This window comes from Tenrec ecaudatus, chromosome X, assembly GCF_050624435.1.
Source record: "Tenrec ecaudatus isolate mTenEca1 chromosome X, mTenEca1.hap1, whole genome shotgun sequence".
NCBI classification, from domain to species: Eukaryota; Metazoa; Chordata; class Mammalia; order Afrosoricida; family Tenrecidae; genus Tenrec; species Tenrec ecaudatus.
The window spans coordinates 131,027,549-131,171,727 of record NC_134548.1 but is presented as its reverse complement, the minus strand read 5'-3'; the positions used below and the strand labels follow the sequence as shown (position 1 = coordinate 131,171,727).

Sequence of the window (144,179 nt, the reverse complement as noted above, 5' to 3'; positions counted from 1 at the left end):
CCCCCTGTGTCACAAGGCTGGAGACAGCAAATGCAGTTATCAGAAGAAGTTTCATAGCAATACATGCACACATGAAAAAGGAAGGGAGACATGACTGATATGCTGGAATGAAATTAACAGCAACTACAGCAGATTCAACAGGACAATCCCATTAATAGCAAAAGAAGAGAAATAATAAAAACCAGGGCTGAGATTCAAGGGAGGGAAAATAAGAAAACTATGGGATAAACTAATGCTGCTAAAAGGTGGTTCTTTGAAAAGATAAGCAGAATTGACTGGCAAACCTAAGGAAAGTAAGGATGGAAGAACATTCAGTAGCAATGATGAGTGTTGAAAGAAAGGACATTAGGAAGGAACTTCAAACTCGTGGGTAATTATCCCATAGAGGGCACTCTGGTGAGTTTGATGTCCAGGAGGTCAAGTGAGAGTGTTCTGGTGAGTAGAAAGATCCTCAGGAAGATGCAGGGGCCCTCCATGTCTTGGAGGTGGCCCTGCCCCATATCTGTTTTGTCCCAAGGTCTATACATCTATGTCTATAAACCAGGGATTCCCCACCCCCGGCTGTGTGCTCTTTGTGTGCCTTGGTTGCCACCCGCCAGTGCCCCCTTCACCCATGGCTTGGTCGCCACACCAGGAACTGGATGACTGTCATGTTGAGCTTCCCAAAGCTGTGGTTTGACCACCAGATAGCAAGTATCCACCCGTGGCTTCCACCCAAGGGAGCTGCACCCTTCCCCTATGGTTTGCCTCTCTCCTAGGGGCTGAGCAGCAATTCTGCCTACACGCTCTGGTCCCTCCCCTTAGCCACCCAGGGCCACAGCACCTAACCCACCGCACGTTTGATCACCTGCGGCTAGGGGCACCCAACACCAGTACTAGGTCACCTCCACCCCCACACAGTCCCATCTGCCATGTAAACAGGTCATGGCACCTGCCACTTCCAAGGTGCTTCAGCTCATCGCAGCCCCAGCCTCTACCTATCTGCACGGAGTGCTGCCCGCACTTCCCACCAATCATTTACCCAGCACTGCATCTTCTAGCAACCTGCTCTCCTCGCAGCCTGCACATCCTTGCAGGTCCACCACGTACCCGCCAGCCATACTACCTTAGATCCCAACGGGGTCACCAAACACCCATAGGTCCCCTACAGTCATTTCATTGTTTCAGGAGCTATCCATCAGTCAAAATGAGCTCCCCACATCTTTCTCCACCTGTGCTTGCAACCTCTCAACGCTGTTGACCAGTGAATCGTGGCAGTGCCTGCCTGCACTGTAGCCTGAGCCACCTCTACAGTAGGCCACAGACAACCCTTGAAAACACCATTGCCAGTCACACAAAAAAGAATTCAGGGTCTCTTTGTCTCTCAGAAATATGTTGCCTGGCTCTTACAAGTCATCATGTAAACAACAGTATACCACATCTCTCCCAACAAACAAACCAGAAAGATAAACTGCAACAACAGAGCTAACAGTGTTCACAGAAAATCTGATGGGCATTTGCCACCAAAAGAAAATTTCAGAGGATGCTTGGAGATGAGGGAAGCTACACAGACTAAGGATGCATCGATAGAGGAAATGAAGTCCACAATAGAGGGGATGAAACCCATGCACCAAAGGGAAATACAGGAGCTAATGGATGAAGTAGCAGAAGCTACACACAAGTTCGCAGATCTCAAAAACAGTAGAGTAGGCTGAGAACCGGATGGGTGGTCTGGAAGACAATAAGGCAGATCTTATGAGAAAGAGAGTCAAACAAGCTAATAAACAGCCGAAAGAAAACCTGAGATCAATGAAGGTTGTTATGAAGATTAATAACATCCAAATTATTGGCCTACCAGAACAAAACACAGGGAAGAAGTCAACAGGTAATCTAAAAACACAATTTCTGGAAAAATCATCCCCACCTTAATGATTGAGAATCAGTCATTCATACAGGAAGCAGAGAGAACATCAATTAGACTAAACCCTAGTAAGAACTCACCAAGGCACATAATAGTTAAGCTGTCCAATTTTGAGGAAAAACAGAAAATCCTAAGAACAGCTAGAGGAAGGAAGACAGTCATATACAATGGCTGTCAGGTAAGAATATGCTCAGACATATCAACATTAACTATGAAGAGGAGGATACAGTGGATTAACATAGCCAAAAGCTAAACAGAAAAAAAAAGTCTCCTACTCTGCCAAATTATCTATCAATATAGAAGGGCAGATAAGGGTCTTTCAGGATAAGGAAAATGTGAAACGACAAAAACAAAAGACTTATACAGTGAAAATTACAAGACCCTAATGCAGGAAACTAAATGCCACCTCCATAAATGGAGGAGTATACCATGCTCATGGACCAGAAGACTTATCCTTCCCAGAGGACTTGAAAGTTTAATGCCAACCAGATTCCTAACCTTCTTCAAAGAATTGGAAAAACTGACCACCAATTTCATATGGAGAGGGAAGAAGTCCAGAATTAGCAGAGAACTCCTTAAGAAGAAAGACAAAGTCGGAGGACTTTCTTTACCTGGCTTTAACACCTACTACACAGCAAAAATGGTCAAAACAGCGTGGTCCTGGCATAAGGACAGAAACTAAGGCCAATGGAAAATAATAGAAAGCACAGAAATAAAATCATCAGCATATAGACAACTGATCTTCGACAAAGGCTCCAAACGCATTTAGTGGGAGAGCGATGCCCTATTCAACAAGTGGTGCTGGAAACAATGGAAATCCACATGTAGAAAAATGAAACAAGATGTCGACCTCACCCCATGCACAAGAACACACTCAAGGTTGATTATGGACCTAGAAGTAAAACCACAAACCATCAGGACCATTAGCTAATGACTCGGGACAAACCTACAAGAAATACAAAGGCTAACTGCAATAGGGCAGGGTACACACAAAGGGGAACCTGAAATTGGCAAGTGGAATTTGCTAAGGATAAAACAACTGTGTGCATCAACAGACTTCACCAAGAGGATTACAAGGCAAACCATAGACTGGGAGAGGATGTTGAGCAATGAAACAACAGACAAAGGGTTTATAGCAAAAATCTACAACACTCTCCTTGTCTGCAAAAAAGAGGAAAACAGTTAACCCCTTGAAGGAGTGAGCGAAAGACCTGAAAAGAAGTTTCACTGGAGAGGAGATCCGTATGGCCAATACACGTGAGGAAATGCCATTCGCCATCAGAAAAATGGCAATCAAAAGAACCGTGAGATACCATCTATCTCCTTTGAGACAAGCCCAAATCAGAAAATGAAAGCGCAACAAATGTTGGAGGGGATGTGATGACATAGGAACACTCCTACATTGCTGGTGATCTTGTAAGTATGTATAGTCGATATGCAAAGCGATCTGGTGATACATTTTTCAACATAGAAATTGATCTACCTTATGACCCAGCTGTCCCTCCACTGTGCATATACCCAGAAGAGGTATGCACATGAATAGAAAAATAACAGCTAATTAGTCCACACACTCATACAGAGGGCTCAATTCAACTCCCTTCCGTGGAATAGTTAATACACTGAATGTCCTTCAACACAGGAGGGCTGGTGGGTCCAAGATAAAGGAAGCAGTTGAGTTCTGCCCTAGGCCAAGGCAGGTAGTCCAGCCATAGGCAGCAAGCAGCTGGGTGGGTCACCAAAAGTCAGCAGCTTAGGATCTTAGGGAAGCAGGCTCAGATGGAATATCAAATTCAAGCAATGCAAGACAATAGGAACTTCCAGCTTCAAGTTCAAGTGGTGTATATACCAACAGCGTGGCAAAGCAGGTCTCCATGTAACCTCAAACTCTAGTGACACGATTCACAGGCTGGCAGTTCCAAAGGTAGTGTAGCTCACAAGTTGAGACAGACCTCTAGCTGGTCTGATCACCAGAGGACAAGAGGGTAAGGGGTGGGCTTTGCCGAGCAATTTCTCTCTTTGCCCTCAAGGCAAACTGAGACCTTATAAATCCCACATGTTCTTATTGGCCATTTTGGCACAATAAACCTACCTATCACAGTCCACTCCATGCCAACTGGGACCTGTGCACAATTCTTTAGCCATACATAATTTCCAGACATTAATGAAATCACACTTACACCTAACATCATACATATAAATGAGAACACTGAATCTAGTTGTATCTGGTGCATCATACACGAACAAGGGGGGGGGGTATTCAATAAGAACATGCAAACAACATAAACTGACTATGGCAAACCTGCCTTTTGGAATTGGTCATGTAATCATGACCTATGTAGAACTGCCTTCTTCTACCAACCATTCTGTATTACCATTGACTTCGGCCAGAACCTCTGCTGGCCAAGGTTGTTTGTCTGGTGGAGTGGCCGAGGCCTTCATTCCTGAGGGGTCTGGGTCATTAGATGTCCTGTCAGAAGTGGGTTACTGTAATTTACCATTTACTTTAATCTCAGGGCATGATAGTAGTAAGAGACAGCTTACGGGTACCCCTGGAAGCCAAACACTCTTCTTTGGCTCCATTATGTAACACCAGTCTAATTTCTCCTTGGTAATCAGGATCAGTCACCCCACTGACTACAGTGGCACTCTTCCTGACCGGTTGATCCAAAGGCACGAGAAGCCCAAAGTGGCCAGGGGGCATTCTCATCTGTGGGTTCAGTGGAATCTGTGCTGCGTTTCCGGGTGGGAGAGTTCCTTCCTTTGGGACCAAGACCTCCTGGCCTGAAGAGCATAGGGTTTCTGGAACAGGAAGCACAAATGCTGCAAGTGGAGCACTAGGAGTAATAGTGCCACTCCAGCTTCCACCCCTTGGGTCCTGGACCCATTAATCCTGGATATTGGATACATAGCATCATATCTTGTCCATTGCTTTAGAGAGTATACAGCCTCCTGGAGAACAATGCCTATGCCCCCCAAGTCATTGCCACCTAGCTGAGGCCAAAACTGTGTCCTTAGGAACCCATTACATGCTTCTATGAAAACATCTACTTCAGGACGACGAGGAACATAATACAACCAGTGCATTCCATGGGCATGAGACCATTGCCACACTTCATTTGCTGTAAAGTGCGTTCTTTTATCTGAAGCAATGCTATGTGGGATGCCATGCTGGTCGATAAAGTGTTCAGTAAGTCCACGAATGGGAGTTTTTGGCAGGAGCATTGCATGTAGAGAAGGCAAATCCATATGAAGGGTAAGTGTCTCTTCCAGTAAGAACAAAAGGCTGCCCCCTCCATGACATAAGTTGTCCTGTGGAATCAAGCTGCAACCAGGCTGCTGGTTGATCTCCTGGAGGAATGGTCCCATAACTTGGACTCAATGTTGGTGTCTGTTGCTGGAAGATGGGGCACTTAGCAGTGGCAGTGGCCAAGTCAGCATTGGGGAGAAGTCCATGTTGCTACACCCTTGCATAACCTCCATCCCTACCACCATGCCCACTTTGTTTATGTGCCAATTGGGCAATGACAGGAGCGGCAGAGGAAAAGGGAGGACTAGTCTCTACAGTGCGTGTCATCTTATCCACTTGATTGTTAATGTCCTCCTCTTCAGAAGTAACCCTTTGGTGAGCATTCATATGAAACACTTTCCTAGCCCATTTACAGAGGTCTAGCACATACCTCTTTTCTACTCCTCCTTGTCCCCAATTTTCAAATCACGTTCCTGCAAATTCCCTGACCATCCAGCCAAGCCCTTAGCCAGAGCCCCTGAATCATATATATGTGGTGTTTCACTAAGACAAGGCTGTGGCCCACGTGAAGCGTGAGGAACGATAGACTGGTTCAGGGTTGAACGTGTTTATGTGCTAGCTGAGACCCAGGCAGCCACATTGGCAGACAGTGCAGGAGGTCCATGAACTTGATGTGAGAATGCCACGTGGCTTTGGAAGAAGCATTTGAAGGGAGAGTTTGTGTAGAGGAATCATCTCTCCTGTGGTTTTTAGGACTGAAAGATTTTTTTCCTTCAGAAAAAAAAGAATTAAAAATATGTATAACCATGGTGAATCTTAATCAGAAACAAAGTTTCTGGATGTCAAAGTAACCAAAAAAGGAATAGCATTTGAATGAAGATATCTGAAAACACTGTTTTCCATCTAAAAAAATGATTGCTGTGTTCCATCATGTCTACACAATAGATGCTCTGTGCCAACCAATGGGGTTGTCCTTTATCAATGTCTGGGGAGATAGACATTGTGAAACATGAGGTGGAAACGTTCCTGTCTGCACTGTCTTAACAAGTTCTTTTTGGACAAATGTGGGAACAGGGAATTGTGCTGCATGTTCCACCTTCAGGTTCCAGTCATGGATCCAAAGTGAACCAGTCACATTATCCAATGTCTCTCCCTTCAGAAAATACATAGAGAAGCTTAGAGTCAGGTTAGGCATTTTGCAAGACAGACTGATTGCTGAGTCATGTCAAGGAGGAGGCTTCCAGTCTGGTGTGGCGACTGAAGTAGTTTGAATTTGCTTACCGGTGGGAAAAAGAACATGCCTCCTTTTTTCCAAGACTGTTCGATGAAAGATTTCTTTCTCTGGGACATGCACAGGTGGCCTATCCTTCCGCTCATGCTGCGCATCCTGTAATCTCCCTCTCCAGGTCAGAGATGGAGCAACGGATTGCTTCCGGGAGCAGAAGTTGCATTTCTCATGATTGTCAGCATTGGATTGTCCATCTGCCCACAGATTACTCCTAAATATGTGGCCACGACATTCAACTAGTCATCAGCTTCCAGATATGTCTCACAGGAGAGCTGACCCTTTTTGACCTGCACGAAAGGGTACAGCAATGTGGGTGGTTTCCTTCCATTGACAATGCCTAAAAACTGGCTTTTGATCCCCTTAGTTTACACAATGCAGTCCAGGAATTCCTGGTTGTCGTTCCTGCCAGCCTTCAGGCATTCAGGGAGAAGCCTCTTGCAGGGCCTCTTTCCACCCAGGCCAGGCATCTGTTCAAACTCCTCCAGGTCCTCAGAATTTATCCTTGGAAAACTCCAATCCAGATCGCTGTCCTGGATGTCTTTGAGAACCAGATAACTGATATCAGCGTCAAGATCCTACAGAGCTCACGGTTCGTCTGTAGTGGTCCACCATGTAGCAGCTCTATTCCACGCTCTGGCCATACAGGTTCCTGGCTCTGTTGGTGAGCTTGTCTTTCTGCTCACAATCAAAGTGCTTCAGTTATCAGGCAGGGACTCGCATGGCCCTCCACTCCTCCTGCACGAATGCCTCAATCAAGATCACATTTGCCAGGTGCACCTTCTCGACCCCACACACAGCCAAGAGAGTGTACCACCCAATCGGACTTGACTGGAGGACACAGCTAGAGGTAAAACAAAATCACACCTTGATCTTTTTACAGGGCCTTCTTTCTATTTAAAATTTTTTGGTTGTCTTTCCTTTTTTTTAAACTTATTTGATTTTTTATGGGTCATTCAGTTTCTTTTTTGTCATCATTGTTTTCTCTGTTGTTGCTTTGTCTTGCTATGCCTTGTTTTTTGGTGTATAGTATTATCTCTGAAGCTCTATCTGGATAAGACAGACTGGATGTACAGACTGGAGGAGAAAATAATGGGACTGATGGATCTGGTGGGACATGGAGAGGGGAGGTACGGGTACGTAGGAGGTGTTGTCCAACTCAAGGACAAGGGTGCAACTAGGGATGCAAAATTACTGACAAGGAGGGTGTGATAGGCCTGGTAGTGTTTCAGCAAGGGCAATGTGACTGAGAGAGATTACTGAAACCCAAATGAAGGCTGAGTATGATAGTGGCACAACAGGAAAGTAAAAGGAAACAGAGGAAAGAACTTGGGGGAAAAGGGTATTTATAGTGGTCTAAATACAGGCAAGTACATAGGTAAATATATTCTAAATAGGTTTATATAGGATTGTGGGAAAAATAGATATATGTGCAAATATTTATTGGCTTGGTATGAAGGCAGTAGATTGACACTGGACCTCACACAAGTACTTACTCAATGAAAGAACACTTTGTTCTATTAAATTGGCATTCCATGATGCACACCTTCCCTACACGATTGCTGAAAACAAATGGGTGCATAAGCAAATGTGGTCAAGAATGCTGATGATGTCTGGCTATCAAAAGATATAGCATCTGGGGTCTTAAAGGCTTGCAGGTAAACAAGCAGCCATCTAGCTCAGAAGCATCAAAGCTCTTATGGAAGAAGCACACCAGCCTATGGGACCAAGAGGTGTAGAAGGGACAAGTTATTAAGCGCCAAAGTACAAAATATCGTATCAGTGGGTGCCTACCTCCCCAATATGATCACTGAAGAAAAATGTGTGCATAAGCAAATGTGGTGAAGAATTCTGAGGGTGCCCAGCTATCAAAAGATATAGCATCTGAGGTCTTAAAGGCTTGAAGAAAAACAATCGGCCATCTAGCTCAGAAGCAAAAAAGCCCACATGGTAGAAGTACACCAGCCTGTGTAACCATGAAGTGTCGAAGGGATCAGGTATCAGGCATCAAAGAACAAAAAATGATGTAATTGTAAATGAGTGTGAGTGCAGAGTGGAAACCCAGAGCCCATCTGTAGGCAACTGGACACCCCCTTACTGAAGGTTCCTGGGGAGGAGATGAGGCATTCAGGTTTCAGGATAGCTATGATGAAACTTACAAATTTCTTCTAGCGCTTAAATGCTTCCTCCCCCCTCTATCATGTTCACAATTCTACCTTACACATCTGACTAGACCAGAGGATGTACATTGGTACAGATAGGAAATGGAAACACAGGGAATCCAGGACAGACGACCCCTTCAGAGTGGTGATACCTGGAGGGTAAATGGAAGGTGGGGTAGAAAGGGGAAAGCCATTACATGGATGCACATATAACCTTCTCCCTGGGAGATGGACAATAGAAAAGGGAGTGAGGGGAGACGTCAAACAGCGTAAGATATGACAAAATAATCATAAGTTATCAAGGGTCCACGAGTGTGGGGGAAGCGGAGGGGGAGGGCAAAATTGAGGAACTAAAATAGAAAGCAAATGTTTTGAGAATGATGATCACAACAAATCCACAAATGTACATGACCCAATGCATGTAGGCATGGATTGTGATAAGAACTGTAAGAGCCCCCAAGAAAATTATATAGATAGATAAATAGATATAGAGATAGACAGAGAGATATTGGGAAGCAAGGATGTTTCTTTGAGGACTAATATGCTCCTGAGATAAGCTACGGTGTTTTAAATGGGCCCATATGCACATGCAAGTTGGACTTTGAATATATAAGACTGAAGATGAATCGATATAGTTGACTTTTGGTGCTGGTGAAGAATATATAATGTACCATGGACTTCCAGAAGAACGAAAAAATCTCCCTTGCAAGAAAGATATATCACCAAGACACACTGATTAGAAGAAAGGCTGGCAAGAATGATTCTCACATGCTTTGGACATGTTATCAGGAGAGATCAGTCCCTGCAGAAGTACATCATGTTTGGTTGTGTAGAGAGGGAAACACAAAGAGGAAACCCTGAACAAGATAGACTGACACAGTAGCTGCAAAAACGGTCTTCAACATGCCATTTGTGAAGATGACACAAGGCGGGGCACCGCTTCATTCTGTTGTGCATAGGGTTTCTGAGGCAGAACCAACTTGATGGCACCTAACAACATGTTCTTTGAAGCACTATTCACAAAAGGAAAGATATGGAAAGAACTTATGTGCCCATGAACACATAAATATCTTAACAAAATATATTACATGCTCATACCAACCATGGAATCCTATGAATGTATAAAGAATAGTGATACATATCCAAAACATCACATTATGTGGATGAGTTGAAAAGGCCATTGTACTGAGTTGAATGCGTGAATAACAAATGGCAAAATATTTCATCTTCCCACTTTTGTTTGAAGAAAAAATATTCATATGTACAGAACCAACATGCATTGGGTGAGATAGTCTCATTGGCATCAAGGCGATGCTGACTCATAGCAATCCTACGGGACAGGGTCGAACTGCCCCTATGATTTTCTGAGACTGGAACTCTTCACAGGCATAGAAGGTCCCATTGTTCTCCCCTGCAGATAGCACACACCTCTTATTTATGGTAACAGGAAAGGTAGCATGAAATGCAAGTCTTGACATATCTTAAACTTTCTATGAATAAATAGAGGCAACATAGGTCAATGAATGAGAGCACAAAAATTAGAGCCAGACTAGACAAAGACATGTACATGCAAATATATATAGGAGGATGGGAAATAGATCTATGTGTCTATATTTATAGGTCAAGTATTAAGGTGGCGGAAGGACCTTGGGCCTCTACTCAAACACTCCCTCAATGCATGAATACCTTCTTTTATTAAATTGGAACTCTATGATGCTCACTCTCCCAACACAACGGCTGGAGCCAAAGTGTGTGAACAAGTAAATGTGGTGAAGAAAGCTGATGGTGCCCGGCTATCAAAAGAGATAGTGACTGGGGTCTTAAAGGCTTGAAGATAAACAAGCGGCCATCTAGCTCAGAAGCAACAAAGTCCACATGGAAGAACACACCAGCCTGAGTGAGCGAGTGGTCCCAAAGGGATCAGTTACCAGGCATCAAAGAACAAAAAATCATATCATTGACTGCACACCTCCATGATAGGATCGCTGAAGACAAATGGGTGCATAAGCAAATGTGGTGAAGAAAGCTGATGGTACGCGGCTATCAAAAGAGATAGTGTCTGGGGTCTTAAAGGCTTGAAGGTGAACAAGCGGCCATCTAGCTCAGAAGCAAATAAGCCCACATGGAAGAAGCACACCGGCCAGTGCGATCACGAGGTGCCCAAGGGACCAGGTATAAGGCATCATGCAAAAAAAAAAGATATAAGTGTGTGTATGTATGTGTATATATGTGTATATGTATATATGTATGTATATATATGTATATATATATATCATATTAAATGAAGGGGGAAGTGCAGAGTGGAGACCCAAGGCCCAAGTGTCGACCAATGGAGATCCCCATATAGAGGGGTTTAGGAGAGGAGATGGGTTAATTAGGGTGTGAGGTAGTATCGATGAAGAACACAGCTTTCCCCCGGATCCTGGATGCTTCCTCCCCCCAACTACCATGATTCAAATTCTACCTTGCAGGGCTGGATAGGACAGAGGCTGTACACTGGTGCATACGAGGGTTGGAGGTACAGGGAATCCAGGGTGGATGATACCTTCAGGACCAAGGGTGTGAGGGACGATGCTGGGAGAGTGGAGGGTGAGTGGGTTGGAAAGGGGGAACTGATTACAAGGATCCACATGTGACCTCTTCCCTGGGAGAGGGACAGCAGAGAAGGTGGGAAGGGAGACTCCGGATAGGGCAAGATATGACAAAACAACGATGTATAAATTACCAAGGGCATATGAGGGAGGGGGGAAGGGGGAGGGAGGAGGGGAAAAAAAAGAGGACCTGATGCAAGGGGCTTAAGTGGAGAGCAAATGCCTTGAGAATGATTGGGGCAGGGAATGTATGGATGTGCTTTATACAATTGATGTATGTATATGTATGGATTGTGGTAAGAGTTGTATGAGTCCCTAATAAAATGTAAAAGAAGAAAAGAGAAAAAAATGATTAGGGCAAAGACTATACAGATGTGCTTTATACAATTGATGTATGTATATATATGAACTGTGAAAAGAATTGTATGAGCCCCAATAAATTGTTAAAATTAAAAAAAAAATTAGAGCCAGAGATGGGCTAGAATATCTTCTGTACATAAACTATGTGACCTTGGGTGAGTTAGTTAATATCTGACAGCCATATTTTTCTCATTTATAAAATGGGTATAACAGAAACTATAGGGTTGGTGCAAGGATGAAATGCATTGATACATATAAGCATTTGTTTTTTCAGCAGGTGTTTAGAGAATGATAAGGGCAACATATGTATGAATGTGCTGGACACAAATGATGTATGTATGGATTGAGATGGGAGTCAATGACCCCTAACAAAATGATTTTTTTAAAGGAAGACATGACAAAATAATAATAATTTATAAGTTATCAAGAATTCATGATGAAAGGGAGAGCGGGGACAGAGGGTGGAAATGAGGAGCTGATACCAAGGTCTCAAGTAGTAAGCAAATATTTTGAGAACGAGGAGGGCAACAAATGTACAAATGTGCTTGACACAATGGATGGATATATGGATTGAGATAAGAGTTGCATGAGCCCCCCAGAAATGATTTTTAAAATGTTTTCGCCTGTTTAATATAATCTGTCACAAAACATTCCCCTCAGCCAATGGGGAACGTGAAGGGGTAATAATAAAGATCATGAGAGAAAAAAATGCACTAAAATCCATTTAGGTGATAATCCTACAAATTTCTAGTAATTTTAAGCCATTTAGTTGTATGGTATGTAAATTATATATCAATAACATTTACATTTTTATATCTAATTTTTAAAAGAATGAATGAAGAAAGTGAATAACTATCTAAAGATAAAAAATACTCCACGCAGTTGAAGAAACTAATGCCTGAAACTTTTCCCCATATAAATATCATATTTATTGTCCTGGTAAACCAAATTTGTAGCACCAATTAAACAATATCTGAAAATCTCCTTGGGGTAACATTTTCTTTCCACCTAACAACACGACTTTTATACTGTAGGATCCACTGTATCTACCTATGAAGTTAGCTAGTTACCTCTAAAATAATTTGTGGAGAACATTGATTAAGTCCTAAGCAGGACAAGGCAAGACAAAGATAAAAACACACCACCCAGATGAGGAAGACCATGAGTATGCGTTCAAAATGGACTCCAAGATTGAGAAAGGTTGTCGCAGGGCAAAGGGATCTCAGAAAAGCATAATTGGTGGCATGTAGATACATGAGTTACCATTGGGATGATACGAGTGGGAAAGAGACCATGATACCATGATTGGGACATACATTGTGTGAGACAAAAGAGCTCACAAGATTGGTCAAGTGCCTTCAGACCAAGTCAGTCTGGGCATGAGTCAGGGACATGACTCAAGTATGCTGCTTTTTGAAAAAAAACTGGCCACACTGAGATGGCTGCGTGGGCAGGAGCATTGCCATGGTGGCAAAAGCAGTCCTCTGTCTGACACACGCTGTTACCCAATCATTTCAAAATCTCTCACTAGAAAGCTTGGTTAACAGTCTGATCTGATGGAATGTACTCTAAATGCCCTATCCTCCTCACATAAAACCAAAAACAACAACATCAAACAATAGAGCACCTTCTTGATCTATGATTTCACTTGACCAGCTATTTTTGGCCAAGGTGAGTATGGGGGTCAGTCACTAACTTGACTGAAGTTTGATTTCGTGGTACTCAGGAGAGCACTATGTCTCATCACCAGTAATGACCTTGAAAAATTCTGGGTCCCTTCAGAACTGTTCTTGTAAAGTACAACGTGTTTCCACTCGATGCTCTTTTCCTTGGTCAGTCAGAACCGGAGGCACTAATTCCACTGCGACTCTCCTTGTTCCCAAATCTTCCATTAAATTTTGCTGAACAGAGTTCCAATATAGTCCAGATAACTTCCGCATGTCTTCAGTGGTTTCTCGTGAGTCTTTGAGGACAAGTGCACAAATTTTGTCAACATTTTCGTCCATGCGGGAAGTGGACAAATGTCAAGGAGGTTTGTCAACAATAGACATTTCACCTTTTTTGAAACAAGAAAAAAAAAACATGTGCACTTGTGTTTTCCCCAGAGTGCTATCCTTGCTGTGTTTAACATTACAGCAGTTTCTGTGGTATTTTTCCAGAGAATGAAACAAGATTTTACAGCCACATACTGTTGTCTTAAATTAGCCATCACAAAACACAAGTTTGAGCCAGACTGCTTTTATGGAAAAAAAAAACAAAAACAACTCACTGTGACCCAAGAGACTCTTCCCAGGTGACGCCACTGGGTGCACTAACTCAGCGCAAGTCTCTTGATGCTCACCCAGCGGGCAAAATGCATACTATGAAAGCTCCACTCAGTCCAGGTTGGGAAATAAGTCTGTTACTCAGGTCCCAGTCCTAATGCCATTAACTAAAAAGAATGTTCCTCAGGTGTGTGGCCTGCTTCGAATATAAGTGGATGCTACAGAAAAGCTTGCAAGTTCTGAGTCCTGCATTGGGCTCATCAACGTCCAGTTCTTTAGACTTGAGACAGTGACCTGCTATATTTCTTGGTGATTTTGAGTCATCAGTAGTCCGAATGTGACGTGCAAATTTGGGTTCACTGATCTCTGTTGTCAAAAGTCTGACCTGCTGACCTTGGACCATTTACCTCTGTAGCACTTGTTCTCAACGTTCTTAATGCTGTGACCCTTTAATACAGTTCCTCAATTATTTTCATTGACACTTCATAATCGCTATTTTGCTACTGTTATGAATTGGGTTGACCCCTGTGGAAGGGACATTCAAATCTCCAAAGGGGTCGCAACCCATAGGATGAGACCCGCTGCTCTGTAGTCATAGATTTGACCTGATGACTTTGGATCATTTACCTCTGTAGTCATAGATCTTAGCTGATGACCTTAGGTCATTTATCTCCGTAGTCATAAGTCTGACCTGCTGGATGTGGATTCATACATGTCTGCAGCCACCAGCCTGTTATCTACCCACCAATCTTGGGTTCATCAGCTTGTACAGCTATACAAGTTAGGTACTACCTCCACATTAAACCCTAACATGGTGAATTGGAATCTACCTGGAACTGGAACTGGACTTTGCGAATTCTAAAATTGTAGCATAATTCTCTCTCTCTCTCTCTCTCTCTCTCTCTCTCTCTCTCTCTCTCTCTCTCTCTCTCTCTCTCTCTCTCTCTCTCTCTCTCTGTCTCTCTCTCTCTGTGTGTGTGTGTGTGTATATACACAAGATTCAGTGGTTTTGTTTTTCTAGAGGACCTACTCTAACAGGACCCACCTTCATGGAAAACAATGTGACTATGAATTGTATGATGAGTCCTACACCCTCCTCATCGTCAATTTCAGATCACTTGTTGTTCCCTTGTCCATGGGTTTGTTAACATCCACTTTCTTTTCCCTTCCTTCCCCTGTGTCCCCCTCAAACAGTCAGTCCCGCTCTTTTCTGCTCCGGATTGTTTATTCCATCTATCTTATCTACGTAGACAAGCAGAGACAATAATAAGCACACAAAGAAGACAGAGCAAAACAAAGAATAAAAAAACAACAAAATCCAACGACAAAAAAGCCTATAAATAGTTTAAGGTCTGTTTGTTGACCTTTAGGAGTGTTTTACAGTTGTGTCTGATGGGATGCCATGCCCTGACCGATGGTCTGTTTTTGGTATTCCCCGGGGACTTCATTGCTTTGCTCCCCTTGGTGTTCTTTTGCACATCCTTAGTGTTTTGCTTTGGTGTGGTGCGGTCAGATCAGGCACAATTCCTGCAGTGTGTCTCCAGTGTGGCACCATGGGTCAGTGAGGGACGTCCTGTCTCATGGTGGGGTTTGCCTTGTGATCCTCTCTGTGCATTGGCTGCTCTGAGCAGGAATATCATCTATGGGGCTTGGTGTGCCAGGATGTACTCCACTCGCTCCCCCTTCCCTTTCGTTTGCTCCGCTGTGCTCTATAGAGATGTGTCCCTCTTCCTGAGCAGTAGCTTCATTGCTGTCCTCTGAAGTGATTTCTTCTAGGGGAAGAGGTTATCCATGTAGCTGGGAGTTGCGCTGCCCTCTCAGACCTCTCTATTGGTTACCTGCTGCATGCTGGTATGTTGGCATCTGCGCACACCGGGTAAAGGGTGTAGGATTTCTAGTAGGGCTTGATCAAAAGCAATGTAACCGTGAGGAATTACTGAAACCCAAATGAAGGCTGAACATGATATTGGAGCCTGAAGAAAGTAAAAGTAAATAGAGGAAAGAACTAGGAGGAAAGGGGCAAGGGCAGATTTCCACAACTTGAGGAACAATAATAAAGGATCGTGGCATTAGGAAGGCTGAGAACCACTGATGGAAATGTAACCCCCTCCCTGGGGGACAGACAAAAGGAAAGCAGGTGAAGGAAGACATCGGTCAGTATAAGACATAGAAAACGACAACAATTGTTAAATTATCACGGGTTCGTGTGTGAGGGAGAGGAGCGGACTGAAGGGAAGTGTGTGTGGTGGGGGAACAGCTGATAGCCAGGGCTCAAGTAGAAAGAAAACGTTTTTAAATTGATTATGGTAACAAATGTGCTTGACACAATAGATGTATGTATGAATTATTATGAGTCGCTTGAGCCCCAATTAAATGATTAAACAATAAATTAAAAAATGTGAGATGAGGTGTTGATTCTGAATATTCAGATGTGACCTGTAGGCAACCACAAACATCTTTCAGACAATGAGACTTTATAGATAGACACAAACAGATGAAAACCATTCGATGATGGATAAAAGATACATGTGGCCCTAACACGAGGTGACGTGGTCAAAAGAGAGCAATTCGAAGATACAAGGACCGGCTATTTTTCTGGATTCTCTAGAGTGATTAGAGAGCTAACCACACCTTAGTTACAGATTCTGGCCTCAAAAACGGTTTCAGCTTTAAGCCATTCAATTGGTGGCGATTTGTTCCAGCAGCCCTTCGTTTCAATAAATTCACCAAACATTGCTCTAGTGATTTCCCTCTGCTGTCAGCACTGATTTCATATTCCGTGTGGAGTTTTCAGGTTCTGAGACCTGACACGGAATTAAGTGATTGCTGAAGACGGTGTGTTACTTTGGGTTTTCTAGAAAAGTAAAGCCAGTGATTTAGTTATGAAAGAAATGGTTTGTGGTAGTTTTCTTTTAGAAGAATTAATTATTTCAGAAGAATTACAAGAGCAGTTAATGTAAAGACAAGACTTTCTAGTCCTGTCAAGATGAAAATTCTCAAACACACAAAGGGGCAGTTCTAATTTGTCATAGACAATCGCTATGAGTCAGAATCGACTCAAAAACATGACCTTTGAGTCCCTAGGAGTTGGAGGTTAAAGATGTCCCAAATGTCCCGAGTCTTTCAAGATGCTCTTCTCCTCCATAGTCCCCAGTGAGAGGCCCAACTGCAGCCTAGTGAAAAACCCACTACATTATCATATCTAGGGGTAGAAGAGGCCAAATAATCTACTCAAACTTTCTGGTGACCCAATGATTTTCTTCATGGACCATCATGAAAAACAGGACAAGAATCAATTCATAACTGTGAGCCTTGAGTAGTGTATTGGGCAGGGTTCTCTAGAGAGACAAACCAGATTGCTAGTAATTATATATAGATATATTTATAAGGATAGATATATAATTCAAGAAATGAACTGTTAAATTATATACAGATAGATAATACAAGAAATTAACAGTTAAATTATAAAGCAGTGAGACACTAGCAGTCCTTTAAGGCCTGAGAGCTGCCAGTTGCCAGTCCCTTTCTGTAGAGAGAGCTGGGCTATATATATATCCAGGCAGCAAACAGCAAGGCAGGTCCCCAACTGTCATCAACTGTCTGTCCCCAGCTCCAGAGATGAACATTCCAATCATGTGGCATAAAGGGACCTCAACTTACAGCGACACAGTCCACAGGCTAGGCATCCCACAGGTAGTGTACCCCTTTAAACTGAGGCACAGAACAACCAAGGTGAGGCTCACCGAGCCATTTATCCCCCTTCCTTTCAGTTAATCCTACTTGTGTTTATCGGCCACGCTGGCACAATAAACTATAGCAAGTAGATACAGAAATCAACATGCAAGCTGAGCAGTTGTGGGAAGAAGAATGGGTGTACACCCCTGGATACATGCAAGTTTGACAAAGCATATGTATACGTGTACATCTATTGTGGTTGCAAGCATATTAATGAATGTGGTGGACCATTCAGTGGGCAATGGTATGAAATTTCTTAGATATAACCAACACCTTAAGAAAATCAACACAGTCTCAAGGGACACAGAAACTAATTGACATAATTGGGTCACAAAGAGTGTTCTACATCTGTGGTAGTTACATAATCTGGTCTCAACATTTGGAGGGGTGGAGTCTAGCCTGTCAATGAACTGAAGTTTGATGACCTCATTTGGAGGTGTCATGGAGATAAATCGCTCACTGGAGGCGAGAGACAGTCATGTCCTGTGAGACATTACTGACGACAAGTGTGATGGAGTCACACAGATGCAACCAGAGCCCTGGAGCTGGAAAAGACACGTGGAGACCCATGCCAGTGCTGACATGATTCGGACAAATAGGCTAATAACGGACTTACGTGTTTGTTTTGGACAGGGCTGGGTTGTTTTCTCCATAATCAGTTTCTCTTGTATATAGAGCTCTTTTATGCCTCGTTATGAATCTGCTTCTCTAGTCTACCTGAATTAACACAACACGCAACAGAGATGAGTAGCGATTGAGCTCTTAAAGCCTGTGAGGAGGCATCTAAGATGCAACAATTGGTCTCTCCTATCCAGAGGAAAACAGACAGAGATGAAAATTTAAAGACTTAGGGAAAAAATAATCCTAAAGAATTAGGTACCTGAAAACCTTAGTCTCTACAACCCTAAGACCATAGATGATGGCCCACAACAACTACCAACTCTGCTGGAGAAGATAAACACAGATCAAAAGCGAAAGCCAGAAGAGACTGGACTTGCTAATCGAATAGACACTAGTCGAACCTCAAGATCATGGCAGCTAGTCACCCTTCATGGCTGGATCTGAATTTACGCCTATGGCTCAATCTGCATCCAAATCACAAACAGGTGTACAGAAGAACGAGAACCCCAGTGAGGTGTACATTCTTTAGAATAATCAACTATTGAAGAGCAGAAGGGCAGCATTTACCAAGGACAAAGTTCAGAATGGATAGGAAAGAAGAAGCCATGAAAACAGGAAATACAGAGAAGAAATGGTATTAGAAATGTAACATTGTGGGGAGTGCAATGAGAGGAAACAAAAGATGCATGAGTTGCTCAATGTAAAACGGATGAGTAACCCTTCATTCAAGTCTCAATAAAAATTAAGACAAAACAATAAAACAATGTTCAAATTTGCATATTTACTTCTGCCGTATAATATAAGATAGATCAAGCAATGATTCTTCAGGAGAAGTTCCCCTGAGACAGGTGGTTGTGGTGGTGGTGGTGGTACAGGTAGTGAGGACACAGGAGTTAGTCCAGGGAAAGGAACTGGAAGGGGAAAACTAACTCATCTGCATCTATAAAGGGTTCATACATGTGATGTTCAAGATGGTCATTCAATTTTCCGAACGACTGTTGAAGGAAATCCTTGGAAGTATCAGCAACATGAGGGTCTATGGGACTGCAACATAAACAAAACAATGATTCAGTATTTGCAATGAAATATAACCATCCTGAATACATAGCTGTCTACCTTTGTGCTTGTTTAAAGCGTATACACACAGACACACACACAAACCCTAAACATCACATTGATTGTGGTGATGAGTGCACAGGCCTTTTCAATATATTTAAACCAAGCAATTGCATGAGATATGATTAAATACAAGGAGGAAAAAATTTTAAAACCAATGTCATGATCATTAAGCCAATTGTGATTAATAGAGACCGTAGTTAGGATTGCCGCACTTTCTTCCCACAAAGATAATATACTGCTGACTAAGTTAGAAAGAGTCAAAAATATGTGTTGTTATTAGCTAAACGTTTCACACTGCTCAAAGACCACTTCTAAAACACTTCAACGTTAGGGAAATTGGCATCCTCATTTATGGCTCTGATAGACACTCTAAAAAGAAATGCTGTATATAGATTGAGCCTACTGGATGAGTTGATGAAACTCAGATAATCAATACAAGGTCATATTTTAATCCCCTTACGGACAAAGAAGATTAACCCCCAAAAGTCTTTTGCTTGGCAACAGTGTCTTCTACAAGTTATAGTGAATAATAAGTAGTATACCTTTTCAAATAAAGGAAAGAACCAGGAGGCAAAGGATATTTATAGAGGTGCAAATACAGGCATGTACATATGTAAATATATTTATATATGACGGGAGGGGAATAGAACTATGTACTCAAGCTATATGTTAAGAATTAGGGTTGCCGATGGACATTGGGCCACGACTCAAGTACTCCCTCAACACAAGAACACTTTGCTCTAATAATCCGGCAATCCATGATGCTCACCTTCTGACACAATCAGTGAAGACAAAATGGGTGCATAAGCAAATGGGGTGAAGAAAACTGGTGCTGCCTGGCTATCAAAAGATATGGAGTCTGGAGTCTTAAAGATCTGAAGATAAACAAGCGGCCATCTAGCTGAGAAGCAACAAAGCCCACATGGAAGAAGCATACCAGCCTGTGTGTTCTTGAGGTGTTGATGGGATCAGATTTGGAGCACATAAGAGCCAGAACAAAATCACACATAATGTGAATGGGGTGAGGGTTATGGAGTGGAGACCCAATGTCCATCTCTAGACAATTGGACATCCTCTCACAGAATGGCTACAAGGAAGAGATGAGCCAGTCAGGGTGCAGGGTAGGACCAAGGAAACACACAACGTTCCTCTACTTCTTTGGTGCTTCCTTCCTACAAGTATCATGACCCCAATTCTACCTCAAAAATAGGATTAAAGCAGAGTATGCACACTGCTACAGGAAAGAGCCCGCAACACAAGGGACTCCAGGATAGATAAACCCCTCTGGGCCAACAATGAGAATAGAGTTACCAGGAGGATAAGGGCAGGATGGGGGGAGAAAGGAGGAATCCATCACCAGGACCAAGCTATAACCCCCTCCCAGAGGACTGAGCAACGGAAAAGCGGGTGAGGGGCAACGTAGGATGATGTAAGATATGAAAATAGTCATCTAAATTATCAAGGGAGTAAACAAAAATGAGCTACAAGTGATGACTGCAAAGACATGATCAAATAGAGCCACAGGAAGCCGAGTGAAGTAAGGAAATGGTGACAGATTGGGACAGTTGTCCTTTGACTTTTGACCCAGTTTTCAGTAGGATGGTGAAAACAGACCACTTAAAGCAGCAGACTTGGTAAGCATTCACAAGGTTACTAGGCAATGTTCTCTTTCTTCATGATGCACCACGCAAGGTGTCTTGAGGAGAGTACTTAATCTGTTCTAAAACTTAGCTCTCGCCGCCACCAGGTCAGTCTGACACATAGTGTCCATATCCATACACTCAAACTGCTCCCAGAGATACTGTGAAGTCATTATACAGTGCCTGTGAACGTGAACTTATTCATAAATAGAGCCTTTGATAATGCTATCAATTAGGTTAACACGAGGTCACGCTGGAATAGGGTGAGTCCTGATCCTGTATGAATGGTATCCTTGTAACAGAGAAGACACACAAGGCTATGGAGAGAAGGGAAGGGCAGTTATGTGTCTAAGGAGGCACCAGCCAGCCAAGGTGTGTCACTGCCCCGAGAAGCTGTCATAAACTATGAAAAAAACATGCAAGAGTCTGCGTAAATGTGTCACAGATCCTTCTGAAGGAATCAGCGGGGCCACTCCTCTGATTTCGACACTGCTTTCCTCCACGATGAACTTTAATTCTGATTCCTTAAAGTCACCCACTTGGTGCTCTTCTGTTGGGGCAGCCCTAGGGAATAAATACAGTGGGCCTAATATGTCCACTCATTGTGAAAATTTCCTCTAAAAATGGCCTCCATCAGTTAATGCAATGTGTCACGGAGCATTCTGGGCACATTCAGAAATGAATACCTGGGTCTCTTTTTCATATGCAAATGACATTTATTGTCTTTCTCTTGGTAAACAAATTCGTAGAACTAATTAAGCGAAAATAAAAAGCAACCTAGAAAACCTGCTTGCGCTCACGTACATTCTCGTCCGGCTGCCATGACAAACGTGTACTGTGATGGACACAAGTCCATATGTCCTTCAGAGTTACATCGTTACCTGGGTTGCAGCTTGCTCTTGTTTTTCCCTAAATGCTTGCGTTTTCTCTTCCTTTTCTTACGTGTAGGCTTCAGCTCATCGCTGGACTCTGCTTCATTTATTGAGCTGCAGTGAATCATAATGAATGTACACTTACTTGAACGGTTTCAGGAAACTTTCAATGGCATTAGGATGCGAAAGGAGCACAATTTGGCTCATTGCATTCTGAGACTCTGACAGGCAGAGTTCTTAGCAGCACAGCGAGTACTTCACATAATTGGTTCTGAAGTTTACATCTCACTGCAATCAAACCTGTTCTGAGTCGTAGTGACCCTATAGGTAAGGGCAAACTGCCTCTGGGTGTTCCTGAGACGGTAAGTCTTTATAGAGATTTACAAAGTCTTATCTTTCTCCAAGGACTGCCTACTGGATTGGAACTGCTGAACTTGCGGCTAGCAGCACATCATGGAACCCAATACAGCATCAGTGATGGAGAGGCTTTGTTACAGGATGTACAGGTGATATATATACTTTAATCATTTTATTGGGGGCTCGTAGAATTCTTATCACAATCCATACATATATACATTGTGTCAAGAACATGTGTACATTTGTTGCCATCATCATTCTCAATACATTTGCCTTCTACTTGAGCCCTTAATATCTGTTGCTCATTTTCCCCCTCCCTCCCCACTCCCCCCTACCTCATGAACCCTTCCTTACAAATCTGGCTAGACCAGAGGATGTACATAGCTACAGATAGCAACTGGAAACCCAGGAAACCCAGATGACTCCTTCAGGACCAGTGTAGGTGATATTTTATAATATAGGCTTTGAAATTAACATAGTCAAGGTGCATGGAAGTCACAAGACACCAGGTTTACTGGTCAGATAGAGACAGGAGGGTCCCCTAGACTCTGGCTCCTAGCCACCATTCATGTGTAGAACTTAACTCACACCTGTGGTAGAATACGCAACCATTTAAGAGCAAAAGGGCAGCATTCACCAAAATACAGAAGTTTAGAGAGTTCAGAAAGAGAGACAAAGGGAAACTGAAAACACAGGAAGAAAGCAGGTTAAGAGAGGGCAGATTGAGGGCATGGCAATGGACGGGTTGAAAAAAAATGAACGGGAATGGATGGTTGGTTATAGAACGATCTACTCTGTAAACTCTCACCTAAATCAAATACAAAGTTAAATGAACAACATTTAAGAAGTCTACCAAGGGAATTTGGGGATTATTGCCTTAAATGAAACTTATCTCCTGAAACAACTATTGTGAGTGTTTTTGATTGGATTGTGTGACCCAAAAGATGCTGCGAAGTCATAACCCAATACCTAAGGCTGTAAATTATTCAGAAATAGAGCCTTTGATAATGCTATCAAGTAGGTTAACATAAGGTCATACTGGAATAGGTTGAGTTGGAATCCCATATCACTGGTATCCTTGTAAAAGAAAAGATACATAAGCCAGTGAAGAGTAGGGAGGGCGGCTATGTGAATAGAGAGGCAGCTGCCAGCCAAAGCATGCAACTGCCCTCTAGAAGCTGCCATAATCTATGAAAAAAAAGGAAGGGTCTCTGTGTGTGTCCGTGTTCCAGAACCTTCTAAAGGAGTCAACATGACCACTACTCTGGTTTGGTCTCTACTTCCACAATGATGACCTTCAATTCTTATTGTTTAAAGTAACCCACTTTGTGCTCTTCAGTTATGGCAGTCCTAGGGAAGCGTTATGGTGGGCTTAATCTTCATAATCGTTCTGAAAAGTTTCTCCAACCATGGTTGCATTGTGTCATGTAGTGCATCTCAAAACTGTCAGGGTACATTCGGAAACTAATACCTGGGTCTCTTCTACATATAGGAACGATGTTAATTGTCCTGGTGAAGCAAATTGATAGAGCCAATTAAACTAAACTCTGAAGGAATATGGAACATCTCCTTGTGGTCACATTCTCTTTCTGCCTGCCATGACAATTGTGTACTGTGACGGACACCAGTCAGTATCTTCCTTCTGAGTTACTTCCTTACCTGGCTTGTGTCTTGGTGCTGAGGCTCACCACTAAATGCTTGCGTTTTCTCTTCCTTTTCTTACGTGCAGGCTTGAGCTCATCGCTGGACTCTGCTTCATTTATTGAGCTGCAGTGAATCATAATGAATGCACACTTACTTTAATGGTTTCAGGAAACTTTCAATGGCATTAGGATGCGAAAGGAGCACAATTTGGCTCATTGCATTCTGAGACTCTGACAGGCAGAGTTCTTGATTCTTAGCAGCGCAGCTAATAATCCATGTAATCAGTTCTTAAATATACATCTCATTGCCAGTAAACCGGTTCTGAGTCATAGTGACGCTATAGGTAAGGTCCAACTGCCTCTGTGTGTTCCTAAGTCTGAAAGTCTTTATATAGATTTACAATGCCTTATCTTGTCCCAAGAAATGCCTGGTCGTTTTGAACTGATGAACTTGTTGCTAGCATCACACCAGGTAACCCACGCCACCATCAATTCTTTGGTTTAGTATGTGTCGACTGTACTTTAAAATGTAGGCTGTGCAATTAGCATAGTCAAGGTGCATACAAGTCATAAGAGACCAGCTTTAGTGGTCATATAAAGACAGGAGGGTCCCCTAGACTAGGGCCCCTAGTCACCATTCATGTCTAAAACTTAAATCATGCCTGTGGTAGAATAATCAACCATTTAAGACCAACTGGGCAGCATTCACCCAAATCCAGAAGTTTATAGAGTTAGGAGAGGGAGTCAAAGAGAAACAGAAACACTGGAAGAAAGCAGATTACGTGATGGCATACTGAGGGCATGGCAGTGGACGGGTTGAAGAAAAATGGGTATGGATGGTTGAATAGAAGAGTAATGATCTACTCTATAAATGGTCCCCTAATTCAAATACAAAGTTAAATAAAAAATATTTAAGATGTGCACCGTGTTTGGGTAATCTTTCCCTTAAATGAAGCTTATCTCCTGAAACAACTATTGTGAGTGTTATTGTGTGCCCCCAAAGATGCGGTGAAGTGATAACCCAGTACCTATGGCTGTGAACTTATTCAGACATAGAGCCTTTGATAATGCTATCAATTAGGTTAACATAAGGTCAGACTGGAATAGGATGAGTCTGAATCCCATACGACTAGTATCCTTGTAACAGGAAAGATACACGAGCCTGTGGAGAGAAGGGAAGCGCAGCTATGTGATAGGGAGGCAACTGCCAGCCAAGGCGTGCCACTGCCCCCTAGCAGCTGCCATAATCGATGCAAAAGGCATGGAAGAGTCTGCATGTGTCCCTGTTCCCGAACCTTCTGAAGGAGTCAACATGCCCACTACTACGATTTGGACTCTAGTTTCCACCACGGTGACCTGCAATCCTTACCCTTCAAAATCACCCACTTCCTGCTCTTCTGTTATGGCAGCTCGACCGAGCCAGCATGGTTGCCCCAATCTTTCCAATCATTCTGAACGGTTTCTCCAACAATGGTTTTCATTGGGCAATACAGTGCGTCCCAAAACATTCAAGGTCCGTTCAGAAACTGATGCCTGGGCCTCTTCTACATGTACAAATGATATTTATTTTCTTGACTAAGCAAATTTGTAAAGCTAATTAAAGTATTATCTTAAGGAACCTGGAAAATCTGCTTGTGGTCACATACTTTCTCTTTCCCCCTGCCAGGACAACTTTGCAAGATGACAGACACACGTCAGTACCTACCTTCTGAGGTACTTAGTTTCCTCGGTTGCTGCGGTGTTCTGCAGTTCTCCTCTAAATGCTTGCATTTCTTCTTCCTTTTCTTTTTTTTTCTTTTGTTAAAATTTAATCATTTTATTTGGGGCTGGTAAAACTCTTATCACAAACATACACCCATTGTGTCAAGCACTTTTGTACATTTGCTTCCCTCATCATTCTCAAAACACTTGTTTTCTACTTGAGCCCCTGGTATTCACTCCTTTTTCCCCTCCCTCCCCGCTCCCCCTCCCCATGAACCCTTGATAATTTATTATCATTATTTTGTCATACCTTACACCATCCGACATCTCCCATCACCTGCTCATCCGCTGTCTGTCCCCCAGCGAGGAAGTTATATGTACATTCTTGTAATCTGTTTCCCCTTTCTCCCTCACCCTCCTTCCACCCCCTTGTTATCCCCATTCTCACCACTGTTGCTGAGGGGTTCATCTGTCCTGGATTCCCTGACTCTCCAGTTCCTAGCTGTACCAGTGCACATTCTCCAGTACAGCCGGATTTGTAAGGTAGATTTGGGATTATAGTGGGGTGGTGGTGGTAAGTATTCAAGATCTAGAGGAAAGTGTAGGTTTCATCATTGTCATACTGCACCCTGACTGGCTCATGTCCTACCGACGACCCTTCTGCAAGGGGATGTCCAGTTGACCCCAGATGGGCCCTGAATCCCCACTCTTCACTCTCCTTCATTCACAACGCTGTGATTTTTTTGGTCTTTGAATACCTGATACCTGATCCCTTCACTGCCTCCTGATCTCAAAGGCTGGTGTGTTTCTTCCATGTGGGCTTTGCTGTTTCTCAGCTTATCGCTGGACTGTGCATCATTTAATGAACTGCAGTGACTAATAATAAATGTAGTTATTTATATGCCTTCAAGAGAGTTTTGAATAGCTGTAGGACAGAAAGTGAGCACAATTTGGCTCATTGCATTCTGAGACTGACAGGCAGTGTTCTTAATTCTTATCAGGACAGCTAATAATTCACTTAATCAGTTCTGAGTTTATATCTCATTGCCATCAATGCGGTTCTGAGTCAGAGTGACCCTATAGGTAAGGTTGAGTTGCCTATGTGTGTTCCTGAGACTGTAAGTCTTTATACAAATTTACAATGGCTTATTTCCCAAGAATGCCTGGTGGTTTTAAACTGCTGGACTAGTGGCTACCGTGCAATTCCCTAGGCAACCCACTGTAACTCTCCATGGAACCCACTATACCATCAAGGATGGGGAGGCCTTGTTATAGGATGTGTAGATAATAGTTTAGACTGCAGGTTTTGCAGTTAACGTGGTCAAGGTGCATGGAAATCATAAGAGATCAGGTTTACTGGTCAGATAGAGACAGGAGGGTTCCCTAGATCAGTGGTTCTCAACCTCGGTAATATTGCGACCCTTTAATGTACAGTTCCTCACGTTGTGCTGACCCCAACCATACAGTTATTTTCGTTACTACTTTATAACTCTAAATTTGCTACTGCTATGAATCGTAACATGAATATCTGCTAGTCAGGATGTATTTTCATTGTAAAAAAAATGAACATAGTTAAAGCATGATGAGTAATCACAAAACAATACACAATTATATATTGGGAAATATTTATTTCTAATTACAAATAAAGGAAATTTTCAGTTGAAGCATGGCATAGCATGGGTAACAGGCTTGGTGCTGGATACTGATATGTGGACTTATCTGCGTGTGGACAGACACGCCTGGAGACAAATGGTGAGGCAGTTTCTCAGTTCCTAAGACCATTGGAAATATGTATTTTCCGATGGTCTTGGGCGACCCCTGTGAAAGGGTCGTTCGACTCCCAAAAGTGAGGCAACCCAGAGGTTGGGAATCGCTGCCCGAGACTATGGCTCCTAGTCAGCATTCATGTCTAGAACTTAACTTTTACCTGTGGTAGAATAATCAACCATTTAAGGACAAAAGGACAGCATTCACCCAAATACAGAAGTTTAGAGAGTTAGGGAAGAGACACAAAGGGAAACAGAAACCACAGGAAGAAGGCAGATGAAGTGATGGCATGCTGAGGGCAGGGCAATGGTCAGGTTGAAGAAAATTGGTCATGGATGGTTGAATATAAGACTAATGATCTACTCGATAAACTCATGTAATTCAAATTCAAAGTTGAATGAAAAATATGTAAGAGGTCTACCACGTTTGGGAATCATTGCCGCACAGGATGCGTATCTTCTGCAACAAATACTGTGTGTTATTGATTGGATTCTGTGCCCCAAAGCATTCTACCTTAACAATCTCTCCAATCATTCTGAAAGTTTTCTCAAAAATGGTTTCATTGTGTAATATAGTGTGTCACAAAACATTCAAGGTACATTCAGAAATCATGACTGGATCTCTTCTACATATAGAAATGATGTTTATCTTATTGCCTTGGTAAAGTAAATTTGTAGAGCTAATTAACTCAAACTCTGAAAGAACCACGAAAATCTGCACGTGGTCACACTCTCTTCCCGCCTGCCATGACAACGTTGTATTGTGAAAGACACCAGTCAGTGTCTACCTTCCACGTAACTTCCTTACCTGAGTCGTGGCGTGGTGCTGGTCTTCTCCACGAAATGCTTGCATTTTTTCGTCCTTTTCTTCCATGTAGGCTTGAGCTCTTCACTGGAGGGTGCATCATTTTTTGAACTAAGGTGAATAATAATGTACAATTACTTGTATGGCCTCAGGGCAGTTTTCACTGGCATTCGGATATGAAATGAGCACAATTTGGCTCATTGCGTCCTGACACTCTGACAGGCAGGGTTCTTGGTTCTTAGCAGCACAGCTAATATTTCTCTTAATCAGTGCGGAAGTTTACACCTCACTGCCATCAAACCGGTTCTGAGTCATAGTGACTCTATAGGTAAGACCCAACTGGCTCTATGTGTTCCTGAGAATGTCTTTATATAGATTTCCAAGGCCTTGTCTTTTCCCAGGGAATGCCTGGTGGTTTTGAACTGCTGAACTTGTGGCTAGCAGCCCACCATGTAACCCACTACACCATCAAGGATGGGGATTCTTTGTTATAGGAGGTGTAGATAATAGTTTAGAAATCAGCTTTGAAATTGGCATATTCATGGTGAATGGAAATGAGAAGAGACCAAGATTATTAATCAGATAGAGACGGGAGGGTCCCCTAGACCATGCATCTTAGTCACAATTCATGTCTAGAAGCCAGCAGAATAAGAGATGACATACTGGGGGCGTGGCAATGGACGGGTTGAGGGAAAATGGGCATGAATGGTTGAATGTAAGACTCATGATCTATTCTATAAACTCTCACCTAATTCAAATACAAAGTTAAATGGAAAATATTTAAGGGGTCTGCTGTGTTTGGGGAATCATTGCCTTGAGTGAAGCTTATCTTCTCAAACAAATACTGTGATTATTATTGACTAGATTGTGTGGCCCCAAACATACTGTGAAGTCATAACCCAGTACCTATGGCTGTGAATTATTCAGACATGGAGCCTTTGATAATGCTATCAATTAGGTTAACATAAGGTCAGACTGGAATAGGATGAGTCTGATTCCCATATGACTGAGATCCTTGTAACAGGAAAGATACATAAGCCTGTGGAGAGAAGGGAAGGGCAGCTATGTGATAGAGACAGTTGCCAGCCAAGGCGTGTCACTGCCCCCTATCAGTTGCCATAATCTATGCAAAAAGCATGGAAGAGTCTGTGTGTGTCCATGTTCCAAAACCTTCTGAAGGAGCCAACAAGGCCACTACTACGATTTGGACTCTACTTTGCACCACGATGACCTGCAATTCTTATTCTTCAAAGTCACCCACGTGTTGCTTTTCTGTTAAGGCAGCCCTAGGGAACCAACATGGTGGGCCTAATCTTTGCAATCACTCGGAAACGTTCTCCAACAATGGTTTTCATTGTGCAATTCGGTGTGTCTCAAAACTTTCAAGGTACATTCAGAAAATAGCTGGGTTTCCTGAGGTTTATTGTCTCGGTAAATACAGAGGACGTTTATTACCTCAGGAAAGCAAATTAGCAGAGCTAATGAAACGAAAACCTGAAGGAATCTGGAAAATCTGCTTGTGGTGACATTGTCTTTCAAGCTGCCAAGGCGTCTGTCTACTGTGGGACCCATTGAATGCAAAAGTCAGTGTGTATCCACAAAGTTATCTCGTTACCTGGGTTGAGGGGTGCTGGTGTTCTCCTCTAAATGCTTACGTTTTTCCTTCCTTTTTCTGCATGTAGGCTTGAGCTCATCGCTGGACTCTGCTTTAGTCTCTGACTGCCGTGAATTACAATAAACATGTATTTACTAATATGGTCAGGAGAGGATTCAATAACATTCGGATATAAAGGAAGCATCATTTTGCTTATTGAATTCCCAGACCTAGATAAGCAAACTTCTTGATGATTGCCATGATAACTAAGAAACCAGGTGGGGACGGAACTAAGAACTGTGCGCTCATTCAGGGACACATAAGCCGAAGTCACTTTCTAAAAAGACAAATGAACACAGGAGATGTGAGTGTCGATGGAACTGTTAACTTGACTGTGACTACGGCTTCGTATGCACACACACACACATATGTCAATATATCAATGTAGGGACAGCTAGATCTGCAAAAAACAACAACATTGATGGCTGGAACAGACCAACTAATGGCAAGGGTGGCAAGGACAAAAGAGCCAGATCTCAATCAGTCCTGGCCGGGAAGACAAAGTATTGTGATTTTGAGCATACACAAAAAAATATTGGTAGTTTTGCAATGATCCAATATGACTTGATATGGGAGATAAAAGAATCACACGCTAATGCAATTTTTAAAAGTCATGGAGCCCCCTTATACCAGGTGTTCTAAAGAGATTTTGCCATAAATAGCCTCGAAGATCCTATGTGTTCAGATTTTATTACTAGTGTTTGCTAATAAAATTTTCCGATGAACTGGCTTTGCAGAAAGTTCCTTGACCATAAACCACTAAGAACCACCACTTCAGTTGTCTCTGCGACCTCTCAAGTGGAGGAGAGTGAAACTTGGAAAAATTACATGACTTGTTCAAACATGACGCTGGTAAGCAGATGGCATTATAGTTGTTTGTATTGGCGGCTTCCCTCTGTGAGCTGACCACTTGTGTCTCTCTGCCCCAATAATCTTTATTCCCTTGACACACTTATGAGTCCGCAGGAACAGTGTCTATTGAACACGGAACCAGCTAACACAACAGGATGGTGTGTGCGCCAACGAACATTATCTAAGTGAGTGCCAATATTTGGGAATGGTCTCTTAGGATTTTTTCACCATAACATGACCTAAATGCCTGAGCTTATTAGTCCCAACCCATTTATTGTTCTATCTCATGATTCACAAAATGAAAAAGATAGAAACAACCTAGGTGCCCATTAGGGGAAGAAAGGATAAATGAGCTTTGGTACATACACACAATGGAATACTCCATAGTTAAGGAATAACGATGAAATTGTGAAGCAACGCATGTCGTGGATGGGCACAGACGATCTTATGATGGGTACAGTTAGATGAAAAAGAAGGAGAAATCTTGTATCCGACTGTTATTTGAAAAGAATCAAGAGATTTTCATTAAAGAAAAAGAAACAAGATAGGGAGTGGAAGCAAAGGCTAAGGGGTAGAGAAGTGTTAACTATGGTGCAGGCAAAGATAATATTTTAGAAGAGGGAGATGGGGGGGTTGGGCAGAAAGAGCAAGCCATTGGGTAACTTGATAGATTGATTAAAATATTGAATGGCCGCACAGTTATCTGACATGTAAACCTCCATTTAATTGTCTTTTAACATAATTGCAAAGAAAATGTACGGAGCACGAGTTCATACTTGATCTTTCCCAAGAATTACCTCAATTAAATTATACCTGTTGAGTTGCTAGCTGCAAGGACAGCAATTCAGAACCAACAGCAGCTCCTTAAGGGAAAGATGGGGCTTTCGACTTCTGCAAAGAGTTACAGTCTCAGAAGCCTACAGGCACAGTTGTACTCTAGCTTATGGGTGGCTATTAGTCCAAATGGACTCCAAGGCAGTGAATTTACATTTTCATGTTTTAGCTCTAGGGTCACATACAAAAACAAAACAAAGTCCCAACGTGATAGGTAAGTTTATTGTGCCAAACAGGCCAATACGAAGATGTGGGATTAATAGGGTCTCTGTTTGATTGGAGGGCAAAGAGATAAATGTCTCCTTGAGCCCCACCTTCCTCTCTCTCCTTGCTCTCTGGTGATCGGACCAGTGTATGGCTTCCTTATCTAGTTTCCTGCTTCAACTTTTCAGCTACACCACCTATGGGACACCCAACCCATAGATCGTGTTGCTAGAGCTAGACGTTCTTTCAAGGCCTGCTTCGCCACGCTGCTGGTGAACACCTATCTTGAGATTGCCACTGTTATATCCTGGCATCTGGCTGACTGTTGATGACCCGCCCTGCTGCTGCTGACTCTGGCCAAACTCCCTTCATTGCTCTACGGAGGCTCAGCAGTCTGCTTCCTTGACCTGGGTTTGAGCAGCCCTCGTGAGCTGAAGGACTTCCAGGATATTAACTGTCCAAGGAAGTGAGCTGAAATGAGCCCTCTGTACCGCTGTGTGGACAAATTAACTGTTATATTCCTCCATGCTATATATTTGTGTGTGTATATATATATAATGATTACATATATAATGATTATATAAATATATGTAATCATAAGTGTCCTGGTTTTGTTTCTCTAGAGAAATTTATCTTTTAGGAAAATAAAATAATAAAAGCACATAAAATGATATCAAATGCAGGAAAATCACAGGCCCGTGGGTGCAAAGTCTTATGGATACAGTGACAGTTAGAAACGCCTCAATGCTGCCAGGGTCTCCGGGGGGTTCCTCCAGTTCCCAGGGCAGGGGGACTGTCTGCATAGTGCCATGTGTCTTGTCAGTAGAGTGTCTCTCAGGAAGTGAGTCCTGAGTCTTGTCAGTAGAGAGAATCCAAGGGAGAGAGCAGAGAGAAAGAGTGAGTGTATGTCTCCCGCCTCCAAGGAGGAAAAACAGGAATACCCAGAATCCTCAGGGGAAAGCCATGCCCACACAGAGGACTGAATGGCTATACTCCAATTGATAGACTAGCCTCCACCCCTTCACTCTTAATCCTCTCAAGTCCCAAATTGACACCAGATAATGTAACCAACACACCCAACAACATCTGCCAAGGACTCAAATCCAACTCCTAGCGACCCTGTACAGGATTTCTGAGACTACAGAAGTCTTTGCAGGTGAGCCCACAAAATTAAAAAAACAACAACAAAACCTCACTGCCAGCAAGGCATTGCCGATTCACTGTGATGCAATGGATGAGGTACACGTTCCTCGGTCAGGTTCCATGTGTCTAACTCTTTGTGGGAATATAGAGTTCCATTGTTCACACACAGAGCATCTAGTGGTTTTCAACTGATGAGTTTATGTTAGCTGCCCAATTTGTAAACACTATACCATCAAGACCCCTAACATGAATGCATAGCAGAGTATCATTGCTAAGTGAGGTTCCATATCATCCTTCAGAGATGTTTCTAGAAAGTATAACCAACTAGAAGTGTAGGAGTAGAGAAGGTCATTTGATAAGCAGCCGGGGGAGGTCAGTTTCTCTCATAGCTCTAAGGTCTATGAAAATATAATCTGATCTTCTTTATCGGTCCTGTGTTTCTGAAAGAGGTTGGTAGCAGTTGTTTGGTTTGAGTATTAAGAACATAGCGGTAATGGTAGCTGAAATTTAATGATTTCTGCAAAACCTACAAGGCACTAGTACACGATAGACTAAGCTTTCAGAAAGTCGAGGCATTCAGCTTTATAAGGAGATGTTCTTTGTTGGAGCTTTTGTTCAAACCGGGTTCAGGGGTGGTGAAACTAAGCAGATAGGATAACGTTTCCAGTTACACTGCAGAACCTTCATGATCATCCTAATTCAAAAACCACACCTAGTATTTAGCGTAGGAGACATTATCTTAGCTGATGTTACCAGCGGAAGTTCTGCAGGTAACCTGTCCAAAAAATGAGCCTTTCAGAGAGAGACAATCCTAACGGAAAGGAAAGTGCTGTCACGTTCCTCTCAGACAGGTGAATCCAATGTCTAACCTTCTCTGCGTTTGATGTCTCGGCACACATGACGGCAGTGCTGCGCGGGCTACAAATGACGCTCATCGATCTTCTTCCAGAAACCTCAAAAGAAAATATTGTTGAACCCCTTTGCCACGGATACAAGCCAAGTCTAAAAAGAAAGACGGGAACAGGATAAAAGAAGCCTTATCCTTTTCTATCTGTGTAAAAGGCCAACACAGACACCGAAACCCCTGTAGGGAGCCTTAGGCTAAGTTGCAAGGGACTTCCTACCGCAGTGGTTCTCAACCTGTGGGTCACGACCCCTTTGCGGGTCGAAGGACCCTGTCACAGGGGTCACCCCTTTCATAAGTGTAGCAAAATAATCTTTTGTTTCACTGCAAATATTTGTATTAAAGGGTCGCAGCATTACGGAGGTTTAGAATCACTGTTCTAGAAGGAAAGCATCTTGACGTCATCAACTGTGACACCTGCATGATGCCATGCCTCAGTTTCCTGGGAGGCGGGCTTGTGGTTTAAGAAAAATAAACAGGTATTCCCGTTTACCAAACTGACAGGCCCTCAAGCAATGAAATATCTCCACATTAATGGAAACAGCAACGTACTCAAAACTGAAGAGTTCTCAACAGGAAAAGCATCCTGGCATGAACTGGCAGACGAGAACTTTGAGTTTGTTCGGCAACTTGATTCCAAGTAGCATAAACAGCTTACACATCTGGACTGAGATATCTCTGTACGTAACAGAAATGGGAACTATTTCCTAAAACTACATAAAAATATCCAGGTTGAATATCCCTGACTTCCCTAAACATGCGTTTTGAATTAAATGTTGCTCTTACTAGGATAAAAACAACTGTCCTACATCTCGATAGTGGAAACCATTTTATTGTAGCAGTTTTAATGACATATAATTCAGCATTATACAGTTCCATAGTTTAAATTATTAAAAGAGTTGGGTCACTGTTATTATAATTGCATTTTAGAATATTTTCTTCCTTCTTATCCTCATTCTTGGCTCCCCCTTTTCCCCCGACCTCTCCTGCAGTAACTCCAAGGCCCACTGATCCAGTTACCATCGCTATGGGTGTATATATCCTGGATTTCATGTAGAGAAAAATATACAAAAGTAGAAAGCAAAAAATATGTATCACAAAATAATTTAGTTGACGCACAACTCACACGGTTGTTTGTTTTAAGACAAGCGTTTAACCACCCCAGGTGCTATTGTGTCTGCTAGCTAGGCACCATCTGATTTCTTCACCACATTTTGCTACAGCACCTATATCTTTCATCGGGGCAAATATCGCATAAGGCCATATTATAAGAACTAAATGTTCTTGGATTAGGCCTACCACTGAGTGTGAGCTCAAATTGCATTCATGTCTTTTTCCACTTTAGAGACATTATTGTCCTCTTCCAGGGGAACAACATAAATCATTGCCACAGGGCACATGGAAATTCTACGGATAGTATTAATGTAGCCAATGGTATAGAATTAAAAAAGGCTGATTAGGATAGTAAAGTATACATGTATAGGACAGCATTGGGGACCAAAATATATGAGTTGTTGGCCTGCACTGATGAAAAATTCATGTACAGGACACTGTTTCCACAATGAGGGTTAGAAATAGGGAAAATATTCAATAATGCTAACTCACAAAGGCAGAACCATGCCTGTGAGATTAAGACATGTCTTTTCAAAATGTAAAGCGAGCATGAAAACAGAAAATGCATGCTAGTCCTGGGCCGCTATTCACTGAGTGGGCTCAAAACAAGAGGTCTGAACCAAAGTTCAATGTTTTTTTGGGACAGCGGTCATCTGGTTCTGCTCACACTAAGGTGGTTCAACTGTAGAGCCAAGGGAGTATTTCAGTTCCTTCACTCTGCCACAGGTGAGTGTTGAAACATCTCTCCATCCTCTTTTCATCTGTAAGAGTCCCTCCTTCACTTGCTTTGACACTCCTTTAGTAAACTCACTGACTACCCTCCACTCAGTTCTGTGTCGTGGCCACCCTCTAGAGTTACACGTGATGCATCAGTTATGCTGTTCAATTATACACATTCTTGTTTTCACTCTGTGTACTTGGGACTAAAACTGTTTCTTTATAGTCAGTATTTCCTACAGTTATTTCTAGGGACTTGCTCAGAATTAGGTTTAATTATGTGGAGAATATTTCCCTGTTGGTGCTGGGCATTGCCACTACATTCTATCAGACACAAGGGGACATTGGTTGGTACAACTTTACTGATGTAAAGGCCAATCAGTGCCTTGCCCATAATAGCACCTGGATCCAGCTACATTACAAAATTTCCCAACAATCTTTTACCTAAATTTTTTAGAAAACATATTCTGGTTTACTTTTCAGTTTTCATACTGACATACCATGAGTTATCAAATTTAAAAGTTCACTTCTATTTTATTGATTAATTTTTAGTACATTGATCAATTTTATAGCCACCAACAGAATTCAATTTAGAACACTTTCATTACCCCCAAATAAGTCTTGTACCTATGAGCATCACTTTCCCATTTCTGCACCACGACCTAGTCCCTGGTATCCACGAATCCACGTTCTTTCTCTAGGGATTTATTTATTCTGGGCATTGCATACAAATGGATCAGATAACCTTTTGCGTCTGGTTAATCAGAAAATGCCTTAAAATGTTTTAGGAACCCAAATAAGAACTGTAATTCAAGGAGAACATTCATTAAATCTTAAAGAGTACAAGGCCAAAAAGACATCATCCGAATGAGGAAGACCACTGGCATGAGGACATAATGGGGCCTAACGTCTTCCAGAGATTCAGCGATTTTCAAAGGACGTGAGAGGGCAAAGAAAACTGTCACAAAAGCATAATTGGAAGCAGATCAATACATCACAGTTACAGATGGGACTGTAGAAATGGAGTGGGGGGAGATATGGGAAGGAGACCATGATTGGGAAACGTACATTATGTTACACAAAAGAGCTGACAAGATTGGTCCAGGGCTTTTCAACCACGTCAATCAAGGCGTGACTCTTGGCCATGACTCCTGCTTATGGGACCTCAGTATGGTAGTTTACATCACAGACACACCCAGTTGAACCCTGAAGACTGGGCGACTAGGGGAAGTGCAGGCAATGTGCTTTCCAAGGAACTTTCCCAATGGATGGACTGCTTGCATCTCTGGATAATGCTCATAAAGAACTCAGTGGAGACTTAATCCACGTTCTCTGTAATTGGACTTTGGACTTTCTTTCTCTTTGTACTCATGCTGTTATTAGGTGCTTTGGAGTCATTTCCAACACACGGCACAGGACCGAACAAAACACTGCCCGGTTCTTTGCCATCTTCAAAATTGTTCTCGTTTGAGCCTACTCTTGCAGCCACTGTATAAATTCCTCTTGTGGAGGATGTAGCTCTTTTCCATTGTCCCTCCACTCTACAAGCTAATGTCCTTCTGCAGGGACTGTTCTCTCCTAACAACATGTCCTGATACATGAGACAAAGTCTCACCATCCAGGCTTCTAAGGAGCATTCTGGCTGTGTTTCTCTTAAGACACATTTTTATGTACTTTTGGCACGCTGTGGTAATTTCAACATACTCCTCCAGCACCATAATTCAAACACATCAGTTCTTCTTCGGTCTTCCTAATTCAGTGTCCAACTTTCACAGGCATAGCCATAGCCTTATGCAAACCCAGGGCTCAGAATTTAAGCTTCAATACAGATGGTTATCCAAATGTAGAAATGTGACATCCCTGACTGCTTTTACGGTCGACAGAGAATATGGCTATGATACATGTGGCCTATCCAGGGCACAGTTGATGTCCATTGGGCCCATTTTTCCTTTTTCCTTTTTGGGGATAATGTAGTTGTAACATTCCCATACAATTTTTTTGTGTGAGCATACATATAGAGCTTAATTACATTAGGGTATTCGACAAAGGTTCAGTTGTTTGTCTATGTTTTGCATTTTTCTGGAACTGCTTTCCCTAGTAATCAATGAAGTTTCTGATTTCTTCACACCTATGAAAGTTTACCTGACTTTGTGATCATAGACATGGTAGTGATATGGAACGGTATCTCACTGTGGAATTCAGTGGCATTTCCCTGAAGTCTAAGGTAGTGGGCATCCTTTCCCATGTACCGTATATACACAAGTATACGTCGACGCAAATATCAGCCTATCAGCCGAGGCAGCTAATTGTACCACAAAAATTGCATTTTAAATGTGCGGGAAAATTGGGCTTATACACGAATATGTGCGCATATTACCCATTTTCATGGGGCAACCAAAGGGGTACCAATCTGTAATCCCTGAGTCTGTGATTCCATCCTGGGCCAACTGCTTCACCTTGGCAAAGCCTTTATCACGAGTACATCCTCATTGTGTCTGTCCAGGGAATAGAGAGAGGTAAGAAAAACCGGAAGGGCCACAACCTCCGTGAAGTGGATTAGGAGAAGAACACGGAGGCATTCTGCTGGGGTAGCTGAGGTACAGAGAAACGGGCTTTACTATGGAAGCCCCCCTGGAGGGAGACCTAACCTCACTCGACTGTCCATAAGGTGGGAGAGACATGGCAGATGATGTACCCATCAGCGGCCAGCAGCTGAAGGACAATAGATTTTGTGAGATTTCCCATAGTGCAGCGAAATTCGAAGCAACAAAAAGCCCCTGCTATGACCATGGGGTTAAGGCAACACCCCCCCTCCCGGGCCCCAACCCCGACTGCGGGCCACCTAGAGATTCCTACCCACCTTGAACTAACAAAGGGCCGTCCTTAACGGCAGATTTTTGGCGCATATGAGGTTTAAAGTCCTCGCGTTGAGTTCCCACGTTGATGTCCACATGCGCCCACGTGCTGTCACTCTGCGCATGCCCAGCTTTCGCTTGTCCCCATAGGTGTCTCTTGTGTGCCGGATTCCTTTCAAATCCCTTTATTGTGCTTGGATCGCTAATTTTCATTTAGAGTAGGCATTCGGTGGAGACAACCGCCCTTATCCCTAATTTTCCTTCTGTCGTACGGACACCAGGATGAAACCTTTCCCTGTCCTCGGTCATCCCCACAATTGTTAGCTTTGAGGCTGTGGTGGCAGCTACGGTATCAATCCATGTTGACGAGGACCTTCCTCGTTTTCACTGCCCCGCCACTGTAGCACACAGGGTGTCACTGTCCAGAGACTAGTCTCTCCTGAGACCTGTCCAAAGTGAAGCTCTTAGGAAGCTTAAGCTTCATGAAACGTATGGAACCCCGTATTTCAAGGCTTCGGCTGGCCAGGAAGCTTAGGGGGAGAGGGTTGTCTACTCATAATACCGGCGCTCCTGTGAAAGGAAATCAGGCACACGTTAGGAGCCTCTGCGAGGAGACGCGTGCAAGGAAAGACCCAAGGCCAGGACCCAACGCTTGCACATGCGCACATTCACCTTGTCTGCGCTTGCGCACTAGAACCCCAGAACACTTCCTCATACACACTGCAGCGCACCCACTGAAAGTCTGCGGAGACCCTCAACCATGCGCTCCCAATGGTTCCTGGTGGTGGTTGGGCCGGGCGGGCAGGGGGCAGGGAGGATGAGGAGGTTTGACAGCCGGGAAGGGATAAACCAGGAAGCTGGGACTCAGTGCTTCCTTTTCAATTTCAATGACCCTCCTTTCCAGGCATCTTCACGTGGCTCTCCACCTGGCACTCCACGTGGATCCATGCTCACTGGAAGCATCGATTTTCTTGGCCACTGCCACGTGGGAGTCTCCCTGTGCTCCCCTGCAAGCTCTCCAGAGATGGTGTGTAGTGTCTGAACCTCCACTATCCAAAACTTCCTTTTCGCTCCTTAGAGTTTACTTGGACTTACAATTGTGCGCGCGTCATTTAAATTCTGTCAGACAAGTGAGAACGGGGAGAATCTGTCCCCAAACCGAACACTAATATACGCGGAAGATTGTGACGCGAGTGCCCCCAGCTCTGTGAAGGGTGGTCGCACGGAGGCGTGAGTGAAGGTCAGTTCCCGGGCTGTCGTCCACAGAACTAACCAGCTCCCAACCTGTGTGGTTGTTTGGGTCCAGAGATAAGCTGAGCTCACACACACTTACACAGCAGCAGACAGGTAAGCCACCACTGTATAAAAGCATGGAGTCATTCCAGAAGACTCTCACAGTTGGGGTAAAGCGGGGCCCATCTCAGGAGTGTAGATGAGGATACTCTCAGGAAATGATTCTGGTTTTTATACAGCACTTTAAAGGGCGGGTGGTTCTGCTCTGCTGAGGGTCAAGCAACTCTCTAATTAGTTACTCAGTTGGTCCTTGTGTTTTAGTTTTTTCTGAGCTGCTGCTTTGGATCAGTATATCTCAGAATTACCTACACGTACAGTCCTGTGTTACTGGGGCCTGACCTTTGTTCCTCTCTTGTTTCAGATGGTCCTTTGTGTGTCCTTTTATCAGACAAGGGAACAGTATAAGCTGAGGTCCCTAATTATCACCTGGGAAACCAGAAAAACTTATTGACTGAGTATAAGCCTAGGGTTGGAAATGCAGGATGTGAATTCGCACAGAGACCAGAGGCCAGAGACAGAGCACAACCACAGACACATCCTTACCAGTTCAGCTGCCGACGTAAGTGAATCACTACGGATGCTTCTGCGAAATCGAGCCATCAAAGCCCTGCAGTGGCTTCAGGGCTTTGAACAGCAATCACCCGCGAGATGTTACACCTCGATGTGGGTACCACTGACCCGTGTATAAGCCGAACCCTAGTTTTTCAGCATGGCTTATATAGGAGTATCCACGGTAGTTCTTGAGTGGACTGACTCATGGCAACCCCTGGCCCCTCAGAGCAGAACTGTTTTTGTTCCATAGGGTTGTCAATTACTGTTTTTGTTTGATTTTCAAAAGAAAATCTCAGAAGGTTGGTCTGCTGACTAACTGCAAGGTTAGCAGTTCAAAATCACCAGCTTCAATTGGAATAGTGTCGTACAGGCTTATATTGAAACTAACAGCCATGTAAGTGAGGCGGTCACAAAATAGACATGGAAGAAGCACACCACTCTGCGTGATTCAAACATGAAAAAGACCAAAGTCCAAATATGTTGGAAGGAAGGGTATTAGAGCTCAAATTGTGAACACCCAATTTTAGAAGGCTATGGGGGCGGGGGTAGTGGGGCCCCAGAAAGGCACCTGCAGAGTGCCTATTTGGACTACGCCTGTGGCAGATGCCCTCTGACAACAGTTGAGGAAGGAGAACAGCCCTGCTATCATATAGTTTATTATAAATGATGGATGGAACGATAGTAAAAATGAAGGCTGGTCCACTGACCTCCATTTTGACCCAACCTGATTTTGCTCTAGGTTTCAATATTTCTCAGTTGTTCCTGGACAGAAAATTTCTCTTTGACATATTTGAATATTGGTGGTGGTCTTTTCTTCCTTCCTTCTTTTCTGTTTGGTTGTGCTTTTGCTTTGTGGTGTTTCTGTTATGCCTTCCAGTTGGCACCAAAGGAGGGGATGCATGGAGACAATCACTGATGTAATAGCTTATGAAGGAGGGAACGTTAAGGAGGAATTGGGGAGCAAATAAGATGTGGGGGCGTGCTTTAGTACTTACTGTGATGATGTATATATAGTTCTTTTTTAAAATCGACAACTGCGGAAGTGAATGATATGTGAATTTTATATCAATCCATCTACTGGGAAAACAAAACATAAACCGCCAGCCTTTCTACTTCCGTAAAGATTTAGTCTCTGAAACGCACAGGAGTGGTTCTACTGTCCGATATAGGGCTAGTAAGAGTCAGAATCACTTGAGGAAAGTGAATTTGGAGTTGGCAGATGTCAAGGTCTTCCTCCTTGGAGGTGCCTTAGAGTGGGTGGGAGGGAACCTAACCCCACCCCACAAGCATTCCTCAAGCCCCTCCCGCCAACCACCTCATAGGTACTTGGTAGCTCACCAACCATTGGCTCACCCCTGGTACCGCCCAGTTCCCATGGCTCCTCTGCTGGTAGGTGGCACATTGAGGTCTGGTCCTTAATTCCAGGTGCCTACTACCTGAGAATCTAGGAAGAGCTTGGGACTGAGCAGAGGTGGCCGGGCACTCAGGACTGCGGGCTCCTGGGATCCGGCTTCGCCCCAGGAAGGGACCATTCTAAGCGCTCCTTATGTGAATGTCAGAAGCGTACCAACCACTCCAAAGTAGGCTCCTTTTGCCCCAGTCACTGCGTGCAGTCTCTCCAGTTCCAGGGGCCAGATTAAGTCCCTGAGGACTAGAGGAGAGAGGAAGTGGTCCATCCCCCTCTCCCAAATTTCCTAGACCCCTCCTCCGGGATCCCAGAGCTTGGGCCCAGAGTAGACCTGCTCCCGCCCACTTCGCTGTCCTGGCGCCACACCCCCCATCTGCTCCTGGATCCCCAGAAGGCTTTCTGGGCTGTCGTGCATGCGCGGGACAGGGGTCTCCCAGGAGAACATCTGGGCGCACTAGGACCCCGAGGGGCGGCGCAGCGTTTCTGGGCGTGGCCACAGCACGTGGTTCCCAGGCGCCCCTTCCCTTTCCTGAAAGCGGGGATCAGGCCCTTCCGGCTGCCGGCCAGCCAGGCCTCCAAGGGCGGCGGCCCAGGGCGCGGGCGTCCTGGCTTCCCAGGGGCGGAAGGGCGCGCGGGTGGCACCCCGCCGCCATTGGGGTTCGGCGGCTTTGCCGCGTGGCGGAGGCCGTGCTCCAGGCCGCCACCACCTGCGAAGCGGGCCTCAGAGCCCGCGCGCGCCTGGAAAGGCGCTGCCATCCACAGGCCCTGCAGGAGAGGTGAGCCCCGGGGCGCGCTTGCACTGAACGCCCTTTTCGAAGTTGCTGGAAAGCTGCAGGCAGCGCAGTCAGTGCCCAGGAGCAGCCGGAGCAGGCTTCACTCTGCGCATTCCCTCCGAGTATTTCCATGCAACCCTGGGAGTCAGTGTGGTGCTGGGCGTTCCTGTCCATGGGCGGATGGAGCCTGCCTGCCTGGGGCCAGCTGTTTTCCTCCGCTCGTGCTCCTGGTGAGTGGACACTTAGCGCCGAGGGTGAGGCCTCTACTTCATCATTATTATTTTAAATACTTTTATTGGGGCCTCTTACATCTCTCTTCACAATCCAGACAATCATCCATTGTGTCAAGCACATTTGTACATATGCTGCCATCTTCATTTTCAAAGCATTTTCTTTCTACTTGAACACTTGATATGAAATCCTCATTTCTCTCCCTCATTTTCCAGCCCTAAGTCCCTCATGAACCCTTGATAAGTTATACATTATTATTTTCATATCTTACATACTCCTCTGCTGCCCTCCAGCACATTTCTGTTCTGAGAGAGGGTTATATGCTGAACCTTGCGATCTACTCTCCTGTTCTCCCCACCACCACCACCTTCCCCTCATCCTCCTGGTATCTCTACTGTCATTGTTGGTCCTGAGGGGTTTATATGTCTTGGATTCCCTGTGTTGCGGGCTTTTATCTGTAGCGGTGTGCATGCTCTGGTCTAATCCTATTTGTGAGGTAGAATTGAGGTCCTGATAGTGGGGGGAAGGAACCACTAAGGAACTAGAGGAAAGTTGTGTGTCTCATAGGTGCTAGACCACATCCTGACTGGCTCATCTCTTCTTTGTGACCCTGCTGTGATGGAAGTTCAGTCTACAGATGGGCTTTGGGTCTCCACGATCCCCCTTCCCATTCACATTGTGTATGATTTTGTCCTTGGTTTTAGATGCCGGATACCTGATCCCATCGACACCTCATGATCACAGAGTGGTGTGCTTCCTCCATGTAGGCTTCATTGTTTCTCTGCTAGATGACTGCTTGTTTATCTTCAAGGCTTTAAGGCCTCAGCGCTGTATCTTTCGATAGCCGGGCACTATCAACTTTCTTCACCATATTTGCTTATGTACCCATATTGTTTTCAGTGATTTTGTCGGGACGGCGAGCATCACAGGATGCCAGATTGTTAGAACAAGGTATGCTTGTTTTGACGGACTACTTGAGTCGAGGCCCAATGTCCATCTGCAACCTTAATTCTTAACATGTTAAGTTACATAGATCCATTCCCCCATGGTTATGTATAAATATATTTACATATGCACATGCCTCTATTTAGACCTGCATAAATGTCCTTTGCCTCCCAGATCTTTCCTCTGTTTCCTTTTACTTTCCTCTTGTCCCACCATCCTGTTCGGCCTTCTTTCGGGCTTAGTTATTCCTCAGTGCCATATTGCCTTTGATGAAGCCCCACTAGGTATCCTACGCCCTACCCTCCATTGATGTTAATTCACTAATTTCATGTCCCTGGGTTGGTCGCCCCCACCTTCCTTTCTCCCACCTCCCGTTCTCCCAGATGCCCCTGGAACCACGAGTCTTCTTATCGCCCTCCAATCATTTTTCCTGCCTATCTTATCTTGATAGACATGCAGAGACATTAATAAACACAAAATCCCGGCAAAGCCTAATAAAACAATGAAGGAAGTCAAAACCAACAAAACAAAGAAAACTACAACAACAAGCTATAAAACAAAATAACAACAACTAAAAGGAAGTCACTGACAACCATTGAAACATCTATAATCCAGCGTTTCTCTACCTGTGGGTCACCACCCCCACAGTAGCAAAACTATAGTTAGGAAGTAGCAATGGAAATAATTTTATGGTTGGGGGTCACCACCAATCATGAGGAACTGAATTAAAGGGACTTGGCATTAGGAAGCTTGAGAATCACTGCTGTAAATAGTTCAAGGTCTGTTTGTTGGCTTTTAGGAGTGCTTTCCAGTCGAGTCTGATGGGGTGTCACACCCTGTCTCCAAAGTCTATTTTTGGTATTCCCTAGGGATTTCATCCCTTTACTCCCCTTGCTGCTCTGTTGTGTTCCCTTAGTGTTTCGCCCCGGTGCGATGGGGTCATATTGGGCACAGTTCCCACTGTGTCTGAACCATAGCCCAGTGGTTCAGTCAGTGAGTGGTTCATTCAGTCTTTGGTGGGAGCCAGACGTATTGGCCTTTCTGTGCATTGCCTGCTCTGAGCAAGCATATCGTCCTCGGGACTTGGTGGGCCAGGATGTGTTCCCCTCCCTCTTCATTTCTCTGTGTGTTCTACTTAGACATGTCCCTCTCCCCAACTGTAGCTTCACTGCTGTCCTCTGAAGTGCATTTTTCTGGGGGTGTTTAGGGGGGCACAGTCCTCACCTTAGGAGCATTGTGGCCACACCTCCAATAGGACAGTTTTGTTCAAAAATTCTGTCCTTGGGTCTCTATTCTTTCACCAAGGTCATATTGTCCAAAGACCCATCCTTCCTCTTTAATTTCACCTTTTGCATACTTGATTGTTTGATCAATTTCACACTGAAGAAATTGGTAGCACCCTTTACTATTGTCAACACTGCCTTCAGTGGTTGGTATGTACTTTTTAATAATGGCCTAATTACTGGTCTTTTTAGCTAAATAGATATCATCTTGTCACAGACCAATATCTCCAAATGTGCTGTTTGATGATGAATTCATGTGACTCCGTTCCACTTCAATTTGTCATCCCTGGTGTAGCAAACCACACGATTGCCCAATTAAAATTGGTCAACACCCATCTCTGTCATTTCACTGAAGCGTACCGTATCAGTCTTAGTGTGTTCTATTTCATTTGTCATGACTTTCCTAGGGTCATATTGTGTACATTTTGTGTTCCAATGCTCATTGCCTGTCTGTAGCTGTTTCTCACTTTGAGCTGTCCCTCCTCAGTGCCTGAAGGTCCGGAAAGCGTTGCTTCATCCAAAGGTCGACTCCACTTTGAGGAGGCAGCTCTTCTGCAGCCGTCCGTCCCTTGAGTGTCTTCCAGCCTGAGGGGCTCATCTTCACAAGACCAGACTGTGTTCTGCTGCTAGGTGCTCAGTGGCTAACCTTGCAGGAGTGCCCCGTCTCTACATGCGCCTGCTCTTAGTCTGGAAGCGCTGCTGAAACACATCTACCATGGGTACCCTTGCTGGTATTTGACATTTGAAAAGCCGGTGTCATCGTGTCTAGCGTTGCATGCTACTGTGTAAACGTCAAAATTAGAATTGTGCAGTGGGGGATCTCTATATTTTTAGAAGGCAATATACCTTGTCCTCTCAACTCCTATTGCCCCCAAATGTTAGGACACCGGTCAGTCCCGCCCTGACCCCCACTGCCATTTGTATTCATTTCACTTGCAGGGTTAGTGTGAGTGAGTAAATAAGGTCAGAAACAGTGAGGTGATGCCCTTGCCCCTTCAGGGCTCCTAGGTAAGCATTCTCCTTTATAGCCCCTGAATGGAGGGCTGTGTGTCCAAAGGAGACACAGTGGCTTTACACAGGCTGCCAACCCCTGAAATGTCTGTTTATTTCACTGTCCCTTCGGTAAAGCTCGACCTGAAGTTGCGACTGCATCCTGCACGCACAGCCTCATATATTCTCTCTCTCTCTCTCTCTCTCTCTCTCTCTCTCTCTCTCTCTCTCTCTCTCTCTCTCTCTCTCTCTCTCTCCTTCTCCCTCTCCCTCTCCTCTCTCTCTTTTTCCTGTCTCCTCTCTCTCTTTCTCTCACTTTCACCCACTACGTTTGTGTTTAACTCCCATGAAGGTTCCTCTGTGGATTGAGACTCATCACATTCAAAGTAAACTCCCATTAGTGTTTTACTAGCCGACCCTTGAACTGCTCCTCTCCCTCCTGCCCCTCCTCTCAACCCTCCTATGTCATGAGAGCCAGACTGCATTTTTCTCTGGGAACGCTTGCAGACTTTATTGCAAATGAAAGCAAACACAGACTGCGGTTCCATTTCTCCTTTCTGTGACTCCAAAAGGCAGCCAGAGCAATGTGTTCCACGTTTTGCGGCATTCGCTAAGTAAGGAGCCTGGCCTCTGCACACCTCTGCAGAGAAAAGGTATGGTTGCATGTTGACCTGTTCATTGTGACCACTGCTCAGTATTCCCCCGTGTGGGGTGAGGTGGGCATAAGTTCTTTATCCTGGGCATCTCCTTTACTTCCAGGTTTCAGATGCCCTTGCTTCCTACCATCCTTCCCTCTGGTCCTCTCATTTGTGTTCTCTCTCTCTCTCTCTCTCTCTCTCTCTCTCTCTCTGTCTCTCTCTCTCTCTTTCTCTCTCACTCTCTCTCTCTCCCTCCACCCCCATCCGGCTCTGTCTCCGTCTTTCTCTCAAACACTTTCCACCTCTATCTCTTTCCAGCATAGTTTCAGTTTGTGTATTACCTCATACAAGGTGTCTGTGCAGATACATTTTATGATACAGGTCGACCTAGAAATTTGATAGTTGATAAAAGACAATGTGGTTGGTATCCTTGGGACCAAAAAAGAAGAGCCCCAGTTTTCTTTTTTTTAATCATTTTATTGGGGGCCCATACAACTCTTATCACAATCCATACAAATATCAATTGTGTCAAGCACATTTGTACATTCACTTCCCTCATCATTCTAAAAAAATTTGTTCTTTGCTTAAGCCCTTGGTATCGCCTCCTCCATTTCCCCCTTCCTCCCCGCTCCCTTCTCCCTCATGAAACCTTGATAATTTATAAATTATTATTTTGTCATGTCTTACACTGTCTAATGTCTCCCTTCACCCACTTTTCTGTTGTCTGTCCCCAAGGGAGGAGGTTATATGTAGATCCTTATAGTAGGTTCCTCCTTTCTACCCTACTTTCCCTCCACCCTCAGGTATCGCCATTCTCACCAATGGTCCTGAAGGGATCATCTACCCTGGATTCTCTGTGTTTCCGGTTCCTCTCTGAGCCAGTATACATCCTCTAGTCTAGCCTGATTTGTATGGTAGAATTGGAATCATGATAGTGGTGGTGAGGAAGCATTTAAGAACTAGAGAAAAATTGTGTGTTTCATCATTGCTACACTGCACACTGACTGGTTCCTATCCGTGACTCTTCTTAAGGGGGTGTCCCTTTACCTACAGATGGGCTTTGGGTTCCCACTCTGTACTCCTCCTCATTTACAATGATATAATTTTTGTTTGTTGATGCCTGATACCTGATCCCTTCAACACCTCGTGGTCACACAGGCTGGTGTGCTTCCTCCATTTGGGCTTTGTTACTTCTGAGCTACATGGCTGCTTGTTCACCTTCAAGCCTTTAAGACCCCAGATGCTGTATCATTTGATGGCCGGGTACCATCAGCTTTCGTCACCACATTTGCTTATGCACACATTTGTCTTCAGCGACCTTGTCGGGAAGGTGAGCATCATGAAATGCCAGTTTAATAGAACAAAGTGTTCTTGCATTGAGGAAGTACTTGATAGGGTTAGGGGTAGTGGGGGTGGGAGAGGAAGTACTTGAGTGGAGTTCCAATGTCCATCTCTTGCCTTAATTCTAAACCTATAAATATATGCACATAGATCTATTTCCCCATCACCCTATATAAATATACGTATGTATGCACATGCCTATATTTAGATCTCTATAAATGCCCTGTGCCTTCTAGTTCTTTCCTCTATTTCCTTTGACTTTCCTCTTGTCCCACTATCATGCTCAGTTTTCATTTGGGTTTCAGTAATTCATCTTGGTTACATTACCCTTGATCAAGCCGTACCAGACCTCTCACAGCTTCTTTGCCACTGATTTTGGATCACTCGTTGTTCCCTTGTCACTGGGTTGGTCAATACCACCTCCTTTTCCCCGCCTACCCTCTCCCATGTCCCCCGGCACCATCAATCACAGTGTTTTCTCTTCCAGACAGTTCATCCAGCCTATGTTTTCTAGATAGACCTGCAGAGATAATTATATACACAAAACAAAGGTGAACACAATAATGACGACAAAGAAAACCAATGACCAAATAAATAAGAAAAAACTATAAATAGTTCAAGGTCTGTTGGTTGACCTCTAGGAGTGTTCTCCAATCGAGTCCGATGAGGTGTTATGCTCTGGCCACAAGGTCTATCCTTTGCACTCCCTGGGGCCACCGTGCTCTGCTCCCCCAATGCTCTGCCCCATGCCTTTCATGTTTTGCCTCAGTGTGGTGGAGTCAGACCACAGTGTGCTGGGGTCAGACCAGGACAATGCAACACTCAGTCTTGAGTGTTGTTCCCCCATAGGGCCGTGAGTCACCAAGGGAAGTCGTGTCTCATAGTGGATCCAGTCATGTGGTCCACTCTGTGCGTTGGCTGTTCTGATTGGGGATATTGTCCTCCAGACTTGGTGGGCCAGAATGTGCTCTGCTCTTCCTCCCCCTTCATTTGCTCCCGTGTGTTCTGATCAGACACGCCCCTCTCCTGCAGCTGCAGCTTCATTGCGGTCCTCTAAAGTTGATTTTCTGGAGGAAGGGGCAGTTGTTTATGTAGCTGGCATTGGGGCCAGGCCCCCAGACTCCTCCAGTGGCTTCCCTCTCCATGCTAGCACGCTGCATTCGCATCCAGGAGCACCATGTTGAAGCCTGGTCCCTCTTACCCTGTGGAGATAAAAACAATACTCTCCCCTTGGGTGGTTTAGCGCCCAGTTCCCCTACCACCCATTTCTTTTTATTCCCCCTTTTCTTTTATCCCCCTTATTGTTAGTTGACTACCATCCACATCCCTGGATTTGCTCTGGAGCCTGCCATACTACTTGGACCTCACCCCAGGAATGTTCATACACAGTAACTTTTTCCATGTGCCCCTTGTGCATTTTTTAACTTACTTCAGGGGACTCATGTTGTACATGTCCTTTGGAGATTGGCTTACTTAGCTTGATTCCTCCAGTTCTGCCCGTGTGGGAATATGCTTCATGCATCCATCGCTGCTTTTAGGCGATGCATAGTACTACATTGTATGTGTGTACACGTTTTTTAATCCTTTGGTTTGTTGGTGGAAATTTGGGTTGCAATTGTGAACTGTGCCGTGGTGAAGACTGGAGCACAGAAGTCTGGCTGTGGTTTCTTTCTTGGCTCTTTGCGATGTAAGCTCGGTAGCACGGTTGCTGGATTGTATGGTAGTCCAATTTCAATCTGCTTTAGAGATCGCCACATCAATTTCCATAGTGGCTGTACATACCTACAGGTCCACCAGCAGTGGATGAGAGTTTCTATCTCTCCGCTTGCCCCCCAACACTTGCTACTCTCTGGTTTCTTGAATTGGGCTAACTTTGAGGGTGTTAGGTGGAATCTCCTAGTTGTTTTAATTTGCATTTCCCTCATGGCTAATGATCGGGAACATTGTCTCATGTTTACTCGTCATTCAGATTTCTGCTCCTGTGAAACTTCTGTTTAGGTCTTTTGCCCACCTCCACAGTGGGAAATTACTTTGTTTCTTAGTGTAATCTTGAAAAGGATTGTAGATTTTAGTAATAAGGCCTTTGTCAGATGTGTCATTGCTAAAGATGTTTTCCCAGGCTGTGGGCTTTCTTCTTGCTCTCTTGGTGAATTCTTTCGATGTACACAGGTGATTTATCTTCAGTATATCCCAGTTCTCAATTTGTGCCTCCTCTGTGTTTGTGTCCTTCCCCCTTTCTGATAGCCTATTCCAAGGTTCTCCGGCTTGTCCAAATTCCCTCAATAATGGTCCTAATTGTTTGGGGTTTTACTTCCAGGTCTGTGATCCACCTGGAGTTTATTCTTGTGCATGGGCTGACTGAAGGGTCTTGCTTCATTTTTCTGCAGGTAGGTAATCCATCGTTTCCAGGAACGTTTATTGAAGCAGGCGTCTGCTTTCCACTTGGTACTTTGGGGGCCCTTATCAAAGAGGAGTTGCCTGGATGCTAATGGTTTCATTTCTGCGTCTTCAGCTCTTTTCCATTGGTCTGAATATCTGTCATTATATCAGTACCACACTGTTTGGGCTAATGTGGCCCTATAGTACGTGCGAAAGTCAGGTAGAGCAAGCCCTGCCGCTTTGTCCTTCTTCTCGAGGAGTTCTCTGCTACTTTTGGGTTTCTTCCCTCACCATATGAAGTAGGTAGTCAGTTTTTCCAGATCTCTGAAGAAGCATGGTCGTATTCATACCGGGTTAGCATTGAACTTATATAGTGGCTTGGGCAGAACTGACATCTGTGACATATTGAGTCTTGCAATCCACGAGCATGGGATGTTCTTCCGTTTGTTGAGTCCATTCTTGGTTTCTGGTCATTGTGTTCTATAATTTTCCTCATGCAGATCTTTCGTTTTGTCAGTCAGGTGTATCCCTAGATGTTTACATTTTGCTTGGCTGTTGTAAAGGGTACTACCTCTTTACTTGTCTCTTCTGTGATCTTGTCCGGTGTGTATAGCAGACTGATGGACTTGTGTTTGTTGATCTTGTATCCTGCCACTCTGCCATATTCCTCTATTGCTTTGAAAACTCCACTTGTGGGTTTCCGGGATTTTGAATGTATAGAATCATATGGTCTGTGAATAATGATAGTTTTGCCTCTTCCTTTCCTAGATGAATACCTTTGATGCCTTTCCTTTGTCTTATGTTGTTAGCTAGGCCCTCCAATATGATGTTGCTTATCAGTGGTGACAAGGGGCATCCTTGTCTGGTCCCCTTTTTCAGAGGAATTGTTCTCATCTTTTCTCCATTGACTACCTTGTTGGCTGTTGGTTCTTCAGAGAGCCCTGGTTTTCATTGATCAGTGAGTCCCAGGAGTGATCCATCCCGTCCCAAGTCTGGTATTCCATTGGGAGTAGATGAAACCGGTCTGGTAATATACTCACATTAGTCCCAGTATATTTGCAGATGCCCAGAGATAGGAAGCAATGATTTTGAACTATAAAGGTCATGGGGAACATTGTACATAGATTTCATAGGCCCTGGTTTGGTGGGATCCAGATTATTGCAACACCTTTGCAAAAGAGGAGCAGAGTTGAGATTCATGGCACGAAGTATGTTGAAGTTAGTATTCTTTGAGCTGATGTAGTAACATTGAGGAGCCATAACAGTAACACAGTGAATCTCTCTTTCAGCAGAGTGAATGATATCTTCGTCAATTGGCTTGGGTGTACGTGGCCACCTGTCACCCTCACCCTGGCAAAGAAAATGGAATCCAGGGGCTGCCCGCCACTCTGTACTGAGGAAACTAGGCTGCAAAGACACACAGAGAGGATCCGGCTTCTCTCCAGGCCTTCGAGTTAAAGGTGCGTGCTTTCGTTCTGTGCATTCCCCTTTCAGAAGCAGGTTTCACGGGACTGGTCATTTTGCTCCAGATTGACAGTTCTTTCTGGTGCTTGATCAAAACGCAGGGAAACCTCTGTGCCTGATGCACACAGCGAGGATGGGAGGCTTCCCAAAAGGTTCTCTTGCGCGATAGACGGCGATCTTGAGAGACGCCTTGTTTCCTAATGCGGCATTAGACAGGTATGGAGGAGCCTGGGTACTCTGTCCACCTTGGGGTCGGGTGCAGGGAATGAGGGGTCAGCGGCCTGGAGTGCATGAGTAACTGATTACACTTGCGTCTCTTTTGCTGGGTCAGGCTCTCGTCCAGGTGAGTCAGGAAGTGTTACAAGCTCTCCCAAATAGTTGAGCTCTCAGCAAGATGTCTGGCTTCTCCAGGAGGCAGGTCTTCCAGATGATGATGAAACTATTAGATCACTAGTGTCAGACAATCCCTGCGAAAATGTGTCATTTTTCAGCAAGAACCTTGGAATCTGTCCCTGATCACCTCATAGAGAACACAGGGAGATCTCTTGCTAGAAGAATGAGAAAGTAAGAAAACATGAAGGACTGAAGGCCACACTGAAATCCAGGGACATGGAAATTGAGTAAGGTCAGCTGCGTTTTCCCTAGGGTTTACAAGGTGGTTGTCCCAAGCCTAGATTATGCGTCTGGACTCTACTTCTCACAGTGCCTCCTTCTCTGCGGCGTGTAAAGTGCTCACGGGGGCTCAGGAGGGTGGTAGGAAGAAAGGTGGGCCCAGGATATGGAAGCCTCCCTTGGCTGCCGGAAGCCCTGAAATCAGACTGTGCTGTGCACCTTGGCCTGGTTCACGGACATTGACAGCTTTGAAGGCTGCACCCAAGACTTGCCTCCAGACTTCTCAGGGATGAGACGTAAAGCTGTCTAGCCTGTCCCTGGAGGGACCGGGGAGGACAGGGAGCGCACCGCAGAGTCCAGAAGTCAGGGTCCATCGCCTGCAAGAGCCCGCGTTGCTCCAAGTCACAAGGTACTCCTTCCCCTGAAAACAAACAACAGATTTTCAAAACCACATTGCAGGAAGTAGAAAATGACGTAGCACAACTGCCACAGTTTGGGGGTTTCATCTTTCGTCCTGTTCTTCTTTACGGACGCTTTTCGTTATTGGAAATACTGGTTTCCTATGAAAGCATGTTGCATGAAATAAACGTGTGCTTGGTAGAATGAAGGAAATTGATTATAAAAGTTTGCTCCCTTTCATGTTTTCTTATGGAGCCCTGGTGGTGTCGTGGCTTACAGGTGGGACTGATAACAGCAAGGTCAGCAAGGGGAAACGGGCTGCAGTTCAAAGGGAGACAGAGGAGCTGAGTGCGTGCCAACAACCGCCTTCAAGTTCATAGCTGCGAACAAAGTATTTCTGCCACCAAGAGGAGATCCGGCACACAGGTACACACGCACAGGCACGCACGTACGTATTACTGTGAGTGCATGCATACGTGCATATGTAATTATATGACTGCATAGATAAGACTTCTCTGTCAGAATTCCGTGTTAACAGATACCCCAATTTTTCTTCATGTAGCAGATATATTGGTCTTAGGAGTTTAGCTTTCACAAGAAATTGACTCTTGGTCTAAATAGAAATGTGTAACTTGATTTCCTGTATCATTGTCTTCTTTGCTTTTCGAACTTGGAGGCCAACTCATGCCATATATTGACTCAGGAACCCAGCCCCAGAGCGAGTAGGCCTTGGTGGCAGTGGCAGGAATCCTCCTCAGTGGCCATGGCACTACAGAAGACAGTAAGAGCCCCTTTCAGGATACTACTTAGTGCCCCATATTTGAGGTCCATTTTGGTAAATGGCATCTGGCTGTATCTCACCTCCTCCTCTCTCATCCCCATTGCCGCAAGACAGGAGTCTGACACCCCGCCCCCATGCTCCATCCTTCTTTGCCCTATTCTGACACCAGCTGTCCTTCCCAGGACACATGTGTCTTAGGTGAGTGTGATCATTGGTTGCCTTGGGCACCCAGCACTCAGACAAGACTCACAGTCGGGGTTTTTAGGGAAGTTCATAGGTTGCCACACGTCATGATCAGCAAACAGTGAGGAAATAGTCATTAGTCCACAGCAACACCTCTCCTCATCCAGCAAGTGAGTCTCTCTGGTGCTCAGCCTGTCAGCCCCGTGGTCCCTCGGTATCTGTGTTGTGGGCCAGGAAGCTAGACCTCCTGTACTCTGTCTCACAGTTTCACAGTCTTGGACCAGATGGGGAAAGGTAGGTACTCCATAGTCTTGGCTCTGCTCCTCGGCGCCCCTGTGCCGTAGATTCTCTTGCATCTGGTCTCTGTGGCTGCCCCCACATCACATACTTCTTGAATGTGATCTTCCAAATGGTCCTGAGATTTTCCTGTGTCCCAGATGGCTCTTACATATGGAGGGAGGCATGGCTTTGATGGAGAAGTGGCCATCTTTTAGCAGACCCTACCCCTGGGGAAAAATAAGGGCGGTATCTTTAGTTAGGGACTCGAGTAAAGTAGATTTTCAAGCTGCCTCTAAGGGAAGACATGGTTCATCCCCTCTATTAAGGTCAGCAGACCATGGAGGCATAGTGGTTGCGAGTTGGGCTGTATTCTGTTAGGTTAGCCGCAGCAGAGAGAGGATTCAACCTGCCGAACATTACATTAGTCACCAAGTACGTGCCCAGAAACTATTGGTAAGTATAAGAGGGTGCTTGGGCCACATGGAAGAAGCACACCGGCCAGTGCGATCACGAGGTGCCAAGGGACCAGGTATAAGGCATCATGCAAAAAAAAAGATATTAGTGTGTGTATGTATGTGTATATGTGTGTATATGTATATATGTATATATGTAGATATATACCATATTAAATGAAGGGGGAAGTGGAGAGTGGAGACCAAAGGCCCAAGTGTCGGCCAATGGAGATCCCCCTCATAGCGGGGTTTAGGAGAGGAGATGGGTTAATTAGGGTGCGAGGTAGTACCGATGAAGAACACAGCTTTCCCCAGATCCTGCATGCTTCCTCCCCCCAACTACCATGATCCGAATTTTACCTTGCAGGGCTGGATAGGGCAGAGGCTGTACACTGGTACATATGAGGGCTGGAGGCACAGGGAATCCAGGGTGGATGATACCTTCAGGACCAAGGGTGTGAGGGGCGATGCTGGGAGAGTGGAGGGTGAGTGGGTTGGAAAGGGGGAACTGATTACAAGGATCCACATGTGACCTCTACCCTGGGAGAGGGACAGCAGAGAAGGGGCGGGGGGAAGGAGACTCCAGATAGGGCAAGATATGACAAAATAACGTTGTATAAATTACTAAGGGCACATGAGGGAGGGGAGAAAGGGGAGGGAGGGAAAAAAAAAAGAGGACCTGATGCAAGGGGCATAAGTGGAGAGCAAATGCTTTGAGAATGATTGGGGCAGGGAATGTATGGATGTGCTTTATACAATTGATGTATGTATATGTATGGATGGTGATAAGAGTTGTATGAGTCCCTAATAAAATGTAAAAAAAGAATACAGGAGAAAAAAATGATTAGGGCAAAGACTGTACAGATGTGCTTTATACAATTGATGTATGTATATGTATGAACTGTGATAAGAATTGTATGAGCCCCAATAAATTGTTAAAAAAAAAAAGAGGGGGCTTGGGATTCATGGAAAAATGGGAATAAAAGAAATGGACTTTTGTCCCCTGGTTTTTTGAAGCCCCCTCACATCAGTACCGGCGTGAGTGCGTGATACCAGAAAATCCAGACTCATGACGTCTGAGTCCACTTGGACTGTAGTTTCCCGATGGGACAGAGTAGAATTGCCTCATAGGATTTGCAAGGCCATGGTCTTTCTCTCTGTCAGGGATCAGGCGCAATTCCCACACTATGTCTCCAGTGCTGGAAAAACGAATTTTCAATGATCAAGTCATTGGTCTTAACCAAATTCTATCTTGTGATCTCTAGCTTTGTTTCTGTCAACAAGACCATATTTTCTATGTACTGTTCCTGCCTCTTGTTTCCAATGTTTACATTCCGATGGCAATAATTACCAATGCATCTTGATTGCATGTTTGATCTTTTTCTATTTTTTTATTGATCTATGTCAAAGTGAAGATGATGGTATAATTCTTTGATATCTTCATCATTAGCTTTTGTGGTGGGTACATAAGTTTGAATAATTTATCCATTGGATTTTGAGGAAGGCAGACATATATAATCCCATCCCAGACCTCGTGGAATTTCTAGATAGAATTTGAAATGTCCTTGCTGATGATGAAAGCAACCACATGACTCTTGGTTGTGTCATTGCTGGCACAGGAGTCCGCATGATTTTCTGATTCAAAATTACCAATGCCAGTCCGTTCCAGGTCCTTGATCTGTGTGCATTCATTTAGTGTTTGATGATGATTTCCGCTCTTCCTAGATTCATGCTGTGCACATTGCATGTTCCTATTTTGGTAGCTGTTTCTTTTCATTTTGAGCTGTGTCCCATCAGAAAATGAAGATCCTGGTGGCTTTAGTCCATCCATGTCACAGTGGTCGACTCTAATTTCATAAGTAGAAAAACCTAGTCTTTCCCCTTGGAGACAATGGTGGCCTCGACGTGCTCAACTGGGGTCAGCACTCCAAAGGGAACCCACTAAGCACCAGGGCTCCTTCCAGTACAAGAAAGCTTCGGAACGGGTGAAAATTTCCCATTATATTTTAATTCTATTTTCTTGAAATTCTATAATCCTCCACACCCCCCACCCACACACCTATGTATCTAAGTCACTAAGAATAATGCCCGTGGCCCATTTGAAAGCTAAGCTGGCTACTAGGTCTGGCTTGGCTTTTTTCATCAAATGGCAGAGGAAGCAGCCTGGTGATTTGTGGTTTTGACCATGGTCTCATGCACACTTTGCTGTCTCTTCAGGATTAGGCCTGTGACATTCGAATGGGTAGTTGGAGGGCCCCTCAGAGGGTTATGAAGGTTCTCTGCCACCTCCAGAGCAGATGGGAAAATCACAACAACAGGTTCCCTGACACACACACCCTGTGCTGTGAGGTTACTAGGCTCTCGGCTGTTTGGGGCATGACCTCAGTGCCTGCCATGTTTGGGAAAATTGGAAATGTGTTTATTTCTCCCTTGCACACTGAATATAAAGTAAATTATTTTAGATAAAATTCTTGCATATTTTTGAGTAGGCAAAGCCCTGCAATAAACCTTCTCCCATAATCTCCACCTACGTTTGACTACCTGAATTCATTTCTCTACAAGTGGATGTAAGGGAGAACGAGGTTGCTGGTTTCTTTTTGAATGCGTCCAGGTGCAGCTGCTCCGCCAGGATGCCTGCTTTCCAAAGTCTAGGTTTCTAGCAGGTTCTTAAACCAGTAGCCACCTTCTCCTTTTCTAGAGAACATATGCTCCATCCATTGGGTGTCGTGTGTGCCTGCAGACATAGTGTGACAATACTTGTGTCCCTCACGCACTGCTGTCCAGTTGGTTCCGACACTGCGAACCTATAGGACGGAGTAAATCTGCTTCTCGACATTTCTGAGACGGCAACTCTCTCTGGGAGTAGAAAGCTGCCTCCTCTTTCCTAGTGAACATCTCCAGCAGAATAAAGACTGGGCTAGTCATAAGAGGAGCCCCTCCCCCACTCAGAAAGAGGCTTACAAGCTTCTCTCCCCTCTGCTCCGCCGCCTGTGCAAGTGTGCCATTTTCCCTTGCTTAGGGCTTTTATCACTGTGAGCCCGCTTGAAAGCATGTGGGCAAAGTGAGTCCTGGTAGTCCTGGTTCGCACTCCTAAGTTCTGGACCAGTGTGTAGAAGGTAGAATAAGAGGCTGGCAAAAGGTCCGATAGCAATGCATGCTTGCTCTGCTTGGGATGAAGCTGTGTCCTTAGTAAAACATGAGAGTCTGTTGTAACAGAACAAAACTCGGTGCCTGTATTTGTGTGTGCGTGTGTGTGTGTTCGTGCATGCTTGTCTGGGAGTCTGGGAGGTGATGTGTAAAGTGACAGTAGTGCCAAACAGAGCTTTTTTTAAAAAATTTTATTAGGGGCTCATCCAACTCACAATCCATAGCTATACATACATCAGTTGTATAAAGCACATCCTTACATTCTTTGCCCTTATCATTCTCAAAGCATTTGCTCTCCACTTTAGCCCTTTGCATCAGGTCCTCTTTTTTCCCCCCTCCCTCCCCGCTCCCCCCTCCCTCATGTGCCCTTGGTAATTTATACATTGTTATTTTGTCATATCTTGCCCTATCTGAAGTCTCCCTTCCCCCACTTCTCTGCCGTCCATCTCCCAGGGAGGAGGTCACATGTGGATCCTTGTAATCAGTTCCTCCTTTCCAACCCACTCACCCTCCACTCTCCCAGCCTTGCCCCTCACACCTCTGGTCCTGAAGGTATCGTCCACCGTGGGATCACTGTGCCTCCAGCTCCCATATGCACCAGTGGACAACCTCTGCCCTGTCCATTACTGCACGGTAGAATTCGCATCATGGTAGTTGGGGGGAGGAAGCATCCAGGATCTGGGGGAAAGCTGTGTTCTTCATCAGTACTACCTTGCACCCTGACTGACCCATCTCCTCTCCTAAACCATCTATGAGGGGATCTCCAGTGGCTGACACTTGGGCCTTGGGTCTCCACTCTGCACTTCCCCCTTCATTCAATTTGGTATATATATATATATATATTTTTATAGACAAACTGTAAATTTAATAGCTCTCATTGGAGTCACCTGCCTTTATGGAATTTTGAGTTATCTTTATTTGGGATGATGTTCTCTGGTTTTTGGAGTCTTCTGACCGGCGGGTCTCTATCTGATGGATCACTACCTGTAACTTCCAGCGTCCTCTGAGGTGAACCAAGCCATCTACCACAACCTTCTAACATTATTGTACTTGTCACAACTAAATTATTGGGGGTCAGACACCATGAGATTACTCAGGAGCTTTTTGTTCAGATATCATTTCATGAAACACCTGAAATTACATTTGTACATCATCTAAAAGATGAATAGTTGAAAATCGTATCAAAATTTGTTTAGTTTTTTGAAAATACTTTTGCTATTATAACTGATCTAGTTGCAATAAAACGGTGGGAGAGCAACACATTTTTGTCTTGCAGGAGAGTAAGCAACATTCCTTTTGGCTGGATTGCGTGTACATGGCTAGGCGTCCCCATCACTCGGCTTCACTACCCTAGATCCCTGGGTGTCGGGGCATCTTGGTCCTGATGACACTGGACTGGAAAAGACGAGGACGGCAAACACTGCTCATACCTCTACAGTATAGTCTCAGGTGAGTGCTCCTTTTTTTCTGTAACCCTGCTTTCTTCATGCTCGCTTCAAAACCAGGGGACGCAGGATTGGATTACCATATATTCTTCAGTATTCGCCAAGATTTTCAGCACATGTTTTAAGCATTTCTTGTCCTAAAATTGGGTGCCTCGGCAGATATTTGGGTCAGTTTATATTGAAATATATACAGTAAGTAACTATAGCAATTTCTTGTATTGTATCAAACTTCAGGAAGGGTTGTCTCCCAACCTTGCTTCATGCAGCACAGGAACATTGGGGGGACTAGGAATTGGGCTTCCAGCTCATGACAAGGACCTTGAGTGACGTCTTGACTGTGTAGCTCCACATTAGAAACCCATGGAGGAGTGGGGAGCTGATCTGAGTATATACCCTGTCTTTCAGATGATCAGAAACCCCTGAGGTAGAAGGGGAGAGAGCTAGAAGTTTGTGCAGGTGGAAGCGCTTTGAGGCTCTCCCGGAGAGAAGAGCTTTTCCTCTGGGACGGAGCATTCCCAGCTGCACGGCCAGTGGGGAGAGGCAATTGGAAGCCCTTAAGGAGATCCATGTTTTGAAGGCCTAGGTCTTCTCTGGACTGAGCCCTCCTAGGTGATCCACTCAGGCTTTCTCCTGATGTCTCTTGAATTGGGCACACTGGGCCATGATTCTCAGCAGGACCAGTATTGACATGTTAACAAGCGGTGACCAGAAACTGGGGTCCAAGGCAATTTGGAAGGGGCTAAGGGTCAAGCTATATGTCTGCACACTCTCCTAGTCACAAGATCAGCAGTTCAAAATCACCACCCGCTCCCTGGGAGAACGACGTGGCTTTCTACTCCCGTAAAGAGTGACAGTCTCAGGAATTGAGAGGGGCAGGTCTACCTTATGATGCAGGATTGCCGTGAGCTTGCACCAGCTCAGTGGCACAGAGTTCAAGTGTTAGCTCCTTAGAAACCTACCTGAAAACACAATGACTGGAGGCCATGTGATTCTTCAACATGGGTGTGTGGTCTGGGAGCAGGAGAGATCTGGGAGGGTCCTGGTCAAGTTGACGACTGTGTTTCCCAAAGGAAAGAGATGATCAGGAACTTCTCTACCTCTGAGGACATGGTTTTCTAAAATCTCACTCTTGCCAGCTTGTTTTGGTAGCCTGGACTTAACTAGAAGGGGAACGAAGTGGACATGCACATGAAACTGGCTTATCAGGTGTTACGGAACTGCCTGGTGAAAGGGGATGGGCCACAATCCCAAGATCACGTACATGGCACTTGACGGGTTGTAAAACAAACAAGTCTGTGTGTCTGTCAGTCTGTGCGGCATAGCATGTTTTCATCGGGCTTACATCCCTGTAGACGTCCCCCTAGAGATGAAGGAGAGGGCACCTGCCGCCGCCGTGGAAGCACGCGTGACAGGAAATCCCCATATGCACATGTATGTAATTTTCACAAGGGAGTATTCTCCCGTGATCCTCACTTACCGCCGGGCACTTACATGCACTTGTCAACGTGTGCCTTTCACAGGAGAATGAGATTGCTGCTTTCTGCCTGACTGTGTGCCCATTCAGCTGCTCCCCCACACGCAGGCTTTCAGCAGTGCCACCTTCTCCATTGCTCTCCTTTTTCACAACTCAGTTCATTCAGGGTTCTTACAGCTCTTATAGCAGTCCATACATCCATTGTGCCAGCTCATGTGTACACATGTTGCCGTCATCTTTTTCAAAACATTTCCTTTCTACTGGAGCCCTTGGTATCAGTGTCTCTTCACGGACCACACCCCCCTTCTCCATTTCTATGGCACATACTCTCAGCCCTATTGGCTTCATGTTGTGTCTGCAAACATCAAGTGACAACGCCATTCACAGTCATTGTCCTGAGTCTTGAATTATCATCACCCTGGAGGACAGAGTCAAGGCCCGCTGAGCAGTAAGTAAAGCACCTTCTGCATCCAGGTAGAGGGCTGCATGAGCTTGTCTCCCAGGGCCTGCTCCGCCTCCCAGGAAAGGGAGCGCTGCTTGCATTGGGCCCTGTGCTCCTTCATTGGGGTGCAATGTCACTGTGGAAACCCTATGGAAAGCATGCAGGTGAAATGGAACCTCGTCCCCACTTCAAGACAGGCCAGGTCAAGGTGTAGAAGGCAGAGGAACAGGCTTGCCAGTGACCTTACTTCAGCAGTAAGGGATCTTTTCTCAGATTCCAAGCCTAGATGGCTCCTAGGCCTGGCTTGTTGATTTTTAATGCTCAAAGGGCGCAGGGAGCTGCCAGGAGCACTGGGATGCTGGCCTTTGTGAGGCAACCCTGCCATCAAGCGGAAATATTTACTGTGGCTTCCTTTCCATGACAGTTGTATTCAAGGTCAAGGGCTATGGCATTAGGAAGAAGGGTTGTGGGTTACTCTGAGGACCTTGATAGCCAACCTGGCCACTCCCAGAGCTATTGTGAGAACTGCAGAGCCAGGCTCCCTGAGACATGGGCCCCCGACTGTCCGGACCTGGAAACCTCAGACTACCAGTCTCTGGAAGCCCTGTGGCCTTATGTGGCCTTGGTGCCCAATTGTTCTGGATCTGTGCTTTCATCCCACCAACACGGAGTGCCAAATCCCGCATTTTGAAAAGACAATGTTGAAGAGGTGAAGAGCTGAAATAGCGTTTCTCCAATGATCTCCTCCGAAGTTCGGTCCCTTCAAGCTACCTGCCTTTTTGTGGGTGTCAAAGAGCAGGAGCTTGCTGGTATCTGGACTGCATGCAGGATCAGCCCTCCATCAGCCTGCCTTCTTGCAACAACCAAGGACTTCTCAGAGCTGTACAAAAACTGTGTCCCCCTTTCTCCAGATCCGCAGCGCATACTCTGCCCAGCAGGTTTCACTCTGCCTTACACACAGCTGGTAACAATCCTAGTCCAGTGAAGGCAAACAGAGCGCCCTCCCAATTCGAGACACATTCAAGTTTCTCTCCTCTCTGACCACCCTCCCTCGAAAGGCCCTACTTCAGTCTACCCCATGCTGTCTCCTTAGGTTCTGTAGCACAGTGCAATCCCGGTTGAAAAGAAGTGGGCACTTGTTGGTGTGGGAAATTGTGTGTTTCTTTTTATTTATTTGGGATATTCTTCTGATTTGGGGGGTTTGTCTCTGAACTAAGCACCTCTACATGGGGCAGCAAATGGGCCTTAGCTACGTAAGTCCACCGAGCTAAACCATGTTAGTAACTGCAGTCTTCTCACATTACTTTTCAGAAGGAAAACCGCCCTAGGCGTCATGAATTAAATAGTTTTAAGTCTTACACAGTCATATGTCACAGGAGCTGTTTGATTGAGATCTCCCTTATTGAAACTGCTAGAACTGAATTCATAAAATGTTGAAGATGATTCATAATTTTTCCCAAGATGAGCAGTATAAATTAATTTCAAAATGAAATTGTTTTAGAAAATTATGGTTGTTCTCATTTCTAATCTCAAACACAAATTCACGGTGCATTGAGTAGAGATTGACTCCTAGTGACCATTCTGGACAGAATAGAATTGTCTGTGTGTGTGGGTTCCTAAAACTCTTAAAATATTTGGAAATCACTTTTTAGTGGATCTTACAGCTCTTACAACATCCCCACTATCAATTTTATCAAGCATATTTATACAAATGTTACCATCATAATTTTCTAAACATTCACTTTCTATTTCGTCCTTGGTATCAGATCCCCCACCCCTCGTGACCTTTCATAAATTGGAAATTAATATTATTGTAGCTCTCCTCTACTACTATCTTCCTCCACCCACGTGTCTGTTGTTCATCCCCCAGGGGGTAAGGAGGGCTATGTGTGGATCATTACAGTTGTTTCCTCCTTCCTCCCCTCCTCTTTCCACGTTCCCCCTAGCTCCTGGGATCACTTTCTTCCCCTCATTTGCCTGCGCACTCATTTTATCTTCAGCCATCTTGTCAGGAGGATGAGCATCACAGAATGTCAGGTTATTAGAACAAAGTGTTGTTGCATTGACGGAGGGCTTGAACTGAGGCCCAGAGTCTGTTCATTTCCTCAATATATTGCCTTAGAAATATATGTACATAGATAGGCCAATAACTCTATTTTTATGAATTAATTTATTTACTGATAGATAACTTTTTCAGGTAGTAGAAAGCCTCATCTTTCTCGTACGGAGCAGCTGGTGGTTTGAATCAGTGATCTTACCGTTTATAATGGAACGCTTAGTCACCACATCACCAGGTAACCTTAGCTAATGTAGTAACATTAAAAAAAGGACAAGCCAACCCATTTGTATCTTTCAGCAGCGAAGAATATCCCTGTTGGCTGGATGGAGTGTACCTGGCCTCCAGGCCGCAATGCTCGGGTTCACTGCAGTGGAGTCCCGGGGCTATGGGCATCTGGGTGCTGATGACACTGACTGGACAGAAAGGGAGCAGAGAGAACCCTGCTCATCTCTCCATGGTGTAGTCTCAGGTCAGTGCTCTTTTGTGTTCTGATCTGTTATCCTTTAAAGACAGGTGGCAGGGGATGGTTGAACAACTTGAGTAATTTCTGGGTTTTGATGAAGGCTCAGGAAGGCAAGTCTCCCAACATTGAGTCACAGAGCACTGGGTGGACACTGGGGGGTTGTGAAGAATCTTGACTCTGGAGGCAAACAAAAGCTGAACTTGTAGCCCTGAAGTCTCCTGCATCTACAGGTGTGAGCCTGAGTACCAAATAACAAGCAGTTGTGACTCAGGGGTCTTCAGGAGCTAAATGAAATCATGTGTAAGAGCAGTTTGCATAAGAGAAGACTTGAAAAAGTTTACAGGAAAATTCCATTTCACTTCCCCATAAATGTGTAGAAGCCCCCTCCAGGCTACATATGCACATCAATCTATTTACTTATAAAAAGCCAATAGGAAGCAAGGAATACCCCAGTGCAGTCAAACCCCAAGAAAGAAGTTCAGCTGGCTTCTGCACCTTCTCTTTTTTTCATTCTACAAAGGGCGGAGGGAGCAGCAGGGAGAACAGTGGGCTGTGCATTTGTGAGGCCACAGTGCCACCAAGCGGAAGAATTTTCAGCCTGTTCTGACCACCGCAAGAAGGTGCAATTATCAGGATACAGATTGCGATATTAGGAAGGGCACTTTGGGGGCCACACCTTCAATCTTGAGCTAGAATGAAAACCACCAACTCAAACTCCCAAGCAAATAATCCCCAGGCCGCCCCGTTGGCAGGATCTCTGAGCTGAGTGGGCGTGGCGTCAGTGGCCGCCATGTTTGGGAGAAATGGGTGAATGCCTGTTTTCTTCCGCCATTAAATGGAAAGGGAAGTGTTTTGAAGGAGAATGATACAAGTATGTACGGGGTTATGGTTTAGATCGAGGGTGGTCGGATCAGAGACACATAGCCCACCTGTAGCCATTGGCACATCCCCCAGAGATGTGTCACAGGAAAGGGAGGAGGCAACCAGGGCTAAGTAAAGCACTGAGTAAATACACAGTATTCTTGTGGTTTCTTGAGGCTCCTCAAACCGCATTACCATAACCTCAGTGATTCCTCTCACTTTGCACTAGACGTGAGCTTATGACACAGGCAACCCAGGAGCAGGAATGGGAATAGCAATAACAGATGCGCAGGGACAAAGGGGGGAGGGGAAGCAGGGGAGGAACAGGTCTTAATGATTTATAAATGCACCCCCTCCAGTGGAAAAACAGTGGAAACCATGGGGGAAGGGAGACAGTGGTCTGTGTGAGATATGAAAATCATAATCATTTATAATCTCGCAGGGGTCATGAGGGGTTAGAGGAGGGAGGTGGGGAAAGAGGAGCTAATACCAAGGGCTCAATAGAAAGTAATTATTTAGTAAAGAATGATGGCAACATGTACAATATGCCTGATACAGTTGATGTTTGGATTGTAATTAGAATTTAAGAGCCCTCAGTAAAACACTAATAATAAAAGGATATAAGATGTGAGTTGGGCGGAAGAAGGCCTGTAGCACTGCCGGCAAGGATCCAGCTGAGAGCAGCCATTGCAATGTGTGCTGATGACATGGTGAGGAGGGGCTAGCAGTTTCTTCCTGTTTCCTTGGCTCAACAGAGCAAAGAGCCCAGAATTCTACGGAGCTCCTAAAGCACCTCTAGCCACAGTGCCCGTTCTACAGCAGATGCTCCCTCTGAATGGTGTCCCTCTGGGCATGCAGAGAACCAAGGATACCCCAAGGGCAGTGCTCATGGACCTGAGGCCTCACCGGTCACTCACTGTCCATAACTGTCTCATGGCCCCGCGTCATGATCCTGGGGCCGCAGTGACCCATGCTGTCTGGGTCCCGGCTCCTGCGCCCTGGTCCTCACGTGTACTCCAACCAAGATTCCATTTCTGAGAGAGTTAAAATCTTCCCCGAGAAGAATGCATGGAAATGTTTCCTATGAACATGGAATTCTGACAAATCTTGTGGAAATGCTGCAGTAAAAGATAAACGTACATGTACAAATCCCTGAGTAATTCATAAAATTGCCAAAAGTATATGTATGCACACTCATATCATCTTTAATAACCTTTTAAAACACTGCAGTTACACAACTAGTGATATTCAAATATCCCGGAGGGAGCACTGACTCTGCTCTCAGGTAAATAGTTCAAACCTGTTCCGTGTTACTCACGAGAAAGTTGAGGATGTCAGCTCCCAAACTGAGGATGTCAGCTCCCAAACTGCGTGTGTGTGTGTGTGTGTGTGTGTGTGTCTGAGTTGCCCCAAGGAAGTGACTTTGTAAAGTGTGTGTGTGTGTTTGTGTGTGTCTATGTGTGTGTGAGAGAGAGAGAGAGATGCCCCAAGGAAGTGACTTTGTAAAGTGTGTGTGTGTGTGTGTGTGTGTGTGTGCGCGCGCGTCATCTCTCAAGAAAGTGACTTTGTAAAGTGGTAATATTTTCATGTAGAACATAGATTCCTAAATTGCTTGGCTTGGTCACCAGAATAGGAAAAAGAAATTACTCAGCATCCCAACTCCCCATGGCAATTAAAAACATTTGTACTAGAACCCATAATTCAGGATAAAGTCCATGTGTTTGCTTTTGCAACACCCTCCCCCCCAGACTCCAACCCCCTGCCCATTAATCAATCCCCCAACTCCCAGGGGGTGGTTTTTTCCACTTTGGGAAACAGTCATCTAGAACTTTTCAAATAAAGAGCCTCCCAGATGTCACCAGTTTGTGTGGCTCATGGTGAGCTTTTTACACTTCCTTTGGGGTGCTTTTCTTTTGATCAGAGGTCCTCTACCTGGGAAAGCAAGTGGGCACAAACTGTCCATTCCTGAAGGTCAGCCAAGGACGGGATCAAGTAACCCCACATCATTGGAATTGTCACAAATAAAATATTTGAGGGTCATACACCATCAGGTTTCATAGCTGGTTCTGCTTGAGCCCATTCATGGAAATATTTGATATGACATTTCTTTCCTTTCTAAAAGAGGGAGAGCTGAAATTCAGATAATAATTTAAGTTGGGCTGAAAAGAACTATTGTTCTAGCCGATCTAGTAGCATTAAAAAGAGAGAGAAAAGCAACAAATCTTAATTATTCCACAGAGTGTAACTGGCTGCCTGGCCACAGAGCTCCGGTTCACTGCAGTTGACTCCCCAGACTCTGGGCATCTGGGTGCTGATGACACTGACTGGACAGAAAGGGAGCAGAGAGAACCCTGCTCATCTCTCCGTGGTATACTCTCAGGTGAGTGCTGTTTTGTGTTCAGATCTGTTCTTTCAAAACCAGGTTGCATGGAATGGTTAAAGAACTTGAGTAATTTCTGTGTTTTGATGAAAGCTCAGGAAGGCAAGTCTCCCAACACTGAGTCACAGAGTACCAGGTGGACACTGGGGGTTATGAAGAATCTTGACTCAGGAGGCAAGCAAAAGCAGAACTTGCAGTCTTAAAGACTTGTGGATCTACTGGTGTGAGCCTGAGGACCAAATAACAAGCAGTTGTGACTCAGGGGTCTTCAGGAGCTAAATGGAATCATGTGTAAGAGCAGTTTGCATCAGAGAAGACTGTAAAAGTTTTCAGGAAAATTCCATTATCTTTCCATTGTATTTCACTTCCCCATAAATGTGCAGAAGCCCCTCCAGGCTCCATGTGCACATCAGTCTATTTCCTTATAAAAAGCCAATGGAAAGAAAGGAATGCCCCAGTGCAGTCAAACCCCAGGAAGGAAGCTCAGCTGCCTTCTGCACCTTCTGGTTTTTTCATTCTACAAAGGGCGGAGGGAGCAGCAAGGAGAACAGTGGGCTTTGCATTTGTGAGGCCGCAGTGCCACCAAGCGGGGGAATTTTCAGCCTGCTCTTGTCACAGCAAGAAGGTGCAATTATCAGGATACAGATTGAATTATTAGGAAGGGTACTTTGGGGGCCACACCGTCAATCTTGAGCTAGTATGAAAGCCACCAACTCAAACTCCCAGACAAATGATCCCAGGGGCCGCCCAGTTGGCAGGATCGCTGAGCTGTATGGGCGTGGCGTCAGTGGCCGCCATGTTTGGGAGCATTGGGTGAATGTGTTGTTTTCTCCCGCCATTAAATGGCAAAGGAGAGTATTTTGAAGGAGAAAAATACACGTATATACGGGGTTATGGTTGAGGTTGGTTGAGGGTGGTCGGATCAGAGACCCATGGCTCACCTGTAGCCTTTGGCACATCCCCCAAAGAGGTGTCCCAGGAAAGGGAGGAGGCAACCAGGGCTCAGTAAAGCACTGAGTAAATACACAGTATTCCTGTGACTTCTTGAGGCTCCTCACCCCGCATTACCATGACCCCAGTGATGCCTCTCACTTCGGACTATACCGGAGCTCATGGCACAGGCAACCCAGGAGCAGGAATGGGAATAGCAATAACAGATGGGCAGGGAGAAAGGGGAGAGGGGATGCAGGGGAGAAACAGGGAACAGGTTATAATGAATGACACTCACATCCTCTCCAGGGTGAAGAACAGTGGAAACCAAGGGGGAAAGGAGACAGTGGTCTGTGCGAGATATGAAAATAATTATAGTTTATAATCTCTCAGGGGTCATGAGGGGGTAGAGGAGCGAGGGGGGGAAAAGAGCTGATACCAAGGGCTCAATAGAAAGAAATTGTTTACTAAAGAATGATGGCAAAATGTACAATATGCTGATATAATTGATGTTTGGATTGTAATTAGAATTGTAAGAGCCCTCCGTAAAACACTAATAATAAAAAGGTTATTCGGTGTGAATTGGGCTGAAGAAGGCCTGTAGCACTCCCCGCAAGGATCCACCTGAGATCACCCATTGCTCTGTGTGCTGATGACATGGTGATCAGGGGCTAGCAGTTTCTTCCTGTTTCCTTGGCTCAACAGCACAAAGAGCCAAGAATTCTACCCAGCTCCTGTAGCACCTCTAGCCACAGTGCCTGTTCTGCAGCAGATGCTCCCTCTGAATGGAGTCCCTCTGGGCATGCAGAGAACTAAGGATACCCCAAGGGCAGTGCTCATGGACCTGAGGCCTCACCGGTCACTCACTGTCCTTAGCTGTCTCATGGCCCCTCGTCATGATCCTGAGGCCGCAGTGACCCATGCTGTCTGGGTCCCGGCTCTGCGCCCTGCTCCTCATGTGTACTCAAACCAAGAGTCCATTTCTGAGAAAGTTAAAATCTTCCCCGAGAAGAATTCATGGAAATGTTGTTGCATATGAACATGGAATTCTGACAAATCTTGTGGAAATGCTGCAGTTAACGATACATACACGTACAAATCCCTGACTAATTTACAAAATGGCCAAAAGTATATATACACACACTCATATAATGTTTAATAACCTTTGAAAACACTGCACTCACACAATTTGTGATATTCAAATGTCCCGGAGGGAGCCCTGACTCTGCTGTCAGGTAAATAGTTCAAACCTGTTCCGTGTTACTCACGAGAAAGTTGAGGATGTCAGCTCCCAAACTGCATGTGTGTGTGTGTGTGTGTGTGTTTGTGTGTGTGTGTGTGTGTTTGTTGCCCCAAAGAAGTGACTTTGTGAAGTGTGTGTGTGTGTGACAGAGAGCGAGATGCCCCAAGGAAGTTACTTTGTAAAATGTGTGTGTGTGTTGTGTGTGTGTGTGTGTGTGTGTGTGTGTGTGTGTGATTCCCCCAAGGAAGTGACTTTATAAAGTGGTAATATTTTCATGTAGAACATAGATTCCTAAATTACTTGGCCTGGTCACCAGAATAGGAAAAAGAAATTACTCAGCATCCCACCTCCCCATGGCAATTAAAAACTTTTTGTACTAGAACCCATAATTCAGGATAAAGTCCATGTGTCTGCTTTTGCAACACCCTCCCCCCCAGACTCCAACTCCCTTCCCACTAATCAATCCCCGACTCCCAGGAGGTGGTTTTTTCTACTTTGGGAAACAGTGATCTAGAGCTTTTCAAATAAAGAGCCTCCCAGAGGTCACCAGTTTGTGTGGCTCATGGTGAGCTTTTTACACTTCCTTTGGGTTGCTTTTCTTTTGATCAGAGGTCCTCTACCTAGGAAAGCAAGTGGGGATTAACTGTGTCCATTCCTCAAGGTCAGCCAAGGACAGGATAAACTAGCCCCCACATAATTGGAGTTGTCACAAATAAAATATTTGGGGGTCATACACCATCAAGTTTCATAGCTGGTTCTATTTGAGCCCATTCATGGAAATATTTGATATGACATTTGTTTCATTTCTGTAAGAGGGAGGGTTGAAATTCAGATAACAATTTAAGTTGGGCGGAAAAGAACTATTGTTCTAGCTGATCTAGTAGCATTACAAAGAGAGAGAAAAGCTACAAATCTTAATTTTTCCACAGCGTATACCTGGCTGCCCGGCTGCAGCGCTCAGGTTCACTGCAGTGGAGTTCCGGGGCTCTGGGCATATGGGTGCTGATGACACTGACTGGACAGAAAGGGAGCAGAGAGAACCCTGCTCATCTCTAGATGGTGTAGTCACAGGTGAGTGCTCTTTTGTGTTCAGATTTTGTTCTCCTTTCAAGACCAGGTTGCAGGGGATGGTTGAAGAACTTGAGTAATTTCTGGGTTTTGATGCAGGCTCAGGAAGGCAAGTCTCACAACATTGAATCACAGAGCTCAGGGTGGACACAGGGGGCTTATGAAAAATCTTGATTTAGGAGGCAAACAAAAGCTGAACTTGTAGCCCTGAAGTCTCCTGCATCTACAGGTGTGAGCCTGAGGACCAAATAACAAGCAGTTGTGACTCAGGGGTCTTCAGGAGCTAAATGGAATCATGTGTAAGAGCAGTTTGCATCAGAGAAGACTTTATAAAGTTTTCAGGAAAATTCCATTATCTTTCCATTCTGTTTCACTTCCCCATAAATGTGTAGAAGCCCATCCAGGCTCCATGTGCACATCAGTCTATTTCCTTATAAAAAGCCAATAGAAAGCAAAGGAATGCCCCGGTGCAGTCAAACCCCAGGAAGGAAGCTCAGCTGCCTTTTGCACCTTCTGGTTTTTTCATTCTACACGGGTGGAGGGAGCAGCAAGGACAACAGTGGGCTTTGCATTTGTGAGGCCGCAGTGCCACCAAGCGGGGGAATTTTCAGCCTGCTCTTGTCACGGCAAGAAGGTGCAATTATCAGGATACAGATTGAATTATTAGGAAGGGTACTTTGGGGGCCACACCGTCAATCTTGAGCTAGTATGAAAGCCACCAACTCAAACTCCCAGACAAATAATCCCCAGGCCGCCCAGTTGGCAGGATCTCTGAGCTGTGTGAGCGTGGCGTCAGTGGCCGCCATGTTTGGGAGAAATGGGTGAATGTGTTGTTTTCTCCCGCCATTAAATGGCCAAGGGAAGCGTTTTGATGAAGAATAATCCAAGTATATATCCGGTTCTCGTTGAGATCGAGGGTGGTCGGATCAGAGACCCATGGCTCACCTGTAGGCAATGGCACATCCCCCAGAGAGGTGTCACAGGAAAGGGAGGAGGCAACCAGGGCTCAGTAAAGCACTGAGTAAACACACAGTATTCCTGTGGGTTCTTGAGGCTCCTCAGCCCGCATTACCATGACCCCAGTGATGCCTCTCACTTCGGACTAGACCTGAGCTCATGACACAGGCAGCCCAGGAGCAGGAATGGGAATAGCAATAACAGATGGGCAGGGAGAAAGGGGAGAGGGGATGCAGGGGAGGAACAGGGAACAGGTTATAATGAATGACACTCACATCCTCTCCAGGGTGAAGACCAGTGGAAACTATGGGGGAAGGGAGACTGGTCTGTGTGAGATATGAAAATAATAATAGTTTATAATCTCTCAGGGGTCATGAGGAGGTAGAGGAGGGAGGGGGGAAAAAGAGGAGCTGATACCAAGGGCTCAATAGAAAGTAATTGTTTAGTACAGAATGATGGCAAAATGTACAATATGCTGATATAATTGATGTTTGGATTGTAATAAGAATTGTAAGAGCCCTCCGTAAAACACTAATAAAATAAGGTTATCTGGTGTGAATTGGGCGGAAGAAGGCCTGTAGCACTCCCCGCAAGGATCCAGCTGAGAGCACCCATTGCTCTGTGTGCTGATGACATGGTGAGGAGGGGCTAGCAGTTTCTTCCAGTTTCCTTGACTCAACAGAGCAAAGAGCCCAGAATTCTACGGAGCTCCTGAAGCACCTCAGCCACAGTGCCCGTTCTGCAGCAGATGCTCTGTCTGAATGGTGTCCCTCTGGGCATGCAGAGAACCAAGGATACTCCAAGGGCAGTGCTCATGGACCTGAGGCCTCACCGGTCACTCACTGTCCTTAGCTGTCTCATGGCCCCTCCTCATGATCCTGAGGCCGCAGTGACCCATGCTGTCTGGGTCCCGGCTCCTGCGTCCTGGTCCTCATGAGTACTCAAAGCAAGAGTTCATTTCTTTGAAAGGTAAAATCTTCCCCGAGAAGAATGCATGGAAATGTTGTTGCATATGAACATGGAATTCTGACAAATCTTGTGGAAATGCTGCAGTTAAAGATACATACACGTACAAATCCCTGTCTAAGTCACAAAATGGCCAAAAGTATATATACACACACTCATAGAATCTTTAATAACCTTTCAAAACACTGCACTTACACAACTAGTGATAATCAAATGTCCCGGAGGGAGCCCTGACTCTGCTGTCAGGCAAACAGTTCAAACCTGTTCGGTGTTACTCAGGAGAAAGTTGAGGCTGTCAGCTCCCAAGCAGCTTTACAGCCCCACAGGCCCGGTTCATTACTCTTACAGCTAATGGCAAGGTCAGCTGTTTGAAACCACTAGCTGCTCCTCAGCAGAAAGATGAGGCTTTCTGATCCCATCCAGAGATACAGTCTCAGAAACGCACTGGGGCAGTTGTACCCTGTCCTGTAGGGTCGCCCTGAGTCACCATCGACCCAGTGGCAATGAGTCTGGCTCGGGTTTGAGGGAGCCTCTCTGTGTCAGATGTGACTTGAGGGCCTTTGTTGTTCCTGTTATTAATCCTCTGGATCATACAGTAGGATGTTGTCATGCCCAGACAAGGAGGACCAATGCTGCTCTCTTCTCCCCCAGAAAGTGTGCAGTTTCTGTTGGATCCTGTGTTCTGCATTTGGGGTTTTCAACTGGTTGAATCTTCAAAGCTAACATGAACACAGCAATCATGAAGTGTTAGTGACATAGATGTAGCGATAGTTATGATGAGTGTGCATGTGTAAATGCATCCTCAGGTATACACCTACAGTAAGCTTCAAAATGTTTTCGGAGAAATTCCATTGTATTTGAATTCATTCGGCAGGTAACACTTGAGAGAAAGATAAAGTTGTCTACGTTAAAATTAAGCAATGTTGGAAATTCTGTGTGGGCATTTCTGCTTTGTCTTATAGGGTCTCTTTCAGTGTGAATCTATTGATTGCCAGTGGGCTTGGATTGGTTTGATTGCTGTCATGTTGATTCATATTTCTGCCCACACAGGTAGATAATAGAACCGTCTTGGGTCAGATTTGAGCTTTCACAGGAATTTGATGTTTGGTTTGAAGTGAGATGAGTGTCTTGGTTTTATTTTCTTTTTCCTTTTATCATGGTCTCCTTGCCTTTTCCGAACTCTCGTGCCGGCTCATCAGGTCCTTGAGAGAGAGAGGGGGGGTGGGGGACATCAGTGTAACATTAGGAGTCACGAGCAGTGGCCATGGCAGGGCTCCAGAGAGTAAGTGACATGCACGGCCACATCTTCCGTAATCCTCACCAGACTGGTGATGTCATCTGATCGTGCCTGTACACACGACGGAAAAGTTCTCAGGTTGAGAAAGTTGAGAATTTTACGTGTGATTGGAGAGTATGGTGCAGTGTCTTTAGAAGCTGGGTAGACATACTTACTTGGCGGGGGAGATCACGAATGTGGTTTTCCCCGGGCGAGGCTTCTCCATTGCATCCCCCATGTGCGGACCCCTGCGATCTCCCCAAATGTAGGAAACTCGACTGCGTAGTTTGGGGTAGTGGGGCACTGTATTCACCCTGTCCCATGATTAAAAAAGATAAAAAAGGTGAAAAAAATAGAAGTTGGGTAGAAAGCTTTACTTTTTGAAATAAGGATTGCTGGTGAGTCTGCTTCACCTGGAAACACCTTGGAACAAACCAACTCCTTCTCACAGGTATTGTCTGCACAGAAAGGAATGGATTTCAGTTGTGGGTCTGAGAAGAAAACTTTTTAATATATGTTTGACATTACCGTGGACAGTTTTCATTAGAATTTATTGTTAATGACAAATGGCTCATCTCTCCTTCCCCCCATATTGCAACCACTGAGGCCACGCCCCACTGCGTCCAGTTCCTGGAAAGCGGGCAAGCTGTGGCTTATTTGTCAGGGAGCCTTGTTCACTGGCTTCTACACAAGCTCTGGAGGTCGTGTACTGAGGCCCCGCCTCCCCTGAGTGTCTCTGTCCAACACTCAAATATTACAGGCCTTCTACTTCAGTTACAGGAGTCCAGGTTGCTGGTGGGCTACAAGTTAAGCTACAGGTTCAGCAGTTCGACTCTACCTGTCACTTCCAGGTGATAAGATGAGGCTTTCTTTGCCTGCCTACTGAAACCCCAAAATTTACCACCTCAGAAACCCTAGGGAACCATTCTACTTTGTCATTTAGGGTTGATATGAATCAGAATTGACTTAATGGAAGTTGGTTGTATTCGGTAAGAGAGATTGGGACCATAATCAGAAAGCCTCTGCTGGATGGCCCTGTGGCCTCACAATTACCAGCCATTGCATACTCCTTGCTGCTCCCGCCGCCGTTTTCCTGTGAAAGCTAAAAATCCTCCCCGAGATTACCGGTGTATCTACACATGTGGGGAATGCAAAACAAAACAAAACATCCTCTGGGTACTGTTGACCCCAGATTCTGATTGAGAAGTGTTACGTAAGTAGACGTAATAAAGATGAACGTGAAGTCCCAGCCTCTAGGGAGTGAGATTGTTGTTGAGCCTGGCGAAGAGCCTGGGCATGAAGGTTTCTGTCTTCTGATCTGAGCTGTGCCCTCCTTCCTTTTCCTCCCGTGGTTCCTCCTGATCTCTCTTGGGTTGAGCCCCCCGGACCACGGGCTTCAGCGAGGCCAGTAAGGAAATAGCAGAAAGACTTGCTAGACTGTAGTGAGGACCAAGGGGGTGGGGAAGGGTTTAGGGGCAGAGTGACACTAATGCCTCTGTGTTCTGTCTCTTCACAAAGAAATCTAGAAATGCGCTGATTTAAGACAGTGAGATTCCTCAGGAGCTGGAAAGTTCTGTCAGTATACACTTCCAGTTGACAGTGGGCTTCCCATAGGAAATCGATGATCACGAGGGTATCTGAATATTTCAGAGGCTCTGGCTCTCTAGGATCAGATTCTCGTGAAACCCAAGCCAAACCCACTGCCAGTGAGGGGATTCCACCTTCTGGCTGCCGTGTGTAGCGGTGCTGAACTGCTCAGAGGGTTTTCAGGACTCTAAACCTTTTTTATTTTTTTTAGTTCTTTCCTCCAAGCGTTTTCACTGTGAATTAGGAGGAGGTTTAGAGTACAGATCATGGTTTCACATTCAACAAATCATGTACATTTTGCTCTGTCTCCTCCATTGCAATCCATTCTCCTGTGAAACAAGGCTTCTTTCGGAAGGAGAGAAACCTGTTGCCTCTGCAGAGGCTAGGGCTTGAAAGAGACATTCCTTACAAGATGTGGCAGTTCCAGCCCCGAAAATCAACACGATGGATGGCAAAGAGTCTGCAGTTAGACAGGAAACTGCTTGCTTCTTTTCTCCCAATTGCAAAGGGCAGAGGGTGAGCTTATAGGGGGGGCAGTTGGCGTTTCTGATGTCATGCTGCCATCCTGCGGTAGTTATTTCCAAAGTCCATGGACCCACTTCTCTTTTCTGGGGAAGCATGGGGTTACAAGAGGGCATGGTCATGCTTGTCCGCACCCCTTGAGATACTGGGCAAGGCCAGATGACAGGGAAGGTCTGCTCAGGAAGTGAGGGAGACCGTTCTGGACAGAGTGGACGGACAGCCAGGGGAGCAGTCAGGCCACCCTTCCAAAGTCGAGGCAGGACTCTTGGTGACTGGAGTCACTGGAGGACACTAGCACCAGGTTCTCCAAGGGGGACTCAGCGTAGTTTTCCTGTGCTTGAACTCCTTTCCAGTGCAGTTGTCATTTACCCTTAGGACAGAATACATGTTCCTTTGACTTTCCCAACAGGGCTGCCACTGAGGCCACCTTTCGAGCTTAGAGAACCTGGTCCCAGAGCTACTGGGACTAAATCAGCTGTGGCCTGGGCTACAGAGAATCTCGGTTTCCGCTCTTGCCCCTTTGCCTTCTCTGGACTCTGGAGCTCCCTCATCCAGAGCACGGGCTGAGCAGCTTGGCCTCAGAAAGAGAGAGACGGGGAGAGTGCAGTCCACTGTGTCCTGGCCAGGCCCATCTTCAAGAACCCCAGAAGGACACTGGCCCATTCAGTGCCCCACGCTGGAGGCCCAGACATCAGAACGAGGGATCCAGGGCTCTGCCAGCCAGTGCCAGCCGGGAGGCTCATTTACTTTAGGATCTTCACAACCCTTCATAAAGAGTCGCTGTGTGACACAGAACTCTGAACGCACACCATGTGCGTGCACACATACACACACTCACACACACACTCACACACTCAAGCACACGTCCATTGTCTCCTGTTTGTCTTCAGCTGTCCTGTGCACCACATTGTGGTTAGGGGCTCACCCCATTGAAAGAAACCCTCCCTTCCCACTGATGAGACCCCTTCACTGCTGTTCGCTCTCCCACCCTTGGTTCCAACCACGCTTGGCAGAACCAGGATGAATGTTTCTGGCTACGCGGTTCTGCTTGTACAAGCTGATGAAGGTACCCCAGAGTCAGGCTTTTAGTTCACCTTGTCCCCAAAAGCAGCTTGCAGGGATCTAGCCTAGTACTCAGTGGCCTCCAGGACCAAGCTGGAGCAAGGGGGTGCTAGGTGTGTGTGTATTCAACTCCCCCTACCCCCACCCCCCATCAGGAAGGAAGGAAATCTAATATCTTCCTTCAGGGACAAGGGCTTAAAAGATTCAGCACGGAGTGGGAGCTGGAACCCCAAATGTGGACAAGATGGGGAGGTTCTAGGCTTAAAAACGGACCAGACTCTGGATGGTTATTTTTTTTTTTAATGACAAAGGGCGGAGGGAGTAGTTCTGGGGAAGAGCATAGGGTCATTTCTGATACAATACTGCCATCCAGTGGTAGGTGTTTGGCGGCCTGGAGACCCGCCATGTTGCATCTGTTGAGCATATGAGAACACAGCAAGTTGGGACCACCCTCTTAGGTCCCCCAGAATAATTGAACACAGGGTCTTGCAGATGCAGTGCATCCTGCGCCATGGAGGAAGTGTGACTGGAATGTGTGACAGGGTAAACAGCGGTGGGTAAGAAGGAGCCAGGCAGCCATGTTGGCTGACAGGTCATCACAGAAAGCCAAGGCTCAGGCTTTGGTGGCGGCCATGTTTGCAAGAGAGTACTGCAAGGTCTGGTAGAGAATGATCAAGGGTAAGGTTAAGTAAAGAAGAGGTATAGCTGTAACCCAGGTGGGAACGGTAAATGGTAGTGGGGCAGGAGGAAAGTCAAGGGAGATGGAGGAAAGAGCTAGGAGGCAAAGGGCATTTATAGAGGTCTAGACAAAGACATGTACATGCAAATATATATATGAGGATGGGGAAATAGATCTATGTGTCTAGATTTATAGGGTTAGTATTAAGGTGGCGGAAGGACTTTGGGCCTCTATTCAAGCACTCCCTCAATGCATGAAACTTTCATTTATTAAATTGGCACTCTATGATGCTCACCCTCCCGACACAACTGTTGAAGCCAAAGCGGGTGAACAAGTAAATGTGGTGAAGCAAGCTGATGGTGCCCGGCTATCAAAAGAGATAGCATCTGGGGTCTTAAAGGCTTGAAGATAAACAAGCGGCCATATAGCTCTGAAGCAACAAAGCCCACGTGGAAGAACACACCAACCTGTGTGATCACGAGGTCCCAATGGGATCAGTTATCAGGCATCAAAGAACAAAAAATCGTATCATTGCCTGCACACCTCCATTATATAATCGCCGAAGACAAACGGGTGCATAAGCAAATGTGTTCAAGAAAGCTGATGGTGCCTGGCTATCAAAAGAGATAATTTCTGGGGTCTTAAAGGCTTGAAGGTGAACAAGTGGCCATATAGTTCAGAAGCAACAAAGCCCAGATGGAAGAAGCACACCAGCCTGTGTGATCATGAGGTGCTAAAGGGACCAGGTATAAGGCATCATGCCATATATATATATATATACCATAGTGAATGAAGAGGGAAGTACTGAGTGGAGACCCAAAGCCCATTGTCGGCCACTGGAGATCCCAACACAGAGGGGTTTAGGAGAAGAGATGGGTCTGTCAGGGTGCGATGCACTGATGAAGAACACAGCTTTCCCCCAGATCCTGGATGCTTCCTCCCCCCTGCTACCATGATCCGAATTCTACCTTGCAGGACTGGATAGGGCAGAGGTTGTACACTGGTGCATATGGGAGCTGGAGGCACAGGGAATCCAAGGTGGATGATACCTTCGGGATCAGGGGTGTGAGGGGTGATACTGCGAGTGTGTAGGGTGAGTGGGTTGGAAAGGGGGAACCGATTACAAGGATCCACATGTAACCTCCTCCCTGGGAGACAGACGGCAGAGAAGGGGGGGAAGGGAGTCTCCGGATAGGGCAAGCAAGATATGACAAAATAATAATCTATATATAATCAAGGGCTCCTGAGGGAGGGGGGAGCGGGGAGGGAGGGGGCGAAAAAAGGACCTGATGCAAAGGGCTTAAGTGGAGAACAAATGCTTTGAAAATGATTTGGGCAAAGAATGTACAGATGTGCTTTATATAATTGATGCATGTATATGTATGGATTGTGATGAGTTGTATGAGCCCCTAATAAAGTGTAAACATAACACAAACATAAAAAAAATAATTTAAAAAAAAGGAGAGTACTGCAAGCCAGAGAAGTCCCCTCAGCTCTGGATTGTGGGCAGTTTGCGCATTCAGCTGGCGTCCCCAGAGCAGGAGTTGGGTAGCACTCCTTGGACCTTAGAGAACCTTGGTTAAAGACCAGGCGAAGCACCAGAAGACAGATGGCCATTCTTGGTGGCTGTGGAGGCAGACCTCGGATATTCCTCTGTTTGCCTCAAGGATGAGTTCGGGAGCATGTCCAACCAGCTACCAAGGAAGGTGGGAGAACCCGAGACAGAGTCCAGACCTCTGTGGCCCTGACCAGAATGAACCAATGTTGAAGGCACCCAGAACGTGAGCCCAAGATGTGGCAGCTGCAGTGTCCTGGTCCAGGTTCCATGGGTCTTGGCAGGGGCCTGTCCTGAGTGCTCCTGGACCCACCGTAAGCAGGACAGATGGCCAGGAAGCTCCATTGACAGATCTCCCCACTGAGGCTACTGTCCCCGAGAGGCCATGGGAGCTTGGGGTGCAATCTGGAGGAAGGCTGAGTTTTGAGAAACGTTACAGTCTGGGAAAGAACATGGACCCACAATGTCTTGAGCCCCCAATACCAAGTGGTGGGGCCTGAACATGAAATACTGCGACAAAGCAGTCAGGATGAAGTTGATCTTGGAGGTGGCAAGTGGCTGGGGAACAAGGCGCTTAGGCTCAGCTCAGCTGCTGCCATTTGTGTGCACAAGTATCATAATCTGCACTGGAGTGAGCTTCGTGGTATTGTTTGTGCCCTTGAGGATCTTCCTTTACCATTTAGAGTTAAGAATACTCATTTCTATATAACTTATGTAGTAATTCCTAGGTAACACCAAATTAAAAGAAGAAGGTGCCTGGCTCTCAGATAAAATAGCATCTTATTGGGTCTTAAAAGCTTGTCTCCAAACAGTGAGAAGTCAACTCAGTTCATATGGAAGAAGCACACCATCGTCAGTCACCAAAGGAGTGGAACCTGCATAATCTGAAGTTGCTTGAGAGATGAATCTCAGATGCGAAACTGTGAGACCCCAGTGTGCAGAAGGTGCTGGATGACAGTGGGAGCCAAGCTTCCTTTGTGAGACCACATAGGAAATAAGCCTCCAGAGAACCCGCCTGTCTACAACTGAGGGACAGGAGGGAGGCAGTCCCTGAAGAGAGTGCTTGGCAGAGAGGAGAAGAGGAGACCAAAGGCACAAACCTGACTTGCACCTTGTCAGGAGATCCCCCCCTATGATGCAGGCTGGACCTGAGCTGGTTTCCAAAATTTCCTGTATTTTTTGTTTGATTTGGGTCTGTTCAGATTTGAGTGTATCTCAGAGGTGTTCATGTGACTGAGGGTCACACTATGCTGTAAGTTGTGTAATATGCTTCTCCATTTTAAACTGTGTGAAACCTAGGATTGATGAATCAGTAGGGACAACAAGTAGAATCAGGGTTTCGGGGGAGGAAGGTCCAGTGGAGGTGGTGGGGTAATGACTTCAAGGAGTCCATGGAGAAATAGAATGAGTTTGTTTGTGGTAACAATTGTCCATTTCTACTGGATCTGATTCAACTATGGAATGATAGGATCTATGCATTAAGCCCCAATTAATCCCAAGTGTTTAAAAAGGAGAAAAAAGAACCCTAATTCGGCTGCTCCCTTCATGCTTCTGGGAGCCTGGTAGGCAAAGTGCTCCCGGTTTCCTGTTCTGTCTTCTCCGGCCCTGAGGTCTGGCATCCACTCAGCCTTCTTTGAGTGCCTCCAACGCATTTTTGCTCCTGTCCCAGGCCTTCACCACAAGGTACAGCAAAATCTCCACATTTGGGATTCTTATTCCAGGAGACCCCAGAGCTACAGAGCTGTGTGCCGCAGACACACGATTGTGAGGCGATAGACCACCTCAAAGCATGCTATCAAGCAAAGCTTTGGAGAGGGAAAGAAGGAGAATGAGCAGAGCTTGGGGCGTGGTTGTGAGAGGAAGGCAAGGAAGGGTGCGGAGGCAGCGAATTACTGAATGGGCTCCACTCGCCAAAGTCTCTGTGCCTCCTAGAGAATGGCCTTTTCTGCTTGAGTCTGTGTCGGAAGGTGGGAAGCCACGGATAAGATTCACCTGTGAATGGCTGTGACTAGGCTTCACTTTGATAGCCTCCCTGCTAGTAACAGATTGGCTTTCTGAGAAGCAGGAGGAGGGAATCTCGTTTCCAGCAAGAGCTGGGAATGGAGCATGTCATTTGGACCACGAAATCCCTACACAGTGAACCTCCTTGATCCAGAAGACACCTGTGGCATCTGAGGAGCACCAGCTTCGTAACCAGAAGCCAGAGGATCAGTGCTGGACTTCCAGGCCACAGAGCAGGTCAATCTGCTGACTGCTTCTGGGCGAGGGGCGGCCTTGGGAAGTGGGTGGAATGCAGCTGGGCACCTACCTGGAGGAGCTGGGTTTAGGGGCGCCTGGAGGACACGCTGAGTGCCTTCCGGTTGAGGCTTGCTAGAGTGGCGTGTTTCTGGGTCATTAATTGTAGGAGCTGGACGCCTTCCGGTAAGGCTTCCAGTGTGGAACGGTGAACTCCTTTTGGACATTTATTAGCAGCTCTGAAAAAACGTTGTGTACTAATGTCCTTGCGGAACATCCGTACCTTGAGCGTTTCTCACATGCGTTGTGATGTGTTCACTCCCACAATAAATGCTATAATTCATTGCAGTGAATTTTGGAAACAGGAGGAAAACAGAGTGTGCGCAGGAGACTGGACCACAAAGGGACACGGGAGGGAAAAGGTAGGGAGGGAGGAAGGACATGGTAAGCCTGATGTCACCGGAGAAGCCCAAGAAAAAGAAGTGTCCGCTCACCAACTGCGACCTGTGAGGAAAGGGAAGCAGTGGTCAGAGAGGAGCATGTCTGTTCTCTGCAGTTGTAGCGAGGCCAGGACATGCACTGTGTCAAAGCAGCACAAACTGAAGAATCCTTACCTCCCGTGACCATCTGGGTGAAATGAAAGATGAAAGGCAATCGTGAATATGTACTTGTTTTCATGTGCAGTGAAGGGTAAACGGAGAGCCAGGGAAACATTACATCTGGTCCCCGCGCTAAGGAGTGGCAGGCTGAAGGATGAAGGAGGACCAAGCTGGGAAGGGCACTCGTACCGCTCCCAGAAGGCAGAGCACACTTGGTCCAGCACCTCGGGAGTTTGCCAGATAGTCCGCAACTGTCGTCTCTTGAGAAATCAGATTCGTCTTCCTCTGAGAGTTCTGGACGATTTTATAAAGATGAAGCCCAGGAGAATGGTGATATGTCATAGTAATTACATTTCTCTAAGCGAGAATAACACTGACGATTTGTAACCGTTTATAATTCAATGCTTTTACAAAACAGATATGAACAAGGAAATTGACCTACCGCAGTCTACATATGCCAAGATCTAAAGGCAAGTGCTTATGTTTTCCTGAATCTCCAAGTATTCTTAGAAGTTTTCTGTGGGGACATTCCGTTGAGTTGCGTTTCTTCTCCAGTGAAGATAACACTTTGTGAATGTCCTAGAGCATCCGAGTAGTTCTGTGCCCCACCTTTTGAAAGCCAAAATGGTGGCTCATGCCACAACTGACATTTCTGGGTGAAAAAAAAATAGTTTTCTTCTGGAAACGGTATAATAGGAAGTTTAGATTAATGGCTAAAAACCTATTCAGTAACTGAAAATAATCTTTTTATTCTGTCTCCATTTCTAAAAATAGATTAGTCATTTTATTTCCATTAAATTAACCCTAACGTCCAAAAACGCAAACTTTCCCACTAAATGTCTTTTGCTTTCCTGTTTCCAGAAGTAAAACTGGGCTTGGATATATATCTTCATCTCTAATTGGATGACATTTTGCATTAAATTTTAAGTAAAAATGTACTTGAGACAAATGTAATTTGCCTGAAATTAATGGTAAGAGCAATTTTGGTGGTAAATAAATATTTACTTCGTATCTTTATATAGATATATTTGAAAGTAGCGTGTAAATATTTAGTTCATCTGTGACCATTTGTCTTTTAAGGCCATTTTATAAACTACTAGGCAGTTAGTGTATTTGAATAGTAGTTTGTGTGACTGTATAGTTGTTAAGTGCATGTATATACAACCAAACTGTATGTAATATTAAAATAGTTTAATATTAGAGGTATAATATATGATATGGTTTAATGTTAGCGCTATAATGTGTACGATATGTTTTCTGTGGTGTGAGACCTGTTATACAGTCAGAAATAGTTGTGGGATTAAATTAATGTTTCCTGGAGTGACTAAGTTAATGATAACTTTTTGTGCATAAAACCCTATCAGTAAATGATGATGTATTTGAACTTTATAACTCTTACACAAAGCATCTCCCTCCATTAGTGAGAGACAGCAGAAGATTCACCTTTCATTGAGGAGACAGGGACTCTTCAAAGAAGCCAATACTGTTGAAAACTTTCTAATACAAAGGAGAGAATCCTTAAAGAGGTTTGTAGTGATTGCAAACACATCGCACCGTTAAATTTTGCATTTAAAATAAGCCAAGAATGCAAGCTTTGAATGCCATTATTACTGTAGTAAAAATGACCTTTATGCTCTGAAAGCTCTCCAGTTTTTAAGGAAAACATATACTTTGCACAGCAGGAGACACACCTTGAATTTCTACATTTAAAGGCGGCTTTCAACTGGACATCAATATAAAGAATGCTGTTTTCTTTTGAGGGTCGGATTTGTGACACCTGTTGGAAAAGTGGATTAAAGCTTACTTGGATTCCTTTTTTCTCTTCAGCCTTCTGGACTTTCCTTAAACTTGTAATGAGGACTCAGTCAGATAAGTTAGATGCTTACTATAATATGTATGTTTCCATCTATGATACATTTTGAACTAGCAGATGGCTTGCAGATCATTAAATTGTTTAATGTTTGCTACTAAAAATTAAAACCTGAAAGGTAATTTGCTGGTTTTCTCAACATGTAATGACACGACTGTATCCTGTATAATATAATCATTTGCCTATTTTTTTAATTTGTTTAAAATCATTTTTTGTGGTATAAGTACTTTAAAAATAAAGGCCAGAAATAGTCATCAGAAAAAAATCCAGTTTTGTATGTGTCCATAAGAACTTTGAATCTTCTTTCTTCCTGTTAGCTTGTTCCCTAGACGCATGTAAAAACATTAATTCAAAAGTCAAGGATTTATTTATTTTTTTTCAAAATCAAGGATTCCTCCGAGGCCACTGAAGAAATTACATTGCCACCTTCTCTATTTCTATAGACGGCTCAGTCCAACACATGTTACGTTGCGCCTGGGAAGGCAGAGTCACTTCAAGAGAAATGAAGCCCATCCCCCTTGTAAGGTGAGAAGGGCCACCTTAAACATATAGATAAGGTACATTTCAGGTGGGGTGCTAAGGTGGTCCCCTACTCATGAGTGCAGGTGAGGATATTGTCTAGAACAGTGGTTCTCAACCTTCCTAATGCCGTGACCCTTTAATACAGTTCCTCATGTTGTAGTGACCCCCCCAAGCATAAACTTATTTTCGTTGCTACTTCATCACTGTCATTTTGCTACTGTTATGAATTGGGTGACCCTTGTGAAAGGGTCATTTGATTCCCCAGAGGGGTCGCGACCCACATGTTGAGAACCGCGGGTCTGGGGCAGGGCTTCTAGTTTATATGACACTTTCAAAGAGGAGGGTGTAGCTGCTCTGCTGATGGTCAAGCAACTTTGTCATCAGTTGCTGCCTAGTTGGTCCATGGGTTTCTGTTTCATCTGGGCTACTGCGTTGGTCAGCATGTCTCAGAATTATCAGGAATAGTCCTGTGCCAGAATGTGACTGTGGCCTGGCACCTTCCAGGTGAAGGTGTTGACCAAGCCAGTTCCCACCGAGTCCTTTTTTGTTCATCTCCTTAGCAAATGGGCTGAAGTCCTCATTCTGTCCCTGTCAGTCCCCAGGGGGAGGTTTCCTGCTATCAGTTATGTCAGGTCTTCCCTCTGTCAAATTCCTGAAGGCATTTTTATTTATGTCCAAACATTTCTCAGTAATCGGACGTAGCAGTCCTGTATATCTTATTTCTCCTTAAAAAGAAAAGTGACGATCAAGGGCATGCCTCCAGGGCTCCCTGGGACAGGCAGGCTCAGCATCCTGGGGTTTGTTTGTAGGAGACGGAGGGTAAGTATGGCTTTTGTGGGCCGTTGGGACGTTTTCCACTCAGAATCCAGTCTGTTGAGTATCACAAGCATTCACATTCTCATCACAGACCCTACTCAGTACTTCTTTGGGCTCCAGGATCCCTGGTGGTTATGCATTGGGCTGCTAACATCAAGGTCAGCAGTTCAAAACTACCAGCCTCTCCATGGGAGAAAGATGTGGCTTTCCTACAGAGTGACAGTCGCAGACACTCACAGGGGCAGCTCTCCCCTGTCCTATGGGCCCCTGTAGCTCCTTGTAAACTCAAGGCCAGTGAGTTGAGTAGTGCGGCCTCAGATCATTGGAGAAAAGCTGCTTGGTGGTGAGGTGCTTCCACAAGCACCACCCACAGTGGCCTCAAGGGGTCGCCTTTTGTTGTTTGTGTGACTAAGAAAACCCTAGAATCACAGAGGCATTCCAAATATGGTGTCCCGGATTGGGGTTTTTAAATTCTCAGGAGACTGCTTTTTCATCCTTCCTACTTCTTTCCTTTATGTAACTCTAAGACTCAGGGAGGGACCCCATGTGTTACACCAGTATTGATCGTCAGAGTTTCTGTAGTTCTAAACTGTTTTTTTTTTTATTGCTACTTCATACAATTCAGTAGTTTGGTCATAACAGGAAGAGTTGTGAAGTCATTACCACAATAATTTTAGAACACTTTCTTCTAGCCTGTACACATTGTTAGTCATGTAATTATTTTTTAATTGTGGCAAAAATATACACAAGAAAACATTCTCGTTTGACAACTTGTACCTGTGTAGTTCAGTGCCATTGATTCACGTACTCTTCGTGTTGAACAGCCATTATTGAAATCCTTTTCCAGTTGTTCTACCCTCATTAACATCAACTCAGTGCCCCGTAACAAAAGCTCATCCACCTATGGTAACCATAGGTCGTTGTTTTTTACCTTTCTAGATAACATATTCCCAGATCACACACTTCCATGGTTTAATCGCTGTTTAGAAGGGTGTATATCCATCACCATCAGGTCTAATTCTTCACTCCTGTGTTCATTGGTTGCTCCCCAATTCCTCTCACCCTTTGTACCCCCATTCCTAATAAACGATTGCATCAGTTATTGTCTCTATGCATTCAGTCCTTCTGTGCTTCATAAAGTGGGAAACTTAACAGACAATAAGAAACATAAGAAAATGAAATAATATAAATATAAAAATATAGAGTAGGAAAGGAAAGACCAACAATATTTAAAAGCCAGAGAAAACATTTCTGCTAATAGAACAAGCAAGAAATCCTCAAGCCCAGAGCAAATTCAGGTTGGGTCCAGAGGAAAGTCAATTGACCAATCATACCAAGGTTCTGTCCATCATGATCAAGTTTATAATAATCTCTGTCTGATACTGAAGGTGTTCAAGTCCCTCTCTGTGGTTAGAGGGGATCTGCTAGAAGGTTAATCTGACTGGATAGTCTGCAAACGTGGGTGGCAGCTGGTATCTCATTGTGGTTTTAATTTGCATCTCACAGATGGCTAGTAATCGTGAGCATTTTTCATGTGTTTGTTACCCTTATATACTTCATTTTTGGTGAACTGTCTGTCCATGTCTTTTCCCCACATCCTAGTGTGGTCGTTTGTTTTCTTAGTGAACTCTTATAAAGGTCTACATATCGTCTGATGCGTGGTTTGCTAACACTTTTTCCCAGTTGGTGGACTCTCATTTAAATCTCCTGATGAATTTTCAAAAATAAAAATACTATTTAATTTCTGACTTTCAAATCACAAGAAAACTTAAATAGCAACCAATCATAATAAAGAGGAAGAAAAGGATTATGACCAGAAGTAGTGTTCCATTTTTTAAAACATTTTATTAGGAGCTCTTACATTATTTACAATCCATAGTTCCATTAGATCAAGCATTATTGGACAATTACCACACTCAGCATTTTCCCTATATTTTCTTTTCTTCAATTCCTTGATATCACTCCCTTTTATCCCCTCCTTCCCCCTCCCTCCCACCCCCTGAACCCTCTTTGTATTAAATATAAATAGAATTTTTTGCCCTAATTTCAGCCATCCCGTGAATCCATTCTCCTTAAATTCTGATGTTCGTTCCCTTTGAGTGGGGTTATCCAGTCATCATAGCTTTCTTTTCCCCCCACCCCCACCTCTTCCTGAGGATACCCAATGAAGTCTTTCCATGTGTATAAGTTATGTAATTTTAGCATGTCCCAATCATCTATCTTGTCTTCCGCTGTGTGGCCCTCCTTCGTTACATTTGGTAGTCTGTGTGTGCCCTGCAATAAGGCCCTTAAATTTGTTTGAACTTGCTCATTGATGATCCTGATCCTTCTGTGGTTTTACATTTAGGTCTTTGATTCATCTTGAGTTCATTTTTTTGCATAGGGCGTGATATGGGTCTTGTTTCATTCCTCTGCCCAACAAAATTTGTTGAAGAGGCTGTCTTTGTCCTATGGATATTTTAGGTCCTTTGTCGAAGATTATTGCCTGTAGGCTGATGCATTTATGCTTGGCTATTCTGTTCAGATCCATTGGCCTGTATCTCTCATTGTTCTAGTACCAGTCTGTTTTAAGTAGTGTAGCTATGTAGGGGCTTTTGGAAAAAGCTACTTTATACATACATTCCTGGGGCAAGGTCCATGTAATATGGCACGGACAAGTCTAAACTCAGGGATATAGATGGTAGCCAACTAAAAAAGGCGGGCAGAGGGGGTGGGGAAGACACGGATTGTGGGAGAACAGGGCACTAATCCACCCAAGGGGTGGGTGTTATTTATATCTGCACAGGGAAGAGGGACCAGACTTCAACTTGGTGTTCCAAGATGAGAATGCAACACACTGGAATGAAGAAGGGAACCGATAGGGAGAACTGAGGGGCCAGCCCCATTACCAACTAAGTGGACAGCCCCCCCCCCCCAAGACAGCTCAGGGAAAGGGACATCCCTGATCAAAGCACACAGAAGCAAACGAATGGGAAGGGAAAAAGAATGAAGCACATCCTGGCCCACCAAGCCCATAGGACCATACTTTTTCTCAGAGCAGTCAGTGCACACAGAGGGCCGTCCCCACCTTGAGACACAATGTCCCTCACTGACCCACAGCACTAGAGGAGATGCACTGCGGGGATTGTGCCCTATCTGACCCCACCACACTCAGGCGAAACACTAAGGGTGTACAACAAAACAGCAAGGGGAGCAGAGAAATGAAGTTCCCCAGGAAACACCCAAAATAGACTGTGGGGCCAGGGTGTGGTGCCCCATCAGATTCAACTGGAAAACACTCATAAATGTCAATAAATAGACCTTGAACTAGTTATAGGCTTTTCTTTCGGTTTTTTTTTTTTTGGTCGTTGGCTTCTTTGTTGTCATTGTTGGAGTCATTGTTTTATATTTTATTGTTGCTTTGTTTTGCCCGGTCTTGTGTTTGTGCATATTATTATCGCTGCATGTCTAACTAAGTAAGACGGGCGGGATAAACAAGCCAGAGGAGAAAACAATGGGACGACAGTTCGGGAAGGTGGGGGGACATGGGACATGGGGAGGCAGGGGGGTGGAAGTGGGTGTTAAACACAGGGACAAGGGAAAAACAAGTGACCAAAAATCGATGACGAGGAGGGTGTAGGATATCTGGTAGGGCTTGATCAAGGGCAATATAACCGAGAGGAATTGCTAAAACCCAAATGAAGGCTGAACATAATAGTGGGATAAGAGGAGAATTAAAGGAAATAGAGGAAAGATCTAGGAGGCAAAGGGCATTTATAGAGGTTTAGACAAAGACGTACATATGCAAATATATATATGAGGTTGGGGAAATAGATCTATATGCCTATATATGTAGGTTTAGTATTAAGGTGGCAAAAGGACCTTCGGCCTCTACTCAAGCACTCCCTCAATGCATGAATACTTTCTTCTATTAAATTGGCATTGTATGATGCTCACCCTCCCGACACAACCACTGAAGCCAAAGCAGGTGAACAAGCAAATGTGAAGAAAGCTGATGGTGCCCAGCTATCAAAAGAGATAGTGTCTGGGGTCTTAAAGGCTTGAAGATAAACAAGCGGCCGCCTAGCTCAGAATCAACAAAGCCCACATGGAAGAACATACCAGCCTGTGTGATCTCGTGGTTCCGAAGGGATCAGGTATCAGGCATCATTTAAAAAAAAAATCTTACCATAGTGAATGAAGTGGAAAGTGCAGAGTGGAGACCCAAAGCCCATTTGTTGGCCACTGGAGATCCCCTCGTAGAGGGGTCTAGGGGAGGAGATGAGTCAGTCAGAGTGCGATGTCGCACCAATGAAGAATACTGCTTTCCTCCAGTTCCTATATGCTTCCCCCCACCTCCACCATGATCTGAATTCTACCTTGCAAGTCTGGATAGAGCAGAGGTTGTACACTGGTGCAGATAGGAGCTGGAGGCACAGGGAATCCAGGGTGGATGATACCTTCAGGGTCAGGGGTGTGAGAGGCAATATTGGGAGGGTAGAGGGTGAGTGGGTTGGAAAGAGGGAACCGATGAAAAGAATCTACATGTGACCTCCTCCCTGGGGGACGGACAACAGAAAGGGGTGAAGGGAGACGCCGGACAGGGCAAGATATGACAAAATAATTTATAAATGATCAAGGGCTCATGAGGGAAGAGGGGAAAAGGAGGACTTGATGCAAAGGGCTTAAGTGCAGAGGAAATGCTTTGAAAATGAGGGCAAAGAATGTACAGATGTGCTTTATACAATTGATGTATGTATGGATTGTGATAAGAGTTGTATGAGTCCCCAATAAAATGATTTTAAAAATGTTTCCAATAATGGAATACCAGATTTGATATATGTAGTAAGTGTAATGGAGAGTGCCCTTAAGGTGATAAGGCTGTTTGGTAAAAAAAAAATTACATAGCTTTGAAAAAATTTCTGATTTTGGGGGGGGGGTAATCCCTCATCTATCTACGTATCTATTTAACAATTATTGACATGCCTTTTTACATTTAAGAGCTACTTCACAAAAGTTTTTCTCAAGACTTTCTCCTATCCTTTACATATATCACTGTCTATATGTCCATGCATAGCACTGATCGTCTTTATAAACTTGATGTAATCAGAAGTTCTGAAAGAATATGCTTGTTTTTGAGCAAATCAGTTAGATAATGGACACATTCTCTAATAAAATGACATTAGTTAATAATGTGTCCTTTGAACCTTGCAAAAATAATGACTGGACTTTACTGTGTTATTTTACATGTTGTTTTTAAAAGACAGTAATCTGAGAAAAATTTCATGTGAGACTTCTACAACTACATGCACTTCTAAAAGTCACCTACAAATAAAACCAATGTTAAAATTGAAGGGGAAAAAAGCCGACCGTCACATCTTCCTTTAAGAAAAACGACTGCCACATCTTCAAGAAAGAGGACTCCCACATCTTCCTGTAAGAAAGCAGACGATGACATCTTTCTTTAAGAAAGCAGACGGCGACATCTTCCTTTAAGAAAGCAGACTGTCACAGCTTTCTTTAAGACGACTGCCCTGTCTTTCTGTAAAAAAGCAGGCCACATCTTCCTTTAAGAAAGCAGACTGCCACATCTTTCTTTAAGAAAGACGACTGCCCCGTCTTTCTGTAAGACAGCAGAAGGCCACATCTTTAAGACAGTACACTGCCACGTCTTTCTTTAAGAAAGCAAACGGCCACATCTTCCTTTAAGAAAGCAGACTGCTGGCGGCAGAGGAGCCCCTATGGGCCCGCCAGGTTCCCGGTGCAGCGCCTGCACGAGCACTGGCCTAGAGTCAGGATTGAGACCACAAGATGGCTGACCAGGACCCGGGGGGCATTAGCCCCCTCCAACAAACAGTGGCCTCGGGCGCTGGAGCAGTGGTCACCTCTCTCTTCATGACGCCCCTGGACGTGGTGAAGGTGCGTCTGCAGTCCCAGCGCCCCTCGGTGGCCCCCGAACTGAAGCTGCCCTCTAGACTCTGGAGCGTCTCCTACACCAATGGAAGTGCCTGCTGTACAGCAACAGTGTCCTGGAGCCCCTCTACCTGTGCCCACACAGTACGCGCTGCGCCACCTGGTTTCATGACCCCACCCGGTTCACCGGCACCACGGATGCCTTTGTGAAGATTGTGCGGCAAGAGGGCGCCAGGACCCTGTGGAGTGGCCTCCCTGGTGAGGACTGTGTCTGCCACTGCCATCTACTTCACCTCTTATGAACAACTCAAACCTTCCTGTTCGACCGAGCCTTGACCTCTATGCCCACATGGTGGCTGGCACTCTGGCCCGCTTGGGCACTGTGACTGTGGTCAGCCCCTTGGAGCTGGTGAGGACGAAGTTACAGGCTCAGCATGTGTCCTCAGGAGCTGGATGCCTCTGTGCAGGCCACAGTGGCTAGGGCGGCTGGCCTCTCTGTGGCTGGGCTGGGGACCCACTGCCCTGCGGGAAGTGCCTTTCTCAGCCCTGTGTTGGTTCAACTACGAGCTGGTGATGAGCTGCCTGAGTGGGCCCAGGCCAAAGGACCAGACATCCGTGGGCATCAGCTTTGTGGCTGGCGGAATCTCAGGGACGGTGGCAGCCATTCAGACTCTGCCCTTCGATGTGGTGAAGACTCAGCGCCAAGTCGCGCGTTGGGCACAGTGGAGGCGCTGAAAGTGAGGCCACCATGGGTTGACTCCACCTGGGTGCTGCTGCGGAGGATCCAGGGCGAGTCAGGCACCAAGGGGCTCTTTGCAGGCTTCCTGCCCAGATCATCAAGGCCGCCCCTTCCTGTGCCATTATGATCAGCACTTACGAGTTCAGCAAAAGCTTCTTCCAGAAGCTCAGTCAGCAGCGGCTGCCAGGCCCTTGAAAGGGGCTCAGGGACTCCCATCTGCTCGGGTGGGCTGTGGGCTGAAGGAGACTGAGCCAAGTGCCTTTCCTCAGCACCGAGGGGCAGGCCCTGTGGCTTCCCCCCACCGGACCATCCTCAGGCCCTCCTCAGACCAGGCCTTCTTCCTGCTGTACCCCACACCCCAAACTCAAGGATCCTCACTTTCTTACGCCCTCAAGTTCAAGACCAAATTTGCTACCTTCTCCCCACCTCCCTGCCCCTGTATGTTTGCTGTAACTAGGCCTGCCTCAGTCTCCCCTACCTCTATTAATTCCTTACATCTGAAGATGATAAAAAAAAAAGCAGACTGCCACATTTCTATAAGAAAAACGACTGCCACATCTTCCTTTAAGACAGTAGACCGTCGCATCTTCCTGTAAGAAAGCAGACTGCCACATCTTTCTCCCGACGAGGGGCTGGTGGGTTCACACGTGTCAATTGGCAACTGTGCCCTTAGGGCTGCTGCTTACATCAGCTGCTGTGCACAAGTGAAGCCCCAGTCCCAAACACCCCTGGGACCAACTGCCCCCATGGAACCGTTTTACTCTGTCCCATAGGGTTCCTATGGGTGTGAATCCCCTCGAGGACACATAACCACAAGGGCCCCAAAGCACTTAGTGCATATAACTGCCTACAGTTACGTCTTGGCACCGCCATGGCCAGAAGACTTCTATGTCAGTAGTCCGGGTCACAGGCATCCAGAGCGCAGTCCACGCTTGTTCATTTCCTATCTTCTGGGGTAGGATTTGAGCTTTCACAGGAAACTGTTTCTCAGTTTCAGGCTAGTTGGGCCCAACCTCAGAGAACAGAGGACACTGGGTAGCTAGAGTCGTGAGCAGTGGCCACGGGAGGTGCGAAGACAGGGCGCGATGTGTGAGTCCTCATCTGCCATAATCATCAGGAGATTAGATTTGTCATTAGATGTGGTTTGTATGCACACAGGAAAACTATTCAGATGGAGTCTTTGCTGCAGAACAAGAGACCGTTTCTTTAGGGGCCAGGTAACAATCTTTGCTTCTTGTAAGGCTTGTCGGTGGTTTGGCTGAACATGGAAACCCTAGCAAACTACCCCCTTCTCGCACATTCCCTCCACACACCTCACTGCCACAAGTGGAGCCCACCTGGCAGCGATCCCACAGGAGAGAAAAGAACTGCTCCTCAGGACTGGGGAGGTGGGAAATCTTTAAGGAGCCAGAAAGCCTCACTTTTCTCCTAAGGGGCAGCTAAGCAAACAGTTGGCAGTTCACAGCCACCAGGTTGTGGCCATCTGCACGGAGAGACATTGAGATAAGTTGCCAATTTCAGGTAGAGATTGGCTGTTTGTTTTAACAAGCATCTACTCAATGTTTTTCTCTCTCCGTCAAAACATTGTCATTAGGCATTCAGTGTTAGAGAAAATACAGTTCCCATTTGTCCCAAACATGGCAGCCACTGAGCCCCGCCCCCACACTCCCGGAGCCCCGCAGGCTGATGGAGCTGGGGTTTGTCAGGGAGCCTGGTTCTGGTTTCCACACTAACGCTGGAAGTGACAATGTTAGCCACCGAGAACCTCTGGATAACGCACCCCCACTTACCTTTCCTAGTACTACAGGGCTTTCCCAGAAGCCACCAGCAATAGGACTGGAGTCTTTGCTCAAAAATCATCCGCTTGATGGCACTGTTGATTCACAAATACCAGCAACCCTGGCCTCCTCTTGGCTCCCTCCGCCCTTTCTTGTGTAAAAAAAAAAAAACACAGTGAGGCCCAGAAGTCATTACACTTGCAATTGGAATTTACTTAATTTATTGTTTGGGGTCTAAATTCTTCTTTTCTGTTTTGTTTTATTTTATTGGTTTGGAGTTTCCTTTGGACACCTGGAGGGGAATAGAAACATACCTGTGAGGACGCAAAAAACCTTGCGGGAAAACGACTTTCCTTCCAGAACCTCTAGAAGTGTCTTCCTATGTGTCCATGTATGGAAACCACTCTGACTGCTTTTACAAGTAGGCTTCTTTCACACTGCCAAAGCTGTCAGCACAGTAAATCGGAATTCTCTGTGACTGGGTACTGAGGTTTACACATGTAGACACCCTGGTCTTCTTAGGTAAGGTTTTAGCTTTCACTTCTTGAGGCAGACATCTCTAGCTGAAGTCTTGATTTCCATCTGGTCAGTACTTCCTGGGCTTTTCCGGATTCACTGAGCGATGTCATACAGGGCAAGGCCTGGCACAGTTGGGCACTGTGGCGGCAGAGCTACTCTCCTAAGTCCTGGCAGGTCAGAAGGGCATGTAGGAGTTATCCTGGTGTTCCTGTAGGCATGCCAGGTACTTGTTGCCCATTTGCTGTCCCAAATTGGAGGTCACTGTTCAGAAGACAGGTTAGGGGGCCACACAGGCAGGCACCCTGTGCAGAGACCATTTGTTTTGGTATCCATCATGAAGCGTTAGCTCCACAGACATTCATACTGACACGAACGCAGGGTTTTCTCTTTCTTTAAATGCCATTTCGGTGCTAGGGTTGATTCAGCCACATCCAATTCAAAGAAAACACCCAAGGCCACTGTCCTATGGCCACTTCCAAGCCTGCTATTCTCTCTTCCAGCTTTTGTCCCAAACTTCCTTAGAATTTTGGCAAAACAGATTTCATTGTTTCGAAGGTATGTTTTAGTATATAATGCACATATATGTGTGGTAGGGCTGGGCAGCTAAGGTGGAGATTTGGACTCAGCAAGGACAGCACCCAAACAGTAGCTTGGGACTACATTTCCCAGAAACCTTTGCAACCGCCAGCGGAAGTCCTCAACAGTCTCCTCCTGGAAAACTAAAAAGGGCTGTTCAAGGGAGGGCCCACAGAGAAGTCCCAAAGAGAGCCCTCAGGCTGCTGGTGGGCTGGCTTCTCTCTTTCAGGAGCCTCTCAATAAAACTTTCAGTGTGAAAAACCCACTCTGTGCCTCTCAAAGCAAATCTTTATTTTGCGAAGGGAAGGACCCAGCAAACACCACTTCAGGTTTAAAGTTCACCTTTTCACTTGACCCAGAGGGAAGCAGGAGCCATATGTGCTTGGCTGTTTTGTCTCTTCCACACAAAACCTGCCCTGGATTTTACACAAATGAAATGGTCCTGCTGGGCACTTTAAAAATGTCTTTCTAAGCCCTGCTTAGTTTCCCATTCTTGAAGGTGGGTGGACAGGTACTTATCCTGGGCATCTTTGGAACTGGGATTACCATGTCCTACATTCCGACTGTCTTTTCGCCCTTCAATGTCCGCTTCCTTCCTTCCTTCTCTTATTATCACTTGCCAATTTCTCTGTATCCAACCCTCCTGTCCTCTCTCTCTCTCTCTCTGTCTCTAATAACATGCACTTCATTGAATGGGAGAAACACTGGGCTTCCTAGTCCCCTAAAGAGGTTCACTGCGGGAAACTCACAGGACAGTTCTATCCTGTCCTATATGGTAGTTTCAACTTGATGGCACCAAGTTTGTGTGTGTGTGTGTTTGAATTTACAGTAGAACCCCAATCCTGGACACTAATCCATTCTAGAAGGAGCACTGAGGTGCCATGCAGTTGAGTTCTGAATCAATTTTTCCCATTAAAAAAGAACTGAAAATCGATTAATCTGTTCGCGACCACCAAGTTTTTACCCTAACCTTGACTTTTTATACAATTTATTACACAGAAATTTTCAAAGCAAGTAAGAGCAGAGTTTAATAATACAACTAAGAAAGACACTTACAATTTTTTAATACTTATAATATGGCCCATACCTTGAGATTGATGCGGATCTGGATTTGTGGACACAGGTGTGGGGAGGAGGGATGGAGAGAGAGTCATCGTTTGGAAAGGGAATCCCATAAAATCAGCTGGTAGCTGCTTTTCAGGAGTTTTTTTCCCCATCGTTACCTTTTTTCAATAGGACCTGGCTAGTTTACTCTTAAAAAAAAACAACAACACAAAACCTGTCTAAGGTGGTCAGCTGTTTTCTGAAAGGGTTTACTAACTTATCATCAACAGTATCAATAACACAGTTAACCAGTTCCTTATCATGAATCCTTTAAATAAACTCTTTCTTAGGACCCATGTTTTTTAATCTAAAAAGAGTACAAAAAGCCACCCAAACTAAGGAAATCATAGAAAAAGTCTTGGAACACAGCTGCCAAAGGTTTAAACGATGTGTACTAACACCACCAACTAACGCCGTGTGAATGAAACCGGAACTGCTTTTGTTGACAAAAATGACGTGTGTCGGGTCAGATTTTGATATCTTGTTTGAGCACCAGGCACAATTTTCTTGATATTTTGCGTCAAAATCCGATGATGTCGGGTCCTGATGCAGTCGATTACCGGGGTTCTACTCTAGTTGACTAATGTGTATTACTTCAAGATACAGCGTTAGTGCATGCGCACTTTATAAATATGTCATATGCAAAGACATGCCCTAAGCTGTCAGTGATCAGAATCCCATATCCTTGCCCCGCATGAGCTAGCTCAAGAATGCTCCAAGGTCACTGTGGCTAAGCTCAAGGAAACTCACTGCGTAGCGTCGATTCAGCCAATGGCCACCCTACAGGACGCTGCCCTGTGGGCTTCCGGGGCTGTGACTTGTTGCAGAAGCCAAACGCCTCGTCTTGCTCCCCCAGAGCAGCTGGCGGCTTCAACCTGCTGCCCGTGAGGAGAAGAGTCCACTCTCAGGGCTCTTCCACTGTGGTCAGGGCGAGAAAAGGAATTCAAGAAGTGAGCCTGCTTCGATCCACGAGTCCATTTCCTGGAAAAGCTACAACCTTATCCCAGAAGACTTAGATATTGAAACGTGTGGATGCAAATCGGGGCACTGGTTCTCATGGAAGTTGACCTTGCACATCTTATAAACATACACATAGTGGGAAAGAGAGGCGTGCCATCCTATTGGCTAAACGCATATCTATCTGTGGTGGGTGATGTCAACTGCACACGCTGCGCTATCAACCTAAAGTAGGCAGTTGAAACTCACCTACTGGGAGGCCCAAGCCCATCCACAGGTACTTGGACATTCCCTCATGGTCCCATTACAGGGAAAGAGCGAGACAGGGCAGCACAATACCGAAGGAGCACACACATTCCTCCAGTTCTTTCACGCTTCTTCCCCCACTACCGTGATCGCAGTTCCACCTTACAAGCCAGCGACACTGAAGCAGGTCCACTGGTACAGACAAGAGCTCTGGACACAAGGACACGGACAAGCCCCTCAGGAACAGCTTTGGGAGGAGCAACAACATGAGGGTGGGGGAAGGTTGGGAGAGAAGGGGAACAGAAAACAATGGACAACATGTAATTATCCCGCTCCCGGGGGGCGAGGGGAGGGAACAGCAGCAACATGGGCAGAGGGAGGCGGTATAAAATATGAAAATAATAATCTAGAAGCGGGCGGTGTAATATATTAAAATAATAATAATCTATATTTTATCAGGGGTCTATGAGGGTGGAATGGTGGAGGAGGCAGGGAATAAAGAGGAGCTCACACAGAAAGTATTTTGAAAATTATGATGGCAACATATGTACAAATGTGCTTGATATGGTTGGTGTATGGATTGTTATAAGATGTAAGAGTCCCCAGTAAAATGATTTGTAAAAAAACCAAAAACTCACCTAGTGGCTCTTCTAAAGTTAGTTCAGGCCTCTGCTTCCATACATATTTTCATCAGGAACCCTCTTTGGGACATTTTTACCTTACAGACATGGGGTCACCATGAGTCACAACGGACGCCATGCCAATGTGTTTCTATTGTAGTACAAATGTGGGAAAGCGCACTGTGTCCTAAAAGGCATGCACACAGGGGGTGGGGGAGTGGGAAGTGGGCCCAGAGTATTCTGGGAATATAAAAGCCACCTGCGGGTGATAAGTGAACATAGAAAAACGGATTCTAAATAATTATACATGGTAACTGAAAATAACCTCAACAATGCTCACTTCCTGCTGTGCAGTCGATTCTGAATCAAAAGGACTGAGTACATGGCCCTGGTCAGCAAGGAGACTGAAAATCTGTACAAAATCCACACGCCTCCTCTTGGCTGAGTTGCTGCCCAAGGTTAGCAGCCCTACTTGCAAAAACTAAACTGAACAGCCCAAGGCATGGTTGGGCTAGTCACACCCAACATGGCCATCACTGATGCTTGAACTTTGACCTCCAGTCTGTGACCTGTCTGGTAAGCTGGAGCTGGCGGTCAACCTGTCTGACACCATTCTCCTCAGCTCCCTGGGGTATTCTTAACCTTGGCCATCAATATGTACACACTGCTTTTTGTTGAAATGAAAACATAGGGACCTAGTTGTCCTCAGGCCTCAGGACGCACCAGGAAATAGCCAAGGAGGAAGAGCCACAGGATCTGCAAAGCATGTCCACAGGATGGCAGCATTGCACCAGAAATACCAGTACAGTAGAGCCTGGCACCCCACAGCATCAGGACTAGTTGGAATCAGATTGGCCTGCAAAGTGTCAAGAAAGTTTTGCATGGAGCTCCAACAAAACTATGGATTCCCACCCAAAGCAGTTCGTGTTTCGGTCCCTGGGCCTTAGTTGTTGTTACTATGTGTTAAACCATTGGAAGCTGTGTTCCAAGCGTTTTCCTGCAATTTCCTTACTTTTCGTGGCTTTCAGTACTATTCTGACATACAAAGGAAACATTTTTTGAAACGAATCTTCATGATAAGCAGTTGGTTAACTGCGTTATCGATATTGTTGAAGGTAAGTTAGTAAACCCTTTCAGAAATAGCTAAGGAAACTCCAACAGCGGACCATGTCAGACAGATTTTGTAAGAGCCAGGTCCCAGTGACAACAGGCAAGGACTGGGAAAGAATTCCTGCAAAGCCACTACCAGGTGATTTTCCGGAATCACAATCCTAATGACTCTCTCTCCATCCCTCCTCTCCACATCTGTGTCCACAGGTCCAGATCCTCTTCAGTCTCAAAGGATGTGCCAACCTGTACTTGGTAAATACTTTTTAAGGCTCTGTTTCTTATTGCACTTATATTATTTAACTTTGAACTCACTGACTTGGAAATTTCTGAGGAATGTTTTCTGAAAAATAAGGCAAGATTAGGGTAAAAACTTGGTGGCCAAGGACAGATTAATCCATTTCCAGTTATTTCTAATTTGAAAAATTGATTTGGAAGTCAACTGCATGGCATCTCAGTGCTCCTTCTAGAAGGGATCAGAGGTATGGGGTTCCACTGTATGCTTCCCCTGGAAATTCAACCTCTCCCCTTTGACACAGGAATAGAATCACCTAGGTCCACCCTCCAAAACTAGAAAATGCTCATTGTCTTGTCCATTTTGGGTTCTCCAAATCCTTCCTAAGGAGCCCTAGTGATGTGGTGGTTACACTCACTCCCTGCTCCTCTCCCCTAACATGGACGCATCTATCGCGATCATCTGCACGATGTGATATCATACTCAGAGATCAGCTCCCCACTCCTCCATGGGTTTCTAATGCGGAGTTACACAGCCAAGGTGTCACGCAAGGTCTTGCTCTCCTAGGCTGCCAGGCCACTCCAAAGTCTCCCAGTGTCCTGAGCTCTAGGAGCCCATGCTGGGCGGTTTCCTTCCTGAAGTTAAATCAAACCCCAGAGAACTAACTGCAGTGCTTTAAATAAATAATACTGGGCCATGCAAGTGCATTCAGTGCAATCTGAAAAGATAGTACTTACTCTGCTGAAAAGTCAAGATTTGTTGTTTTTACTTTGTTTCTTTTAAAGCTACTCCTTCACTTCTGAGAAAAATTCAACAAATTTAGTTGTTATGTGAATTTCAACTGTCCATCTTTTGGATATTATGCACATGTCGTTCAGGGTGTTCAATCAGTGGGATGGGATCTTAATAGAACTGGCACATCTGTTGGTATCTGTCCCTCCCACCCCACCCCTGCCTAGGCAAGCATATCCTCTTTCTCTCAAACATGGCTGCCACAAAGGCCACGCCTCTAGGAAGCCTAGAGCTGGCAATCTTGTCCCCTGAGCTAAATTTCTTAGGGAACTCGGTTCTGAGACTTGCACACTAACCTTGGAGGTGGCATGATCAGTGAATAAACTTCCAAGTGGCCCCCAAGGCAAACTACCCTTCAAATACCACAAGGCTTATCCTTACACCTTGTGGAAGATTTTCAAAATGCTCAAATATCTGCCGCTTGATGGCAGTGTTGAATCACAAGAAGCAACCACACCACTCCTCCTGGTCTCTCCCTCAGCCCTCCTGTACTTAAAAAACAAAGCTTAAGGTCTTAGCCAGTATGTCTTTAAAGTGAGGCTTACCATATTGGAGTGTAAGAGGAAGTGTTTTGTTTTGGTGATAGGCAGGTGCAGATGTGTGTACCTATAGGAAGGAGGAAGCTTCAAAATATTCTAGGAAAAATGGAATTCAAATATAATGGAATTTCGCCACAACTTTTTGAAGCCTACTTGTACATGTATACCTGAGGATGCCTTTACACATGCACACTTATCATATCTATCGCTACATCTATGTCACTAACACTTCATGATTGCTGTGTTTCGTGTCAGCTTTGAAGAATCAACCAGGTGAAAACACCAAGTGCAGAACACAGGATCCAACAGAAACTGCACACTTTCCGGGGGAGAAGAGATGAGAGCAGCATTGGTCCTCCTTGTCTGGGCATGACAACATCCTGCTGTATGATCCAGAGGATTAATAACAGAACAACAAAGGCCCTCAAGTCACATCTGACACAGAGAGGCTCCCTCAAACCCGAGCCAGTCTCATTGCCACTAGGTCGATGGTGACCCAGGGCCACCCTACAGGACAGGGTACGACTGCGCCAGTGCGTTTCTGAGACTGTATCTCTGGATGGGATCAGAAAGCCTCATCTTTCTGCTGAGGAGCAGCTAGTGGTTTCAAACAGCTGACCTTGCCATTAGCTGTAAGAGTAATGAACCGGGCCTGTGGGGCTGTAAAGCTGCTTGGGAGCTGACAGCCTCAACTTTCTCCTGAGTAACACCGAACAGGTTTGAACTGTTTACCTGACAGCAGAGTCAGGGCTCCCTCCGGGACATTTGAATATCACTAGTTGTGTAACTGCAGTGTTTTAAAAGGTTATTAAAGATGATATGAATGTGTATATATATACTTTTGGCCATTTTGTGAATTAGACAGGGATTTGTACGTGTATGTTTCTCTTTTACGGCAGCATTTCCACAAGATTTGTCAGAATTCCATGTTCATAGGCAACAACATTTCCATGCATTCTTCTAGGGGAAGATTTTAACTTTCTCAGAAATAGACTCTTGGTTTAGGTACACATAAGGAGCAGGCGCAGGAGCCGGGACCCAAAGAGCATGGGTCACTGTGGCCTCAGGATCATGACGCGGAGCCATGAGACAGCTTAGGGCAGTGAGTGACCAGTAAGGCATCAGGTCCATGAGCACTGCCCTCGGGGTATACTTGATCATCTGCATGCCCAGAGGGACACCGTTCAGACAGAGCATCTGCTGCAGAACGGGCACTGTGGCTAGAGGTGCTTCAGGAGCTCCGTAGAATTCTGGGCTCTTTGCTCTGTTGATCCACGGAAACAGGAAGAAAGTACTAGCCCCTGCTCACCATGTCATCAGCACATAGAGCAATGGCTGCTCTCAGCTGGATACTTGCGGGGAGTGCTACAGGCCTTCTTCCGCCCAAATCACACCGTATAACCTTTTTATTATTATTGTTTTATACGAAGGGCCCTTATAATTCTTATTACAATCCAAACATCAATTGTATCAGCATATTGTACATTTTGCCATCATTCTTTACTAAACAATTACTTTCTATTGAGCCCTTGATATCAGCTCCTCTTTCCCCCCCCCTTGCTCCTCTACCCCCTCAAGACCCCTGAGAGATTATAAAATATTATTATTTTCATATCTCACACAGACCACTGTCTCCCTTCCCCCATGGTTTCCATGGTCTTCACCCTGGAGAGAATATGAGTGTCATTCATTATAACCTGTTCCCTGTTCCTCCCCTGCATCCCCTCTCCCATTTCTCCCTGCCCATCTGTTATTGCTATTCCCATTCCTGCTCCTGGGTTGCCTGTGCCATGAGCTCCGGTCTAGTCCGAAGTGAGAGGCATCACTGGGGTCATGGTAATGCGGGCTGAGGAGCCTCAAGAACCCACAGGAATACTGTGTATTTACTCAGTGCTTTACTGAACCCTGGTTGCCTCCTCCCTTTCCTGTGACACCTCTTTGGGGGATGTGCCAATGGCTACAGGTGGGCCATGGGTCTCTGATCCGACCACCCTCGATCTAAACCATAACCCTGTATATACTTGTATCATTCTCCTTCAAACCACTCTCCTGTGACATTTAATGGCGGAAGAAAACAAGACATTCACCCATTGCTCCCAAACATGGCGGCCACTGACGCCACGCCCACTCAGCTCAGAGACCATGCCAACTGGGCAGCCTGGGGATTATTTGTCTGGGAGTTTGAGTTGGTGGCTTTCATACTAGCTCAGGATTGACGGTGTGGCCCCCAAAGTGCCCTTCCTAATATCCCAATCTGTATCCTGATAATTGCACCTTCTTGCGGTGGTCAGAACAGGCTGAAAAAATTTCCGCTTGGTGGCACTGCGGTCTCGCAAATGCAAAGCCCACTGTTTTCCCTGCTGCTCCCTCCGCCCTTTGTAGAATGAAAAAAACAGAAGGTGCAGAAGGCAGCTGAGCTTCCTTCCTGGGGTTTGACTGCACTGCAGTATTCATTTGTTTTCTATTGGCTTTTTATAAGTAAATAGACTGATGTGCACATGGAGCCTGGAGGGGCTTCTACACATTTATGGGGAAGTGAAATAGAATGGAAAGATAATGGAATTTTCCTGAAAACCTTTTAAAGTCTTCTCTGATGCAAACTGCTCTTACACATGATTCCATTTAGCTCCTGAAGACCCCTGAGTCACAACTGCTTGTTATTTGGTCCTCAGGCTCACACGTGTAGATGCAGGAGACTTCAGGGCTACAAGTTCAGCTTTTGTTTGCTTCCTGAGTGAAGAATCTTCACAACCCCCCACTGTCCATCCCTTGCTCTGTGACTCAATGTTGTGAGACTTGCCTTCCTGTGCCTGCATCAAAACCCAGAAATTACTCAAGTTCTTCAACCATTCCATGCAACCTGGTTTTGAAAGAACAGATCAAAACACAAAAGAGCACTCACCTGGGACTACACCACGGAGAGATGAGCAGGGTTCTCTCTGCTCCTTTTCTGTCCAGCGAGTGTCATCAGCACCCAGATGCCCAGAGTCTGGGGAGTCATCTGCAGTGAACCGGAGCTCTGTGGCTGGGCAGCCATTTGCACTCTGTGGAAAAATTAAGATTTGTTGCTTTTCTCTCTCTTTGTAATGCTACTAGATCGGCTAGAACAATAGTTCTTTTCCGCCCAACTTAAACAATTTATTATCTGAATTTCAACTCTCCCTCTTACGGAAATGAAACAAATGTCATATCAAATATTTCTATGAATGGGCTCAAGCAGAACCAGCTATGAAACCTGATGGTGTATGTACCTCGAATATTTTATTTGTGGCAATTCCAATGATGTGGGGCTACTTGGTCCCGTCCTTGGCTGACCTTCAGGAATGGACACAGTTTGTGCCCACTTGCTTTCCCAGGTAGAGGACCTCTGATCAAAAGAACAGCACCCCAAAGGATGAGCCACACAAACTGGTGACCTCTGGGAGGCTCTTTATTTGAAAAGCTCTACACCACTGTTTCCCAAAGAGGAAAAAACCACCCCCTGGGAGTCCGGGGGATTGATTAGTGGCAGGAGGTGGAAGTCTGGGGGGGGAAGGGTGTTGCAAAAGCAGACACATGGTCTTTATCCTGAATTATGGGTTCTAGTACAAAAAGTTTTTAATTGCCTTGGGGTGGTGGGATGCTGAGTAATTTCTTTTTCCTATTCTGGTGACCAGGCCAAGTAATTTAGGAATCTATGTTCTACAGAAAAATATTACCACTTTACAAAGTCACTTTCTTGAGGGATCACGCGCACACACACACAAACACACACACACACAAACACACACTTTACAAAGTCACTTCCTTGGGGCATCTCTCTCTGTCTCTCTCTGTCTCTCTCTCACACACACACACACACACACACACACGCAGTTTGGGAGCTGACATCAACTTTCTCATGAGTAACACCGAACAGGTTTGAAATATTTACCTGACAGCAGAGTCAGGGCTCCCTCCGTGACATTTGAATATCACTAGTGGTGTAAGTGCAGTGTTTTCAAAGGTTATTAAAGATTATATGAGTATGTGTATATATACTTTTGGCCATTTTGTAAATTAGTCAGGGATTTGTACGAATATGTTTATCTTTTACTGCAGCATTTCCACAAGATTTGTCAGAATTCCATGTTCATATGCAACAACATTTCCATGCATTCTTCTCGGGAAAGATTTTAACTTTCTCAGAAATGGACTCTTGGTTGGAGTACACATGAGGACCAGGGCGCAGGAGCCGGGACCCAGAGAGCATGGGTCACTGCGGCCCCAGGATCATGACGCGGGGCCATGAGACAGCTAAGGACAGTGAGTGACGGGTGAGGCCTCAGGTCTATGAGCACTGCCCTCGGGGTATCCTTGATTCTCTGCATGCCCAGAGGGACACCGTTCAGACAGAGCATCTGCTGCAGAACGGGCACTGTGGCTAGAGGTGCTTCAGGAGCTGGGTAGAATTCTGGGCTCTTTGCTCTGTTGAGCCAAGGAAACAGGAAGAAACTGCTAGCCCCTCCTGAGACATGTCATCAGCACACAGAGCAATGGCTGCTCTCAGCTGGATCCTTGCGGGGAGTGCTATAGGCCTTCTTGCGCCCAATTCACACCAGATAACCTTATTTTATTAGTGTTTTATGGAGGGCTCTTACAATTCTTATTACAATCCAAACATCAATTGTATCAGGCATATTTTACATGTTGCCCTCAATCTTTACTAAACAATTACTTTCTATTGAGCCCTTGTATCAGCTCCTCTTTTTCTCCCCTCCCTCCTCTACCTCCTCATGACCCCGGAGAGATTATTAACTATTAATATTTTCATATCTCACACAGACTACTATCCCCCTTCCACCAGTTTCCACTGTTCTTCACCCTGGAGAGGGTGTGAGTGTCAATCATTATGACCTGTTCACTGTTCCTCCCCTGCATCCCCTCTCCCCTTTCTCCCTGCCAATCTGTTATTGCTATTCCCATTCCTGCTCCTGGGTTGCCTGTGTCATGAGCTCAGGTCTAGTCCGAAGTGAGAGGCATCACTCAGGTTAAGGTAATGTGAGCTGAGGAGCCTCAAGAACCCACAGGAATAATGTGTGTTTACTCAGTGCTTTACTGAACCCTGGTTGCCTCCTCCATTTCCTGGGACACCTCTCTGGGGGATGTGCCAATGGCTACAGGTGGGCCATGGGTCTATGATTCGACCACCCTCGATCTCGACGAGAACCCCCTATATACTTGCATCATTCTCCTTCAAAACACTCCGCTTTGATGTTTAATTGCAGGAGAAAACAACACATTCACCCATTTCTTCCAAACATGGCGGCCACTGACGCCACGCCCACACAGTTCAGAGATCCTGCCAACTGGGCGGCCCGGGGATCATTTGTCTGGGAGTTTGAGTTGGTGGCTTTCATACTCTAGCTTGAAGGGATCGAACTTCGGTGGAGATCATTGGAGAAATGCTATTTCAGCTCTTCACCTCTTCAACATTGTCTTTTCAAACTGTGTGAATTGGCACTCCGTGTTGGTGGGATGAAAGCACAGTTCCAGAACAATTGGGCACCAAGGCCACATAAGGCCACAGGGCTTCCAGAGAGTGGTAGTCTGAGGTTTCCAGGTCCGGACAGTCGGGGGCCCATGTCTCAGGGAGCCTGGCTCTGCAGTTCTCACAATAGCTCTGGGAGTGGCCAGGTTGGCTATCAAGGTCCTCAGAGTAACCCACAACCCTTCTTCCTAATGTCATATCCCAGAATACAACTGTCATGGAAAGGCAGCCACGGTAAATATATTTCGGATTGATGGCAGGGTTGCCTCACAAAGGCCAGCATCCCAGTGCTCCTGTCAGCTCCCTCTGCCCTTTCATGAATTAAAAACCAAAAGCAAGGCCTAGGAGCCATCTAGGCTTGGAATCTGAGAAAAGATCCCTTACTGCTGAAGTAAGGTCACTGGCAAGCCTGTTCCTCTGCCTTCTACACTTTGTCCTGGTCTGTCTTAAAGTGGGGACGAGGTTCCATTTCACCTGCACGCTTTCCATAGGGTTTACCCAGTGACATTGCACCCCAATGAAGGAGCACAGGGCCCAATGCAAGCAGCGCTCCCTTTCCTGGGAGGCGGAGCAGGCCCTGGGAGACAAGCTCATGCAGCCCTCCATCTGGATGCAGAAGGTGCTTTACTTACTGCTCAGGGGGCCTTGACTCTGTCCTCCAGGGTGATGATAATTCAAGACTCAGGACAATGACCGTGAATGGTGTTGTCACTTGATGTTTGCAGACACAACATGAAGCCAATAGGGGTGAGAGTATGTGCCATAGAAATGGAGAAGAGGGGGTGTGGTCCGTGAAGAGACACTGATACCAAGGGCTCCAGTAGAAAGGAAATGTTTTGAAAAAGATGACCGCAACATGTGTACACATGAGCTGGCACAATGGATGTATGGACTGCTATAAGAGCTGCAAGAACCCTGAATAAACTGAGTTGTGAAAAAGGAGAGCAATGGAGAAGGTGGCACTGTTGACAGCCTGCGTGCGGGGGAGCAGCTGACTGGGCACACAGTCAGGCAGAAAGCATCTATCTCCTCCTCCTGTGAAAGGCACACGTTGACAAGTGCATGTAAGTGTCCGGCGGTAAGTGAGGATCAAAGGAGAATGCTACCTTGTGAAAATTACATACATGTGCATACGGGTATTTCCTGTCACACGTGCTGCCACAGTGACAGGTGCCCTCGTCTACAGGGATGTAAGCCCGACGAAAACACGCTATGCCCCACAGACTGACAGACACACAGACTTGTTTGTTTTACAACCCCTCGAAGTGCCATGTAGGTGTTCAGGGAGTGGGGCCCATCCCATTTCACCAGGCACTTCCATAACACCTGACAAGCCAGTTTCATGTGAATGTCCACTTCGTTCTCCTTCTAGTTAAGTCCAGGCTTCCAATACAACCTGGCAAGTGTGAGATTGTAGAAAACCAGGTCCTCTGAGATAGAGAAGTTCCTGATCATCTCTTTCTTTGGGAAACACTGTCAACTTGACCTGGACCCTCCCAGATCTCTCCTGCTCCCGGAACACACACACATGCTTGAAGAATCACATGGCCTCCAGCCATTGTGTTTTCAGGTAGGTTGTCAAGGAGCTAAGACTTGAACTCTGTGCCACTGAGCTGATGCAAGCTCACGGCAACCCTGCATCATAAGGTAGACCTGCCCCTCTCCATTACTGAGACTGTCACTCTTTACGGGAGTAGAAAGCCACGTCGTTCTCCCAGGGAGCGGTTGGTGATTTTGAACTGCTGATCTTGGGACTAGGAGAGTGTGCAGACATATCGCTTGACCCTTAGCCCCTTCCAAATTGCCTTGGACCCCAGTTTCTAGTCACCGCTTGTTAACATATCATTACTGGTCCTGCTGAGAATCATGGCCCAGTGTGCCCAATTCAAGAGACATCAGGAGAAAGCCTGAGTGGATCACCTAGGAGGGCTCAGTCCAGAGAACACCTAGGCCTTCAAAACATGGATCTCCTTAAGGGCTTCCAATTGCCTCTCCCCACTGGCCGAGCAGCTGGGAATGCTCCGTCCCAGAGGAAAAGGTCTTCTCTCCGGGAGAGCCTCAAAGCGCTTCCACCTACACAAACTTCTAACTCTCTCCCCTTCTACCTGAGGGGGATTCTGATCATCTGCAAGACAGGGTATATACTCAGATCAGCTCCCCACTCCTCTATGAGTTTCTAATGTGGAGCTACACAGGCAAGACGTCACTCAAGGTCCTTGTCATGAGCTGGAAGCCCAATTCCTAGTCCCCTCAATGTTCCTGTGCTGGATGAAGCAAGGTTGGGAGACAACCCTTCCAGAAGTTTGATACAATACAAGAAATTGCTATAGTATCTTACTGTATATATTTCAATATAAACCGACCCGAATATCTGCCGAGGCAGCCAATTTTAGGACCAGAAATGCTTAAAACATGTGCTGAAAATCTTGGCGAATACTGAAGAACATACGGTAATCCAATCCTGCGTCCCCTGGTTTTGAAGGGAGCATGAAGAAAGCAGGGTTACAGAAAAAAAGGAGCACTCACCTGAGACTACACTGTAGAGGTATGAGCAGTGTTTGCCGTCCTCGTCTTTTCCAGTCCAGTGTCATCAGGACCAAGATGCCCCGACACCCAGGGATCTAGGGTAGTGAAGCCGAGTGATGGGGACGCCTAGCCATGTACACGCAATCCAGCCAACAGGGATGTTGTTTACTCTCCTGCAAGACAAAAATTTGTTGCTTTCCACCCTCTTTTTATTGCAACTAGATCAGGTATAAGAACAAGAATACTTCCAAAAATTAAATAAATTTTTATATGAATTTAGACTATTCATCTTTTGGATGTTATGAAAATGTACTTCTAGGTGTTTCATGAAATGATATCTTACCAAAAACTCTTGAGTATTCTGATGGTATCTGACCCCCAATATTATAGTTGTGACAATACAATGATGTTAGAAGATTGTGGTAGATTCCTTGGTTCACCTCAAAAGGACCCAGAAAGATTCAAGTAGAGATCCATCAGATACAGATCCGCCACTCAGAAGACCCCAAAGAACCAGAGAAGAACACCCCAGATAAAGATACCTAAAGTGCCGCACCAGCAGGTGACTTCTCTGAGGGCCGTTCATTTTACAGTTTGTCTGTACAGCTCTGCTTGGCGCTACTGCCACTTTACACACTATGTCCCCGACACCCAGACAACCACGCACACACACACACACACAGAAACACACATGCGTACACACAAAGACACGCACCGAGTTTGGTTCTGTTGTAGCAGACTACCATACGTTACTGTGGACACAGCCTGATCCCGAGCAGAGCAAGCATGCACTGCTATCCGATTAGGATCGTTGCCAGCCTCTTCTACCTTCTACACACTGGCCCAGAACTGAAGAGTGGGAACCAGGACTCACTTAGCCCACATGCTTTCAAGCGGGCTCACACAGTGATAAAAGGCCTAAACAAGGAACACCGCACCAAGGGAAAATGGCTTTTAAGCCTCTCAGTCTGAGGGGGGCCCAGCTCTACTTATGACTAGCCCTGTCTTTGTTCTGCTGGAGACGTTCACTAGGAAAGAGGAGGCAGCTTTCTACTCCCAGAGAGAGTAGCAGTCTCAGAAATGCCCAGAAGCAGATTTACTCTGTCCTATAGGTTCGCAGGTTAGGAATTTGAATGTGGAAGGACTATGGCCAATTGCTCCTTAGAAGCAAGGATTTGAGATTGTTCCTCAAATACTCTGAACTTGTTGGGAACCACCAGTACCTGAAGAACACCATGCTTGGTCAAGTAGAGGTCCCCTGGAAAAGCAGAAGAGGCTCCGTGAGATGGGTTGACATCGTGGTTACAACAGTGAGCTCAACAGAACACTGGTTGTGAGGAATCAGCAACACTAGACAGTGTTTCACGTTGTACAAATACGGTCCTTATGGGTAAGACATGATGAGATGGCCCCCGCAAAACAAAAATAAATCAATGTAAAACCTGAAAGGAGGGTTTTTCGTCTGAAATTCATGTCTAGGTAGCCTGTGAAATTGTGTACAAAATCCACATAATTTACTATGGAAGAGTTCTTAACTGTCATTGATTTTCAATTTAGTTTGGTTTTTATTACTAAATAGAGGTAAAGAATTCTTTGACTAGTCTATCAAATAGGGTTCTTATGAGTTTCAGTCAACAGGATGTCACGGAGTTTGATTTGGGTTTGGGATCAACTTTTAAAGCATTCATGATTTTGACACAAATATTCCATTTCCAGGGCTCTGCACATCTTCATCCTGGAGAATAAAAATAATGTATATATAAAAGTTTCATTCTGCATTGATCTGAATAGTCAAAAAATTAGAACCTATCTGTTTATCGAGAAAATACTAATGTTTTCTTAACTTCATACTTTAGAATACTAAGAGTTATGCAGAAAGTCGTGTAAGATGTATTGCTAAGTTGTTTTCCATGGGATGATTAATCAGGCGTCTATGATGTGCTTAGTCAGTGTGTTTTTTGCTAGCAAAAAAAAGTGGTCAAGGGCTCTTCCGGTAGTTTTGTGATACTGCAAGCATAGATTTGATATATATATATGCATGTATACTATGTAAAGAAAATATGTCGGGGCGGAGAACTAGCAGACATTCTACCATTTCAAGAGCTAGCATATGTGCAAAACCCAGGGGTATCCAAGAAGTTCCCGCTGCAATGAAGCACTGTCCATAAAATAAGGCTTCAGGGATTGATGGAATACCAACAGAATGTTTCGACACACTGCTGAAGCTCAGAAACACCAACTCATCTATGCCAGGTAATCTGGAAGACAGCTACTTGGCCAACGAACTGGAAGAGATCCGTATCTGTACCCATTCCAAAGAAAGGTGTCCCGAAAGGATGCTCGAATTATAGAACTGTAGCACTGATGTCACATTCCAGGAAACTTTTGCTGAAGATCATGCAACAATGATTGCAGCAATACATTGACAGCGAGCTGCTAGAGTTGAGGCTGGATTCAAGAGGACATGGACTAAGGGAGTATCGCGGCTGATGTCACATGGCTCTTGCTGAGAGGTTTACTTGTGCTTCGCTGACTGTGCAAAGGCACTCTGCTGTGTGGATCATAACAAACTACGGATAGCCCTGAGGAGCAGGGGAACTCCAGAACTCTTCATTGCACGCATGCAGACCCGGTGCATGGATCAAGAGGCAACCTGTGCACGCAGAACAAGGGAGCGCCCCGTGGTGTAGAATTAGGAGACGTGTGTGTTACGGTTGTGTCCTCTCACCGTATCCATATATATTCAATCCGAGCAAATCATGAGAGTAGCAGGATTACATGAGGAAGAATGGGGCATCAGGATTGGAGGAAAGCTTACTAACAACCTGTGACATGCAGATGACTTCACTTTGCTTGCTGGATGTGAGGAGGACTTGAAGCACTTGCTGATGAAGCTTAAAGATGGCAGCCTTCAATATGGAGAACAACTCAATGTAAGGAAGACCAACGTCCTTACCAGTGAGCCAGTAGGTAACATCAGAATACATGGAGAAAAGGTTCAAGTTCGCAAGGGCTTCATCTTGCTTAGACGCACAATCAGTGCTCATGGACACAGCAGTGCAAAGATGCAAAGAAGCATTGCACTGGACGAATCTGCTGCAAAAGTCATCTTTGGAGTGTTGGAGAGCAGTCAGGACACTTGGAGGACCAAGGCTGGGTGACTCCAGCCATGGTATTTTTGGAGAGCCCCCTTTGCATGTTGAGGTTGGTCAGTGTGTACGGGAGACTGAGGAAGACTCGATGCATCTGAATGATAACGCTGGTAAAGAATACTGGATGTAGCACGGACTGCCAAAAAACAAATCAATCTGTCTTAGAAGAATGACGGGCAATGTCCTCCTGGGAGGCAAGCATGGTGACACTTTGTCTCACCCACTTTGGACAGGCCGTCAGGAGAGGCCAGGCCCTAGGAGAAGGCTCCCGTCCTTGGAACGAAGAGAAAGGCCTTGAACGAGATCAACAGACACGGGGACTGCACAATGAGCTGAAGCGCACGGAGGCTTGTGAACATGGCGCAAGGCCCGGCAGGGTTCCATTGAAATGTGCAGAAGGTCACATGGGTCTGAACGGACTCGGCACCTAACAGCAACTGCAGCTCAGAAGGCAGGGAGGTTGGGATCCTGGCTCCCATCCTGCCCATCACAGGCAGCCCACGTGGTGTCCATATTGGAGATTTATTTTGCAGGAGACCCCGATGGTGCCGCAAAGGCGAGCGCGCTCCGAAAAGGAGCTGCATTCTCAATCTCTACATGAAGGGTCGGACGGACGCGATAGTCCATGTGTGCAAGAGAGACACTGTGACAACAGTTCCCAGGAAATCAGCCACTCGTCCTGCTGCACTCTGTAAGTCCACTTGATGGATAAGCCAAGACCTTGTCCAAGAACACCTACGCAAATACGGAAACAGGACAACAGAAATCTGAGTGCCTGATCACCTCGATTTCTGATAGAAATGTTCTACAAAGACATGTCACAAGACAGAGGCACTTGGGCGCACATACATGTACTCACAGTGGCAAACATATATATGAAGAGGCTTGTAAAGTTTTCTTCAGGAATATAATGAGAGTATAATGGAATCCATCCATGTACTTTTTCAAGTAGCCTGGTATTTCTTCCTCGCGTAGCACAAACAGTTTACAACCAGCCATTACAAAAGAGTCAAACAAACGAAAACTATTAAAGAAAAGCAGGGGAAAAAAAGTCTGGAGAGTAAATCCCTCCCCATGCCTTCTCTTCCGTCACTTCCTCAAAGAGAATAAGCCACAAACTCTCCTTGCACAGTTCTACACAGGAACACCTGGCGCCGCCCTAAATGGGGGAAAGAATCCACAGCAACACCAGCAAGACGGCGCTTGGGGTCTATCTTACTGACATCACCTATCAAAGAAACAAGGGTGTATCCGAGGCACTTGGCGCATCTGGTCACCCCAAAGTAAAGGGAAAGTGGCAAGGCCAGGAACCCACATTGCCATGCCGACCAGGCCCACGAGAGCCATGGGTGACGTCCTCTGCGGCAGCCACCTTTGGGACAAAGGCAATCTCCTAATCCTAAACAGGAACTGAAGACATTTTCAAGGACACGCTCAAATTGTGGTGAAGTTCCACTGGAGCTTGTGCTAGGGCAGTGCAGACCGGGCGCCAAGCTGAGCCTTAGCTTCTTGTGCCCGACTTGTCCGGCGCCTTGACTATCTGCCTCATCCCATAGCCTGTGTCCGCAGCTTCCTGGACTGTGCTCACCACGTGTCTTGGTCTTAGGGGCTTTGGACATGGTGGGAACCTGTCCTTTCTCCTTCCCGTAACCTTGACTTTTCTCAACACTTAGGCCTTCCCAGAAGTAGGCAACAATCCATTGGTTTCACAAACAATTTCCACATGAAGGCAGAAAGTCGAGCACATCACATATTGAAAGCAACGTTTCCTCCTGGACCTCTTGCTCAGGCCTTTGCCTTAGAAAGAAAACACTACCAACATCAACTACGTTTGCCTCCCGAAGCGCTTCTTCCCTACGTGGGTGGTGGCCACAGTCCGAATCAGAGAGAAAGGCTGTCCCCCAGAGGACTCGCCTTTTTCCGGGCCCTGGCAGACATCCTTGATGAGTGGTGGGCGTAGGGGCAGGGCAGTGGGACTGACAACCAAGACAAGCCTCAAGGCACAGGGTTGGCCTTCTGGAGCTGAGGTGAGCCTGGGACTAGGACCTGGGGGCCAGCGGAGCATGAAAGGGAGCAGCCTCCTTTTTTATGGCACTCTTGGCTCCGATGGCCTCCTGGGAAGCGACGGTCTGTAAATGCCACGTGCTGGGCCTCTGCCCTTCTAGACGACGGATCTGGGAAAACTCAGGCCAGACCCTGGCAAGGCCTGTAACACTCAAGACAGGACACTGCAACCGCCCCTTCTTGCATGCAGGCCTCTGATCCCTGCCACTGGCTTCTGAACTCTTCGGAAGGCTCTTGGGACTCCCCATTCGTCCACGATCATCTGGTCTCTTGCTCGACAAGCTCCTGTCTTCTATTGAACAGGATAGAGGCACAACCCAGGTCCACACCCACTGCCACCATGTGCTCTCCAGAGAACATCGTCTTCAACTCGGTCCCACTACGGCCAGGGAGGTCGAGCCTCCTCCTGCTCATGAGTACGAGACCAGGGATAAAAGGCAAATTATACACAGTTAGTGCTCAGCCACTCTCTCAGTAGCTCGCATCATTCTTGCACATACGTGGCGGTCACCAAGGGTTGTGCTTTGCATTCTTGTGTGCCACTGGCCGAGCATCATGGCCCTCTGCCTCTTGCTTTGCCCTTCCTCGGTTTCTTGAGTAGGTTCCTGATTGGGGCACAAATGCCCATTGACTCGCAGAGCTCTGAGTTTGCAGGGAGCGTGATTTAGTCAAGCCTGAGAGCCTGAGTCCCTGTCCGTCAGGAAGTGAACCAGTCCACCAAAAGAAACGCAGCGGATCCCGGTGCTTTCAGTAGTTTCTGCTTGGTGGCAGTATTGCACCACAAAGAATGCTAGTATCTCCCCAGAGCTGCACCCTCTACCCTCGGCTCTGAACAAGAAAAGAAAATCAAAACACCAAACACTGTCTAGCTTCCCAAAACTTGATGTCTCTCATCTGGTCCACTTCTGGCTTTCCAACACATCTCTTTTACCAATTCCCTCAAGCACCTGCTTTTAAAGAGTGCATTAGGTTTCTTTTCTTCTTGACAAGCTGGAATTACTAGGCATCACACATTTGCCAACGGGACAGACCAAAATCTGTGCATACCTATACCCTCAGTGCCCCAGCTTAGCTCTGAACTCAAGAACGAGACTGCTTCCCTACAGCGAGCACACCAGCACCGCACCCCACTGACCAGAGACCATTCCAACATGAGGTTTCCTATGTCTCACCTACAACTCCGTTAGGTTCGCATTTCAAGTGTGTTCCCTCTTTTGGAAACGTCACACCAAGAACTCAGGGGTACGACAAGAATTCAATCTTAAGAGAACCAGATTCTCTGAAATAGTAGAAAGACAACTTCCGGATAACCTCTTTCCTTTGGGAAATACAGTCATCAATGTGACATGTACTCTCTCAGATCTTCCCTGCCCCTCTGTGCAGACATCTCTGGGAGAACACCCAAGAACGGATTCCCAAGCCTCTTTCCCCAGGCCCTCAGGAGACCATCAGCAACCCGGAAATGGAAGAGCTCTCTCCATTATGGGCCAAGCGGCACCAAACCCATTGTTTATCAGGGGTACTTTCTGGAGCATGCAGCCCCATAATGAGCCACCCAATTACTTAGCTCTGAAGGTTGACCTTTACCTATCACATTTGCCTGCACACACACTCACACTAGGATCACTTTGAGGTTATGGTCTGCCTCCAAGCAAGTGACCCAAGACAGAGAAAATCAGAGCTAGGCGGGAAGAGGCAGAGGGATGAATGGCTGTAAAGAAAGAGAGGAAGCAAGGTAGGTCTGCAGGAAGATAAACCATCCTGAACTCGTGTCAATGGAGAATCCCAGGCTATTCACTCATTGCCCATCCACCCTCCCTCGGGGCAGTCTGAGCAGTGGGTACAAGGACATGAAAACTAGGGAGATGTTTTCCAAGCGCAGATGTGCAAAGGGAAGGCCATAGGTTTTGTGAAGGTAAAGGAATCAGAGGATTATATTTGAATGCTGCTTAAGGGCTCAGCACAACAGTGAACAGAAAACACGACCATCTATTAGCTTTCCTTTGTATTGAGAACTGGAGCTGGACAGAAGCAAAAATTAAGTCGAGTTCTCACTATTAAGAAGGGTTGACACGAGTAAAGAGGGAGAAGTTGCGGAAATGGGGTCCTAGTTCCATAGTTTGGGGCGATATCTAATGATTTCTGACAGATAAGACGGGATTCACAAGGCCACAAACATGAGCACAGGAGATCCACACACTGTGCATGTATGTCGATGGGTTGAGTGGGTCACATAATAGACAACCGTTCACGGAGAGTTTTATGGCAGAGACTGAAAGGCAAGTGACTCTCCCAGGACCACCAGATCTCATAGCACCTTGTGCTCTCATTCTCCTTCATGCACCTCCAACCCGGGGCACCGAACGGGCAATGTCTCCCTGGGATCCCCAAGGATGACCCAGGGCTGCTCTCTCTGAGGATGGGCTCCCGAGTCCTTCCCTAGAGGAGGGTATTCAGGAGTCCAGAGAGGGAAAGATGGCGAGGGTGAGAGCAAATCAAGATCCTGACTCGTCCAGCCAAGAGCCAATCTCCTGTAAAAGCCGCCCAGCTCAGGAAAACCTGCCTAGCAACGCATGTGAGCAAAGATCTGGGGCCTGTTACCAAAAGGAGCCCTCACGACATGGTGTTTAAAGCACTGGGCTGCTAACGGAAAAGTCGTGGTTTGAATCCATCAGCTGATCCCCGACAGAGAGAAAGACCATGGCCTTGCAAATCCTATGAGGCAATTCTACTCGGTCCTACAGGGTAGCTACAGTCCAAGTGGGCTCAGACGTGACGAGTCTGGCTTTTCTGGTATCACGCACTCACGCTGGAACTGATGTGAGGGGGCTTCAAAAAGCCAGGGGACAAATCCATTTCTTTTATTCCCATTTTTCTGCGAACCCTAACCCCCTCATATACTTATGAACAGTCTCCGGGCGCGTACTTGGTGACTAATGTCACGTTGGGCAGGTTGAATCCTCTCATTGCTGCCGCTAACGCATGCTACCTGGCCATGAGCTTCCTTCAAGCGTGCGGCCAAGACCACTCTGTGTGGCAATGCGGGGACTCTGGACCACAGCCAGGTCAGCAGGAGCCAGGCCGACTCCACAGTATGGTGGTTCACTGTGGGGCTAGCCGGAGGTTAAGGCCTGCGCTACGACAAGGCTGTGTTAGGGGAAGTCGGGGACTCTGGAACAGCCTAGGCCATGAAAGTTGCGGTGGTCTGTCTCTCCAGGGAAGCCCAAGCAAACCAGGCTCACAATGCCCAGGAAGTAGGCTTGTTAGCAGGCAGGTTTGGGAGAACATGGAAAGCGCTATTCCATGCCAAGTTTACATGGTAACTGAGAACGTCTTCAGTGACTGAAAAAAAAACAAAACGGAGGAGTTCTACTGCAGTAGATTGTACTAGCTCCACCCAGATATGGCAGCCATCAAGGCCCCAGCTTTCGCTTCCTGGACCCAACCTGCTGGAAACCATGCTGGCTGCCCCGTAGTGGATCCTGACTCTTCACCCTTTGGGTCAGACCTAGACCTTGGTCTAAGAAACTGGCCACTCGGCACACCCTGTCCTGAGTCCTTCTTGAAGGCCCCGAAAGTCATCAAAGCCAAGGCCTCCTCAGCAATCAACAGCGGTGGGTCCCCGGGCTTCACGGTTTCCAGTCAGAAGCACTGTTGCACCCGAGATGCCAGTGTACGTGTCCCTCATCATCACTCTGCTTAGCAAAAGCATGTTATTGGGGGCGAATACAACTCTTATCATGACTAATGCATCCATCCATTGTGTCAAGCACATTTGTACATTGGCTGCCATCATCATTCCCAAAACATTTGCTTTCTACATGAGCCCTTGCTATCTGCTCCTCATTTTTCCCCTCCTCCCCCTCTCCTCCCTTCTTTTGACCCCTAGGTAATTTATAAATTATTGTTATTTTGTCATGTCTTATACTGTCCGAAATTTCCCTTCACGTTCACCAACTTTTCTGATATTTATCACCCAGAGAGGGGGTAATATGTAGATCCTTGTAATCGATTCCCCCTTTCTACCCCACCTTCCCTCCAGCCTACCGGTATTGCCACTATCACCACTGATCCTAAAGGGTTTGTCTGTCCTGGATTCCCTGTGTTCCCAGTTCCTATGTGTACAAGTGAAGATCCTCTGGTCTAGCCCGATTTGTAAGGTAGAATGGGAATCATGATAGTATGGGAGGGGGAGGGGGAAGCATTTACGAACTTGAGGAAAGTTGTGTTTCATCATTGCCACACTGCACCCTAACTCACTCGTCTCCTCGCTGCCACCCTTTTATAAGGGGATGTCCAGCTGCCTACAGATGGGCTTTGTGTTCCCACTATGCTCTCCCCCTCATTCACAATGATATGACTTTTTGTGCATTGATGCCTGATAGCTGATCACTTCGACACCTCATGATCACACAGGCTGGTGTGCTTCTTCCACATGGGTGAGTTGCTTCTGACCTACAGGGCCGCTATTTCTCTTAAAGCTATATCTTTTGATAGCTAGACACAATCAGTGTTCTTCAACACATTTGCTTATGCATCCACTTTGTCTTCAGGGATCTCAAGTTGGGAAGGTGAGCATCATGGAGCCTCATCGCCACTTTCAGTTGCCTCACTTTTTCTGGTTTCTTTCTGTTTAACTGCCATGGAGAGTTACCTTAGTTCCTCTCTAGATAACCACTTCAGAAAATCTGGGGGGAATTCCTTTATCATATCATTACATTTTTTCATGACTGTTTTAACATACACCCAGTATTAAGCAGCCAAAGCCTTTGGAGACCTTTACCGTAGAGTCTTCACAAAAATGGCCCTGGCTGTCATCACCTGCTGTGTGGCACACTGAAGTCTGGTCATTCATTGATGACATATAATTGAAAAAATTGACTGCCATCAAGTGAATGCCTAATCATAGTGACTCTAGAGGACCGGACAGCTGCCCCGGGGAGTGTCTGAGATTTTAACGCTTTACAGGACGGCAAAGCCCTGTCTCTCCCTGGAGGGACAGCTGGTGGATTCAAACTGCTTCCATGCAGTTAGCACCCAATCTGGTAGCCACTGCATTAGCAGGGCTCCTGTGTTACAGGACTCAAGCTAACAAACCCATACATCACTACCCTCAAGTCGATGTCAACTCATAGCGACCCTATAAGACAGGGCAGAGCTGCGCTGGTAGGTTTCCAAGTCTGTTACAGGAGTGAAAACAAACAGAAGCAAGCAACCACAGTGCCTTCTAGTCGAAGCTCACTCATAGCGACCCTACAGCACAGGACTGAACGGCCTCTGTGAGTTTCTAAGGTAGTGGTAACTACCTAGATAGTAGAAAGCCTTGTCTTATTCCCGGGGAGCAGCTGGTGGTGTCAAACGGCCAAACTTACAGAATACAGCCCAACTCGCAAAAACTACACCACCATGGTTCACTGACCTTAATAGAGGGGATGAACCATGTCTTCCCTTAGAGGCAGCTTGAAAGTCTACTTTACTCGAGTCCCTAACTAAAGATACCACCCTCAGTTGTCCCCAGGGGTAGAGTCTGCTAAAAGATGGCCACTTCTCCATCAAAGCCATGCCTCCCTCCATATGTAAGAGCCATATGGGACACAGGAAAATCTCAGGACCATTTGGAAGATCATATTCAAAATGGATGTGAAGTGGAGGCAGCCACGGAGACCAGATGCAAGAGAATCTACGGCACAGGGGCGCCGAGGAGCAGAGCCAAGACTATGGAGTACCTTTCCCCATCTGGTCCAAGACTGTGAAACTGTGAGACAGAGTACAGGAGGTCTAGCTTCCTTGCCCACAACACAGATACCGAGGGACCACGAGGCTGACAGGCTGAGCACCAGAGAGACTCGGTTGCTGGATGAGGAGAGGTGTTGCTGTGGACTAATGACTATTTCCTCACTGTTTGCTGATCATGACGTGTGGCAACCTATGAATTTCCCTAAAAACCCCTGACTGTGAGTCTTGTCTGAGTTCTGGGTGTCCAAGGCAACCAATGATCACACTCACCACAGAAACATGTGTTGTGGGAAGAACAGCTGGTGTCAGAATAGGGCAAAGAAGGATAGAGCATGGGGGCGGGGTGTCAGACTCCTGTCTCGCGGCAATGGGGATGAGAGAGGAGGTGAGATACAGCCCGATGCCATTTACCAAAATGGACCTCAAATATGGGGCACTAAGTAGGATCGTGAAAGGGGCTCTTACTGTCTTCTGAAGTGCCATGGCCACTGAGGAGGATTCCTGCCACTGCCACCAAGGCCTACTCGCTCGGGGGCTGGGTTCCTGAGTCAATATATGGCATGAGTTGGCCTCCAAGTTAGAAAAGCAAAGAAGACAATGATATAGGAAATCAAGTTACACATCTCTACTGAAAACAAGAGTCCATTTCTTCTGAAAGCTAAACTTCTAAGACCAATATATCTGCTACATGAAGAAAAATTGGGGTATCTGTTAACACGGAATTCTGACAGAGAAGTCTTATCTATGCAGTCATATAAATACATATGCACGTATGTATACACTCACAGTAATACGTACGTGTGTACCTCTGTGAGTGTACCAGTGTGCTGGATCTCCTCTGGGGTGCAGAAATACTTTGTTCGCAGCTACGAACTTGAAGGCAGTTGTTCGAACGCACTCAGCAATGCTGCAGAAGAAAGGGTTGGCCATCTGCTTCCAAAAGGCTCAGCCCAAGACACTGGTTCCGGAATGTATCTGAGGAGGATGTCTGAAATCCCTGAAACTTTTAAGGACAAATTGACATAGATCAATGCACCCAGGAGTTCTCAGTCGTCCCTTCCTTCCACTATACCCACAACAATAAGAGCCATGAACCAAACTGTGGTTAACACAGATTCCAATACATAACCTGGGCTTGATCATAATACACATAGATAGTAACACAGATTTATCTTTTGTGATAGTTAGATTTCATGTCAACTACTGTCCCTGCATGAGGGTAGAGATGAAGCCCAACCTATTAATCAGTGAGGCCTGATGGTGCTTCCTTGGGGTTGTAGAGTTTTTATAACGACATTGAGAATGTCTCTGCCTTTGGTTGCTCTTTGCCTTCCTGCTTGCTTGTATTCTGCCTGAGGCTCTAAAGAGTGGCCAATGAGCCCTGCCATACCACTGTGGGCCTTGGTCCACACAACACTGCACCCCCTCCGCCTCTCCCCTCCAGCTCTGCCCATGACCGCTCAGTTTCCTGTTTTGATTTCTTGTTTAATGACCAGCGTCTGCATGAAACTCCAGGAGGCTGTGGCTACCAATGGGGCCAAGGTCTTGATTAGGACAGAACTAGCTTGGCTGGATATAAAGTTCTTTCTCGATATAAAGATTTTCTTACACATCAAAAAAAAATAGCCATGAACCTTGTCTCTAGCGATACTGTCTGATTTCCAACAGGATTGCCTTCTGATGTCCGCATCATAAGTCGATTATGACGTAAGTTAGGTACCTGATTTAAACAAATTTCGTGATTATTGCCTTTTATCATCAGCATCTTTATAAAGATGACCTTTATCATTTGGAATTGGAAATATTACACATAAGCTTATGTACATACATTTTTCATCTCTGCACATTACAAACACACACCAGATCACAACACTTCACATGGCGATGAAGAGGAGATGGACAATGCTGGCTTTTGGTCACACTCAAAATGCATTGCCAACAAGTCGATTCCGACCCTCAGTGAGCCTCCAGGGCAGTGGTTCTCAACCTTCTTAATTCAGCGACCCTTTAACACAGTTCCTCATTCTGTGGCAAGCCCAGAATCATATAACTATTGTCCTTGCCACTTCATAACTGTCATTTTGCTACTGTCATGAATCCAGCGACCCCTGTGAAAGGGTCGTTCGATCCCCAAAGGGGCCCCAACCCACAGGTTGAGAACCACGGCTCTAGGGCAGAGCAGAACTGCCACTGTGGGTTCCCCGGCAGTAGTTGTTTATGGATGTGGGACAGCTTCTCTGTCTCCCTCGGAACCGGGGCCCGTTTCTCCTTGCAGACCTTGCTGTTATCAGTCCCACGTGTAACCCACGACACCACCAGGGCTCCATAAGGAAACATGAAATGGAGCAAACTTTTATAATCAATTTCCTTCATTCTACCAAGCACACGTTTATTTCATGCAACATGCTTTCATAGGAAACCAGTATTTCCAATAACGAAAAGCGTCCGAAAAGAAGAACAGGACGAAAGATGAAACCCCCAAACTGTGGCAGTTGTGCTACGTCATTTTCTACTTCCTGCAATGTGGTTTTGAAAATCTGTTGTTTGTTTTCAGGGGAAGGAGTACCTTGTGACTTGGAGCAACGCGGGCTCTTGCAGGCGATGGACCCTGACTTCTGGACTCTGCGGTGCGCTCCCTGTCCTCCCCGGTCCGTCCAGGGACAGGCTAGACAGCTTTACGTCTCATCCCTGAGCAGTCTGGAGGCAAGTCTTGGGTGCAGCCTTCAAAGCTGTCAATGTCCGTGAACCAGGCCGAGGTGCACAGCACAGTCTGATTTCAGGGCTTCCGGCAGCCAAGGGAGGCTTCCATATCCTGGGCCCACCTTTCTTCCTACCACCCTCCTGAAACCCCGTGAGCACTTTACACGCCGCAGAGAAGAAGGCGCTGTGAGTAGTAGAGTCCAGACGCATAATCTAGGTTAGGGACCACTACGTTGTAAACCCTAGGGAAAACACAGTTGACCTTACGCAATTTCCACGTCCCTGGATTTCAGTGTGGCCTTCAGTCCTTCATGTTTTCTTACTTTCTCATTCTTCTAGCAAGTGATCTCCTTGTGTTCTCTGTGAGGTGATCAGGAACAGATCCCAAGGTTCTTGCTGAAAAATGACACACATCGCAGGGACTGTCTGACACTAGTGATCTAATAGTTTCATCATCATCTGGAAGACCTGCCTCCTGGAGAAGCCAGACATCTTGGCTGAGAGCCCAACTATTTGGGAGAGCTTGTAACACTTCCTGACTCACCTGGACGAGAGCCTGACCCAGCAAAAGAGACGCAAGTGTAATCAGTTACTTACGCACTCCAGGCCGCTGACGCCTCATTCCCTGCACCCCACCCCAAGGTGGACAGAGTACGCATGCTCCTCCATACGTGTCTAATGCCGCATTAGGAAACAAGGCGTCTCTCAAGATCGCCGTCTATCGCGCTAGAGAACCGTTTGGGAAGCCTCCCATCCTCGCTGTGTGCATCAGGCACAGAGGCTTCCCTGAGTTTTCATCAAGCACCAGAAAGAACTGTCAATCTGGAGCAAAATGACCAGTCCCGTGAAACCTGCTTCTGAAAGGGGAATGCACAGAACAAAAGCACGCACCTTTAACTCGAAGGCCTGGAGAGAAGCCGGATCCTCTCTGTGTGTCTTAGCAGCCTAGTTTCCTCAGTACAGAGTGGCGGGCACCCCCAGGATTCCATTTTCCTTTGCCAGAGTGGGGGTGACAGGTGACCACGTACACTCAAGCCAATTGACGAAGATATCATTCACTCTGCTGAAAGAGAGACTCAGTGTGTTACTGTTATTGCTCCTCAATGTTACTAGATCAGCTCAAAGAATACTAACTTCAACATATTTTGTGTCATGAAACTCAACTCTGCTCCTCTGTTGCGAACGGTGTTGCAATGATTTGGCTCCCACCAAACCAGGGCCTATGAAATCTGCAGGTACAGATCACAAAATTACTTTTCGTGTGTTATGTACAATGTTCACCATGACTTTTATATTTCAAAATCATTGCTTCCCAACTCTGGGCATCTGCGAATATACTGGGATTAATGTGAGTATATTCCCAGACTGGTTTCATCTATTCCCAATGGAATACCAGACTTGGGAGGGGATGGATCACTCCTGGAACTCACTGATCAATGAAAACCAGGGCTCTCTGAAAAACCAACAGCCAACAAGGTAGTCAATGGAGAAAAGATGAGAACAATTCCTCTGAAAAAGGGGACCAGACAAGGATGCCCCTTGTCACCACTCCTAAGCAACATCATATGGAGGTCTGAGCTAACAACATAAGACAAAGGAACGGTATCAAAGGTATTCATCTAGGGAAGGAACAGGCAAAACTATCATTGTTCACAGACCATATGATTCTGTACATCGAAAATCCCGGAAACTCACAAGCGGAGTGTTGGAAGCAATAGAAGAATATGGCAGAGTGGCAGGATACAAGATCAACAAACACAAGTCCATCAGTCTGCTATACACACCGGACAAGATCACAGAAGAGAAAAGTAAAGAGGTAGTACCCTTTACAATAGCCAAGCAAAATGGAAACATCTAGGGATACACCTGACTGACAAAAACGAAAGATCTGCATGAGGAAAATTATAGAACACAATGACCAGAAACCAAGAATGGACTCAACAAACAGAAGAACATCCCATGCTCCTGGATTGCAAGACTCAACATGCCAAAGATATAAGTTCTGCCCAAGCCACTACATGAGTTCAATGCTATCCCGGTATGAATACGACCATGATTCTTCAGAGATCTGGAAAAACTGACTACCTACTTCATATGGAGAGGGAAGAAGCCCAAAAGTAGCAGAGAACTCCTAGAGAAGAAGGACAAAGCGGCAGGGCTTGCTCTACCTGACTTTCGCACGTACTATACGGCCACATTAGCCCAAACAGCGTGGTACTGATATAATGACAGATATTCAGACCAATGGAAAAGAGCTGAAGACGCAGAAATGAAAACATTAGCATACAGGCAACTCCTCTTTGGTAAGGCCCCCAAAAATACTAAGTGGAAAGCAGACGCCTGCTTCAATAAACGTTCCTGGAAACAATGAATTACCTACCTGCAGAAAAAATGAAGCAAGACCCTTCACTCAGCCCATGCAGAAGAATAAACTCCAGGTGAATCACAGACCTGGAGGTAAAACCCCAAACAATTACGGCCATTAAGGAGGGAATTTGGACAAGCCGGAGAACCTTGGAATAAGCTATCAGAAAGGGGGAAGGACACAAACACAGAGGAGGCACAGATTGAGAACTGGGATATACTGAAGATAAATCACCTGTGTACATCGAAAGAATTCACCAAGAGAGCAAGAAGAGAGCCCACAGCCTGGGAAAACATCTTTAGCAATGACACATCTGACAAAGGCCTTATTACTAAAATCTACAATAATTTTCAAGCTTACACTAAGAAACAAAGTAACTTCCCACTGTGGAGGTGGGCAAAAGACCTAAACAGAAGTTTCACAGGAGCAGAAATCTGAATGAAGAGTAAATATGAGACAATGTTCCCGATCATTAGCCATAAGAGAAATGCAAATTAAAACAACTGGGAGATTCCACCTAACACTCTCAAAGTTAGCCCAATTCAAGAAACCAGAGAGTAGCAAGTGTTGGGGGGCAAGTGGAGAGGTAGGAACTCTATAAAGATTTACAGTCTCAGGAACACACAGAGCCACTGGGACCTTACCAATAGGGTCACTATGACTCACAACCGGATTGACGGCAAGGAGGTGTAAATTTCAGAACCAATTACATGAACTCTTAGCTGTGCTGCTAAGAACCAAGAACTAAAGACCGTTAGAGCAAGCCCTCCTGCTTTGTCCTTCTTCGGTCTGGGCCCTGCTGTCCTAAGCCATCACTTCCCCTTTGCTTGCACTGCTTCCTGCTGTTCACATGGACAGCAAAGCCAAGGGCAGAGTTGCTCACATGGGGCCTGGAGCCAAGTGCTCTGTACCCAACGCCCTAAAAGTGACTGCAACCCCACAGCTCACACACGGGTCCATTGTAAGGGTCAGGAGACGCACGCAGTCCTCATTCAGCCCATTTCCGCTCTCCCCATCTCTCTCACCCTCGGCGCTAAGTGTCCGCTCACCAGGAGCACGAGCGGAGGAAGGCAGCTGGCCCCAGGCAGGCAGGCTCCATCCGCCCATGGACAGGAACGCCCAGCACGACACTGACTCCGTGGGTTGCATGGAAATACTCGCAGGGAATGCGCAGAGTGAAGCCTGCTCCAGCAGCTCCGGGGCACTGCGCTGCCAGCAGCTTTCCAGCAACTTCGAGAAGGGCGTTCAGTGCAAGCGTGCCCCGGGCTCACCTCTCCTGCAGGGCCTGTGGATGGCAGCGCCTTTCCAGGCGCGCGCGGGCTCTGAGGCCCGCTTCGCAGGTGGTGGTGGACTGGCGCGCGGCCTCCGCAACGCGGCAAAGCCGCCGGTCCCCAATGGCGGCGGGGTGCCACCCGCGCGCCCTCCCGCCCCTGGGAAGCCAGGACGCCCGCGCCCTGGGTCGCTGCCCTTGGAGGCCTGGCTGGCTGGCAGCCGGAAGGGCCCGCTGCCCACTTTCAGGAAAGGGAAGGGGCGCCTGGGAACCACGTGCTGTGGCCACGCCCAGAAACGCTGCGCCGCCCCTCGGGGTCCTATTGCGCCCAGATGTTCTCCTGGGAGACCCCTGTCCCGCGCATGCGCGTCCATCAGAAAAGGCAGGGGAGCAGGTCAGGGCGCAGGCGCAGGTAGGAGAGGGTTAGGCAGGGTCCAAGCCCAGGAAGCAGTGCTTAAAGGCGGCACAGCCACTCTAAGGATGCCCGTCATTTCCTTTCTGAAATAAAGGATCCTGACAGCTTGGTACCCTTCACAGGTAGGGGGCACCTGGAGTTAAGGAACTCCAGCATGGCATGCCTCTCTGCTGAGGAATGGGAACTGGGCAGGTCCTTCCATTAGTTCCCAGGGCAAAACCAGTGGATGGTGAGCTACCAGCTACCCAACATCTTGGGGGTGTTGGGTAAATCATCTGCCATGACTTTTCCATCTGATCAACAGTGGCGGGAGCTTGCGTCTCCCGCCAAGTGGGCTTCCGTAGTAAAGTCCTGTTCTCTGTACCTCAGCTACCCCACCAGGATGCCTCCGTGTTCTTCTCCTAATCCATCTCACGGAGGTTGTGGCACATCCCTGCACGGACACAGAATGAGGATGTACTCGTTGTGCTTCAAGGCTTTGCCAAGGTGTACCAGTTGGCACAGCATGGAATCACAGACTCGGGGATCACAGGTTGCTGCCCCTTTGGTTGGGCCGTGAAAATGGCCAATATGCATGGGAAAGGATGCTCCCTACCACTAGCCTTTAGGGAAATGCCTCTCAAGCCCACAATGACATACAAGTCCACGTCCCCTAAAACGGCTCTGATGAAAAAGTCAGGTAGTATTTCTGCAGTCCCTGGACAAGGACATGATGCTTGGTAAAGTAGAAGCTCAAGGGAAAAGAGCAATACCCACAAGAGGGATTTACACTGTGGCTGCAAGATTGGGCTCAACCATGAGAACGACTGTGAGGATGGCACAGGACCAGGCAGTGTTCCCTCTGTCCGGTGCCGTGTCTCAGAAGCCACTCCAAGGAGCCTAACAACAACGTTCATCCCAGGGACACGCCAAAGGCCAATTATAGACTACATGGAATAAGTCTCTATGGAGAGCTTTCTGAACTTTACCCAGGGATGTGAGCAGTCTTTCCCTTGGGAAAGTTTCTTGGAAAACAGATTAACTACACTTTCCCTAACCACCCAGGCAGGGAGTCTCCCTTAAGGGGTCCCCTGGGTGTATCCTTGTTGGAAACTACCATACTAAGGTCCCATCCTTGGGAGTCTTGGCCAAGAGTCCTTCCCTGATTGCCTTGGTTGAAAGGCCCTGGACCAATCCTGTGAGCTCTTCTGTGTAACACACCATATGTTTCCCTTTGTCCTGTTAGCAAGCATGTCTCTGCAGGAAGTGAGCATGTGTCCCACCTCCAGCAAGCTATTTATCTTCTTAGCACTTCCAAATGAAGTCTGCAAGCTGTGACCTGATTGACAGCCTAAACTCCACCCCCTCACTCTTAAGTCTCAAATGGACAACCCCTAGTCAATTTGACACTTTCACAAAACTCTTTAGCCATATAAAATTTTCGAACAAACAATAATAAAATCATATCTGTGACAAACAGGATAAAAGTAAAATGAATACAATTCAATAGGTTCTACCCTCATTTAAACAAAATATTCTATAAGTGACCCAAACAAAAATGTCCTAGACTTATCTGAACAATTGCATCCTATTTCTATAATCCTATAAACATATTCCAGCACCTGTGAAAGTTTGCAAGCCAACCACTTCACGCCTTTATCCTCCCCATTTTGGGTATCCAATTTCTATATTGCCTACTTCCATTAACCCAGAACTCTGAGGAGACAATCATATTTTTATGTGAAGAATCTTCATTCCAGTTGGAACCTTGTAAGTCCACATTCATAAGCAAAGCCAAATCAGGACAGGCCATCCATAAAGAAAGCCGCAACATGCAACAGTTCACAAGCTCAAAACCTTCCCTTCATCTGGTCGAGTTCAGGTCAACTCAGTGTAGGCTGCCTCACTTAGCCCCACCAGGGTGCCCACTGGTTGCCTTGTCTTTAGACCATGCCCCATCACAAATTCTCAACAACCCTAGCCCCCTTGTGCTAGGTCATGAAATTCAGAACAATCAAACTGATCTCGTCTATTCCGCTAGGGCTTGTAAAACAGGTCCATCGGTGTCAGTGGGCAGACTCAACCTGTCTCATTATTTCTGTATTTCTCTCACTTGCACTCAACAAGTGGATCTAGGTGGTCACCTAGCAAGCATTTCAGCTTGTTCACAGGCTCCCTTTAACAGTTCAATTCCAGAGCAGAGAGTTTTCTTCGTAGCTTCAGATATTTGCCAGCTGCTACCAAAAATCACGAGTTCAAAATTTAGAACTCCACAGAATTCTTTTGCGTTCTCTCTCTCCATAGCCCCCTAGTCAATCTTTCGGAATGTAAACATCCTGAGTTCTCCAAAGCACTGGGTGGGGCTTTTCCTTTTAGAGCCTTCTTTGAAGGCCTGTCCTAACCCATTTAAAGATTCCAATTGTAATAGGTCAAGGCAAGCGGGCTTACAAGTTGTCTATTTTCATACTCCCCAATAATCATTTCTATCAATTATTATATCAATGACAATGAGCAGCAGAAATCAGTATAAAAATGTAGAATCAGATTTTTTTAATTCCGTTTTCAAAGCAGTCAAGTATAATTTTAATCTAACTTATGTTAATTCTTATCTAAACTGTTCCATTGAGGCAAAATATTGGATTAGGCCCCTGAAAACAGCAAGCCAGAGGCAGGCTTGCTGTCAGCCATTTTGACCGCTTCCATCAGCCATTTTTGCTATTCTGCCCTGAGAAACACAGGGACATTTATGTCCCCTGAGGTAATTAGTTTATTGTCCCAACCTGTCTGATAAACACATGTGTGCTTAATTGAAGGGCAGAGGGATAAATGACTCGGTGAGCCTCGCCTTTCGAGTTCTCGGGTCTCTTGCTTTCTGATGGTTGGACCAGGCTGCAGCTGCCTTAGCAAGTTCCCTGCGTCAGCTCACGAGGCTCACGTCCTACAAGACACCCCAGAGGAGAAGCCACATGGACTTGCCCTGATGCAGCCCTGGTTGCTGGAGAAGCTGCCTGGAGACCCCTGCCAGCACTGAGATGCTTACACATTCACTGATTCGGCTTTTCTGCTAAAGTCAGCGTCATACTCTGTGTTTTGTGAGATGGAGGAGCACTTTGTAGATTGGTGTTGGACACATGGGTTAATGTTGGAATTGTGGGCTTGTGCATCACTGGGTTGGGATGTTGATTTGCACTTAACCTTTCTATAAATCTCTCTCTTATACATGATGCGTTTCTGATTTGTTTCTCTAATGTACCCAGACTAACACATCCCCTGAGCACAAAATGTCTAGTAATCACATTCATGTTTGACATTTCACAGAGGAATAACCAAAGACTGCAACCAAACAAAATATTCAAAACGTTACCTTCCCGTTTTCTTTCCAGAAATCAACCCAGTAAGCAATACGAATATATCTGTCCTCTGGAAAGCAAAAAAAAAAAAAACACTACCATGAGGCAGAAGTCAAACAAGGATCCACTCTCCATCTTTATTGTTTCTCTAGTAGCCCACTCTCAAGGTACCATAATGTGTTCGTGTGGGTAGAATATCGCCGAGTGAGTGTATCTATATCTTGCCTCCAGTGAGCTTTTCATCTCCTTAGAACCTCCAAATGACTAATCAAGCTGCGACCTGATTGACAGGCTAAACTCCACCCGTTCACTCCTAAGTCTCAAATTGGCAGCAGATTATATAACTACCACAATAAAGCTGCAGGGTCTCTGTGTGTGAAAAGAAACACCTCACTGCAGGGGAAATTACAAAACTTGAATGAAATCTACTTTTACTAGTACTCAGAAAGTTCACTTACGTCAATGGTCAGTTAGCAGCCTCACCAAAAGAAAGAGAGAGAGAGGGAGAGGGAGAGAGAGAGAGAGAGAGAGAGAGAGAGAGAGAGAGAGAGAGAGAGAGAGAGAGAGAGAGAGATCTTAATACTAACTTAAGTCTTTGCTAAATCTAGGCACCTCACAACTTCCACCAGGAAGCTAATTGGCACATACCATTATCTCATTGTTTATTAAAGTGTCAGTGGAAGACATTTCCGTTCCCACCAGAGCCATTTTCTCCCTTACTCTAAACCAAATGTTCGGTGTTATTTTGCTACAGGATATTTTCTCTTTGTTAATTAGAACAATATGAAAGGGCTAAAGTGGCCCCCAATGTGTACATGGTCTATGGAGCAAAACAAATATAGAGGAATTTAGAAAGGACGTTATGATGGAGAAAAGTAAGGCCATTTATCTAACAAGGATGAAAATGATATGCCATAACCACATTTAACTCATCGTCAAATTAAAATGGTGTTTCCCTTCTTTCTCCTTAATGATACTCACCGTCAATGCTAAATAAATACTTACTAAACAAAAGATAGAAAGAAGAAAAATGTGTTCTGAACACTTATATAAAATACTAAACCCAATGAAAGTCCCAACAACAAGACCATGTTATTTTTTTGACAAGGCAATCAAATCACAAGTAAATTCTCCAAGGTGAATTTATTTAAAAATCACTCTTGTTATTAATTAGAATACTGATCCCATCACTCTTTTGCTGTAACTATTAAAACCCTTTATATTGGGAGTGAGAGAAGTCCATCAGGAAAAGTTTCTGTGAAAGATGGAATGCGCTGTCTTATGGAGCTCAAAAGCTTCAGGTAAAATCGAGTTTCAGCTATGCCTCAAATTGTTTTCAGGTTATCTGTGCTTTTTGTTCTCTAACTTTCGCTCTATATTGGTTTTCACCATCGTCAGATATTCAACATCGCCACAGGCATCTTTAAGTTATACTAACTAATTAATCATTGTAGACAAAAATGATTTCTCATTTCCAGCAGCTCCAGCTAGGATCAAAGATTTAACCCTGATCAGACAGCTCATGCCTAAAGCAATCTTTGTAACTAGACATGAGAGATATGCTGACTTGTGTGTCCATTACATTGGCCACACCAATGAACTCAGCTGGACTTACCCCACCTGGACTAAGATTGGTGAATGGGTAAAATTAAGGGGCTGTGATGTAAGACTGTTAGCTAGATGCTAAGGAGGCAAGGACAACACAATTTCTCTGGTTCTCCTAAAGCAACAAAACCCCTTCATTTCTGCCCTATTTTTAGAGGTTGAATTTCACATTTCCACCCCAACCTCAAATATGTGGCCACAGTTTCCCAAACAAGACAAATTCACTCAAATGAGTTAGTCCTACCCGACATGGTCTCTCTTCACCACCCTGGCTCTACACAGTCACTTTCCCTGGCTGATGCCCACAATACGTAAGGGCTCAGATTTAAACGCAGCACCTCTATAAAACATTTTCTACGTACCCCCAAAACACACATTTGATTTCTTTCTCGCTTGGAGCACAGAGAGGGGTCCAGCTTGTGTTGGAAAAATTTAAGTCCAATTGAATAGCATTTCTCAACTCCAGTAGACAAATCCTGCCTTCATATGAACCATCTGAATGGAGGCTTCCCAGGCGAGTGGTAAGTGGGAATAGCAATGTGAATGAGTCCAGAAAGTCCTAGAGATTTCTTTCAGATAGTATTTCCCATGATTATCAATTTCACCACACCATCCTCGCTGCAACAACACACACAGAACCAAACCAGCAAAGTCAGCATTCATTACTAGAGGCGAAATGACTATGACGGATCGGTTGTCAATATGCCTGTGATGTTCTGGTTCACATCGCTTGAGGTTTATGTAAAATACCCATGAATGAGGAGAACAAAAATGAAACTGCATGCCTTTGCAGAGGATTCCTTATGGAATTCTGTGGCTTGGCAACAAATCCGCCAAATCTTTTAAGGAGAAGCATGAGGCACTGGAGAATTCAAGATGAAGCCACTCAGCATTAATCGGGAGACAGGCAAACTGGAAAGATCCAGCTGGGGGTCTGGCGAATTACCCAGAAATTGTGGGCTCTCTGAGTTAGAATCTAGGATGTAAAGACTTCCTGAGGAGAAAAGACAGACGTCCCTAAGCACCTGCAGATGAGAATAAGGGCATTTAACCAGAGTGACTCAGGGATGGCGTTTGAAGAAGACAGGAATATGAAACAACTAGACCCACTCAGGGGTCTCTGACTTGGCTTTCGAATTATTGGAGCATATTAAAAGTCTGAAAATAGTACCGATGAAGAACACCGCTTTCCCCCAGATCCTGGATGCTTCCTCCCCCCAACTACCATGATCCAAATTCTACCTTGCAGGACTGGATATGGCAGAGATTGTACACTGGTGCATATGGGAGCTGGAGGCACAGGGAATACAGAGTGGACGATACTTTCAGGACAAAGGGTGTGAGGGGCGAGGCTGGGAGAGTGGAGGGTGAGTGGGTTGGAAAGGGGGAACTGATTACAAGGATCCACATGTGACCTCCTCCCTGGGAGATGGACGGCAGAGAAGGTGGGGAGGGAGACTCCGGATAGGGCAAGATATGACAAAATAACAATCTGTGGATTATCAAGGGCTCACGAGGGAGGGGGGAGCAGGGAGGGAGGGAGAAAAAAAGAGGACCTGATGCAGAGGGCTTAAGTGGAGAGCAAATGCTTTGAGAGTGATTAGGGCAAAGAATGTAAGGATGTGCTTTATACAATTGATGTATGTATATGTATGGATTGTGATAAGAGTTGGATGAGCCCCTAATAAAATGTAAAAAGAGAAAAAGAAAAAAAAGGAAATGATTAGGGCAAAGAATGTACAGATATGCTTTATACAATTGATGTATGTATATGAATGGATTGTGATGAGATGTATGAGCCCCTAATAAAACGTTTTAAAAAAATAAAAGTCTGAAAACGTCTCTGAAAATATACTCCTGTGGGAGAAAATTGACGGAAGACTGAGCTGGGATGTGCCCTAAGGTGAACCCAGCCCATGGGAGGTCATCAGGTTGCCCGTGCGCATGCGCGAGTGCGAGTCGGTGGGGTGGGATAGCGCATAATGGTTGCCTAGCCAACAGTCCCTAAGGGCCTGTGGCCCAACTGGCCCAACTGACCCGCAGAGTTAGATCCCAAGGGGAAACTTCCTGAAGACTGCAAAAAAGGTAAAACCCACTTTCCTATTTCTCAATAGTGTGGCTTCCTAGTCAGATAATTATTCTTTGTCTCTCAAGATGGAAAACTCTGATTCGGATGATGAAGAAAGTGAGCCTGCAGCTCCTTACAGACTACAGATGCGGCGCTCCGTTCCCAAAGAAGCTTTCGACCCTTCCGTGAGAAACAGGGGGGAAGAGGATGCCACGCTGAGGAGGCGCCAGTACCTTCTGGGCAACGCAAGTCAAGGTGCGGAAGAAGGGTCACAGCAACGACTACGAGGTTTTACAGAGCCGTCACCACGCCAAGACTCAGGTTAGCATTAAAGTATATTTGGGGAGGGTGTGTGAAATGGATAAGAAATATCATAAACACTACCGGTAGTAAATTTATGCCGAAATGGCATATATTTGAAAGTAAGTAGCCATTCAAAGAAAACTGACATTGATGTTTGATGGGTACTAAGGTGGGGATTTTCCCCTCAATCCCATTCAGGCTCTAATCAGGATGGGAGGTGCTATACTTCCCACCTCACCCTACACCCTCCATTGGAGGTTTCCCCTACTTCCTGAATGACAGCCTCTTTATAGACATGTGCTTTCCGCGCCAGCAAGGGGAAAGCTGGAGCCGTGGAAGTGTGTTGCAGGTGGGGCTGAGTTCGCTTCCCCTGCCCCTGAGGGGCATTAGGCAATGCTCCGGGGCATTGCGGTTGTCCCCCCAAGGCCTCCACAGCACGGAGGACTTCCAGGCTGTGGTTTCCCTGCCTGTATGCGGTAGACGGTTTTACTGTGTAACCCAGAGGCGACTACAATAGCAGTGCGGTTTGGAGCATGCCTTTATTTTTGTGGTTCTGTTGTCTGTTCTTTGAACCTGACCTACAATTCCCTTACAGTTCTTTAAAATATGAGGTACTCAAGAACTTACAAACTGATAAACGTTGTTTATATTTTGGCAGTAGTCATATTTTCAAATTAATTCTATGTATTATATCAGGTTGTCTAGTAACAGTGGTTAAAATGCGCGGTGGCTAACCAAACACTCAGCAGTTTGAACCTAGCATCTGGCGCACCAGAGGAAGACGTGGGCTCTGCTCCCGTCACCATCAGCAACCTTGGAAATCCTATGGCACAGTTCTAACCCGGCCAATAGGGCCATTATGGATCAGGAGTAATTTTCAATTTGGGCATGTGGGATATGTATTGTCAAAGGCCGTTAAGACCGTGAATAATAAATACAGATTAATGAGAATTTGACAAAAGTGGAATTTGATGTAAAGCATAGGTATTATATTGGGGACTTTTCAAAGTTTATGGAAAACTCTATTTCTCTATGAATTTTTGAGGCCCCATTATAGCTTACAGATGCTTACTTTATGGATTACATTGCACTCATAGTGATATAAAAACTAATATTAAAAGTGTGGGGTTTTTTCTATTTGATATTCAGGCCATCTCAACAATTCAGGGTAATCTCTGAATATGAGGAAATTTTGAAAATACTTTCCCTTTAGCTTTACTTTAATGAATTCTCTCAATTTGGTCAGGATTACTTCACTTTCTTAAAAACAGCGAATAGAAACTTTCGTGCCTTTACTTGCCTGTCTAAAGGAGCAAAGAAAGTATTAATCTATAAAGGTAAAATCCCTTGAAAACATCAGAACTGTTTAAGTGCCCACTTTTGTTTGTTTTAGCAAGAAACTACCAGAGGGCTTTTTTTACGGTTGTCCTAATTGTAGTATTCCCATTCTCCGTCCCCAATTTTTTGTCAAAAGGTGGACAAGACCCTTCAGCTGAAGTATCTCCTTGTGATTCCCCTGATGACTGGTTTAGGTCTTTTGAACAACCTGCAAATGTGATGCGCACTAGACAGAGAGGACAAGAATCCTATGGAATAGTGAGCCAGAATAAACCTAACCATGATGATTCCAGATTAAGATTAGAACGAAATTTTACCCCTAGTGGCAGCCTAGATACCCTCAATGAATATGCCCCATCTTCAAGATATTCCAGGGGGGTGTGTATGGGAAATAACACCCAATGGCAAGTGCAAAATTCACTACCTGAATCAACATCTTGGTGTCACCTCTTAGAACAGTATACACCATTAACAGAACTCCAACCTACCAGAGGCCAAAAAAGATCGAGAAGTAGTAGTCCAGACCACCAGAGAGCCGGGTTCAGAGCTGACGGTGACTCAACACCTCTGAATCGAATGAGTGTAGTCTCACAAGGATCTTCTCATGTTCCTTTACCTCAGACTCCTGGGCATCCTCCGTTTCCGGACAGTGAGGTTGCTTCTAGACCCCAGCATCAAGGAATACTCTGCGAGCCAAGAAGTGGAAATGAGTTACAAAGTGGGGGTCTTCTTACAACTTATAGACCATGGATTGCCACACAAGGGGAAAGCTCTTCAGGGCCAATAATCAATGAAGAACCTTGGAGACTGGAAGAGAGAAACCCAACGAGACTCTTGGACTTTGAAGTACACAGAGTTTACCCTGAAGCGCAGTGGGATGGAGGCAGCATAGCTCGTGAAGCTCCAATAACAGCTCCGACATCTGGCTACCTCGTCCCTCATGAAGATGGAGGAGGGAGGTGGTGTGAGCACCAAGGTTTGAGATCATATGGCAGTAGCATGAGAGGGACTATTAATAGGACTTCAAACACTGGCTTAAGTGGTACAGAGTCTAGTGCAACGCAGAGCACCTTCCCACAGCCCGGGCCAGTATTTGACGAATCAAGCAACTTGATGCACACTGTACCTATTTTAGAGCCTATGTACTTGATGAACACCGTGCCTACTTTAGGACCTAGTTACTTCATTTGGAGTGAGTCTTTTTTAGAGTCTGGTGATCTGGTGCACGCTGAGCCTAGTGACCCAGCTTCACGTGACAATATAGAACAGACAGACAATGAGAGCAGTCACAACTCTGAACATAATATCCTTTCTGGCTCTCATTCCAATCATAGCTTTCACAACAGCCCATATGTTTCCATTGCCCCGAGATCGAGCTCCAGTTCCATCACCACCTTGAGTTCTTGTACAATGTCTAGCCTTAGCTCTGATAGTGAAATTTCAGAAAGTAGTTCAGATGTATTCGAAAACGGAAATGAAGGAAGTGTATCATCAGGGTCGCTGTCAGAGTTCATTCAGGAAAGACAAGCCTGGTTCCTCTGGCCCTTCCCTGAGCTGGCTCACTTTATCCATCCGAATGAAGGTGATGAGGAGCAACCTATAGGACTCACTAAGGACCAGATTGACAACCTGGAAATCAGATCCTTTACGGAAAACGATGCAACAAAATCCTGTAGTGTGTGCATTACGCAATACACAGAAGGCAGCCAACTGCGGGTACTGCCTTGCTCTCATGAATATCATGCTCACTGCATTGATCGCTGGCTGGCAGAAAACTTGACCTGTCCCATTTGTCGCAGGAATGTCATAGATTCTGGGGACAGATAAAATGTTGAGATCTAACCTCATTCTTTACAAGATGATCTAATAATGGACAGATAGAAATCACTTGGTTCGTGCTCACTATTTTTTGAAGAATGCTTAAAAATATAAACAAACAACCAGAACGGGGTCATTGAGGTCTCAACAAATCATGACTATTTCTCTAAATTCTGTTTGAGAAATAGACAAAATATTCTGTTAAAACCATTAAACTGAAAATAAAATTCAATTCTCCACCACGGTGTCTCATTGAAATTCTGTAGAAATATGGCAGGTGCATGTGGTTTGGGTATTCCTGATTCCATATAATCAGTTCTAGATGGATTTGACGTTTTCAAAAGTCTTCTTGCAGATGAGTCCGTGCAAACGCATAACCATGCCACGGGACATACTAGAATTGCTCCCGAGTTCCAAGACTACATTCTTCATGGCAGCGGGCTCCCGCACCTTTCTCCCATGAAGCAAGCAGTGGGTGTGAAGCACCAGCTGTTCTGTTAGCATCTGAGTGCTGTTTGCATTAACCACTGTATCACCGACCAATTTGAACAATCCTGTATGATTAGGAAAGTCCAAGCCCGTTCCTGGGCCTGTCCTGCTTTGTACATGCATGCAAAGAAACACCAAGTCAGAACCTAAAATAAGCAATTTAGGAGTTTGTTTGTCATTCTCACTGAAGAGAAAGGCTGCTACACTCATCCTAGGCTGTACAACGCCCTCAGAATAGTCACTTCCCATCTCTTGTACCAGCAAACTATTGCCACCCCTTATGGCTGCCTTAAAATTACCCCATGCCTTGCTAACAAAGCATCAGTCAAGATCCCATCCAAAACAAAAAGGTGGCACACTTAAATGAGGTGACTGGATGTCTTCAACAAAGGGATCCCGTAGTAAAGCATATTAATAAAGGAAATCAAGGGAGAAAGCACCTTGCAACTAGCAATTTTAAACATCCATTTTTCGACCACTAATCTTGAAGGCGCAAGGAGAGACTTCCCTGGAACCCAACCCATCCTAGAATTAGAGTAGGAGCCAACCCAAGTGGAACTGTGGTCTTAAGCTCTGGCCAATGTAATCAGTGCCAACCTCAATTATCGAGGGAGATAAACACTTGGAAATATACACCCTTTCTGTCCTCTTGCCGTTCAACCTGTTGAAAGAATCCATTAGCCAAACACAACATGAAGACACACAGGGCAAAGGAGATTGGCTGATAAAACCCTTAAAGGTCCGTCTGTGGGGGTAACAAAGTAGAAGCAGGACTAGGGCGGAGATGTGGAGGCGACAGCAGAGACTATCTACCATAATCAGAATTCCTAAGTCTCTTCCACCCAAAGTCTATACAGACTTTCTAGTCACTTCATGTTGCCCTCTGTCTCATTCTTTCAACCTCTTTGAATTTTCCTCTTCTCTGATCACCCAGATCCTTGTATGGTAATGGAGAGAGCAGGCACATTTGATCATGAGAAACCACGGGAAGATGGCAAATGCTTAGAAATGATTTCCTTTCTCTAAATCTTGCTCCTACTTAGGTTTGCTGTGGTTGCAACAACTAAGTACAAAAGGCAGGGCTCTGTCTCACCCAGCACTCTCTATGTTTCTAGCTAGGTGCTCTAATTTATCACGATGGGCACACAGCACACACAGATAACGTTCATGATTATTTCGTTCACTATGGAAATTACCAGGTTACAATTCAAGTGAGAATTGCTCAGAACAGAGTTGTTCATTCAGGACATGATACCAAGTTCTCTCGGGGCTGCTAATGAATGCCTAAAGGTCATGTACCTTCCCAGTAAGCCTCTACCCAAAGGTACTCAGTGCCAGCTGTGCGGGTCAGCAGTCCCAGCTCCACCAATTAAGTGCTCCACAAGTCAGCTTCCTGCCCGAAAGCACTCAGCTCTACATGCTGTGTGGGCAGGAAGTCCATCCCTCTTTCTCATGTTTATATCCTGGTTCTGCTGCTGCTGCTGTTGCTCTGCCATTCCTCTGCTGTCACAGCTCTCTTCTGGATCAAGGAGGTTCACTACATGGGAATAAATGGAGAGCCTAGTGACTTGTTAATCAGGGGAAAACTAGCTTGCTTCCATTACCCGTTGTTGGCTATGTGTTTTGCATCTGACCACAGTAAAACAGAGAAGGAAGTTTATGTTGTTAGGCTCCGTCCAGTCAGTTCCTACTCAGAGCGACCCCATATACAACTGTAGGAAGCACTGCCGAACCCGGAGGATTCCTCACAACCTTTAGATTGGGCTGCTTTTCACCTTTGCATGACCTTCACCTTTATCCAGTCCATCTTGGTTCTTGGTGATACCATGTGTGTCAGAGTAGAACTGTCACCCATGCAGTATTCCAGGTCTGGGTTGTTGTTTTCTTCTTCTTTTCAGAATGGTGATCTCCTGGACTTCATTCCAAGGCACCGTTGGGTGGATATGAACTTCCAACTCTGTTTTGCAGCCACCCACATGACCTGGGATTCCTGTGTTCTCTCTAGGTGGATGACATCGTGTAGAGAAGAATATGTTGATTTAATTAAAGGATTTCAGGGGAGTGTATCTTCAGGACCAGCTGAATGGGATTGTGCACAGGTTGGCATGCAGTGTCTTCTCAACCATGTTTGTATCTCTAAGTAGGCTCTTTCCCCATTGTAGAAGAGACAGCTTCCTTATAATCCTACATTTGTGAGCAGTTGGGCAGCCCGTGTGGACTATGACAATATTGCACAGTCCCTCAAGACAACTAGTTCTGATCTAGCCTGGATCACTTCCTCCTCCCTAAACCAGTTCTCATAATCAGGACTTGCTTTCCCCTTAATGAGCTAGCCTGAGACCCCTGCCCACCCCTGAGGACTATGGAGTCAACTTTGACTCACCACGTACTGGACCATCTACAGTCCCAGGAACCTCTGGCTCTTTCATCCTTGGATTTTGCAAGTAACATTATCACACAGCTCTTAACCCCGTGCGAGACAGTTTTGCGCTCACCGAAATATTGGGATTGGGTTAATCAGCTCAGTTTTGGATCAGTTAAGTTGAAGTTCTTCTGAAAGACATGGTTTTTCACTCCTGTGCAGAGCTGCAGTTTCAGAAAACCACTGATGCTTTTATACCCTGTCTACAGGGTTACTATCATTTGGAATAGACTTGATGGCCATGAGTTTTGAGGTTTTCAGCAAAATTACCAAGGAGACATATTGAGTAGGCCACTGCACAGTGCGCTGTAGACAGCATCTGGACTGAAGATATACAGCTGGGAATGAACAGCAGTAGGATAGCATTTCATCCACGAGACTGGTGAAGTTTACCCGGGGAAGGATTGTGAATGTGAAAGAGAAGTGCAGAGGCTGAGTGAACCTGGGGTATTGCAATGCATGCACAGGGTGCCTGCAGAAACCACGGAGCCAGCAAAGGAGATGTGAGTGTGTCACCTAATCCAAACAGCCATTGAGTTGATTCTCACTCATGGTGACCCTGTAGAACAGAGTAGAACTACATCCTGCTTCCCAAGGAATAATCTTTATGGCAGTATAAAACCTCATCTTTTTAACACAGAGCAGCTAGTGGTTTCAAACTGCATATCTTATCATTAGCAGCCTGATTCGTACCCACCAGTGCTCCTTTGAGTGACCTAATAGGTAGGGAAAAATTACACCACAGGTAAAATAAGCAGGGGAATAAATGCCTTGACCAATAATGGAGAAGCAACTCCGTTATGTGCTGTTGTTAGGCCAAGTCAGGAATTATGGTTGGAAAAGCCATGCTTCAAATAGTACATGGCAGAGTGACACCGAAAATCATGGGGTGCTAGGCGGAAAGAATAGGAGGACGTGAGTCTTATGATTATTCACTGTAGAAAAAAACAACATGTGTTTAGGATGGTGTGGAGGGTTTCTTGTGTGGAGGGCCACAATTGCTGTGCATGCTCTTTGGAATGGATGGAATCTAATGGGTAGGTGGAGAAGCTGTCTTCAGCAAGCCATGATTGTGTGTTCATGAGAACAGGAGAGATGGTAGACTATGTCTATGGTGATGGAGTTGGGAGATGGTGGTGGCAGACTGGGATTTCTCTTTGGGTTGCTTCTCTCTAAGGATATGAGGATGGTGATCAGATAAAGCGAGTAGAGGATAAGTTGCCTTGGAGGAATGTAGAGTACTCATGACATTATTTCCTTAAGGTGGGGCAATGTGTAGCTTAAGAAAATACAATAGCAAACACGTATTGAATGTCAAATTTAAGTAGCTGATCCAAGTGTAAAGAATAGAAAGTGAGCAGAAGGGGCAAGGTTGTGACCACGTAGGTAACTGACACCCAGAACTCAGTAGAGATTGGTGAGTGGGGAGATTTGGTCGCCGAGTAGGGGGTGTCAAGGCTGTCAGTCAATCCCTTAGACAGACCAGAGAATTTCTCTGAACCAGAAGCTGACTTCATCCCCATCAACCGGCACTCCCTATGGATTCCCAAGGTTTCCTGCCCCACCCCACCCCAGCTGCCTGTTTTGCGACACTCCAGGTGCTTGCACCACTTTGAGCAACGGAGGCATCTGTCCTGTATACGTGCTCCTCACAGACCCACCAGCACATGCCTCCCTCCAGAGGTTCCTGCCCCACCTTGGCGATCCTCACAGACACACCAGCCCGCCCTGTCTAACCCTCCCCAGAAGTTCTGCCCCACCTGATTCTCTAGGCCTACAAGACTTCCTGCACAAGTACGCCAGAAACTCGTGCAACTGCTGTTTGGTGACCCAAGTCTGCCAGGATTTCCCACTGCATTCCTCCTTCTCCCTATGAAATCCCCCTTCCCCTAACATAAGTATCTTGGCCCTCCTTCCCAACCCTCATTCTATCAGAAATGCCCCTGGCTAGGAACAGACCACCCGATCCCCACCCCATCCCCCAAATATGTGCCCCTGCACCCAGGACAACACTTTCCATCAGACTGCAGCAATCACAGCTGCAAACAGCCCCTACGGAGGCCTGGGGATGGTGGGAGCACAAAGCATGGGCTAAGGAGAGAGGGAAATCCCAGCAGGACAAAGGGGATACACAGCCCCTCAAGGCAGTTAGCTGTAGGCAGCCTGCAGAAACACCAACACCAGCCTCACAAAGAGAGAGCCTAGGGCTCTTTGACTCTGGGGGGAATGGCACCTAGTGCCAGTAAATCAACAAAAAAGCAGCAAGCTGCTTCCACAGCTTCAACAAGAAAAGAGAAACAAAACCCAATGCCAGAGGATGACCTGAACTTAACAGCAATCATAGAAAACACAGATGTTGACTTCCTACAGAAAGATATCTTCAGAATGCTTCTTAGAGTCATACAGGACATCAGGGAATCAATCCAGAAAAGGGGTGAAATGATAGAGGAGATAAAGGCCATGAACCAAATGGAAATACAAGAGCTAAGGGCCAAGATTAAAAAAACTGATATCAAATTCATAGACTTCGTCCACCGACTGGAGGAGGCAAATAACCACACCTGTGCCCTAGAGGATTGCCAAGCAAAAATTGATAAACGTGACAAAAGCTCAAACAAGTCTGTCAGAGAAACTGAAGAAAACCTCAGAGCTGTGTCTGAAGCTATGAAGAGGAACAACATTAAAATAATTGGATCACTGGAGGAAATTACAAGGAAATCAACATAAAATATTGTGATGGAATTCTTGGGGGACATTTTCCTTAGCTTAATGAATGAAAACCAGGTAACCATACAGGAGGCTAAAAGCACACCAGCTAGACTGAATCCCAAGAAGTCACCAAGACATATAATTGCTAAGCTATCCAACTTTGAGGAAAAGAAGAAAATTATTAGAGCAGCTAGGGAAAAACAAGCAGTCACATATAAGGCACACAGATACTATGCTCACAATGATCAGTTGACACTGAAGAAGAAGAGATAGTGGAGCAAGATATTCTGAAAATTGAAGGAAAATAATGCAAATCCAAGAATACTCTCGCCATCCAAACTGAGTATCAAGGTTGACTGAGAAGTGAAAATCTTCCTTGGAAAGGAAAAACTCAAAGAATACATTAAAAAAAAAACCCAGCACTACAAAAGATCCTTACCAACTCAGTATGGGTAGAAGAACAACACTCACCAAGCACAAATAAGAGACCACCATACAGAAAAACTACACCAAAAGACCACCCAAGGGAAAAGAGCTCTCAAGATAACATTAGCTCAACGATGAAAAGAAGGCAAGATGAAGCACACACACATATATGCACAACCCATGGATAAAAAGTGGAGGTAAGAAAACCCTCAAAGAAGAGGTTTAAGATGACATCACAGAGTCCACAGATCGATGCAATAACTCTGAATATCAATCGAATGAATTCAGGTATTAAGAGATAGAGGATAACAAAGCCCACATGGAAGAAGCACATCAGCCTGTGTGATCACGATGTGTCGAAGGGATCATGTATGATGTATCAAAGAACAAAACAAAATCATACCATTTTGTACTTGCCTTCCCGATATGAAAGCTGAAGACAAATGGATGCATAAACAAATGTGTTGAAGAAAGCTGATGGTGCCCTGCTACCGAAAGATATAGGTTTTTGGATCTTAAAGACTGGAAGGTAAACAGGCAGCCATCTAGGCTAGAAGCAACCAAGCCTACATGGAAGAAGCACACCAGCCGGTGTGATCATGAGGTGTTGAAGGGATCAGGTACCAGGTATCAAAGAACAAAAAATCACATCATTGTGGATGAGGGGGGATGCAGATTGGGGACCCAAAGCCCATCTGTAGGCAACTGGACATACCTTACAGAAGGGTTTTAGGGAGCAGACAAGCCAGTCGGAGTTCAGTGTAACAATGATGAAACATACGCTTTCCTCTAGTTCTTAAATTCTTTCTCCCCACACTATCATGATCCCAATACCACCTTACAAACCTGGATAGACCAGAGAATGTACACTGGTACAGATAAGAACTGGAAACACAGAGAAGCCCGGACAGATGAGCCCTTCAGGACCAGTGGTGAAAGTGGTGATATTGGGAAGGTGGAAGGAAGGTGGGGCAGAAAGTGGGAACCGATTACAAGGATCTACATATAACCTCCTCCCTGGGGAAAGAACAACAGTAAAGTGGGTGAAGGGAGATGCTGGACAGTGTAAGATATGACAAAATAATAATAATTCATAAATTATCAACGGTTCATGAGGAAGGGGGAAACGGGAAGGGAGGGGTGGGCTCAAGTGGAAAGCAGATATTTTGGGAATGATGAGGGCAACAAATATAAAAATGTGCTTTACACAATGGACATATGTATGAATTGTGACAAGAGTTTTATAAGCCCCCCAATAAAAGTATTTTAGAAAAAGAGAGAGAGCGATTAGCAGGCTGATTTAGAAAACATAACCCCTTGTTCTTCTCCCTAGAGGGGACACATCTCAAGATTACAAACAAAAATAGGCAGAGAATCAAAGGCTGGAGAAAAACATACCAATCAATTAACAATTCTAAAAAAGCAGTAGTTGCAATCCTAATCTCAGATAAAATTGATCTCAAAGTGCGAACCATAATAAGTGATAAAGAGGGAATGCTCAAGGGAAATGTAAATCAAGAACCACTAAGTATTTTATACATAGACAAGAAGATAAACAAGAAACCAACTGAATACGTCAATGAAACACTCCAAAAGATGAACAAAGAAATCACAGGCTCAACAATTATAGTAGGTGACTTTAGTACACCATTCTCTGAGAAAGATAGATCACAGGGAAAGAAACTCAACATGGAGGCTAAAGATATAAACACTACAATTAACCGATTTGACCTGATAGATATTTACAGAGCTTTCCAACCAAATAGAAAATAATTGCAATCTTTTTAAGTCCATATGGCACATATTTAGAGATAGACCACATGCTGGGGCACAAGATGAATCTGCATAAATGTAAGCACATTGATATCATACAGACCTCTCTGTGCCCCCTGTGTCACAAGGCTGGAGACAGCAAAGGCAGTTATCAGAAGAAGTTTCATAGCAATATATGCACACATGAAAAAGGAAGGGAGACAGGACTGATATGCTGGAATGAAATTAACAGCAACTACAGCAGATTCAACAGGACAATCCCATTAATAGCAAAAGAAGAGAAATAATAAAAACCAGGGCTGACATTCAAGGGAGGGAAAATAAGAAAACTATGGGATAAACTAATGCTGCTAAAAGGTGGTTCTTTGAAAAGATAAGCAGAATTGACTGGCAAACCTAAGGAAAGTAAGGATGGAAGAACATTCAGTAGCAATGATGAGTGTTGAAAGAAAGGACATTAGGAAGGAACTTCAAACTCGTGGGTAATTATCCCATAGAGGGCACTCTGGTGAGTTTGATGTCCAGGAGGTCAAGTGAGAGTGTTCTGGTGAGT

The 144,179-nt window shown here is 45.5% G+C and overlaps 1 long non-coding RNA gene, 2 other non-coding genes and 1 pseudogene across 10 annotated transcripts; 3 read left to right on the top strand and 1 right to left on the bottom strand.

Annotated features, from left to right (window-relative positions):
- The first annotated feature begins 42,028 nt into the window (after positions 1–42,028).
- On the top strand, positions 42,029–94,419 carry LOC142433090 (mitochondrial glutathione transporter SLC25A39 pseudogene; annotated as a pseudogene).
- LOC142435129 (U1 spliceosomal RNA) lies at positions 73,227–73,382 on the top strand. Its single transcript, XR_012781263.1, has one exon. It is a non-coding gene; the product is annotated as a U1 spliceosomal RNA (small nuclear RNA).
- LOC142435446 (small Cajal body-specific RNA 24) lies at positions 81,820–81,949 on the top strand. Its single transcript, XR_012781501.1, has one exon.
- LOC142433091 (uncharacterized) lies at positions 87,822–125,192 on the bottom strand. 8 transcript variants are annotated; one of them, XR_012781087.1, is made up of 8 exons: positions 124,933–125,192; positions 122,188–122,359; positions 121,163–121,692; positions 119,395–119,599; positions 107,645–107,817; positions 102,512–102,653; positions 92,927–93,065; positions 90,088–92,319 (listed from the first exon to the last, which is right to left on the bottom strand). It is a non-coding gene; the product is annotated as an uncharacterized LOC142433091 (long non-coding RNA). The 8 variants fall into 8 exon arrangements; XR_012781083.1 differs by lacking the exon at positions 121,163–121,692 and adding an exon at positions 120,231–120,316; XR_012781084.1 differs by lacking the exons at positions 90,088–92,319; positions 121,163–121,692 and adding an exon at positions 87,822–89,918.
- Positions 125,193–144,179: the final 18,987 nt, after the last annotated feature.